General features: G+C 37.7%; 3 protein-coding genes and 1 long non-coding RNA gene across 10 annotated transcripts in view; 2 read left to right on the forward strand and 2 right to left on the reverse strand.

Annotated features, from left to right (window-relative positions):
• Positions 1 to 7,615: 7,615 nt before the first annotated feature.
• On the reverse strand, positions 7,616 to 89,720 carry rdgB (retinal degeneration B). 5 transcript variants are annotated; one of them, XM_090166151.1, is made up of 22 exons: positions 89,418 to 89,720; positions 73,026 to 73,622; positions 62,728 to 62,860; positions 61,305 to 61,508; positions 59,048 to 59,287; positions 55,353 to 55,832; positions 53,885 to 53,992; positions 53,717 to 53,818; positions 51,124 to 51,499; positions 49,650 to 49,854; positions 46,370 to 46,725; positions 44,711 to 44,880; positions 42,831 to 43,001; positions 35,941 to 36,102; positions 31,239 to 31,387; positions 27,836 to 27,952; positions 22,829 to 23,094; positions 22,045 to 22,194; positions 18,428 to 18,611; positions 13,427 to 13,555; positions 9,977 to 10,223; positions 7,616 to 8,140 (listed from the first exon to the last, which is right to left on the reverse strand). In XM_090166151.1, exons 2-21 carry the CDS (start codon positions 73,101 to 73,103, stop codon positions 9,978 to 9,980), a joined length of 4,026 nt encoding a protein of 1,341 aa, XP_090022277.1. In that variant the 5' UTR covers positions 73,104 to 73,622; positions 89,418 to 89,720; the 3' UTR covers positions 7,616 to 8,140; position 9,977. The 5 variants fall into 5 exon arrangements, with proteins under 5 accessions (XP_090022277.1, XP_090022276.1, XP_090022278.1 ...); XM_090166150.1 differs by lacking the exon at positions 7,616 to 8,140 and adding an exon at positions 9,614 to 9,820; XM_090166152.1 differs by lacking the exon at positions 7,616 to 8,140 and having other exon boundaries at positions 9,614 to 10,223; positions 53,750 to 53,818.
• A 42-nt stretch (positions 89,721 to 89,762) lies between these two features.
• On the forward strand, positions 89,763 to 91,473 carry Rpn10 (regulatory particle non-ATPase 10). The gene is made up of 2 exons (XM_090166154.1): positions 89,763 to 89,844; positions 90,035 to 91,473. The coding sequence occupies exon 2, from the start codon at positions 90,063 to 90,065 to the stop codon at positions 91,314 to 91,316; it is 1,254 nt and encodes a 417-aa protein (XP_090022280.1). The 5' UTR covers positions 89,763 to 89,844; positions 90,035 to 90,062; the 3' UTR covers positions 91,317 to 91,473.
• Positions 91,474 to 97,270: 5,797 nt separating this feature from the next.
• Positions 97,271 to 117,694, forward strand: LOC149958771 (neuroglian-like). 3 transcript variants are annotated; one of them, XM_090166158.1, is made up of 7 exons: positions 97,271 to 97,562; positions 97,662 to 97,976; positions 103,480 to 103,670; positions 108,915 to 109,044; positions 111,903 to 112,046; positions 115,807 to 115,932; positions 117,580 to 117,694. In XM_090166158.1, exons 1-7 carry the CDS (start codon positions 97,487 to 97,489, stop codon positions 117,609 to 117,611), a joined length of 1,014 nt encoding a protein of 337 aa, XP_090022284.1. In that variant the 5' UTR covers positions 97,271 to 97,486; the 3' UTR covers positions 117,612 to 117,694. The 3 variants fall into 3 exon arrangements, with proteins under 3 accessions (XP_090022284.1, XP_090022283.1, XP_090022285.1); XM_090166157.1 differs by lacking the exon at positions 117,580 to 117,694 and having other exon boundaries at positions 115,807 to 116,780; XM_090166159.1 differs by lacking the exons at positions 111,903 to 112,046; positions 117,580 to 117,694 and having other exon boundaries at positions 115,807 to 116,780.
• A 26,210-nt stretch (positions 117,695 to 143,904) lies between these two features.
• The window catches only part of LOC149958772 (uncharacterized), a 1,948-nt gene continuing 1,673 nt past the window's right edge, over positions 143,905 to 144,179 (reverse strand). The window contains exon 3 of the long non-coding RNA XR_016478338.1: positions 143,905 to 144,179. This exon is cut by the window's right edge and continues 243 nt beyond it. This is a non-coding gene — a long non-coding RNA (uncharacterized LOC149958772).

Genomic DNA, 144,179 nt, shown 5'->3' on the forward strand with positions numbered 1-144,179 from the left:
CTGGGCGAACTTGGTAAATCAGTGGTATAAAAACGGGCCCGTCCTAAAAGATGGTCTTTTAAATTTTTAATTTTACTTAGCCTTCTCTAAGGCTCTTAATAAAAAACACTGAAGAGGTCCATTGTCTCAGGCTGCAGGTGGGCCCAGAATTTTATATTACGCCACTGTGGTAAACTCTAACTTACCATTCAAATTAATTCTAATTGTTGTACAAAATGTCTTTATTTTCAACCTTCCTTCGAACAATTTTTTCGATTTGATCAAAATGAGTGAATCGTAACCTACAAAAATTATCAATTATCATACATATTTTAATTGGGTACCATGGCAAAATAATAATAATAATAATAATTAACTAGGCTAATACCCTAGGTACCACTCCAGGACCAAGTCTTCTAGCGACTTTTAACCTTTAGTAACTACTAACTACAATTAAAATCAAAGGACAGGCTACATACTTCATAGTTTGCAAACACTTAATTAAAATTTCAAGTTTTTAAATATGTAAAACGCGAGGGAGCAGATCTTTCATTACAAATTAAAAAATATTGCATTTATATTAATTTTAAATCAATAATTATTAATTTAGTTAATTCAAAAATTCTAAACAGAAAAATCATCCATAAAGTTACTTACTTCAACTTTCCTCCCGGTTTTTAGTTTCGTTTTGGACTTGGTTCAGGGCTGCCAGAAAATATTATTGTTATGACGCCCAAATTGTTAAAAAACTCGCCCAATTTCTAGCCCAACTATATAACAGCAAGTTTCAAACTAGCCCAAAATTCAGCCCAAATAATTTTGGAAAGTAGCCCAATTTACCGCCCAAAAACGTAAATATTTGTAACAAAAAGCCAAAAGTTTTAAATTTTCGTTTAAAATTTAAGGAATATTTAGGTTTAATAGAAAATATTATAAAACATTCATTGAGTAACATAGAAAAACTAGGTCGTCGCAAAAACCGAAAACGGCATTTTCAACAAAGGCTTGGCCGGAGCGAGCTGCAAATCCAGTGGTTAATTAGCCTTATATTAATTATACCCAAGTAGAGAAAGAAAAGCGAGATAAATAATTTAGTTTACCAAAGATTACTGTTTATTTGGTAAAGATAAAATACACAGCTAATGCTTATCTTATTTGAAACTTGGCCTATGTGGTAATACCGTAAAGGATCTTAAGCCTTTCAAGTTTTGTTTTTTAGTAGATAATCCACTCTTATTATTGATTTTTAAAAGGCGCGCCATATTTATACCATCCAATGATTTAACTCGCGATACGGCAACATACGTCATTCCAAGGGCAAGCTACTAGGGATGTGCGAGTAGTGGTTTTTGGTGATCGAGTCGGGTATCGAGTACTCGACAAGCTTTCGTCGAGTAGTCGAGTCGGGTAATATTTTGGTCGAGTCGGGTACTCGAGTACTCGATTAAGCTAAAATTTTTCCTTATTCGAGTATCGAGTATTTAAGAAAAATCGTTCGGGTACTCGAGTAGTTTGAAAAATCGCCCGGGGTTGTCGATTAAAGAAAAACCAGTAGCTAATTAAAAATTTTAATTAATTTTAATAACTTTAAAATCTAAATTAACTTAATTATATTATTCTTCTACTGAGCTTTAACATAGTTCCGTACGGTTTTTAATTGTTAAAAGAATCTTTAAGCCTAACACCCGAAAAACGCCGCCGTCAGAGTCGTGAAAAACCGCCTAAGTGAAGCTCGATTCGAAACCGAAACTTTAGAGAAAGTTCTAGAAGTAGAGGAAGTCCGCCTTACTTGTTACTACTACCAATTCAAAGCTAGCCGTCGTACCGTATGCCTTACTTGTTACTACTACCAATTCAAAGCTAGCCGTCGTACCGTATGCCTAAGAGTACCAGGTAACGGTTGCATTTATTTATATCATAGCTGTGTACTGCGCAGCCGCGCGTTGAAGGTAAAATAAAACGCTTCATCGGTGGAGAAAAGGGCTAGACGAAGAGAAAGAGACTCTTTTAGAGGGGGAGTGTGCCGTTTTTAGACGATTACACGACGGGCTGAATATTATCGACGGGGAAATAACTCGACGAGTTTAGCAAGCGGCTTATTCGGTAGTCGAGTACTCGGATAAGGCAAATTTTTACTACTCGATAATCGACGAGTATTTAAATTTTCTTATTCGAGTTCGAGTTTCGAGTACTCGACCTCAAAAAACGTCGGGTACTCGATGATGATCGAGTATTCGCACACCCCTACAAGCTACCCTTTCCCCCAACTCGTTTAGGTTCCGACGGACAGCAATCTTTTCTCTAGAGTCGCTTTCTAAAACTCCCCTTTTCCCCCCACTCCTTTGGCTTCCTACGGACAACAATCTTTTCTCTAGAGTCGCTTTCCGAAACTCACCTCTTCCTTTCCCCCAATGCGCGAAGGACAGCCAACGTTCCTGGCAATTTTCCACAGTGAGAGCTTCGCTCAATTACGAAGTAACTATTTTAAGGGAGTTTTTGTTTATTCAGGTTTGCCACACGTTAGAGCAATCAGAGAAAAGTCAGGGAATTTAAAAACGGGCTTAAAACCCATAGAAATCTCATAGGTAACTAGAATGCTGCCGCCTACGGCCGAGCTTGACGCCAGTTCGCCTTGAACCTTCAGCCAATGAGAGGCCGTAGAGTGGTTCCGCCAAGGAGGATAATAATCCTCCTTGGATCCGCTACTATAGCGGGAGATAGGTAACGTCATTCTCTCTGGTTACATTAAATTCTTGGCAGAACCACTCTTTGAGCTCTGATTGGCTGAGATCTGGCTATCGTCTGCCACGGCGTTTGGCCCATTTGCCAGTTACACGGCAGCATTCTAGTTACCTATGAGATTTCTATGTTAAAACCTCACGGAATTTTAAGAAATTATAAAAATTCAGGGAAAAATCAGGGAATTCAATTTTATCTTGGCATTTTTAAAGGTATTTTTACTCTAGATCTATGACAAATTTTATGATTATCATTTATTTTCTTGGAAGATTGGCTAATTTTTTAAACATTGCAATAACCTTTTTACTGAAAAATGTTGGCCTTTAAAAGTCAAGAAAAATTGCTTAAAATGGTCAGGGAATACGAATCTAAACATTTGGTGGCAACCCTGTTATTGATGGATGAAAATACCAAGATTCATCATTCGTAAATGGAACTATTAAATTTTAATAGACTTGGATAAATTGCGAAATTTTTATCCCAAGTCTTGATAATCCAAACCTCACGTATAAAATGCTTTCTAACAAGTCAAATCGCATGCAATTCCTAAACTAAAAATAAACACGAAATAAATCGAAAACCGAAGAGATGATGACTCTTAAGTACTGTTCCAATCGCAAATATCAAAATGACCTAAAAACGTATTCGAGTATTTCTTTACCCCCTCGGCTATTTACCCCCGACCTCCGACCGAGGGCTATATTACTATATTAGGAAATTTGTACGTAGAAATAAGCAATAAGGAAGGCAGTTAAGGGGAAAACTAACCATGCACCTGCACAGAAAAATTCCACTCTAAAAAATGTATTATATGTATAGACCCCATGAAGAGCCGTCTAGCTAACAGGTGTAAAAACATAATTCTAGACGATAGTTTTTCAGAAATAAATAAAAAAGAAGAATAAGTTCCATCAATTGCTAAAAATAAATTATATCCCGAAGGTCAAAGTGAGGAGTCTATCAACTAGCCCAAAAAATCGCCCAACAGCCCAACGATAAATCTCTCGTGAATGACTGTCGAAAGTAGCCCAATTGGGCTGGAAAACCGCCCAACTGGCAGCCCTGACTTGGTTTACGTTTTAGACTCAATTTTAGTTTTACTTTGCTATTCTAGAAAATTCCATAACAAAAGAGAACACGCGAGTAATCTAGCCAATAGGCGCTAGAATACACAGAATCTGCCTTTGGCTAAGAAATTTTAATACAAACGGTATGGATAACGGACGTGCAAGCTACTCTTTATATGGTCCTTGGCGCTGCGGCCTAAAGAGAGGTGCCAGAAATAAGGACTAGTTCGGAAATTTCACTACGCTCTCCTGGGATGGCCTTGAACTTCAACAAATTAGAAAAAGACCCGCGGTTATTCGATCAGTTTGCAAACTATTTGAAAATACCAAATACTTTTTCCCTATCTTTTCGAATATTCGACTATTTGATAAAAAAATTCGATTATTCGCGAACTTTTCCAAGCGCTATTCGATTCGACGAATCGAATATTCGATTTGGTATTCGATCGAATTATTTGGTCTGACCAAATATTTTGCACACCCCTACCAAAAAGCGAACGGTCGTTATAATACCCTCTGTAGATATTTCTTTCATTAAAATTTGTTTCGTATTATATTCAACTGATAAACTTGTACTGTAAACAGGGTTTAATTCAATTGTGCATTGTTATAGTACGTCTAACTCACTGTTGTAACTACTTAACTTATGATATTCTGAATAAATTAAAATTGGTCGTTTCGTCTCAATTATTTTAATTATAAATTAAAATTTTATACCGGGCGGGATAGAACTGGGATAACATTTTTAACAAATAACTCTAAATTGCGGTGATATATCTTTAAGGGTTATCTCGATAAATTAATACCACTAGGGACAATTCTTCCGAGGAGAGGTATATTTTGACTTGCCAACTTGTTTTAGCTAATTTATCTCATTTTTAGTTCCACATCGATATATCTTACGTCAGCATTACAGACCGCCATGATTTTGAATTTGACCAATACTATCGGTAATTTGATATTATATATCGAAGTGGGACTATTGTTATGGAATGTCGTTAATTAGATCCACATCGATATATGATGGGGGGGATACCTTAATTAGCACTATTACTCCCGTGGCGCACCCAATCGGGAGGGAGGGTAAGGTGTAATGTGTTAATTGAATTTTAAAAAACCTTAATTTTCCATATTTGTTCACATTTCTCTAAGTAAGCGAGTACTACAATCTCTCCAGTGGCGCACTCGGTGGCGGGGGGGGGGGGGGGAGATTGTGTTCATTGAACACAACTAGAGTTGCTAATGAAGGTAAAAGATATATGAAGTGAGACCATTTTTATAGTTTCAAAGCCGTAAAGTGGTGATTTCGTTGTCGTCGTCGTCCACAATTTGCAATATCCCTCATAAAAGTAGGTGGGGTTGGACATCAAATTCATTTCAAAGGCCTAGGTTTTCTTCTGCCTGTCACCCTTTAAATTTACTTTCCTCTAAGCAAAACCCTGGTGGTCGTTCTATCTTGAAAAGTCGTTGAGCTAAATTAAAATTAAGTTATCCCCCCTCCCCACGTACGCCACTTCGATATACAGGGTGTCCACTAAAAAATGAACCAGGGCGAATATCTCAAAATATGTTTTAGGTAGGATTTGGAAATTTTCAAGTCGTATGGGGAAACCTACTGCGAAAATGTCGATGACCTTGAACCATGTCTTCAAGTAGCAGGGGTAAAATAGTTACGGCCGCGCGGCGAGCACTATTTTAGTATGTTTTTGTTTTTCGCCGTTTTTCCAGGGCCAAAATAGTGATTTCACTCTATAAGAGCTAAATAAGCCATAAAATTCGTTGCCACGAAAAACAAGCTAAAATAGTATACGCCGCGCGGTCAGGACTAATTTCGCCTGAAAAAAATCGAAGCCCGAAAAAACAGGCGAAAATAGTGGTTACTCGGTCGCAGTTCGCACACTATTTTCCCCCGATTTGAGAAACAGGCCAAAATAGTGTTGGCCGCGCGGTGAAGACTATTTTGGACCTTTTTTCTGGTTAAAATAGCTAAGCACTGGACGGCAAGCTAATTTAGCCCGAAAAACGGGCCAAAATAGTCCCCGGCTAATTTGGCCCGAAAAACCGTCCAAAATAGACACGGCCAAGAAATTATCGTTTCTTGTATAGTCACTCGGTTACATTCGTTTATAATTTATCCCAGGAGTAGTAACAAATTAAAATTTGGCCAGCCCTAAAGGGCACCGTTGTGTCCGTCATTGAGGCATGGACCGTATATAAATAAACGGTCCGTGATTGAGGCGAGCTTTAGGCCTTCGTTCATATCCAAAGCTTATTGGATCGCAAATGAAATGTTATGAACAGGATCTAAGGACATAAAAAAGCACATTTTGTCCGGGGGATTAAGAAAAAATCCCCCCCCCCAGTAAAAGACAAAATCCCCCAAGTAAGTCCAAATTGATTTTAAAGTTTTGGCCTAATTTTTAAATTTAAATTAACCTAACCTAAAGAAAATTCTTCAAAAACGATCCGTCGTTTTGGGGGATTTTGTCCGAACAATCAATTGGAATGGGGGGATTTTGTCCTGGGGGGATTTTGTCCTGGGGGATTCTGTCCTGGGGGGGATTCTGTCCTGGGGGGATTCTGTCCTGGGGGGCTTCTGTCCTGGGGGGCTTCTGTCCTGGGGGGCTTCTGTCCTGGGGGGATTCTGTCCTGGGGGGATTCTGTCCTGGGGGGATTCTGTCCGTATTCCTTTTGGGGGATTTTGTCCGAACAATCAATTGGAATGGGGGGATTTTTTCCTGGGGGGATTCTGTCCGTATTCCTTATGAATAGTTTTCTAAATGACTAAAACGTCCAGCGTAAAGGGCTACTAAAGGCTCGTTCAATGGAATTTGTACACAACACTGCGTTAGCGTGTTTAAAGGCTAGTTGAGTTATCCTTGTGTTTGTTGCTCCTAGCTGCCACTTTCGCCCTCGGCCACTTTCCAAGTAGTCACTCATGAATATTTGAATTAAGCAAATAATATTGTTCTCGCATATACACATGCTGCCGCCATCTATGTAGAATGTAATTATTAAGCATTTTAGCCAATCGACGGAGCGTATATACGCGATCGAAACGAGTTTAGGTGGCGTAACGGCGCTAGTTTCACCGAGGTTGCGATCAGGGTTGGACATAAGGCGGAATTTGACTACTAAAATAAATGTTCTGACTACTAAGATGAATCGAAATCTGGGGGCTCATTAATTAATTTGACTAGTGAAAAATTGACCTAAATATTCATAAATAATGGAGAATATGGCATATCATAAATTCATCATTCTTCAATCCCATTTTTTTAAAAAAAATTGTGATCGGCCCAAGTCATGTAACTCAAGTGATAATAAATTCCTCTTTTAATTCTGACGGGTAAAGCAAAGTGTTGGCTGTCCTTGTTTTCATACCCCCATTTTTACCCCCACTAGTCATTGACTACTAAAATAATTTAAGGTAGGAGGCTCACTAGTGAGGCTGACTACTAAAAAAATTATCCTTATGTCCAGCCCTGGTTGAGATTATGATCTAGCGTCTGCTACAGCCAAATTAAAAAGTCATAAGAATGGTTTTTCTTAAATAAACTTATCAAATTATAAGCAAACGATGCAAAAATTATATAAAAATGCAAGTAACATTATTTAAAAAGTCAAATTTACCATTAACGACGAGGAGAAAGTAATAGCGTCTGCTTTAGTCGCTACCTACCTAGGTTTCAATGGCGAACCAAAGGGGGCGTTGCGATAGTTTTCGGTCGCGAAAAGACGCCAGATTTGAATCTAGTTTGGATCTAATAATCGAAACACGCATTTTTTTATATATATTTTATATAGACTAGTACAATTATCACATACATCTATATATTTTTCAACTATACATATTGCCTTTTAATAGCAAAAATTTTGTACTTTTTTTTTAAATGCACACAATATTGTAAGGGTGTTTTTTTCAAATTAAAGCACAAGAACAAGAAATATTATAAATTTTGATTTTAAATTAATATTGGAAATAAATTTTGCTTTGATTACAAACTATTACGATTGAATCATATTCTAATTCAGCATTTCACTCGAAATAGAACCTTCTAGGCTAGTTCAAATTAGTAGCGCCATAGTTTAGCGGATGAAGTTACCAAATAATTTAAACTACAATCGCTAAAAGCCTCTATTTCAAGTTGAATTGGTGAACTACATTATTAAGCAAAGACACCGTAGACTAGACGCTTATATATTAAATATATTTTCTAGCTAAAAGCCAATAAAAAAATAAAAACAAAATGAAATTGAACAACACAGTATATTTCCAAATTGAGCGGAAAATTAATTTTGAAATCGGTCAATAGTTAAGTTTGGTTAGAGATAGCCCCAGATTCTTTAAAGAACTGAAAGTAAACTCGACAATTTTAATTTAATTATTTTGGATTTTCGGATAACTTTTTTTGGTTATTTGCATAGAAAAACATGACAAGTAAAGCAGTTTTTATGAAACAATTTTCTAAATTATCTGGGCACTAAACATTTAACCCTAAAAAAAATACTCAGACAATATAATATTTCGTATGGCACAAATATTATTAATAAGTGCCGGAAACTATCCCAAAAACAGTTTAAAATAAAATAACGACAACAACACAAATTATAATAGTTATAATAAAATAATAATGGAGGAATTAAAAAAATGGAATGTTGGATTTACAATGAATTTAAAGTTATTAGATTTTAAGGCTCGTTAACTGGGAAATTATAGGAATGTAATTTAAAGGGTAATTTTGTTTTTGAGAAACCAAAGCTACAAGTATTATTTTCAAACATGGTACATGTATATATATTTTTTGGCCTGTAGAAGGCTATCACAACGAAAAAATTATAAAATGTTTTTGTGTATTTATAATTCAAAATTTTTTCCCCTAATTTAGTTTTTTTTCTTTGTTTTCGTAAAATCACACAAGCTTCAAACTTTCAAATGCAAAAATTCAAACAACAATTACTTTTTTAAAGACTATTTTGTGAACTTTAAATGGACCATACGTTCAAAAAAGGCTTAAGGCTTAATTCGCTTAAATGTAAAAAACGTCTCATTAAGTTAAGCCTTATTTATTAGTCACATTTCGCTTAAGCTTTTGTTTTTCTCCCTAAATTTGTAATTAAATATAAACAAATTTAAATGCTAAACCTTAGTTATAAAACGAAAAATGCTAAGCTTTGGTCCATACTCTATTATAATTCCTAATAATGTTATATAGATCTTCCATATGTCTCTATTATTTTGTTTGTAATATATATTTCTCTGGCGACTAGATTTAATCGCAAATTAATTAAGCCTTGGTCTATTTTTATGGCCTTTTTTGTTATTTTAAATATATAAACGTTTCGTAGTATTTAATCCTTATAAATAGGTTTACAACTGACTTCTTAAACTGGCATGTTTTGCATTTTCATCAAAATATGGACAATCTATCCTCTATTACACTTTACATTTTAATTTCACAATATAATCTCCGCCATTTTTTTGGTAATAATAATTTCACATTTATTTTTTTTTAAGATCTTGCGAAGCGTTTTGTATAATTTCAAAAGGTTTATGGATTTATTTTTGGCACTCAGGTGACATTTACTCCACCTGGTGGCTACTTTCGACAACACAGTCGTCTGTATATTTTAAGGAAAAAACTTTTGTATTTTTTTGGTTTAATTTTCCAGTGTTTAAATACTGTATTTCGATTTATGAAACGACATTTTTCACATCAAATTCTGTCGTATTTTTTAGTTTTGCGTGAAACGATGTTATGTACATAAAAGAGGGGAAGGATGCAATTTATTTAAGCCTCGGTTTTAAGCCTTGGCAGTTTCCCCCCCCCCCACGGCAACTCAATGGATATATCTACAGTAATACGAACCACTTTTAATAATTATGACGTTTTTGTGACCAGAATCCCTTAGGGGTTTATTTGGTGGTTTTTGTCGCTATGGGTTTTTAATTTATCGTATTCAGTTCCGTGACTAGAATCCGTTTGTTGAAAAGAGGTTTAAAAATTTTCCTGAGTACAATTCCCGTTCTGTAACTAAACCCCAAATTGCTTTAAAAATAGTAATATTGTCAATATTTTGGCGCCAATTTTTATAGCATAAATCAAACCCCAATATTTTCATTTTTTTGTTAAGTGTAATGTTTTTTTTTTGGTATTACTTGACAGAAAACGCCAAAATAAAAAGCTCACACTAAGTTTTAAGATGGGACAGAGGTTTTGGTGAAAGACCGCGTGTTTTCGAGTCGCTGGTTTGTCCCGCCAGGGGGTAGGAAGTCGTTCTTTTCGCCGACCGCCGTTGACGCAAGGCGCCGCTGCCGACTCCCGGTAAGCTGAAACAGCCCCTAGGGATGATCATGCGGGCGTTGCCTTGAGCCGGCCTCGAGCCGCCCGCCGCCTTCAAATCGCTCAAGTGGGCGGCGTAACCGTCGGACAACACCTGAAAGTGGGTTATTCGTATTAGATACCTTAGAGGGAGTAGAACCATCCTTGTTTGGTAGGGTGCGCCATAGCTTCTCTCTTTTCTCGCTCGTGGCGCTAGTCTAGAACGATAGTAGAAACCCCCAATTCTTCTATTAGAGGAAGCGTGCCCGCCCTGAAGAGGTGTTCTCACTTGAAACCTTTTTTGTTTCGTATTTAGTGTTTATTTTTAAATACACCCTTAATTAACATATAAACAACAATATCCGAGCTATAAATTAATTATTGTCATTATAGTTTGGATATGTATTCAAATATAATTTCTTAATAATGAGGTACGTGGTTTTAGATTCACGAAAGTCGTTCTAGTCAATATGAGAAATTAAAGCATTATCAAAGCGGGAGTACTTTTTGTTGGATTATTACTCAAAAACCACTATATTTCACTATACGTATATCACGTGGCTAAAAAATGAGGGGAGGGAATTATGTATTGCACCCAAATTCCTGAAAGGTTATACTCCCTTTAAAGGGACTTTCAAGGGAGAGCTGTGGGAGTCCATTTAAAATACGTCATTGGGTCGCTGTTCGACGCATTTACAAAGTACCACTGACCACTCTGATGACGTTTCGGCTAGGGGCAACAAACACAGCACTGCCGACACAAGGAGAAGGCAACCCGTCAAAAGTCGTGCATTTTCTCGCGTACAATTTTCATTGGTTAGACGCTTTAGGGGGGAATTCGGAAATTATCTTCCCCCTTTCCGCAAAACGTGCAGCTTAAAGGCTCGTCCAATGCAATTTGTACACAACACTGAGTTAGCGTGTTTAAAGGCTAGCTGCGTTCTCCTTGCGTTTGTTGCTCCTAGGTTTCAGTTACTTTCTAGAAACTTGCAGAGGTTAACGGTAATAGTGAGTGTAGGGAGCTGTTGGCATGAAGGGCTTGCCACCACCCTCCTACGCATTGTAACCCGGCCACCTGTTTAAAGGCATTAAAAGTAGCTAGATGACTTTGGCCTAAGGTGGTGCCTTGGGTATTAGCCTAGCTGAATATTACCCCTCACACCTCCCTTGAAAGTCCCTTTAAGGCAATGGGGCAGCTTTTGGTTCACTTCTGATTTCATTCGAGACACTCCCAGTGGCGTAGAGAGGATATTTGGCGCCCAGGACAAAACACCAAAATCCCCCCCCCCAGGCTGTCCCCATCGCGCAGTTATATATCTTGTTTTCAAACAAAACCTAATCATTATCAGTCATAACTTGGCGCCCGCCCCTGGCTACCAGCCGGCTGCCTTACCTGCCCCCCCCCCCCCTCGCTACGCTACTTAATCTAAGTAACGACGTTTAATTCTGATATGAATACCACCTCTAGATTTAACAACGCCTCCAAGATAAACACACACCTGTATGATTCAAACCACGCCCCAAAATTAAACCCCCGCCTCCGCACGATTAAAACCGCACCCAAAAATTAAACCCCCGCCTCCGCGCGATTCCAAACACGCCTCCGCACGATTCAAACCACGCCCCTAAATTAAACCCCCGCCTCCGCACGATTCAAACCACGCCCCCGTTGGCCCATTCCCGCACTATTCAAACCACACCCCCCGCGATTCCAATCACGCCCCCGATAGAGCCTGCACCCGCGAGATTCAAACCAGGTTACTCACGATAAAATAAACGCCTGCGCGATTCAAACCACGCCCCAAAACTGAACCCACGCCTCCGCGCGATTCAAACCACGCCCCCGTTGGCCCATTCCCGCACTATTCAAACCACACCCCCCGCGATTCCAATCACGCCCCCGATAGAGCCTGCACCCGCGAGATTCAAACCAGGTTACTCACGATAAAATAAACGCCTGCGCGATTCAAACCACGCCCCAAAACTGAACCCACGCCTCCGCGCGATTCAAACCACGCCCCCGTTGGCCCATTCCCGCACTATTCAAACCACACCCCCCGCGATTCCAATCACGCCCCCGATAGAGCCTGCACCCGCGAGATTCAAACCAGGCTACTCACGATAAAATAAACGCCTGCGCGATTCAAACCACGCCCCAAAACTGAACCCACGCCTCCGCGCGATTCAAACCACGCCCCCGTTGGCCCATTCCCGCACTATTCAAACCACACCCCCCGCGATTCCAATCACGCCCCCGATAGAGCCTGCACCCGCGAGATTCAAACCAGGTTACTCACGATAAAATAAACGCCTGCGCGATTCAAACCACGCCCCAAAACTGAACCCACGCCTCCGCGCGATTCAAACCACGCCCCCGTTGGCCCATTCCCGCACTATTCAAACCACACCCCCCGCGATTCCAATCACGCCCCCGATAGAGCCTGCACCCGCGAGATTCAAACCAGGTTACTCACGATAAAATAAACGCCTGCGCGATTCAAACCACGCCCCAAAACTGAACCCACGCCTCCGCGCGATTCAAACCACGCCCCCGTTGGCCCATTCCCGCACTATTCAAACCACACCCCCCGCGATTCCAATCACGCCCCCGATAGAGCCTGCACCCGCGAGATTCAAACCAGGTTACTCACGATAAAATAAACGCCTGCGCGATTCAAACCACGCCCCAAAACTGAACCCACGCCTCCGCGCGATTCAAACCACGCCCCCGTTGGCCCATTCCCGCACTATTCAAACCACACCCCCCGCGATTCCAATCACGCCCCCGATAGAGCCTGCACCCGCGAGATTCAAACCAGGCTACTCACGATAAAATAAACGCCTGCGCGATTCAAACCACGCCCCAAAACTGAACCCACGCCTCCGCACGATTCAAACCATGCCCCTACGATTTAAAGCAGCCACTTAAGAATAAAAATGTACACTAGATTCTGATTGCAAAAGATTTCCGTCAATTCTCAATGATTTATTATTTCTAGGATAATGTACTACTGATTAAAGTTATTATCAAAGATTTCCTTGATTTCTAAAGGTTGTTTTCGATTCTCAGTGATTTTATGGTTTAGAAGTAATCTTCTGTTTTTAAGATTTACATAAAAATTTCCAGATCTTTTTGTGGAAGCCAAGATTTCCAGGATTTTTGCTGATTACCGAATATTTAAGTAATCGAGTAATCATTTATGCCCCCCCCCCCACAATTACTCACAACACGCAATTGGCTGTGAAAGTAGTCACGACAAAATCGATTTTGCAAAGAGTGTAAGTGCCACATTGAATCGGTCAAAAGAGAGTAATTACCACCGCTAGAGAATGCTGCTTCTTGGAAACCTTCCCGACTGTAAATATCTTGTCTGCGGTTATTCCTAGAGAGGAGTACACCCAAATATCTTTGCTGGATCCGTACGCGGCGTGGAAGATCATATCAGCCTGTAAACAAAAATTTAGAATATCACCCATAATTAGATTAAACCATATTGAATGAGTTTAAAAACCTTATAACTTGGGCTACGTTCAGCACCGTACCCAGGATTTGATTTCAGGGGGGGAGGCACGCAATGGGGGAAAAAAATAAAAATTGTACATACAACCATACGGTTCAGGGTGGGCACGGCCCGACCGCCCCCCCCCCCTGCTTACGGCCCTGGCTACGTTAAAGCTAGAGTTACGATTGTTTTAAACTAAGGTAACGATAATACCATAAAGATTAAAGAACATAAACCATAAATGACAAAAACCATAAACCATAAACAACATAAACCATAAATGACAAAAACCATAAACCATAAACAACATAAACCATAAATGACAAAAACCATAAACCATAAACAACATAAACCATACAGAATATAAACCATAAAAAATATAAACCATAAAAACCATAAATCACAAACCATAACACCATAACAATAAATATGACATTAGGTTACATTGATATTTTTTTAAATGAAACTTCTAAATTGGTTACATTGTTTTGTAATAGCGCCACCCAGTAGTATCTTCATAAATAAATTTCCGTTGTATAATTTGTTACCATCGCTCGTTACCATTTAAGGGCAAGGCTTAGCGTAATTTAAAACGTTTTCAAAATGAAAAGTAACTCTTACTTTAGCAAAAAATAATTTATCTTTTAATCTGGATTTATAAGTCGCTGCTACAAACAATGTTTTCGTCTTAATGTGAATTAGATAATGGATTAACAAGAGTTTTTGTTAAAGTTATTTCAGAAATCAGAAACAGATTTTGAGATTTCAGAGCACGATCTTCGTGTTGATTTCTGGTTTTTTAGGGAACTGATTTTCGTTCAGGGGTGCGTCAAAATTCTAAGAAGATATTCTTCTAAAAGCGTACGAGAATGTCATGAACGTTGTAATCTAAGCCTTTGACAATAAATATTATTTTTACACGATTTCACGACAATATAAGAACAAGAATGTATTTATTTCTACTCAGGGAGAATGAATATGTCGAGACCATAGAAATCTCATAAGTAACTAGAATGCTGCCGAGTAACTGGCAAATGGCCCAAACGCCGTTGCAGACGACGCCAGATCTCAGCCAATCAGAGCTCAAAGAGCGGTTCTGCCAAGAATTTAATGTCACCGGAGTGAATGACGTCACCTATTTCCCGCTATAGTAACGGAACCAAGGAGGATTATTATCCTCCTTGGCGGAACCACTCTACGGCCTCTCATTGGCTGAAGGTTCAAGGCGAACTGGCGTCAAGCTCGGCCGTAGGCGGCAGCATTCTAGTTACCTATGAGATTTCTATGGTCGAGACTATCGACGGACACGTTGAGGCCCTAACCCCGTCACGCTAAGGGGGGGGGGGGGAAGGAGGCGGTCTTATTTTTTGCGTCCTCGCAGCAACGTTAATCGAGTCGAAAAAAAAGTAATTTTTAAGAACCAATGAGATTGCATTATTATTTGATTTTATTAAAGCGGAGGAGCATACCGGGGGCCCCAACGGGTGGAATTGGAAAAACGCTAAAAATAATCTCGACATATTCATTCACCCTGAGTATAAAGAAATACATTCTTGATAAGAAGGAAGAAAACATTTTATTTATAATTTAAAAGGAAATATTTCATCGGAAATTATCTTAACATTCGGGTTTCTCTGAAATTTATTTTCTTCCACAAAAATATGTTTATTTCCTTCAGCATCAAGTAAACTGATTAAAATATTAGCTGTAATTTTTATTTATAATATCCCCCCTTTTTGAGAAAGTGAGAATGCTCGGAGCCATTCTCACTCTTCTCAAGAGAACTCGTGAGAAGAGATGACGTCACCTCCTGTGAAAAGAGATGACGTCACCTCCTGTGAAAAGAGATTACGTCATCCCTGTGAGAAGAGATTACGTCATCCCTGTGAGAAGAGATTACGTCACTTCCTGTGAGAAGGACCGTCAAAATATTGAGAAGTGAGAATTCTCACGATCAAGGGGACAGACACCGAGGAAGGCACGTGACCAAGAGCGCGAGCTCTCTTAGCATTTTAGTACTAAGCGCTTGACCTTTCCGCAGGCCGTACTCTTTAGACACTTTTAGTATAATTTTTAAGCAGGAGACAATGGCTCTCGCGACGATAGCACGAGCTTTCTTACCGATAGATAGCGCCTTATAAGTATAGCCTGCAGAAATTACGCGTTTCTGCTAGCTGTCACCTCCGTATTCACTCCCTTTGAAATTTTTTATCTAGACCTTTATATACGTTTCCTATATATATGGTCCTGATTTCAAGATTTCTAAAATAATTTTTTCTCTAGAGCAGCGTTGCCAACCGTACTATAATTATAGTACATTTCGATAATATTATTTTCGATTTGCTCCGTTCTATACAGTACGCTTTTCGCGATAATTTAACTATATTTTAGAAAGTTCCTATCAATTAACTTAAGAAATAACCATGGACTAATCAAGCGTGTTGTAGGAACTTGGAAAGGGGTGACTGATACTTTTACCTACTTCCAAGTTAAACGCCCAACTATGATCAAGTGCTGCAACGTTATAGCGAGTAATCAAAGCTGGCCGTACTTGAGTACTATAATTTTCTAGAAAATTCGATAATATTTGAGCTTTGATACTATAATTTCAGTTTTAGAGCTTACGGGACGCTACCTGAGAGCAAAAGTCAAGTAAGTCGAGATACGTGACTATTGAAAGAAATTCAAAATAAGAATCCTGAGTGTTTTTTAATTAAGATAATCTGTACAAAAATTTCAATATATATTTTCACTCAATTTTTATCAATTTTCTTGTTATTATCCTAGATTTCGAACCTAAAACTGGTTTTTCTCAAATGGGGGTTTTCAGACTCGCTTGACTCTCGCTCCAAGGTAGCGTCCTTCTCGGTGCGCCCCTTTCGGACGAAGCTATTTCCTCTTGCATCACGAGTAAGATTGCGGCGCTAAAAACAATGGTCGGGAACCTCAAAGACATATCGGCTCATCACGGCTTCTTCCTCTTAAAGAACTCGTTGGCTATTCCTAAGCTCTCGTATCTTCTACGTAGCTCCCCTGTCTGGCGATTCGAGGACGGGCTTCAGTCGTTCGACGATACCCTACGTGTTGCGCTGCAATACGTCACAAATACTTTGATGGACGACGCTCCATGGATACAATCCTCGCTTCCGGTGGCAGCGGACGGTCTTGGAGTTCGACACGCGGCTACTTTATCCCTGCCAGCATTCCTGGCTTCGGCCTCCAGCGTAGTCGGCCTGGTGCGCGACATTCTACCCGCGTCAATTTCCGTCTCTTCCGATCCCGCGTTTCATGATGCCTTAACACAGTGGAAGCTCAGGACAGACGCAAATTTACCGCCCTCTGACCACTGGCCCCATCAAAAAGTGTGGGAGAGCCCATTTGTCGAAAAGTCGTCCGCTTTCCTGTGGGACTGCGCTGTCACTGATAGGGACAAGGCAAGACTGCACTCGGTAAAATCTAAGGAGTCGGGATGCTGGGTGAACGCGCTCCCCTCGCCCTCTCTTGGCACCCTCTTAAACGACGATTCATTTCGAATCGCCGTCGGCCTTCGCCTGGGCGCCCGCATCTGTGTGCCGCATTCGTGTAATTGTGGAAGTGCTGTTGACTCTTTCGGCACCCATGGTCTTAGCTGTAAGCGTAGCGCGGGTCGATTTTCCCGTCACGGTGCTGTGAACGACCTTTTAAAACGCACCCTGGTCTCCGCTGGAGTTCCGTGCATCCTGGAGCCGCCGGGTCTTTCGCGTGATGACGGAAAACGCCCAGACGGATTAACCCTGGTCCCTTGGTCGGGCGGGAAATCCCTCGTCTGGGACTTCACCCGTACCGACCCTCTAGCGTCCTCGTATTTGGCCTCTTCTTCCTCAGCCCCTCTCTGGGCGGCTACCCAGGCTGAACAAAAGAATAAAGTCAAATACGAGGGCCTCGAGAGTCGCCATCGAAACCCTCGGTTCCTTCGGTCGGGACGGTTTGGCGTTCATACATGCCATCGGGCGTCGAATTCGTGAGGTTACCGGCGAGCCGCGATCGGTGGAATTTCTCACGCAAAGAATTGCTATTGCGGTTCAAAGAGGGAACTCAGCATCCGTTCTTAACTCGTTCCCCCCGGGTGCTTGGCTTGCCGATTACCTGGCAACCTTGTGATAATTTCTTTTATTTATATGTAACTTTGTTTAAGTGCTTATAGTGAATAAAAACTTTTTTTTCCAATAAAAAAAAAGTTTCGAAGGTTAGATCTTTATAAAAAGGGCGACTCGTCGAATTTTAATTCGTGTCTTGTTCAACTTGTTAAAATGTTCCACGCGCTCTTTAATATTTCAGCATAAAAGGCTCGCTCATTTTTTTTATTTCGGGGAGCACGCGCGAAATCGCTCGAGCACGTTTACGATAAAATATCAAGACGCGCGTGGAACTTTTTAACAAGTTGAACAAGACAGAGTTTATGATAGCTAGGAGCAACAAACACAAAGGGAACGCAGCTAGCCTTTAAACACGCTAACGAAGGGTTGTGTACAAATTTCATTGGACGAGCGTCACGAGCCTTTACGCTGAACGTTTTAAACAATTTCCGAATTTTCCCCTTCCGATAGCAGCAGGCGCTAAAGCGTCTAGCCAATGAAAAACGTACACAAGAAAATCCACGACTTTTGACGGGTTGCGTTCTCCTTGTGTTTGTTACTCCTAGCTTCTACGTCACGAGTGACGCGCCCGATATAACTAAACAAGAAGGCCAATGCTACTTTATAGAAAGGCCAATTAATTAAAGACGCGTGCTATTCTAATGGTTATGCTAAAGTGTTATAAAGAGGGAGGTACTAACGTTAGTTTTTAGATTCTTCAAGAAGTCAGCTTTGTGTCTCAACGGATCGGTGGTGATTCCTTCCGCGAACGAAACCAGCCCGTGAGGGAAGTTATGTTGCGCCAACCAGGCGACCACCTTCTGCTGTTGCATGTCTGGACGTCCAGTTATGTAGATTATCAGGTAGCCCAACTCCTGCCAATGCCTACATCCAATCGAAATTATCATTTACCTTAGACAATAGTTAACAAGTCTACAATTACGTTCCATGATAAGTGTGTCAGTTTCTGACAAAACGAAGAGGCTTAACACACCCTGAGATTTGAAACTTATGTGGCCTGAGATTCTAGTGGAGACATTCCGATTTTGTTCAAACTCAGAGGTTAAAGGGGAACGGCCAAGCTTTTCCAAATATCGCCTTATTTGCGTATCAAAAGATCAACAAGACGTTCAATATACTTACACGTATCTTATTTTGTCTTGAAAAAATAGTTTTTGGCCTAAAAAGTTGAAACGCAAAATAACGCCAAGTATTTGGGTTTGAATTTTCGCCGCCATCTTAAGGTGTATCGCCAGCGCTAGCAGGACCTTAGTGAGCGATTTGCGAACTATCCTAACTTTTAAAATAGCGCAATTTAGGCTTAGGTCTCGTATAACTGGAACGCGCCGCGCGTGCAAAACAAATCTTTCGCGTCTTCAGTAGTGCGCCCTTTCATGTTGTTTTTCTGTCTCACCGATTTCTCACCAGGTGTCACGGCGGACGCGCCCTTTTCAATTTCCGCAAATTTCAATATTTTATTAAAAATTAACCACTTAATATTTTTTATGCGGTTTTCGCCATTAATTTTAGTTTTAAACGGGCTAAAGGGCTATCTAACTGGTTAAAGCTTGACCGTTCCCCTTTAAGTAGACCTTCATGTACTTTGAACAGGGTTCGTACGAAAATTTCTGATGTAAAATCCCTGACTTTTCCAGGTTATCCCTGACCAATTTTTGCCCATATTCCTGAACTTTAGGTTACATTTTTGGAATTTTTTAAAAATTATTTTAGGTCAAAAATTCTTTGTTAATGAGTGGTTTGATTGACTAACTAAAATCCCTGACTTTCTACGAAATTATTATTATTTTCCCTCCATTTTACAGATCCCTGACTTATCCAGGTTTTCCAGGATATACAGGTTCTGTACGAACCCTGTTGAAAGTTCCTAAAGGGAAAAGGTTAAATGGCAACCTAAAATGTTTTTCACCACTCAAATTTCAACTTTCTCTACGTAAAATAGTATGGGAAAATCACGATTTGTAAAAAAAAAAAAAACAAATTTAAATTTTGGGCAAATAAATTGGATAGAATCCGAAGTAAATAAACCGAAGTTATCGAAATAGCGCTCAGAATCGGAGGGCGTTTTCTTTATGAAAATGATGAGAAAATAGTATCAAATAAAAGCTCATTGCACCAAGTTTAGCTAGAAATCAGACTTCATTTGCATTGTATAAAAAATTAGTTAGAAAATGGTTGTTTGAAACTTAGGAGTATGATTTATGTACACGGAAATTATATTAACGTGTTATTCTTAGAGATATATTTAAATTTTTGTAGATATTGTTATTAGAATTGTAATGAAAAAAAACCCACGAACAAGTTTTCTTATGTGGGGAAATAATTATATACATTTATTTAAATATTAAATATTTATTTATTATTAAAACAATTGTGGGTATAGCTATTTCTATGTATAAAAAATAGTTTCATAAAAACCAAAACATTTTTTTTCGGCCTAAGAGCGCGCAAAATTTCAAATTCGAGGTCAAAATGTAACTTCATAATGAAAACGCCTCCAGCATGGGGAGTATAGCAGTCTGATAACTTCGGTTCATTTACTTCAGATATAATCGATAAAATTAGGTAAAATCGATGAATTGGGTAAAATCGAGTAAAATCGATAAAAGCGAGTAAAATCGATAAAATTGGGTAAAATCGATAAAATTGGGTAAACTCGATAAAATTGGGTAAAATCGATAAAATTGGGTAAAATAAATTAAATACCAACCGTGATTTTGCCATGCTATTTAACGTAGAGAAAGTTTAAACTGGAGTTGTGAAAAACGAATGAAACTTTTCCCTTTAGGAGTTATCAAGGTACATGAAGGTCTACTTAACCATCGGGGAGAAACACTTCGGGATGTCTCCTTGTTAGTGCATCGAACAACTAATTGGAACCAATAAAATTGCATACTCAGTCCGATGCTCTGAAGGTTACTTAAAGCAGAGCTCATACATCTATTGGCAACCTGATTACCCTGATAAATCCAGGTTTTCCCACGAATTTTTCCTTGATTTTTCCCAGGTGCAAGATAAAATAAAACTTAGATTTACAGAGTAACTCATTTCATGATTGTCATTTAAATTGGTTCAATATTATCATATAAAAGATAAATCTTTAATAAGAAAAACTTATTGATGTAAATTTGTATTCATTAGGGAAAACCATAAATTTTCCTGATTTCCCGGATTTTTACAAAAAAATTGCAAAAAAAAATTCTGTCGACAAAAGAATTCAGTGATATTGCAAGTTTTTCCAGGTCTGTATGAACCCTGAGCAAATGTCGGCTCGACGTGAACTAGCTCATTTTTTCAACAGATGTCGCTAGCGTCGAAATCAAAATGAGATACTTAAGCTACATTTTGATTCAAAATGCGGGACCTAAAAGTGCCTCTCGCGTTGATTGTTCGTTTGTAAATTGGACATTAACTTAAAGGGGAACGGTCAAGCTTTAAGCAAATAGATAGCCCTATAGCCCATTAAAAACTAAAATTTATGGCAAAAACCACATAAAAAAATATTGAGTGGTTAATTTTTAATAAAATAAAGAAATTTTGGGAAATCGAAAAGCGCGCGTCTGCCGTGACACCTGGCGAGAAGTTAGTGAGACAGAAAACAACGTAAACGCGCGCGCTGCTGAAGACGCAAAAAAATTGTTTTTCACGCGCGGCGCGTTCCAGTTATAAGAGACCTAAGCCTAAATTGCGCGCTTTTAAAAGTTAGGATAGTTCGCAAATCGCTCATACGGGGTTAGGGGCGCTGGCGGCAGCCCCTAAGATGGCGGCGAAAATTCAAACCCAAACACCTGGCGTTATTTTTCGTTTCAACTTTTTGGGCCAAAAGCTATTTTTTCAAGATAAAAAAAGGTACGTGTTAGTATATTGAACTTCTTGTTAATTTTTTTGATACGGAAATAAGGCCTTATTTGGAAAAGCTTGGCCGTTCTCCTTTAAATTAAAGTAATTGTTAACAATATATTTTGTAGGAGATATATAATTTCTGGTTAAAGTCCACTAAGTAGAGTATAGGTTGTCCAATTTTAACAATTATATAAGATCCTCTGACGACGTTATTGTTTCGCTATTTGCAATTTTAGTTTCCCTTGCCATTAATAGATGGCACCACGCTCTCCAATAAAGTCGCGTTTTTCCGAAGAATCGGATAGATTCATTGCCATCTCTAATAACAGGGGCCTTCTCATAATACAGGTGGCAATGATAGAGCCCACAGTTGCTTTAAGTCAGAAATGCATAAAAAATGGGTGACCATTACGGAAATGGCTAACTTATGTTTTGAACAGTTGTTGGTGAAACGTACCGGACGACGTCCACGGCGCCCGCTCGGACCTTGGGGTCTCGACCGGTCACCGAAACACTGGCCGTGAAGGAGCCATCGATGCTGAAGACCACCGATTCCGTTTTGGGAGGCACCACGGCCAGAAAGAAGTCGATAGAAGTATGATCGCCCCTGCAACAAATGAGAGTGATTTGTAGGCCGCACCTTCTTATGTAGTGTTTGTACAAAATTTCCGGAATTAAATTCCCTGACCAAATTTTCAAGTTTTCCATGACCATTTTTGTAGAATAAATGGTTTGGTGTAAAATCTTGAAAAATATTTATTATGTACTTCTTTCAATGGTATCATTTTTAAATTTCCTGATATTTTGGTATCATTTTAAAATTTCCTGATATTTTGCTATCAATTTAAAATTTCCTGATATTTTGGTATCATTTTAAAATTTCCTGATATTTTGGTATCATTTTAAAATTTCCTGATATTTTGGTATCATTTTTAAATTTCCTGATATTTTGGTATTATTTTCAAATTTCCTGATATTTTGGTATCATTTTAAAATTCCCCGACTTTTCGGAAACATTTTAAAAATTCCTGATATTTTGGTATGATTTTAAAATTCCCCGACTTTTCGGAAACATTTTCAAATTCCCCGACTTTTCCAGGTCTCTTATATTTCATAATTTTAACGTATTAGTTAACCATGACATCCAAAAATGTACATATTAATAATTGGTGTATAAATACGTGCTGGCGAATACGCGAACCTGTTCGACTGAAGCGCGTTAAAATCGGAAAGATTCTTACCTGACGACCATCTTAACTGGGAAAATGCCGTAGCCGAGGGCTTTGTCTTTGGGCACGGTGTAAGTGACCCGTCCGCTCTTGTCGGTCGTTTCGGTGGCGAAATGCGTCCACTCGGCCGCCCTCTGGTCTTTCATGACGTGGATGTCGACGTTCTCGCCCGTCAAGGCCACCACGTCCAAGGGCCCGTACATGAAGCGAGCCAGTAGCACCTGCGCGCACCCCTCCTTCACGATGACGTCGTTGGCCCGGTGATTCGCTGTTACATTCTGGTTTTTACAAAAGGTAAACTGTACGGTACACATAAAACAAGATATGTTTGGCTATTTTAGCAACTTATATGCCTTATTATTCGAGTCGTGTTCACACCAAATACCTACGGAAAAGGAAGTGCCATGGCAAAATTAAGCGAAATAAACGTTTATGGTGATTACTATAAATAAATAAAGCCCAGTTCACACTATACAATTAATGGACGCTTCAATAAAAGATACTCGTTTCTACTCCCCTCTCCAAATTCATCTGATAAGGAGCTATTTCCGGTCGGTCGGTTAAACGGTTAGAATGGCTAGCCAAAAAGTCATATTTAAGCCAATTTGAGACGCGTTTTTGCCCTCATGAGAAATTTGCGTCAGATAAGAAACGCCTCGGCTCACGCTTATAAGGAACATACTAATGTTTATTTTCGATAATATATTTTAAGGTAAAATATATAATGTTACTAAAACTAAGTATAAGAAGGTAATATTATTATTATTATCATCCTCTTATGGTATAAATAATTAAAATTATATGTAATATTTTTATAATACCGGGCAATTTTAAAGCTTCTCATGGAGGCAGAGTTAATTCATTTCGTATAAAATTATCTTTTGGAAAAAGATGAAAACTCATTCCTTTAGAACTAAACATATTACTTTTGCGGTACGGTATGCAACAAGTGTTTCCTTTTAACCAGGTAATATTTTTGGCATGTTAAGGCTTAGCAAAAAACCGATGTTACGTTCGAGAAAGTTTCCAGCTTTCTAATATTTCAACAAGCACTATATAAATAGTAACTTATGAGTCCTGGCTGTCGGAAATATTACTTCTTGGCAATTTCTGGGAAGTGGTTTTATTTAAGCGCCTTTTGGGCCACATGATTGAAACCAACTAATTGTAAGCAAGAAAATTGTACAGTGTGAACAGAAAAAGTTGGAACAATGGTAACAATTTTTCTGTTCACACTATTCAATTTTCTTGCTTACAATTAGTTGGTTTTAATTAAGTGGCCCAATTAATTGTATAGTGTGAACTGGGCTTTAGTTTGTAATTATGTTTCGTACAAGTGTGCCAGTTTCCCGGATTAGACTAAATAAATTTTACTATCATGACCAGGCATTTTTGATTGACTTCGGACTTAAAAGGCCGACTACATAAATCTTCGGTTTACTCTGTCTTTCACTGGAAGTAGGCTGACTGCATGACGCACATGTTTTGCAGTAAGCCAACTTCCAGTGAAAGACAGAGTAAACCGAAGATTTATGTAGTCGGCCTTTAAGTCGTTAGGCCTAATACAGTATTTTCAGACTCAAATTTACTGACCAATTTTAAGTAACTTAATATAACTTAATCAGGGTTGTCACCAAATTTTCAGATTCAAATTTACTGACCATATTTTAAGTAACTCAGGGGCGTAGCTGGGGGCGGTCCGCCCCGGGTGCCACCCGTTTGGGCGTTATTTGGGGGTGACACCCCACCGTGAAAAAAATTAAAACTTACACAAACTAGAGACTAGTAAGTAGCAAACCATGATATCCGCAAGAATTTGTCACAGAACCATACTAAAATTACCTCCATAAATTTACAAAATAAAATTAAATTCCATGACTTCTCCTGGACAAATTCTTAAAATTCCCTGACCTGTGCCAAAAGTCACATTTTTTATCGCTAGAGGCGCTTACCTTTTTGGGCATGACGTCAATTTAACGCCTCGTCACACGCAATTATTTCGATGAACTGACACACTTACGGCACGTAATTATTCACTTATGTTAAGTGTCATCGTCAAAAAAGTCATAACATATGCCTAACTATGCATAGTTTTCACAAGTAATTTTGCTACTTGAGCAACAGAGCCTTCTATAAATTCCTCGATAGTGCTTTCCCATGCACTTATGGGTATGAAGGGATCAAGGCTTGGCCCGATTTTCTTTTGAACCAGGGAGGCTCACCTATCTGGCAAAACCTGAAAGCCTGTTTAAATATACGAAACCATTCTTATTTATCGGTTATATTTTTCAAACAAACCCTTGTATACGGTTCAATGATAATATCTCATTGGTTAGTGTTAGTGTTACATTTCTAATATTGCTATAATTTGAAATATACAGGCGTAACGTAGGATACTGTAGCTATTCACGAAAACCTGGCACTATGCATGGCGCATCAGATGATCAGACAAAATGGACGGAACATAAGCCGGATGTTTTAAGAATAGTCATTGTTGCATTTCTTACCGGGTTAACTATAGGAATTTATTTAAGGGTCTATTGATTAAGGGCAATCTTAAAACGGTGTTAAGGGTGAAAACTACATGGATTGATCGTAGCGCCGCGGTGTGGCATTTATTTTTTCGTTACAATAGTCCTTTAAATAAAAGATCATTCACAGCCGATTATATAGTTTGTGCTGATGCGACTGGACATTTAACTGGTTTGTCTATAGTTTTTCTTTATACTGCCAAAGCTGAGAATTTTCTACGCATAGATCTGGCAGCATTTTTTAACAGGGGGGCTAGACAGTCAGAGAGGGGTTTATTTAAGCGCCTATAATACAGAATGTTAACTAAGAAACGATCCAGAACCAATAACTCAAAATTTGTTTTAGCTAGGAATTTGAAACTTTTAGGACACATAGAACGTGCAGGGGTGACGAGGGGTCACTTGACAACGGGAATGCCCATGACCTTGAACGCTGTCTTCAAGGTCATTTAAAATTTATTTCGAGAACCATTAGAGATACAACGTTGGTTTCAATTAGAAAAGTCTTTGGTACATTAATTTCATCACGACCTTCATGATTTTGTCTAAATAATTTCGACTTGTTATTGGTCAAATAAGGAAGGATCAAAGTTATTTACACCTAAAATGTAGAGGGGAACACTTTTCTAACCAACTTTGTATCTCTAATGGTTCTCGAGATAAATTTTAAATGACCTTGAAGACACGGTTCAACGTCGCAGAAATGTTTCGTTGTCAAGTGACCCCCTGCACGTTCTATGTGTCCTGAAAGTTTCAAATTCCTAGCTAAAATACATTTGGAGTTATTGCCCTTGTATCGTTTTTTAGTTAACACTAGTGTTGTAAGTCGGAAAATGACCAAGGCCTTTTTTCCGGAAAATGTTCTGTATTTTTCCAAAAAAAATAAAAAAAGTTTTCATTCCATGATTAGTCTAATATATTGTTTGCAAATTGAAATAAAGCGGTAATTTCGCCTCATTTTTTCGAATCTGAAAGTAAAACTAAACCTCTAGACTAGTTTAAACTGATTAACAATGTAACGCTATTAATGTTTTGTAGTATCTTTACTGATATTAGACATTTTATATCGATAAAAAGTTAAAAACCTTTAAAAGGTAATTTTTGTTTCAAATTTTTATTTTTCCGATTTGCGGACAATTTACCGGAACCTTTTCTCGAAAATTTTCCGCATTTTATTTTTCCGGAAAATTAACAACACTAGTTAACACCCTGTACGTTATTTTAAAATTTAATAATATTGTTGAGATTGCAGAGTTTTTCACACGGGTTACACTCAGGTTCAAAGTGTAGCTACTTTACAGGGACAAGGATAACTAACACACCTTTCATAACAAATTAATTAATAAGATTAAAATAGGTACAATTTTCGAAATTTGTTATGTTAAAATTAATTCATGATTCGAATACTACGCGGCGCTACGATCTCAAGTTCTATTCCATACAAAACCTTATAGCCACGATTGCAAAAAAAGGGCATCGTGATAACGATAAGCCATTCCAAAAACTTAACAAGATCGCACATATCATGCCATTTCAGCCGTGAATTTAGAAGACCAAACTCGATCAGAATCTTTTTATTGAGATGTCAGACGACTCTCGGTATCTTGTGCAACTCGTTCGCTAGTTTCAGGCCGGGGAAAATGTACCTTTGCAGTTTTTATAGTTGTTCTTATAATTTTCCGACTTTTATAGTTGTTCTTATAATTTTCCGACTTTTATAGTTGTTTTAATAATTCCCTGACTTTTATAGTTGTTTTAATAATTCCCCGACTTTTATAGTTGTTTTAATAATTCCCCGACTTTTATAGTTGTTTTAATAATTCCCCGACTTTTATAGTTGTTTTAATAATTCCCCGACTTTTATAGTTGTTTTAATAATTCCCCGACTTTTATAGTTGTTTTAATAATTCCCCGACTTTTATAGTTGTTTTAATAATTCCCCGACTTTTATAGTTGTTTTAATAATTCCCCGACTTTTATAGTTGTTTTAATAATTCCCCGACTTTTATAGTTGTTTTAATAATTGTCCGACTTTTATAGTTGTTTTAATAATTCCCCGACTTTTATAGTTGTTTTAATAATTCCCCGACTTTTATAAAATTACTTATAATTCCCCGACTTTTATAGTTCTTTAATTCCCCGACTTTTATAGTTCTTTAATTCCCCGACTTTTATAGTTCTTTAATTCCCCGACTTTTATAGTTCTTTAATTCCCCGACTTTTATAGTTCTTTAATTCCCCGACTTCTTTCAATTCCACGACTTTTAATGTTTCTCACCACTAGATGACGCGACGATTAACTAATATTTCCCACCACTAGAGGTCACTAGATGACGCGACGAGTCATTGATATTTCCCACCACCAGGAGCAGACTAGGCTCGTGACGACCAAGTTGCACATCTTTATACGGCAAAGATAGGCGCGTACGCTGACCTCTCCGTAAAAAGGTCCTGTTGCGATGGATGCTAATGTGAGATGAAAGAGTACCTTTATTTTGACGGACGTGCGTTTCTTCATCCACTTTTCGCGAGGAGCCGTCGGGATGAAGGCCGGGGTTTCTTTCTCACAATCGCTCGACACCACCAGGCTGTCCACACGGAGAAACTGAAAAACCATGCGTGGAACGAATCATTAATACGGGATCAGGGAAGCGTTGCCAGTTCGTGATACTCAAATTATCGTACCAGAGCCCAAAAATTATCGATTTTAAATTATCGATTATAGAAATAAATTATCGATTTTAGAAATAAAGTATCGATTTTAGAAATAAAGTATCGATTATAGAAATAAAGTATCGATTATAGAAATAAAGTATCGATTATAGAAATAAAGTATCGATTTTAGAAATAAAGTATCGATTTTAGAAATAAAGTATCGATTTTAGAAATAAATTATCGATTATAGAAATAGATTATCGATTATAGAAATAGATTATCGATTTTAGAAATAGATTATCGATTTTAGAAATAGATTATCGATTTTAGAAATAAATTATCGATTATAGAAATAAATTATCGATTATAGAAATAAATTATCGATTATAGAAATAGATTATCGATTTTAGAAATAAATTATCGATTATAGAAATAAACTATCGATTTTAGAAATAAATTATCGATTATAGAAATAAATTATCGATTATAGAAATAAATTGTCGATTATAGAAATAAATTGTCGATTATAGAAATAAATTGTCGATTATAGAAATAAATTGTCGATTATAGAAATAAATGGTCGATTTTAGAAATAAATTATCGATTTTAGAAATAAAACTGGTGATAAATTTTAATTTTGTGTGAAATACTGTCGTTAAACTTATGAAATAAAAATAAGGGTTTTCAGTTAATTTAAAAAATTATCGTACATTATCGTACCCGAAAGTTGTATTATCGAAAAATGCGTACCATATAGTACGCCATGGAAAATATCGCACGTCCCAAAAATTAGCTCGAAATTATCGACGTGTAGGATAATTATCGTACGTCTGGAAATGCTGGATCAGGGTTACCCCTAATTTTCAGATTCAAATCCCCGGACTATTCCCTGTTTTCCCTGACCATTTGAAGAAATTTTCCCTGACTTTTTGAAGGCCAAATTTTTATTTTATTTTTACTTTTATCAGAAGTTAATAAATTTAAATGTAATCATATTTCAGTAAAAAGGTTATTGCAATGTTTAAAAAATTAGCCAAACTTTAAAGGAAATAAATGATCATCATAGAATTGGTCATGAATTTCAAAAAGTATCAAAAGACAATGAATTTCCTGACTTTTCCCAGACGTTTTACAAATTCTTAAAATTCCCTGACCTTTCCCTGTCGCGTGGCAACCCTGGGGATGAATAGGCCGATTCACAACAATTGTCACGAGGGGAAATAAACATTTAGAGTGAAGCCATTAGAGGTATAATTTTCGGCTGGAAAGGAAATACTCGGGAAATATATATTGATTTATCACAATAAAAACCACTTTTAAAATTATTTTGAGTGACTAGTTGACGCCAATTAGCCTTTTCAATTTACACAGAATCACGCAGTGGCCAACACGAGAAGCTTATTAACTGCTGGAATTTCATCTGCTAAGCAAACGCTTTGTTATTTATCGTCTGCTTAGCAGACAAAAATCCAGTAGTTTAGTTGGGGTAGGTACATTTGTTCGAATTTCAATCGTCCGAATGGTGGAACAAATGTTCGAATTTCATTCGTCCGAACCGCCGAAATAAAAAATGTTTCAATTGTTCGAATTGGACAACTTGTTTGTTTCATTCGTCCGAATCGGCTATAGCATCACTTGTCCGAATTCTGTCGCTAAATTAGTATTTCTTATTGCTATTTTTGTGGGAATTGCGTTGAATGTTGTGGATATTTTACGTTAGGTTAGGTTAGGTTAGGTTCACGTTAATGTTACTATTTTCTTATATTAACAATATTAAAAAAAAAAACAACCAATTCCTAATGTTCGAAAAAACGGACAAACGATTATTCGAACAAATGAAATTCGCCAGTAAAGTTAATATAAATTGAACGACTAAATCACCAACAAAAGTTGTGATAAATGTTTCGGGAAAATGAAATAAGTTTTCGGACATACGATCCTGTTTTCCGGCATTCGGACGAATGAAATTCGAACAAATGTACCCAAATCGTTTAGTTCATAAGCTTCTTGAGTTGGCAAACTATAAAGGCAAATTTAAACTTTTTTGGTGGAAATGGTATAAATACCGATTTTTTACAAATATATCTGACCAAAATTCAACTCGATCGGGAAACATTCTGTATTTCTACTTCAAAAAAGCTCAGTTTTTAGTTCAATAAGTGAGTTTCAATAAACTGTGACGCATGTGCAGTTAGACGAAAAAGCAGACGAAGAGGGTACTTTGACGTCACACCTCAGCGTGACCTCGGTGACCTATGACATTAACATAGACTTCCCTTTGTCTTGAAAAATACCATCCTAATTGTAATTTTTAAAGCCGATAGATGGTGGTGCACTTATTGAATGACCTCGGTGACCTCTGACGTTAGCTTAGGCTTCCCTTTGTTTTGAATAGTACCATCCAAATAGTAATTTTTAAAGATGGCGCCAACTGGTACGCCGATAGATGGTGGTGCACTTATTGAAACTCGCTTATTAAAATTAATCCGCATTAAGCAGCGTTCAGACTATGTGAAAATGTGACGTTAGCGTCGGTCGTGTCGTTTCGGTTATGTTGGTCGCGTCGGTTCGTTCATTTCACTGTTCAGAAAGGAACCAACCTTGCACGGAGATTAACATAAAAGGTGATTGTTCATCCAATCAGAGCTCAGTAATAACGGCGGAAAAATTGAAATAATTTTTATCCACCTCTGATTGGTTATAGTATTTCGATGGTTCTAAAGGTCGCCACTACCTAGAGTCAGCGCTGATGAGGCATAAGGCTAATTGTCTGCAATGAACTTTTTGAGCTTTAAACCGAGACGCCATCTAGGCAGTCCGCAACGAAATGAAAAAATGTAAACGACACGCGCGAAATTTTAAAGTCTCTGTTGAGAAGTCTGAACGGTGTAAGAAATCGAAAGAACCGACACGATCGACGCATACGTAATATTTTCACATAGTCTGAACGCTGCTTAAAACTGATGGCGCCATCTGGTACGACCCGGGTTATTAAAAAAAAAAAGTAGAAAGGACTGCCAACTTTTATCTTTCTGTATATATATTTTTTCTTTTTCTTTTGTTTTTGAGTATCTGTATCAGGGTGTGTATGGTGCGAAGACCTAGTTGTCATGTGCACCAAAATAAAGTTTATTATTTTTGAAAAAAAAAACCTGTAATGGCGTTGCCCCTTTAAATGAACTTCTCCCTCGTCACATATGTATTGTTTAATTGTGAAAAAATGTAAAAGCAAATACCTGTCTTAACATGAAAGCCACAACGTCGGTGGATTCCCAGTAGCTGGCGTGGAACAAATGAGGTAAGCTGACAGTCGGGAAATTAGCCAACGCTTCCGGACAGTACAAAGCGTAATCTATTCTCTTCGGACCCCACCATTTCTGAGTGACTGTTCGAGAGGAAGTGCACATTTCAGTCATTGCGTTCATTAGGAACGTATTACAACTAAGGAACGGGGTTTACACAAATAAGACCTCGCAGAGTCGGACTTCGTACAGAGATTATTCAATTTAAATGCTCAATTAACCTTTTTTGCTACTACTGCGTTTTAACTCATCAATCCTGAGTACTCGATTCAAACACCTCAGCCCCAATCCTTGATTTAAATCCTAATTCCCCAAACCCGAATTCATTAATTTTTTTTCAAACCCCAAGTTCTCACGACTTGATTCAAATCCTAAATCCTTATTGCATAGGATCCAAATCCTAAATCCTTATTGCATAGGATCCAAATCCTAAATCCTTATTGCATAGGATCCAAATCCTAAATCCTTATTGCATAGGATCCAAATCCTAAATCCTTAATGCGTGATTCAAACCCTAAATCCTTAACGCACAGGATTAAAACGCTAAATCCTTAACGCACAGGATTAAAACGCTAAATCCTTAACGCACAGGATTAAAACGCTAAATCCTTAATGCACAGGATTAAAACGCTAAATCCTTAATGCACAGGATTAAAACGCTAAATCCTTAATGCACAGGATTAAAACGCTAAATCCTTAATGCACAGGATTAAAACGCTAAATCCTTAATGCACAGGATTAAAACGCTAAATCCTTAATGCATGTGATTCAAACGCTAAATCCTTAATGCATGTGATTCAAACGCTAAATCCTTAATGCATAGGATCAAAACCCTAAATCCTTAATGCATATGATTAAAACGCTAAATCCTTAATGCACAGGATTAAAACGCTAAATCCTTAATGCATATGATTCAAACGCTAAATCCTTAATGCACAGGATTAAAACGCTAAATCCTTAATGCATATGATTAAAACGCTAAATCCTTAATGCATATGATTAAAACGCTAAATCCTTAATGCACAGGATTAAAACGCTAAATCCTTAATGCCCCTCAAAGAAAAGAATGCGCACGCGCTATCAAGTTTAGCCTTACAAATAAAACTAACGGAAACACGTGGCTATTTTATTCAGTGACTCGCGCGCCTGCGCTTAGGGGGGGGGGGGGGAGAGCGGCATTTATTGAAGGGCCTATTCCAAATTTCCAGCCGTCAAGACTCGATTATAAATCTTAAATCATCAATGGTCGATTAAAATTCAAAGACTTCAAACAACTCCTTGAATACTTCAAAGGTAATATTTTGTGGAGGTTAAATTATGGGATTATATGAAATTATCAAATATTCCTTAAGGCGTACACGTAGCTCCTTTAACATATAATTGTGGAAAGGCTAAACTTTACGATTAAAATGAGTAAAATTGAATAATCTCTATATTTACCGAAAGCTCACAATCATAGGGATTAAAAATCAAAGATATTGCATTGACCAAAACACAAAGCAATATATATTAATTTTAAGGCACAGATATTTACTCTCTACTCTGGCCCAAGCATATTGATAATAATACTAAACTACATTCCCTGACCTTATTTAAAATAATTAAATACCAAAACCTGTTCGGTATTTAAAAGGAAATTTCAGGAGATTACGACATTTTTTTAAAACAAATTCTATTTTTTAAATCTTTGGCGTACACGCTAATACGTTTAACAATTTGTTTATTAATGCTCATTACAGAGTTCCCACCAAAATCTGGTATTAAATTAGGGGAAAAAGGGACTTTCGCGATAAAAACAGGGTATAATACGGACCACATTTTTCGAAATAGGGATCAATGTAAAACAAAAGGTTCTTTATTTGAACTAAATTCCAAAACTGCGCCCTAGGATTTAAATATGTTTCCTAGTTTGTGGCACCACCTTGAGCATACGAATTAACATATTTTAAGATTATGTTCGATTCCCTGGATTACATGAAAATAGGGTACTTTAGGGACCAAATCGCAATTTTAGGGTAGATTAAGGACCTTGAAGTTAAACAGGGACTTTAGGTATTTTAGAGACCTGGTGGGAGCCCTGTAATTGAATCAAGGCGCAGGATGACTTTCGACCAGCAGTATATAATATTATCTATCACCGAAGTATCCATTTAAAAGTATCTAAATGTATCTTTGTAGGTTGAAAATTTATCGAATATAACAACTTGCAAAGACGATTTAAGTATTAAGAAAGCTGAGCTTTTGTCGATGGGTATAGATGGCGCTGTAGATAATAGCGTGGACGCTCTGCGCAAGCGTTACTTTTTCAAGGAAATTATATATGTAGACACTTGGAATGTACTATTACACTCAAAGACGGGAGGTGCTTAAGGTAATTTGAATGTAAAACGTTATATTGTCCAATTCCTTATTTGTGGTTTACTTAACGGGGGTCGAAACCAGGTTTTGTGAAAAGAGTATAGCACAGAATATTTTAAAATCCTTTAAAGGAATTATAGGAAATTTGTCAGTGAAAATATAGGAAGAAAATTGGGGTGGAAAAATGAAAAAATAGGATACAATAAGAGAAAACGGTTGTCAAAATTGTTTAAAGGGGGTATAACATATCAAATAAACAGTCGAAAACTATCGGTGAACAGTGTTGGAAATAAGCATCTTTAAAAACTAGGACGTTTTGAACAGTTCTAAGGGGAAAATATCAACAATTTTAATTTCTTCAGACTGAGTTAAAATATAAGGTATTTAAGGATATTTAATGAAATGATAGAAAAAATAGGATATATATTAACTGTGGTCAACCTGGGCTCAATATCGAATTGGTGCCGAGTTTAGGGTACCTAGGCGCGGGCGGAAATCTCGGCTATAGACCACGCCCCTTTATACGCGATTGTAGACATTCCAATGGTATACATTTAAAATTTCCTGCTAATAATCATTCCTAAATTTATAAATAATATTTTTCCGATGTAAGGAACCTGCAAAGATGGGATTTTCGAAATGGATACTTTAATAATTACATTATATACTTTTGGTTCTACTATTTAAACCAGAGGCGGAACCAATATTTAAACTAGATTTAAATCTTAGCAAATCGAATCAAATATTTCCTTAGCCAAACTATACGAACTGGGAGCTAAGCTATAAAATATTCAGAAAGCCACAAAAATATCATCAAAACATTCGCAAAAAAACGTGCATAACTAAGCTTCAGGGAGAATAACGAAAAAATCAAAAAAACAGCTGGGGTTGGCTACAAAAACGAATTCAAGCAGATTTTTAGGCAAAGACCACTCAGGGACTAGACAGTTGTACACGGTTCATACAACATCTGGAATAATGATTTCCTGATATTTCCCAGATTTTCGATTGAATTTGCCCAAGACATTAACAAGTTTTGCTTAATTAGGTTTTGTTCTATTATAGTCATTTAATAAAATATTCAACTCAGAAAATTTATCTGATTTATAATAAATACTTGGAATATCTATTTCTCCAAATTGTTTGGCCAAGAATCTAATTTCCCGATATTTCCCCAAATTGTTTGGCCAAGAATCTAATTTCCCGATATTTCCCCAAATTGTTTGGCCAAGAATCTAATTCACAGATATTTCCCCGAATAGTTGGTCAACAATCTAATTCCCCGATATTTCCCAGAATTGTTTAGTCAACAATCTAATTCCCCGATATTTCCCCAATTGTTTGACCAAGAATCTAATTCCCCGATATTTTTCAGAATTGTTTAGTCAACAATCTAATTCCCCGATATTTCCCCAAATTGTTTGGCCAAGAATCTAATTCACACATATTTCCCCGAATAGTTGGTCAACAATCTAATTCCACGATATTTCCCAGAATTGTTTAGTCAACTATCTAATTCCACGATATTTCCCCAAATTGTTTGGCCAAGAATCTAATTCACAGATATTTCCCCGAATAGTTGGTCAACAATCTAATTCCCCGATATTTCCCCAAATTGTTTGGCCAAGAATCTAATTCACACATATTTCCCCGAATAGTTGGTCAACAATCTAATTCCACGATATTTCCCAGAATTGTTTAGTCAACTATCTAATTCCACGATATTTCCCCAAATTGTTTGGCCAAGAATCTAATTCACAGATATTTCCCCGAATAGTTGGTCAACAATCTAATTCCCCGATATTTCCCCAAATTGTTTGGCCAAGAATCTAATTCACACATATTTCCCCGAATAGTTGGTCAACAATCTAATTCCACGATATTTTCCAGAATTGTTTAGTCAACTATCTAATTCCCCGATATTTTTCAGAATTGTTTAGTCAACAATCTAATTCCCCGATATTTCCCCGAATAGTTGGTCAACAATCTAATTCACAGATATTTCCCCGAATAGTTGGTCAACAATCTAATTCACAGATACTTCCAAATTGTTGGTCAAAAATCTAATTTTCAGATATTTCCCTGATATTTGGTACACAACCTAATTCCCTGATTTTTTTGGCTAACAATCTTAAGTCCCTAATATTTCCAGATTTGTACGAACCATGTAGCGAAAAAAAGGGCTGTCACTAGTCCCGCATTCTAGAGTTATTTATCGGGTCTTTGCGGTGTACTTGTCTGTGAGTGTGGGACGAGAGAGTGTGGTGGTTTGGCTCACTGGCTGAGATGGTGGCTAAGGGTAGATTGTCTATCATTCCTGACATGGTGCTAGAAATGCTGGCCTCACTGGTTCGCCGGTTGCCGCTAAAGGTGGTGCTCGGGTGAGCGCAGCTCAAGCAACTCTCTACAAACACGTGCGAGTGAGTTTGGACGAACTCCACTTTGAGAGAGAAAGATCGGATTGCCCATCATCGCCAAAATGAAGCAGAAAACAGAAATGTCACACTGGGCCAAAACACTCGCGACTTGTACCATATATAATTCTCAAATCATATTTATTACCAAATTTGATCAAAACTAGAATTACCAAGAATGTAAAGAGGTTCACAAACCAAGGGGCTAACCACTTTCAGATAGACTGTCACCGATTACACGTACTTAACACTGTTACAGGTACACACTTTACGTACATCGATTAAGTGGAGTGACTAGCCCCTCAATGTAGCCGAAGCTATATAGCCTTTGTTTAATGATTAGACAGGTTAAGCCACCCCTAAAAGTTTAGATTGTACACAGAAAAGTTTCCTCACCAAGGCTCCCAAAACCAGTTTCCTCCCCAAGGCTTCCAAAACCAGTTTCCTCCCCAAGGCTTCCAAAACCAGTTTCCTCCCCAAGGCTTCCAAAACCAGTTTCCTCCCCAAGGCTTCCAAAACCAGTTTCCTCCCCAAAATCTCCCAAAACCAGTTTACTCCCCAAGGCTCCCAAAACCAGTTTACTCCCCAAGGCTCCCAAAACCAGTTTCCTCCCCAAGGCTCCCAAAACCAGTTTCCTCCCCAAGGCTCCCAAAACCAGTTTCCTCCCCAAGGCTCCCAAAACCAGTTTCCTCCCCAAAATCTCCCAAAACCAGTTTCCTCCCCAAAATCTCCCAAAACCAGTTTCCTCCCCAAAATCTCCCAAAACCAGTTTCCTCCCAAAATCTCCCAAAACCAGTTTCCTCCCCAAGGCTCCCAAAACCAGTTTCCTCCCCAAGGCTCCCAAAACCAGTTTCCTCCCCAAGGCTTCCAAAACCAGTTTCCTCCCCAAGGCTTCCAAAACCAGTTTCCTCCCCAAGGCTCCCAAAACCAGTTTCCTCCCCAAAATCTCCCAAAACCAGTTTACTCCCCAAGGCTCCCAAAACCAGTTTCCTCCCCAAAATCTCCCAAAACCAGTTTCCTCCCCAAAATCTCCCAAAACCAGTTTCCTCCCCAAAATCTCCCAAAACCAGTTTCCTCCCCAAGGCTCCCAAAACCAGTTTCCTCCCCAAGGCTTCCAAAACCAGTTTCCTCCCCAAGGCTTCCAAAACCAGTTTCCTCCCCAAGGCTCCCAAAACCAGTTTCCTCCCCGAGGCTCCCAAAACCAGTTTCCTCCCCGAGGCTCCCAAAACCAGTTTCCTCCCCGAGGCTCCCAAAACCAGTTTCCTCCCCGAGGCTCCCAAAACGAGTTTCCTCCCCGAGGCTCCCAAAACCAGTTTCCTCCCCGAGGCTCCCAAAACGAGTTTCCTCCCCGAGGCTCCCAAAACCAGTTTCCTCCCCGAGGCTCCCAAAACGAGTTTCCTCCCCGAGGCTCCCAAAACGAGTTTCCTCCCCGAGGCTCCCAAAACCAGTTTCCTCCCCGAGGCTCCCAAAATCAGTTTCCTCCCCGAGGCTCCCAAAACCAGTTTCCTCCCCGAGGCTCCCAAAACCAGTTTCCTCCCCGAGGCTCCCAAAACCAGTTTAGCCTCTACACATTTTAAGGGGTGGTTTAACCTGCCTAATCTCCGCCTACAGCCGGCCATCGTATGGACAAAAGAGGAAAGATTACTGAAGGAAAGTCGAAAGGGCGTGGTTTTTCTTACGGGAATCATGGAGCAAACAGGATGCCTCCCACATATTATCCGTTCACCTGAATACAATCTTGTTTTTACTAATAGATGGTCTCCTTAGCGATTCGACACTGAAGCCAATCAATAGGGGTCATAGATTCCTTTAGACTGGCCTGTTATCAAATATTAACCTCTAATAACTGACTACAGGGGGGAATTAAAATTTTAACCCGCGTTAAGGCATAGTTTCTTCGTTGACCTAGTTACGTTGAAATTTGATTTAAATCGGTTAACTATTACTATACTTAAGGCTGGTTCACACGGGCAGTGTTTTCCTGATTTTCTCTCTTTTCTCGTTTTACCACCTTTTCCCGTGGTTCTGGCGCGCGGGAAAACAACTGTACACACGGACAAAATTTAACGGATTTTGCCGCCGTCAGCGCTGCCGGGAAACGAGAAAACGGAGAAAAAAATGTTGAAATATCTTTACTTTATTTTCCCGGTTTGTGAAGCTCTTTGAGTTCGACTAATCAGCGAGCGTTTCGCTGTCACGTGATATAAGGAGCGATTTTGAAAGTCTTTAAAAGTAAGCTTAAGAATTTTTGCGTCTACCACGTGACGGCATAACGCTCGCTGACTGGTCAAGCTAAACGCCACTCAATTAAAGGTTATCCGTTTCCTCGTTCCCCGGCAGCGCTCGCTGCGGTAAAATCCGGCAAATTTTGTCCGTGTGTAAAACTAGAAAATATAGAAAACCAGGAAAACATTGCCCGTTTGAACCAGGCGAGGGGCAGATCACTCCGCGTAATCGGTGTACAGAGCCGTACCTTTGACTGTACTAATGGGATTACGCGTCATCTTTGAAGTCCCTGCCTTTGGCAGTGCTAATCTAAGCGTAATCCGGTGTACAGACTTTCTAAGAGTGGTTAGCCCCTCGGAACCAGGCTTTACGATTTGATTCGATAAGAGGAGTAAGAAAATATGATGAAAAATTCAACTAAGTCACACCCCTTCATCCACTGACGTAAAGTTACTATCACCAAAAGTAACATAATTTGTATAAGTATGACACTTGTCTTCCGCGTTTCATCTTACAAACCAGCGTTCGTAGCCACTGACCAATCAAATGAAGGATTAGGAAATACACAATTTGGTACTCTTTGTGGGTTTAATTTACTCTATTTAACAGTGAAATTAAAATTAGGTAATAAGTTCATGTTGAAAAAATTCAAATGAGAAAAATATTCCCTCGACGGATGTAGCGAGTATTTATAAATAATAATAATAATAAATAATAAAATTAAAATTTCGACTCAATAATTAATCTTTATTTTACCTAAGTACGCGTTAATTTTCATTTCGAAATAGTTTTAAATTTGGCTAAGCCTTGGCCTGAAATGATACACAAGTAAAAGCTAAGTAATTGGCCGCTACCGAATATCGCTATTTCCACGTCACTGTGAAGAAACAAATGTAGCAAATAATTTGCCCAAGTGTCATACTTTTGTGTTATGTTACTTATGTTAATCGGAAAATGTTAAGTCTTGAAAAAATTGTTTGAATTTAAGAATATTTGTTGGTCAACTTGTCCCTAAAATGTTAAGTTAAAAGGAACCACCTTTGGACTGCATTGCAAAGGATGATAAAATTAGCGAATAAGTAGATTAGTCCATTAGAAAAGGGATAATAAAGCTAAAAACTATACAAATTTGAAGAAATTAAAAAATAACTTACTAATAGCTCGTACCGATAGGTCTTCGAGCGTATATACTAATCTCCACCATTCTCCCCCTATTCGGCTTTCCGTTGCTACGCAACTCGTTTTGAAATTCTTAATGTTTAGGCTTAGTTTCTCTTTTCGGTGTAATAGTCGCTAGCCAGATTTCCCGCACGGTACTGACGAGTCCCAAATAGGACGAAACCGGTCTACCGTTGGAATTTCTGGCTATTTTATTTAATTTAATTTAGTTTTTGGCTCGGAGATCTATTTGGTTTGAGTTTCGCGTCTTTTGGTTTGCTCGAAGACCTACGAGCTATTAGTAATTTTTTTTTTATTTCTTCAAATTTGTTTAGGGTTTAGCTTTATTACATGTATCCCTTTACTAATGGACTAATCTTCTTATTCGCTAATTTTATCATCCTTTGTCCCTAAAATGTTAGTTTCTTCGGATGAGGAACTATTGTTTAACCTCAACAGTTAAACCAAGAACGTATTTAGGTAAGCGAGAACGTAAAAGCGTCTAACAGTTCCAAAGCGAGAAGTACCATGGATATCGCAATCCATCTCTGTGCTGTGGAGCTTGACACAATTATTGAGAATCTACCAAAAAGTTTGCTATTTATAATTAGTTAAATTAATAGTTAAAATTCAGCTTCTATTAAAGTAATTAATTAAATTAAATTAATTATAGAAATATAGAGGAAACGTTCTTACGACAAATACTAGATGGCGCTTTACAATTGAGAAAATGGCGAGTTTTCTTTTGCAGTTGAATTTAACAACTATTTGGCTAATTATAATGAATTAAATTGATTAAATCAAAGTTTTCGTAAACTAAAATAGGAGTATAATCTAATCTTTCCGTAATTTATTGTACACTTTTACATAAAATAGAAACCGTTCTTATGACTTATAGTAAAAAGCGACAATATTCAATAGCATAAATTGCAAGGTATACTGGGTATAGTGCCGCTTGTAAGAACCTTGATACTGGGTGAAATTTCTTTTGGAAAACATTTGAGCGCCATCAAACGGTAGAAACCTTTAAAAATAGTCACGTGGTTATAAAATTGCTTTATGTTTACCGTTGAACAGCGAATTCCAGCTTCATTAAATAAATCTTTATAAGTTTAACTTTTAAAGAAAGTCATACTCAAACATTTTGTGGTAAGTTATGTTTTTAAATATTTATACTTTTTTTAATAGAAAAAAAAATAAATTTGTTAAACTTAATTTAAAGACGGCTCGGACAGTATTATTGTTCATTCTCTGACTAGAAAATTGTAAAGAAATAAAAGAACACGTTTTTAACCTAGGCTTAGTGAAGCAGCCCCTATGTTTTGACTACAGCCAACCCCGATCGCGGAAGCGCGTTATAGAAGTTGGCAGTGCTATCTAGGAGCAACAAACACAAGGAGAACGCAGCTAGCGTTTAAACACGCTAACGAAGGGTTGTGTACGAATTTCATTGGACGAGCGTCACGAGCCTTTACGCTGAACGTTTTACGGGCGGGGGGGAAGACAATTTCCGAATTTTCCCCTTCCGACGGCAGCAGGCGCTAAAGCGTCTAGCCAATGAAAAATGTACACAAGAAAATCCACGACTTTTGACGGGTTGCGTTCTCCTTGTGTGGGGTGTTGTGTTTGTTGCTCCTAGGTGCTATGACGAATTTCCGGGAACATTTTAACAAGTTAGCTAAGACCAAAACAATTTATGGTATCGCCTATTGGGAAATTCAACGTTCGATTAAGGGAGGAGCTTAAGTAGGAGATCACGTTAACGAGCCTAAAAGATAAATCTCTTACGTTATCGCAAAATTCTAAATAGGTTCTCGATGGCGCCATACAATTGGGGAACTGGATGGCGTTTGTTTAAGCTAGGAGCAACAAACACAACACCCCACACAAGGAGAACGCTACCCGTCAAAAGTCGTGCATTTTCTCGCGTACGTTTTTCATTGGCTAGACGCTTTAGCGCCTGCTGCCGTCGGAAGGGGAAAATTCGGAAATTGTCTTCCCCCCGCCCGTAAAACGTTCAGCGTAAAGGCTCGTGACGCTCGTCCAATGAAATTCGTACACAACCCTTCGTTAGCGTGTTTAAAGGCTAGCTGCGTTCTCCTTGTGTTTGTTGCTACTAGGTTTAAGGGAGGAGCTTAAGTAGGAGATCATGTTAAAGAAAAGAGTAAGTTGCAAATTATTCGTTACCGCCTCAATTTTGTTATTAAACGGAGCGCTTACGTTTAAAATACCCAAATATCAAGTTTCGTTGCTTTCAGTTTCGTAGTTAATTAGAAATAATTAGTAGAACGCCAAAACAATTTTAATTTTAGCGTGGTGATTAACGTCATTGACTACACGCTCATTGGCCGCTATCCCCAACATTGAGTTAAGACTTGGATACAATTTGCTACTGATTCCGTGGCCGAAACATCTATATAATTATGGAATTCTGCTACTGAATTTTGTACGCGATTGCTTACATGGTTTTAACAACCAGCGCTAACTTGGCATCGCCATATTATCTAACAAGGATATTACAAGAATCATCTTCGTAAGATAGTGGGGACTATAACCTACAAGATGCAGTGGGGAAAATTGGCATCGCCATATTATCTAACAAGGATATTACAAGAATCATCTTGGTAAGATAGTGGGGACTATAACCTACAAGATGCAGTGGGGAAAATTGGCATCGCCATATTATCTAACAAGGATATTACAAGAATCATCTTGGTAAGATAGTGGGGACTATAACCTACAAGATGCAGTGGGGAAAATTCAGAGAAAACCGTAGTCAATGACGTTACAAACTTTGCGCGATAAAATTATGGTTAAAATAAACCCCCACTGTGGGGTGCTGAACTTAAATTTAATTTCAATATTAAATAAACTTAACGACGGTATTTCATAAAGTGAGTGACATTTTCGGAAAACCCATCATCAAATAAACAAGAAAAATATGAAGTAGTTAAGTTTCTATTCCGAAAATCTATTTGCAACTTACTCTTTAACCAACCAAAAAGATAGACTCGTACGTTCTCGTATAAAGCTAAATACGTTCTCAATGAATATACTCGTACGTTCTCGTATAAAGCTAAATACGTTCTCAATGAATATACTCGTACGTTCTCGTATAAAGCTAAATACGTTCTCGATGGATAGACTCGTACGTTCTCGTATAAAGCTAGATACGTTCTCGATGGATAGAGTCGTACGTTCTCGTATATAGCTAGATACGTTCTCAATGGACAGACTCGTACGTTTTCTTTGGCGCTTAATGTTAGATATTTCCCCATGACCCGAATTTTCTTAGTAACGCGTACAATTCCGTAACCTGTTCACGACGCCATAATGGAGGATCCGAGATCAAACGAGATCGAGTACTTACGCAAATGAATGGGCTGTCCATCTCCGAGCGGGTACTTCTGGTACTTGGGCACGGTGACCGGGGGCAGGTGGGCGAAGCGGGCGTGGAGCAGGGGCTCGGCGCGGGCGGCAGACGGATCAGTTGGATGGAATAGGTTGAACACTTGACCGCAGACGGGTCGAGGCGGAGGAGCTACAAGAGACACAATTAGATACACCCTCACATCCCGGGTTGGACAGAAGGATCTTTTTTTAGTGGTCAGCCTGACTAGTGAGCCTCCTATCTTAATTTATTTTAGTAGTTACTGACTAGTGGGGGTAAAAATGGGGATCAGGATTAAAATAGGAGTTGATTATCACTTGAGTTACGTGACTAGTTAAAAATATTTTCATTGATAATATCATCAAATGGCGCATTAATTTGAGATCGAGATTCTGAATCAGAACTTGTATGAGGTGCAATGGACTCTCTGGACTCTTGATTATCTACAAGATCTACAAGCGTATTGTGATTATTTTTAAATAAAATGGGATTGATGAGTGATGAATTTATGACACGCCATATTCACCATTATTTTTGAATATTTAGGTAAATTTTTCACTAGCCAAATTGACTAGTGAGCCCCCAGATTTCAATTAATTTTAGTAGTCAGAGAAATTACTCCGCCCCATAAACTATTAACTTGTTCCGGAGTATTAGGGCTACTCTTTTTACTCCTTCTGGAAAGGAGGTGTAAAGGAGTAAATCGGATTTGGTCGTCTGCTAGCCAGAATTTATCCGCTAAAAAGGCCACAGGCAGCCATTTTGGAAAACGTTTTTACTCCGACTTAAACTATTCGCCAGCACAGAATCGGAGTAAAATGACGTCATAGCCTTACCCTTCTTACCCTACTCCGAAATCCCGGAACCAGCGATATGAAACCACCTAATGAGAGCGAATACTAAAAGGAAAAGAGTCCACTATTTCGCCCACCCATTCGGGGAATTCATCAGGTGTAAATTCGTTCTTACTGTTGTATATACAGGGTGTTTTTCAAAAGGTTATGCAAAAATTTGAAGAAGTTGTAGGGTGTGGCCTACTAGCCCAGGAAGTAGGCTGCAACAAGCGCAAAACCAAGCAGCAGGGACTTGAAATACTGTTTAAGTTTACGTTTTTACGCTGGTTACCTCGATTTGTTTAAAAAATCCTTTTTTGACTTATCACACGAACCCAAACCTTAATGTTCGCGTTTCCCCGCTGCTTGGTTTGGCGCTGGTTACAGCCTACTTCCAGGGGCTAGTAGGCCACACTTTGAAGCTCTCTGGCGCTCTTTTCACTCATCGTAGGAAAATGGGACAAAAACAGGCATACTTTATTAATTAATCAGCTAGGCTAATACCCAAGGTACCACCCTAGGCCTAAGTCATCTTTTGAAGCCTTTAATTCAGATGGCCGGTTTACAATGCGTAGGAGGGTGGTGGAAAGCTCTTTATGCCACGCGAGCCAACAGCTCCCTACACTAACTATTACCGTTAACCAAGTTTTTATGGAAGGGGAAACCGAAGAGCTCGTGGGGAACCCCCTTAAACCATTGGAGAGATAATTTGCAAACTCAACGCAGAAGGAGTTGCTTTGAGTTTTCACCCAGTGCCACAAGATGGCATCGAACCCGGCTCCTCTTGCTACGAGGCGAAAGTGCTAACCACTGCGCCACCCCTACAACTCCTTAAAATATTTACATATCCTTTTAAAACACCCTGTATATAACATACGTTTGGAAGGGTAGTCAGTAATAAAAATCAATGTATATATAATTAAAAAAATATAAAAAAGTTAAACATGAATTCTAGTAAAAAGCTGTGACGTTTTTCTTTTTTATAAACCTGGCCGTACACAACGAAATAACATAAAGCGTACTAACTATTTTTGTCGTCGAAGAAGAGCATTTTCCGATAGGCCAAGATGGCGGCGAGCGGAGAACCGAAAGTGAAGAAGTCGGAGACCTCGAAGTCCAGCCGGTGCTGACTGCTCTGGTCGCTCGAACATGAGCTTCGGCGTCGAGAGGCCGGCGCCGAAAGCAAGCGCGAGTAGCTGAGAGGACAAGTACTCGGACGTTAGATTGAGCCTGATCACCGTAAATATGTACCGTAATATCTGGCAAATACGCCGCGATGGTAAGTACTGGTTTTCACTAGAGCCAAATCGCCACGACGGTGGGCGTCAGTGTAAACAAATCCCCGTTAGGCCTAATGCAATATTTTTGCGTCGACTCTCACCGTTGTAGCGTTTTGGCCCTAGTGAAAACCAGCCTTAATGGTACTAAAAGTGAAAAAAAAAGGATCTCGCCACTTTTTTGATTGGACGTTGGAAAGATGCCACTCACTTTAGTAATGATGAATCGAACAGTGAGAAATGATGCACTTTAGTTAATAATACATACTGTATAGTAGGAAAACGACTAACTATAGCTGATAATGGGTAGGGTCTAGTAGGAAAACGACTAACTATAGCTGATAATGGGTAGGGTCTAGTAGGAAAACGACTAACTATAGCTAATAATGGGTAGGGTCTAGTAGGAAAACGACTAACTATAGTTAATAATGGGTAGGGTCTAGTAGGAAAACGACTAACTATAGCTAATAATGGGTAGGGTCTAGTAGGAAAACGACTAACTATAGCTAATAATGGGTAGGGTCTAGTAGGAAAACGACTAACTATAGCTAATAATGGGTAGGGTCTAGTAGGAAAACGACTAACTATAGCTAATAATGGGTAGGGTCTAGTAGGAAAACGACTAACTATAGCTAATAATGGGTAGGGTCTAGTAGGAAAACGACTAACTATAGCTAATAATGGGTAGGGTCTAGTAGGAAAACCAGTGTTCCTAAAATGTAACTTTTTCGAATATAGGCCATGTCACTGGTAAATAGTGACAAATAATGGCAAATTTGACAAATAATGACATATAGTGACAAATAATGGCATTTAATGACAAATACGGGAAAAAAAATATTTTTTTACTCTTAGAACACTTTATTTGCTAGAACTTTTAGCAATGAACCAAATAAAAGGTTTAATTTTTTTTAAATGTTTCAATCATCTGCCAAACATTTTATATATTTATGCGAAAAATATACAAAATAGCCCAATTATTGGCAACCCCGCATACTATAATTACAAAAATAGCCTAAAAATGTTTTTATGGTATTTCATATGAAAAATTTATTAGTATTTTTACTTTTTCTATTATTTGCCAGTATATGTCAATTTGTCACTAAAAATCATTATTTGCCATGACACTTTTTGCCACAATTTGCCACAATAAATGTCAGGTGGTATTTACCACCCCGGAACACTGAGGAAAACCACTAATTATTTGGGATGCAACGGTTCCACTTTTTCTGTTTAGACCTATTTACCAGGGATGCGGTTTATCATCCAACGCGGCCTATATCGCATCTTTTCATTTGAGACCAGTTTTTAACGGGTGCGGCGTATCTCGCAAAACAAATCCATCTTTAGATCTATTTAAGTTGGGTGCGGCCTATTTCCCAGAAATGTGGTTAGAGAAGACACTTACGAAAGAGGGTCATGGTGGGCCGAGTCGGGGTCCTGAGGGTGCGAGTGAGACTTGCGGTAAATCCGGGCGGGGGCGCTCGAAATGCGCACTTTTTGGTTGCAGGCTTCTTCCGCTTCGTCATTTCCGCTTCCGTCGCTGATGGAGATCAGCGGGTTGGTGCGGCGGTGGTTCTGCTGGAGAGGGGTCGGGGGCGGGGCCTGCGGGGCGTGTTGCGGCGTCGGGGTGGGCGTCACGACCTCGTTGCCCCCGTCCAACTCCGCGATGCTGGTCTCGCTGCCGTAATGGTTGAAGTGACCCGTCCGGCACAAACTGTCGTAGCCCAGGATGGAGCCTACGCTGTCGCCCACCAGGATAACCTACGCAAAAAAACGATATCATACGGTTATACTCCCTTTAGAGTGTCACACTTTTCCAAGAGCCATTCATCAATTCAATTATTTTATTAAATATATCTCTTAAGGTTACATGAGTAGTAGTTATAATTGACTTGTTAGCCCTTGCGTGTTGTTCTCTTATTTTTAGAATTTTAGCAATACTAAAAAAAACATATATAAAAAAATAACAAACATAAGAAAAAAAAAATAAAAAAATATTACATAAAAAAGTAATGATTATTGAAACTTTCTTAATTTAAATATACTCAATAAAAGTAAAATTAGGGATAAGAAGTAACAAATAAGTAAAGGGATCAGGGCGATTGGAAGAATTTATATTTGAGTTGGGGTATATTTAAATGCCATTCAATGACAAGAGGGACTTTAAGCTACGTTTAAAATGGTGGGATTTTTCAGTAATGTTTAGCATTTTACTTTTTTTGAAGGGTTGGTTGAGTTTATTTAGGATATTTAAAATCTTAATAGTTAATCATGGGTTAATCATAAATATAATTATAAATTAGCACTTTCGCCTCGCAGCAAGAGGAGTCGGGTTCGATCCCAGCTTGTAGCACTGGGGGAAATTTCCGAGGGGGTAGTCACTCGTAAATAATTTGTACACCTGATTACTGATTTTCGTAATACAATCGGTGATTGCCAGTGATTGGCACTGCTTGCTCATAAGTTTTCGGTAATTTTAAGTGAATTCCCGTGATTACATAAGATTTGTACACCTGATTACTGATTTTCGTAATACAATCGGTGATTGCCAGTGATTGGCACTGCTTGCTCATAAGTTTTCGGTAATTTTAAGTGAATTCCCGTGATTACATAAGATTTGTACACCTGATTACTGATTTTCGTAATACAATCGGTGATTGCCAGTGATTGGCACTGCTTGCTCATAAGTTTTCGGTAATTTTAAGTGAATTCCCGTGATTACATAAAATTTGTACACCTGATTACTGATTTTCGTAATACAATCGGTGATTGCCAGTGATTGGCACTGCTTGCTCATAAGTTTTCGGTAATTTTAAGTGAATTCCCGTGATTACATAAGATTTGTACACCTGATTACTGATTTTCGTAATACAATCGGTGATTGCCAGTGATTGGCACTGCTTGCTCATAAGTTTTCGGTAATTTTAAGTGAATTCCCGTGATTACATAAGATTTGTACACCTGATTACTGATTTTCGTAATACAATCGGTGATTGCCAGTGATTGGCACTGCTTGCTCATAAGTTTTCGGTAATTTACGGTGATTATTTTAAGTGAATTTCCGCGATTACATAAGATTTGCATACCTGATTACTGAAGCGACTAGCCCCTAGGGTAGGGAGCTGTTGGCTCGCGTGGCTTGCCACCACCCTCCTACGCATTATAACCCGGCCACCTGAATTAAAGGCTTTAAAAGTCACTCGATGACTTAGGCCTAAGGTGGTGCCTTGGGTATTAGCCTAGCTGATTAGAGCTCGGCGTTTGTATAAGAAATAATAACGTTTTTTATTTTTATCCACCAACGAAAATTATCCGGGAAAAAACGATTATTTTACATGTTAAATTGCTATATAGCCGTGGATAATATTCATGGATAAACAGTTAATCGTAATTTTTATGGTTAATCAAAACTTTAGCGGTTAATTTCTCTGTTTCGTCGAGCTCTGCTACCCCCTGGGAAAACTCTGAACCACTTCTTCCGCGTTGAATTTGCAAATTATCTCCCCACTGGTTAAAGGGTTTTTCCCCGGGTTCTTCGGTTTCCCCATAAAAACTTGTTGAGGTGAACGGTAATAGTGAGTGTAGGGAGCTGTTGGCTGGCGTCGCGTGGCGTGGCGTGGCGTGGCGTGGCGTGGCGTGAAGGGCTTGCCACCACCCTCCTACGCATTGTAAACCACCTGGATTAATGGAATTATAAGTCGCTAGATGATTTGGGCCTAAGGTGGTGCAAAGGGTATTAGCCTAGCTGATTGTTATTTATTAAGGTAAAATGTTATTAAGAAAGGATCTGAACCTTAATGGTTTATGTACATTTTAATAAAATATTGGGAACTTTCGAACCGAGGTCTTTCATCATTGAATTTGTATGACGCGGCTGATGAAGGACCGACATTTATCGATTTTAATAGCTCTTACGTCACGGTCTCTTGCTTTGACAAGTCTACGAGCGCCCGTGCCAATCGCTCGTGCGAAGAAAAGTCTTGTGACGTAAGAGCAGCATTTTAACAAGTTGGGAAAGACCATTTTATTTTATAAAATCAACTATTCAGGTGGTCTGGTTATTATGTGTTCCACTGGCGTTATGTTTTGTTTGTATTTTTATTTTTTTTTCAATGCTAATAATGCTCCTGCTGTGTACTGTCTGGAGAATGACTATGAATGACTATGTCGAGATAATAAGCGGACATCGTGGTCTAATTTTACCCAGACACAAGAGGGGAGGCGAAAACTTCACGTGCTTCAATCACATCGGAACCAATCATATACCGGGATGAATTGATTGACGTTTAAGGGAACCAATCAGATACCGGGATGAATTAATTGACGTTTAAGGGAACCAATCAGATACCGGGATGAATTAATTGACTTTTTAGGGAACCAATCGGATACCGGGATGAATTGATTGTCGTTTAAGGGAACCAATCGGATACCGGGATGAATTGATTGACGCTTTGGGAACCAATCAGATACCGGGATGAATTTCTTAACTTTTTAGGGAACCAATCGGATACCGGGATGAATTAATTGACTTTTTAGGGAACCAATCGGATACCGGGATGAATTGATTGTCGTTTAAGGGAACCAATCAGATACCGGGATGAATTAATTGACGTTTAAGGAGTGAAGAAACGTCTCCATACAGTCATTGTTCCCAAGTATAAATAAATAGAGGATGAGTCGCGTACCTGTCCGGTGAATCCGGCTCCTTCGTCGGACCTGATGAATTCGTGGTAGGTCATGTTGGCCGTGGCGACGACCCGGGAGACGTTCTCCTGGTACTCGGGCGAGGAGATGGCGAACAAAGTCAGCGCCCCCAGCGGGACCGAGTCGTACGTGTGATGCACCCCGTCAATCGCCGACGGCGAAGACTGGAAACTGTACGGACTGAGACTGCAACAAGCGGGTCGTGGGTGGACAATATTAGTTTTCACACTATTCATTAATATCAGTAGCTTAAATTTCAAATCATTCGACGTGAAAGCAATTTTAACTAAAAGTTTTTCTTTTAAAAAATTGGGACGGTCGCAATTAGTGTTTCTGGTAAGGCGGGGTGAATAGTACTTTTAACCTATCGAGACGAATATCGAATACCCAAAAATTTTATAATCGAATACCGAGACGAATATTAGTTTTCGAATCAAATATCGAATAGTTAGGCTTAATGCAAATACTACCTTATCAAATATTCGTCGAATAATTTGTCGAATATAGGCCCAAATATTATTCGATAACAGGTCTAATAGTCGAAATATTTTAAATTTTAATATCTAAATGGGAGAAATGAATTACTTAATGACCTATGACGTAAATAAAAACTAAAACTGTACACACAAAAACGTATCTGCTGAGAGTCAACTGACCAATGACGTATGTTCTTATATGTAGAATTGCCCTAGATATTCTATTATTTGAATTTTACTGGGCGCCACCGTCCTAGCTCCGTCAACCGCCAAAAACCAGTTTTGGTTTCACCCTCCCCATAGACTGATACGCGGCGGCACAGATCGATTGGGGAAGCACGAATAAGAGTTTATATTTTCCGAATATTTACCGAATAATAGAAATGATATTCGATATTCGATCATATACCAAAAGAGGCGTAAAACGAATTATTCGGTTAATTCGGTTATTCGCCCAACCTTACTTTCTGGTTAACATAGACACCTAGCGGCCACCTCGAGAAGTTCAGTTAGTTGTCGGATTTTTAATTTGTAGGCAGACGCTAAATGTTCTATAATGGCAAATCCAGCACGTAATGAGCTTCTACCGTTGACCGCTAGGTGGCTCTACGTAAACTGAAAAGGCTCATTGAACAGGCTGTATTGGCAGGTTTTCACTAGCGCAAAAATGTTCACCAACTTCTAGTTTTCTCTAGCGCGTAATAATTTCATTATAACACTAGTGAAAACTAAGCTTTACGACTGGAGCAAAAACGTCGCGATGGTGAGCGTCGACGCTAAAAATAAATTGTAAAGGTATAGAAGTTACGCGGATTTTTTGCCCAGACGCTAAGCATCGCAGTGTTTAAGGCTTAGTGATAACCAACCTTTAAACAGTCATTGCCGCAAAAATTATGTTTTTGACACTTCGCACCCACGAAATGGTTTATAATAAACTTCCACAAAGTTTTAGATTCAAATTCCCAATTTAAGTTCGTACCTGGACAAGACAGCTAAGGCCTCGGAACAAATGGGAGGGCAGCTGACAAGGCGGACAGCGACTCTCCTCTCCATGGAGGGGTAGTGACTCTTGATGACGCTGTCGAACACCGAGCGGAAGGTGGTGATGTCCGACCTCTTGCCCGTGGCCTGGTCCACGCCCGGGTCCAAGACGCAGCCGGCGTGCATGACCAGGATGAGGACCGAGGTGGTGCAGGTCTGGTGGGCCGGGGAGGCGGTGGGCGAGTCGGGCAGCGAGTGGTCGACGCTGCAGGTGGAAGCGGTGCAGCCCGTCGTTAAGCTTGGACGGCCGTGCTTGTGGGCGTGCTCGGACTGCACTTTGCGGATGAAAGCCGACGAGAAGATGCTTTCTTCTTCTGCCAGCGTGATGGTCACGGTGGACAGAAACAAAAAAAAAAGAAGCAAAGAAAAAAGGGGCAAGTGCAGTCCAGTTAATTATTTAATTAATTTGAAATATTTAAAAGCAAGTGCCGGCTCTATCAGAAAAAATTATAAATAAGCTTCTGGAAAGTGCCTCTAGGTGGAAGCACCTTCCAGGAACTCTTAAGCCGTAAAGCGACTCATCTGACATCTATTGGTGACTTTATGTATTAAAGTACAGAATATTGAACGTAACATGGGCAACGTCTACTATTTATTGGTGACTATCTGTACTAAAATACAAACTAACAATGGCACCAAAAAACCGTTCTAGATAAAATAATAATTAGCTAATATCACAGAAAAAATTTGTCCAAAATGTTTCGTAATTAATTAATTAATGACCCAATCAGGACACCAGATTTTGGCTCGCGATTTTAGCTGAAGCAATTGGTTTCGCAGGCTAGTATCAGGGATGAAGCTGACACTTGCTTTAATTAAAACCATTAGAATTATGGAATTTTAGTTTTTCGAAACTGAGTTAGACTATTCACCTTATTATGGGGATTTTCATTACCATAAACAAAAAAATAGGAGTATAAAAATATTCCTCTAAATAAAAATTTGATTCCAGAACTAAAACTACAACTACATTCTAATATTAGAAATTGCAGTAGTCCTTTATTAAGTTTGTTAGTTCATGGATCATAGTCCAAAATATATTAATTTAAAATACTCTTTGTCAATATCAAACATATAGTTTATTAAGTTATATAAGTAGATGCAGCTAATATCCTAAAGATTTGTCAATAAAATCATTAAAATGTTGCGACAAAAATGGTCTTAGTCTAAAAGCTAACTAAACTTAATCTTCTTAAACTGTCCCGCATGGTCTAATTACTACTTCAACCAACTGGGGTTTCTATAATTAGCAAAAAAATCTCAAAATTTCGCATTCATGCAAAGCAAAAAAATATTGTGCACAATACTTTACTTAAATTAAATGTTATTTAGAAGCCAATATTACAGTCAAATTAATAATATTTGTCATAAATAGCAAAACAATCTCAAAATTTCGCATTCATGCAAAGCAAAAAAATAAAATGGTGCGCCATGCTTTCTTAAATTTCTTTAGAATTTTTTTAATGGTATTTAGAAGCCAATATTACAATAAAATTTATAATATACAAATAATTTACACGAGCGAAGCCAAATTTCTTAGCACAAGCGTGATAAATTTAGAAATGAAGCAAATGACTATTAATTTTGCAAAATAAAAACCAATATAAAATCTAAATTTTGAATATTATATTTGTTATTCAAAAGCCTGTAACCTTTATAGTGTGTTAAAGAGATTCTAATTTGTCTAAGGAAAGTGCAAAAAAAAAAGGGATGTTAGAACGACACAAAAGGGAGGATTTTATACATTCAAGCATAAGTAACATACTAAACACAAGTATGACACTTTCAACACACAACGCTAATTTGTTTAATGATAGTCTGATTCGCCAATGACAACGATAATTACGTGGCTCAGAAATGAGCTGTTACTAGTCTTTGGCAGTGTTAGGGGTCAGTTTCCAGAAATCACTGCCTATTTAAATTGTTCGACAGGGTTGCCACAATATTTTCAGATTCAAATTCCCTGTTTTCCCTGATTTTTAAAACCGAAATTAGACAATTTTCAGCTTTATATTTTACTTTTATCAGAAGTTAATAAATTGAAATCAACCTACATTTCAGTACATAAGTATTATTGCAACGTTAAAAAAATAACAAAACTTTAAAGGAATTAAATAATAAATTAATAATCATAGAATTTGTCAGATAACTAGAGTAAAATTACCATCAAAAAGTGTCAAGATAAAATGGAATTCCCTTACTTTTTACAAATTCTTAAAATTCCCTGACTTTTGCTAGTAAAAATATTTAAAATAACGTTTTTGGCAAAATAATAATAAATGATTTAATCAGGATATAAAATTTTTAAACATCCTGGGTCGTTATTTCTAAATTTGAGACCTAACTCCCATTATTGCTGAATTTGTCACAGTAATTCAGCCATCGAAGAGATAAGTATGTAGTGACTAGATTACTCCTCCAAAACTTATTATGCAATCACTCCAAAAAAGACTATCATTAACCGAAAGTGTTCAATGTCATATTTTTTTATATTGCGTTACTTATGGTTAAAGTAAATGTATTTTATCTACCGTCGGTCACTTCCATAGAATCAGGGGTCTCACCGTGGTCATCATCAGTGTTGACCACTGCTTCCAGAGAGCTCCATTTACTTAGGGGTGGGAAATCAACGTCTACAAAGAGAACAATAAAATTATTACGAATAGAGAATAGAATGAAAGCGTTTAATTTTAGAATACCTTCTGCATCGTAAAACTCCTCATCTGAGCTAGTTTCAGAGTCCCGAACTATACTGCCCATTCTCCAATTCGACAGTTGAACGTCGAAGCTCTTCGTAGAACTACCACCTAAACGAATCCATGATGAAATATTACAATTCATTATTAGGGATACACTGATATTAACAAAGTTATGTATCATAACCGTAGTGTATATGATAAAATCATTGTTAAAATGGTTTAGTACATGGTCATACCGTTTTATTCTAATTTTTCATGAAAGAAAAGTTTGTAAGAGCATATTCGAATATGTTTCTTTTCATTTTACGTGATACATATTTTCTATCACAAAGCGAATATCGTGATATTTTATTTGTTACTCTTAACCCCCTGTCTAAAAAAGGTATGATCTAGCTTCTAAAGTCTGGTGTATCATTAGTTAGTTAATAGAGAATTTAATTTTCTTATTTTTAAATATTTTTTGAAAATATTTTTCTAATACCGGTATCGGTCAATATCGGCTTCGCTTAAGCCGATTTTGGCCGATACCGGTATTAGAAAAATAGGGCGATATTACGGTGCATCCCTATTCATTATAGAACTTGATTCTTGACAAAACCGTACTCATTTATCAGTTTTTTCAACCAATCATTGCGCACAGTGAGAACAATCTGATTGATTGTATTAAATATTCTACTTATAATATTGCTATACATGTAGGCTAGCTTAGATATATACTAGAAATCGACCTTAAATCTGTGATTTAGAAAATGCCAAACCAAAAAAGGAAATGATTTTGATCTTACTGTAACCACAGACCACCTACCCTAAAAGGGACATGTACTGCTAGTAGTAATTTAAAAATTATGTCTCGAATGTGATAGGGCTTTTTTTAAGAGGGCGCCATCTCACGGCAAGTAGAGGCAGCTTTGAAGGCACAAACACGAGCACGCGCGATAGTAAAAATGTATCGTAGAAGCTGGCTCGTGCACGACTTTATTTTTATTTCGTTAAATAAATAATTTTCACGGGCTATTTTCTGTTTGTTGTAAAAAAAAAGCCGCATCACTTTTGAGACACCTTTATTCGAGGTCGATGCAAGTCCTTCTTGGGGTAAGTGGTCCGTGCTGTGGCTAACCAAGAATGTATTTATTTATACTTCAGAGAATCACTACGTTCAGACGATCCGCGGGTAGCATAATCGTCACCGGCGTGCGCTTCTATAGCGTCGAAATATATCACTTTCAGGAAACCAAGGATATACTATGCTAACTAGATATTTTAAGCGCAGGAAGAGATGCTTATTGTTAGGACGTGATGAGCAATTGAGGATCAACTCTAAAAATCGTCTCAACGTTGACATTCCCCTAAATAATAATTATGTACATTCTTGCATAACAGAGATGGCCATGGTTTGATCAAAATGGCCGCGCCCACATTTTGGGCCGAGACGAACTATAATAAGAGAGGGCACCTGGGCAATACTAACTTGGCGAATGGAGGGAAGGTTTGGAGTTACTCCTCGACCAGAGTTTCCTCCTTCCGTCGCAGAGTGGCGCCTCTTCCTTAAGCCTCGTCACTTCGGTGGCGAAATGAGGCGCCGCGAAGTTGAGGTCCTGAGGTTTATTGGAGAGACGGGGTCGGTTGGGCGAGGAACTGCGGCTCTTGGGCAGGTCAGCGCTCAATTCGTGGTTGCCCATGGCCGAGTCCTTGTCCTTGTCGATGGCTTGCAGGTCCACTTCTTGCGAAGACATTCCGGACGAGCTCGTTCGGAGGCTGCTGCCGCGTTGTTGGGGCGAGTCATCCTGGTCGTCGTCCGGATCGCGGTCTTCGTCGACGTTCATCTTGCGGGCCAAGGCTTCCTGGGTCTCCTTCTCGATTTGTCGGATGTCCTCCATGGTCAGGCCGTGCCATTCGTCCTGCCACGCCCACGCTTGACGGTGGGCGCGTAACATCGTTTTCCTTAGTGCTGTGTGTCAATTAAAACTTTAATTTCATTGCCATGGACAGTTTATTGCAATTCTCTCCGCGGACAGTTTATTGCAATTCTCTCCGCGGACAGTTTATTGCAATTCTCTCCGCGGACAGTTTATTGCAATTCTCTCCGCGGACAGTTTATTGCAATTCTCTCCGCGGACAGTTTATTGCAATTCTCTCCGCGGACAGTTTATTGCAATTCTCTCCGCGGACAGTTTATTGCAATTCTCTCCGCGGACAGTTTATTGCAATTCTCTCCGCGGACATTTATGGCAATTCTCCCCGCGGACATTTATGGCAATTCTCCCCGCGGACATTTATGGCAATTCTCCCCGTGGACATTTATGGCAATTCTCCCCGTGGACATTTATGGCAATTCTCCCCGCGGACATTTATGGCAATTCTCCCCGCGGACAGTTTATTGCAATTCTCCCCGCGGACAGTTTATTGCAATTCTCCCCGTGGACATTTATGGCAATTCTCTCCGCGGACATTTATGGCAATTCTCCCCGTGGACATTTATGGCAATTCTCTCCGCGGACAGTTTATTGCAATTATCTCCGCGGACAGTTTATTGCAATTCTCTCCGCGGACAGTTTATTGCAATTCTCTCCGCGGACAGTTTATTGCAATTCTCTCCGCGGACAGTTTATTGCAATTCTCTCCGCGGACAGTTTATTGCAATTCTCTCCGCGGACAGTTTATTGCAATTCTCTCCGCGGACAGTTTATGGCAATTCTCTCCGCGGACAGTTTATTGCAATTCTTTCCGCGGACAGTTTATTGCAATTCTCTCCGCGGACAGTTTATGGCAATTCTCCCCGTGGACATTTATGGCAATTCTCTCCGCGGACAGTTTATTGCGATTCTCCCCGCGGACAGTTTATTGCGATTCTCTCCGCGGACAGTTTATTGCGATTCTCCCCGTGGACAGTTTATTGCAATTCTCCCCGTGGACAGTTTATTGCAATTCTCCCCGTGGACAGTTTATTGCAATTCTCCCCGTGGACAGTTTATTGCAATTCTCCCCGTGGACAGTTTATTGCAATTCTCCCCGTGGACAGTTTATTGCAATTCTCCCCGCGGACAGTTTATTGCAATTCTCCCCGCGGACAGTTTATTGCAATTCTCCCCGCGGACAGTTTATGGCAATTCTCCCCGCGGACATTTATGGCAATTCTCTCCGCGGACATATATGGCAATTCTCTCCGCGGACAGTTTATTGCAATTCTCTCCGCGGACAGTTTATTGCAATTCTCTCCGCGGACAGTTTATGGCAATTCTCTCCGCGGACAGTTTATGGCAATTCTCTCCGCGGACAGTTTATGGCAATTCTCTCCGCGGACAGTTTATGGCAATTCTCTCCGCGGACAGTTTATGGCAATTCTCTCCGCGGACAGTTTATGGCAATTCTCTCCGCGGACAGTTTATGGCAATTCTCTCCGCGGACAGTTTATGGCAATTCTCTCCGCGGACAGTTTATGGCAATTCTCTCCGCGGACAGTTTATGGCAATTCTCTCCGCGGACAGTTTATGGCAATTCTCTCCGCGGACAGTTTATTGCAATTCTCTCCGCGGACAGTTTATTGCAATTCTCTCCGCGGACAGTTTATTGCAATTCTCTCCGCGGACAGTTTATTGCAATTCTCTCCGCGGACAGTTTATTGCAATTCTCTCCGCGGACAGTTTATTGCAATTCTCTCCGCGGACAGTTTATTGCAATTCTCTCCGCGGACAGTTTATTGCAATTCTCTCCGCGGACAGTTTATTGCAATTCTCTCCGCGGACAGTTTATTGCAATTCTCTCCGCGGACAGTTTATTGCAATTCTCTCCGCGGACATTTATTGCAATTCTCTCCGCGGACAGTTTATTGCAATTCTCCCCGTGGACATTTATGGCAATTCTCTCCGCGGACAGTTTATTGCAATTCTCTCCGCGGACAGTTTATTGCAATTCTCTCCGCGGACAGTTTATGGCAATTCTCCCCGCGGACAGTTTATGGCAATTCTCCCCGTGGACATTTATGGCAATTCTCTCCGCGGACAGTTTATTGCAATTCTCTCCGCGGACATTTATTGCAATTCTCTCCGCGGACAGTTTATTGCAATTCTCTCCGCGGACAGTTTATTGCAATTCTCTCCGCGGACATTTATTGCAATTCTCTCCGCGGACAGTTTATTGCAATTCTCTCCGCGGACAGTTTATTGCAATTCTCTCCGCGGACAGTTTATTGCAATTCTCTCCGCGGACAGTTTATTGCAATTCTCTCCGCGGACAGTTTATTGCAATTCTCTCCGCGGACAGTTTATTGCAATTCTCCCCGCGGACAGTTTATTGCAATTCTCCCCGCGGACAGTTTATTGCAATTCTCCCCGCGGACAGTTTATTGCAATTCTCCCCGCGGACAGTTTATTGCAATTCTCCCCGCGGACAGTTTATTGCAATTCTCCCCGCGGACAGTTTATTGCAATTCTCCCCGCGGACAGTTTATTGCAATTCTCCCCGCGGACAGTTTATTGCAATTCTCCCCGCGGACAGTTTATTGCAATTCTCCCCGCGGACAGTTTATTGCAATTCTCCCCGCGGACAGTTTATTGCAATTCTCCCCGCGGACAGTTTATTGCAATTCTCCCCGCGGACATTTATTGCAATTCTCCCCGCGGACATTTATTGCAATTCTCCCCGTGGACATATATGGCAATTCTCTCCGCGGACAGTTTATTGCAATTCTCTCCGCGGACAGTTTATTGCAATTCTCTCCGCGGACAGTTTATTGCAATTCTCTCCGCGGACAGTTTATTGCAATTCTCTCCGCGGACAGTTTATGGCAATTCTCTCCGCGGACAGTTTATGGCAATTCTCTCCGCGGACAGTTTATGGCAATTCTCTCCGCGGACAGTTTATGGCAATTCTCTCCGCGGACAGTTTATGGCAATTCTCTCCGCGGACAGTTTATGGCAATTCTCTCCGCGGACAGTTTATGGCAATTCTCTCCGCGGACAGTTTATGGCAATTCTCTCCGCGGACAGTTTATGGCAATTCTCTCCGCGGACAGTTTATTGCAATTCTCTCCGCGGACAGTTTATTGCAATTCTCTCCGCGGACAGTTTATTGCAATTCTCTCCGCGACCAGTTTATTGCAATTCTCTCCGCGGACAGTTTATTGCAATTCTCTCCGCGGACAGTTATTGCCAACCAAATACTGACCAGTATCGTGAATGAACTTTTCAATCTTGCTTTGCATGCCCCAGTACTTGAACTCGACGCGACACAACTTGTAGGCGCACATGATGACGCCTTGGTCCGTGTCCCGGTGGCTCTTGCATTCGTCGATCCAATTATCGGTCAACGGACCACGAAGCGTCTTCTCGGAGACGAACACCTTCGGGTCTTCCTCCCTCTGGTAGTCGCCGCCGTACAGCTGGTCCTTCACCACGTCGATCAAATCTAGGCGAAAAGCGCAAGTAGTTAACTTCTTTCCATAAAATCGCCGTCACAGTCAAATATAGTTTGTGGTATAGTGACTGGATTTTCATTATAATACCAAAGTTAATCATAAGCTAGGCTAATAACCTTGGCACCACTTCAGGCCCAAATCATCGAGCGACTTATTATGCCTTTAAACAGATGGCCGGGTTACATGGTATAGCGACTGGCCTTACAATCGGATTTTCATTATAATACCGAAGCTGTTGTCAAAGTTCATCATAAGCTAGGCTAATACCCTTGGCGCCACTTCAGGCCCAAGACATCGAGCGACTTATAATGCCTTTAAACAGATGGCCGGGTTACATGGTATAGCGACTGGACTTACAATCGGATTTTCATTATAATACCGAAGCTGTTGTCAAAGTTAATCTTAAGCTAGGCAATACCCTTGGCCCAAGTCACATTGCGTAGGAGGGTGGTGGCAAGCCCTTCATGCCAACAACTCCCTACACTTACTATTACTGTTAACCTTTAAGGAAGCGTACTAGACCCGGGTAACAAGACAGTTTGAGATTTTATGGTTAGGTGCATTCAAGTATCCAAAATATTTTTCACAATCAAATTCCCTGACTTTTCCAGGTTATCCCTGACTTATTTTGTGCCAAGATTTTGTATTTTTTAACCTATATTTTAGAAAAAGTTTCCTTTTTGCAACCGAATTTAAATTCCCTGACATTTCCCTGATTTTTAGATTAATTTTTAAAATTCCCTGTCTTTTCCCTGATTTTTATACCCATATTCAAATTCCCTGACTTTTCCTGGAATTCCAGGTACCGTGGCAATCCTGAGTACAGTTGATGATTTTATGGAGATGTATTGGAATGCAAATATTGAAGTTTTTTGTCCTTGGGCAGTGATTAAAGAGCAGACGAACTTACGTGACAAAATAGGGTGGTAGCAGTGGCTAACGCTATTGCCCCATGTAGGCTTAGAGCTTAGAAAAGATAGCGCCATCTACTTTAATATCCGTCCACTAAATGTGTGAAGAAATTGCAGACGACTTTTGAATATGGATGTTCTTTAACTGAAATGCTCAGCTTTTATATAGAGATAATTGTGAATGAGCAGACAGCTTTCACACATTCGATTTAAAACTCAGTCGATAGACGGCGTTACTTCTGACCCAAATTTAAACTACGCACGAAGCCTATTCTTAGGTACGTGAATGCAATTCTATATAATTTAAAATATTTCGTATTGATTATCCGGCATTCTTTGGTAATAGTCCGAAATATTATCGTCATGAGTAACGCCATTAGAGGCTAATTTTTAAATACCCGAAATCTTACTAGATGGCACCAGTAGTGTCAACGGTCGAAATTTAAAACAATCCTAAAACAAAATGTTTTTTTTAATGCCTAATATTTCTTACATAAAACATCGCTTAAAATAGTGTTAAAAGTAGTTTTTTGTAATAAATCGCTTAAATTAGCGCCATCTAGTGTCGAAAAACCCCATTAAAATCGAACTTCTGAGGGCTTCTAAAAGTTTGTTTCCTTGTAAGCAATTTGTGAATGGGTCTAAAGCTACGTTCACACTTACCCCTAAATTCGCTTCGTTTAGATAACTAGTTTTCGAAACCAGCGTGAGAAATCGCTTCGTGTTTGTTCGGGAAGCAACTCGTCCAAGTCAGTTCGCTTAGAATCGCTTTCAAAACGACAAGGCGGGGAAGTAAAATTGCTCGTATTTTCAAAAATAATGGGGATAAAATTCTAAACAAAGTCAAATAATATTACTATATGTATATTAAACATGATTAACTAATTGTTTTGGGATACATTTTAGGATTTTCAAAATTCTAGTCATAATTTGAAATGGCGTTAAGCCTTGGCTATAAGCGAACTGGGGTGAAGCGATTTCGCACGTGTGAACCAATAATTATCGTCGGTGGTCAAAACTGGCATACAAACCGACCTAAACTGGGTTTTAGGCTCTAGTGTGAACGTGGCTTAAAAGACGAGCCAAGAACACTAACCGACGGTTCTGTTTCTGATTTCACTGGAGCTGAGGTCGAAGACGTTGTCCTGGTCGCCGGCGTCGCCGAAGTACTTGGTTTCGATCTCGAGGGAGAATTTCTCGACGAAGGGACAAGTGTAGCGCGTCTTGGTGTACGGGTAGGCGTTCCACGCCTCCTCCTCGACCGTCAGAGCCGATTTCGGCAGCAAAGCTTTGAACCAACCTAAAATACCATTCGGATAAATTTTAATATTATTTGGTCATGGACGTTTCTCATCTCGAGAACAGGATCTGTTTATGGAGAGGTCAGCGCAGCCTAGTTTCTTTTGCGTAACTCGATCGTCAGTTTCATCAACGATAATATATATCTCGTACCCTAGATTCAAATTCACTGCCTTTCCCATGGTCAAAGCGTATTTGCCGGAACTACGAAAAAATAACTCCTTATTTGCCATGGTAACCATTTAGATGGCGCAATACAGCGCAACCGATGATGACCGATTTTTCGGAGATCACGTGCAGGGTCCCTTCTACGATATATTTGGTTTCGGACAGGGGACAAATATATACTTTAAGCGCCATCTATTATTAAATTAAATAAAAAAAAAATAATTATGGTCTTAGATACTTTTAATAATATCCTAATATTTAAACCAAAATTACGAAATATATTAAAATTTTAAAATTCATAAGTGTACAGGTTTTATTCAGTCTATTATATTATGGTCCTATTAGTTCAAACCTTGGGACACTGTACTTAGGTTTAGGCCACGAAAAAATATCACTACGCTGTTATGCGCCATCTATACTGGTAACCCAAACTACATTATAGAATTTATATAAAAATCATTTAATGAAACCAGAAATTATTGTATTTTTAATAATTTGCAGTAATATACTAATATTTAAACAAATTAAATATATTAAAATGTTAATACAGGGTTGCCACATTTTTTTCACAATCAAATTCCCGGACTTTCACAGGTTTTCCCTGACCCTCTCTTATTTTGTGCCCAGCTTTTGTATTTTTTAATTTCTAATTTAGTAAAAGTTTCCTATTTGCAACCGAAATTAAATTCCCTGACATTTCCCTAATTTTAAGACAATTTTTAAAATTCCCCGACTTTAACCTGATTTTTATACCCATATTCAAATTCCCTGACTTTCCCAGGAATTCCAGGTTTTCCAGGTACTGTGGCAACCCTGTAATACTCAACAGATGGCGCGTGATAGTGTACAGTCTTTATTCGGTTTCGTACAATTTTCGCGCTAAAAACCACATTAGTTCCACTAGCGATCGTTAGATGGCGTGACGACACACGGGGGACATTTCCTTTTCCCTCCACAAGGAGCGGACTACATTTGTGACGAAGGTTTTGCGAGTGAGCTGACCTGTCCATAAAAAGATCCTGCTTTCGTGTCAGCTTAAATCTAAAATGTACCGGGTAAATGGCTGCCAATGTGGTATATTTTGTGAGTGTACTGTCCACTGCCTCCGGGTCCGTCTGAGTAGGGCTCGTTGACGATGATCTCGACGCCACTGCCGGCGCCCTTGGACTCTTCACGACTTTTTTTCTGCGGAAAACACAAACCAAAATATATAATTCCAATTAACTTGACATGTACCGATGACACAACACCGCGACAAATAATTTGTAAATAAGTGTAAACGTGGGTTAATAGGCGGGTTAAGCGTTTAGGTTAAACTTGTACAGGGTTCGTACAAAACTGCCGGAATTAATTTCCCTGACTTTTCCAGGTTTTCCCTGACCATTTATTGTAGAATAAATTAATGATTTGAGGTAAAATATCTTTAAAAAAATTATTTGCCTGATTTGTATGGGTCTTTTACGAATTCCCTGACTTTTTGGAACCATTTTCAAATTCCCTGACTTTTCCAGGTTTTCCAGGTTTTGTACGAACCCTGTTGTAACTGAGTGTAGACATAGCTTTATTGTATTGTATTTATAGCTCCTACAAAGTTTGCCCTACACGTTTTCAAGAGTGTTGGCTTTAAAACAAGGCTTTAAAACAAAATAGGTACTTTTGGCAATAAAAATAGGGAAAACAGGTACTTTGGGCAATAAAAATAGGGAAAACAGGTACTTTGGGCAATAAAAATAGGGAAAATAGGTACTTTGGGCAATAAAAATAGGGAAAATAGGTACTTTGGGCAATAAAATAGGGAAAACAGGTACTTTGGGCAATAGAAATAGGCAAAATAGGTACTTTGGGCAATAGAAATAGGCAAAATAGGTACTTTGGGCAATAGAAATAGGCAAAATAGGTACTTTGGGCAATAGAAATAGGCAAAATAGGTACTTTGGGCAATAGAAATAGGCAAAATAGGTACTTTGGGCAATAGAAATAGGCAAAATAGGTACTTTGGGCAATAGAAATAGGCAAAATAGGTACTTTTGGCAATTAAAATACTTAAAATAGGTACTTTTGGCAATTAAAATGCTTAAAATAGGTACTTTTGGCAATTAAAATACTTAAAATAGGTACTTTTGGCAATTAAAATACTTAAAATAGGTACTTTTGGCAATTAAAATGCTTAAAATAGGTACTTTTGGCAATTAAAATGCTTAAAATAGGTACTTTTGGCAATTAAAATACTTAAAATAGGTACTTTTGGCAATTAAAATACTTAAAATAGGTACTTTTGGCAATTAAAATAGGGAAAATAGGTACTTTTGGCCAATGTTTCGAAATTGTAACCAAATAGGGACGAATGTAAAACTATATGAGATCTTTATTTGAACTAAATTCCAAAATTGGCTTGGTATATATCTTTATTTTTTAAATTTATAACCTAACAGGGAGGCTCTGTCCTCAGGGCCGGCGTTAGGGGGGGGGGGGTAATCGTGGCAAAAGTACCACGGGCCCGGGTGCCTAACTAAATTTTCCAAAAAACTAAATTTTAGAGTAGAACAATTAGGGCCCTGTTTAGACTGTCCTACAATTTACGATAGCACCACAAGCTTGGTAACATTATTATGTACTATGTTTGAACTATTTTATCGTTAATCCTTAGATTTGACTATTTTGTAAACAGGCCTTGAGCGAAAAATTCCCTGAATTTTCCCGGAGCTTGGTCTGAAATATGACCTTCAGAGCCCCCACTCAAATCTTCAATTTTTTATAGGAAAAATAGGATTATATTTCTAAAAATATAGGACTTTATTCAAAATTATAGGATTTTATAGGACTATATACGCTATTTAATTTACTAACTTTATGCATTTAAAAACCAAATCTATATTTAGAGAAATAAATCTTTGATTTTCACTTAAAAATACTAACTAACCATTTTATCACAAAAATATACTAGTAGCTTACCACGTTAACAATAACAAAAGTATAGACTATAATGACTTGGTATAGGAATTTATCCTATAGCTACATCTAGCAATTTAACTGAGTGGCTGGATTTGAAATGGGCAAAATATCAAAATTATAGGATTTTAAAGGAATTTTGGGGGATTTTGATAAAGATTTAGGATGTTATAGGACATTTTTGAAAATATAGGATTTTATTTACAATGATTTTATCTATCGTTGTTAATTTTCCGGAAATATTTCCAGAAAATTTTCCGAAAATCGGAAAAATAAAAAATTGATGCATACATTTCTTTTTAAGGGTTTTTAATGCTTTTAACTTTTTATCGATATAAAATGTCTAATATCAGTAAACATACTACAAAACATTAATAGTGTTACATTGTTAATCAGTTTAAACTAGTCTAGAGGTTAATTTTACTTTAAGATTCCAAAAAATGAGGCGAAAATGTCGCTTTATTTCAATTTCCAAACAATATATTAGACTAATCATGGAATGATATTTTTTATTTTTTCGGAAAAATACGGAAAATTTTCCGGAAAAAAGGCCTCGGTCCTTTTCCGCGGAAAATTTTCTGACTTACAACAATAATTTTATCATATACACTACTGTTATGATACATAACTGTATTAATATCGGCCGATATTGCCGCCGAAATATCGGTGAATTTCTACCATTAATATAATTTAATTTAAACGTTTTAAAAACCGAAAAATTAAGTTATTTTTATAATTATATTTTTTAAATAGTTAAACTAAGAATTTCTATTTTGAGAAGATTTTTAGACTCTTACACTGAATACGAGGAATGACCAACCCATTTACCAAGAATCGAAAGGGCTTAAATCGGGAGGCTTACAGCCGCTTTGAAGCGCCTCAAGAATTCTGTTCAATTATCACTTCGAGAGGCTTAGTCGGGGCTTAGGCGACAGTACGTGCGAGAAAGTTAGGTTAGGCTTAGTTCATTTTAAGTTTAAAAATTAAATGAATTCCAGTTAATTTGATAAAAAAACACCTTAGTCATACGCGGCTTACTGGTTATTTTTACTGAACACAATGGTTAATTACCATTACTTAAACTATTAAAGAACCAATTTCAAAAATAAAAGGTCCAAAAGTCGTTAAGCCTAATCATTTAACCGACAACAACGGCGCCATTTTGTCCAAATTGAACGTGAACGATCAAGGAGGATAGGAAGGGAGGCGAACTAGGAAGGATGAACGCGCCAGTATCCTTGTAAGAAGCCTAGCGCGCGCTCGGCGGGAAAATTTCGGAAAAATGGCGGCAACACGTAGCGTAGCGGCCGCAATCTTGCCGCCATTTTTCCGAAACTTTCCCGCCGAGCACGCGCTAGGCTTCTTACAAGGATGCTGGCGCGTTCATCCTTCCTAGTTCGCCTCCCTTCCTATCCTCCTTGGAACGATCAAGCTCCTCTAAGAAACTACTCTGGAAATCGACTTCAGCGCCGCCAAGTTGGTTCACATTGAACTAAAATTTAACCGTGATTTTAACAGTAAATATAGGAAAATATACGAGGGGTCGGAAATTTGCCTTTTTTTTGTACGGGATTTTGGAGTTTTTTTAAAAATCCAGGATTTTTTATTGTGGATTTGTCATACAAAGTCCATGGGAGCAAAATTTTTGGATTTCTGGATTTTTTTCCAAATTTTGTACGGGATTTGGCCAAATGTCCGACCCCTCGAAAATATACGAAGAAAAAAAGGAAATAAATTAATTATACCATAAAAGAAAACGGTTGTCAAAATTGTTTGAAGAGGGTATAACCTTCAAAATAAAATTGATAACCGATAGAAATAGTCGAAAACTATCGGCGAACAGTGTTGGAAATAAGCATCTTTTATAACAGTGTTCCTAAAAAGCCCCCCTTTTAGAGAAAAATCTTGACCTGTGGCAAATAGTGTAAAATTGGTAAAAAGTAGCTAATAAAGAAAAATTGCATTTCAAAGCTTAAAAAAGTAAAATTTTTGAATTAAATTTTAAAGAAATTTATTGTAAAAATGTCTTAGTTTACTCTGAACTTATGTTACAATTAATTATTCCAAATAAATTAAAACTATTCTAATGTTAATCAGAATCTGACCATTCCTATTTGCCTTAAGTAGCCCAAATCGGATATTTATGTGTTAGAATATTTTTTATTATTTTATAATTTTCTGTGTTAAAAATATTTATTGGCCACTTTTGGCCAGATTGGCCACTAAGTTCACTTTAGTCCAGGCAGGAATTTTACACTTGGTATTGTCCACCTCAGAACTTCTAAGGGTAAAATTTCAACTATTTTAATTTTTTCAGACTTTTGAGTTAAAATATAGGGTATTATAGGAAATTTAATGAAATTATAGGAGAAAAAAGGATCGTCGTTAAATTATAGGAAGTACAGAATTGCCACAAAATGTTCAGATTCAAATTCCCTGACTATTCCCCGACTACTTTAAGAGATTTTCCCTGATTTTTTTAAAGCAAATTGTTTTATTTAATCAGCAGTTAATAAATTTCAGTAAAAAGGTTATTGCAACGTCGAAAAAATTAGCCAAACTTTCAAGGAAATAAATGATAATCGTAGATTTTTTCATAGATGTAGAATAAAATTACCTTCAAAAAGTGTCAAAAGAAAATCCAATTCCCTGACATTTCCCTGACCTTTTAGAAATTCTTAAAATTCCCCGACTTTTTAGTCCCACTTAAATTCCCCGACTTTTTAGGCCCACTTTTAATTTCCCCGACTTTTTATGCCCACTTTTAAATTCCCCGACTTTTCAGTCCCACTTTTAAATTCCCCGACTTTTCAGTCCCACTTTTAAATTCCCCGACTTTTCAGTCCCACTTTTAAATTCCCCGACTTTTCAGTCCCACTTTTAAATTCCCCGACTTTTCAGTCCCACTTTTAAATTCCCCGACTTTTCAGTCCCACTTTTAAATTCCCCGACTTTTCAGTCCCACTTTTAAATTCCCCGACTTTTCAGTCCCACTTTTAAATTCCCCGACTTTTCAGTCCCACTTTTAAATTCCCCGACTTTTCAGTCCCACTTTTAAATTCCCCGACTTTTCAGTCCCACTTTTAAATTCCCCGACTTTTTAGTCCCACTTTTAAATTCCCCGACTTTTTATGCCCACTTTTAAATTCCCCGACTTTTTAGTCCCACTTTTAAATTCCCCGACTTTTTAGTCCCACTTTTAAATTCCCCGACTTTTTAGTCCCACTTTTAAATTCCCCGACTTTTTAGTCCCACTTTTAATTTCCCCGACATTTTAGTCCCACTTTTAAATTCCCCGACTTTTCAGTCCCACTTTTAAATTCCCCGACTTTTTAGGCCCACTTTTAATTTCCCCGACTTTTTAGGCCCACTTTTAATTTCCCCGACTTTTCAGTCCCACTTTTAAATTCCCCGACTTTTCAGTCCCACTTTTAAATTCCCCGACTTTTCAGTCCCACTTTTAAATTCCCCGACTTTTCAGTCCCACTTTTAAATTCCCCGACTTTTCAGTCCCACTTTTAAATTCCCCGACTTTTCAGTCCCACTTTTAAATTCCCCGACTTTTCAGTCCCACTTTTAAATTCCCCGACTTTTTAGGCCCACTTTTAAATTCCCCGACTTTTTAGTCCCACTTTTAAATTCCCCGACTTTTTAGGCCAACTTTTAAATTCCCCGACTTTTTAGGCCAACTTTTAAATTCCCCGACTTTTTAGGCCCACTTTTAAATTCCCCGACTTTTTAGGCCCACTTTTAAATTCCCCGACTTTTTAGGCCCACTTTTAAATTCCCCGACTTTTTAGGCCAACTTTTAATTTCCGACTGTTTAGGCCCACTTTAATTTCCCCGACTTTTCAGTCCCACTTTTAAATTCCCCGACTTTTTAGGCCAACTTTTAATTTCCGACTGTTTAGGCCCACTTTAATTTCCCCGACTTTTCAGTCCCACTTTTAAATTCCCCGACTTTTTAGGCCCACTTTTAAATTCCCCGACTTTTTAGGCCCACTTTTAAATTCCCCGACTTTTTAGGCCCACTTTTAATTTCCCCGACTTTTCAGTCCCACTTTTAAATTCCCCGACTTTTTAGGCCCACTTTTAAATTCCCCGACTTTTTAGTCCCACTTTTAAATTCCCCGACTTTTTAGGCCAACTTTTAATTTCCGACTGTTTAGGCCCACTTTAATTTCCCCGACTTTTCAGTCCCACTTTTAAATTCCCCGACTTTTTAGGCCAACTTTTAATTTCCGACTGTTTAGGCCCACTTTAATTTCCCCGACTTTTCAGTCCCACTTTTAAATTCCCCGACTTTTTAGGCCCACTTTTAAATTCCCCGACTTTTTAGGCCCACTTTTAAATTCCCCGACTTTTTAGGCCCACTTTTAATTTCCCCGACTTTTTAGGCCCACTTTTAAATTCCCCGACTTTTTAGGCCCACTTTTAAATTCCCCGACTTTTTAGGCCCACTTTTAATTTCCCCGACTTTTTAGGCCCACTTTTAATTTCGCCTACTTTTTAGGCCCACTTTTAAATTCCCCGACTTTTTAGGCCCACTTTAAATTCCCCGACTTTTCCCTGTTTTATTTGACGTGTGGCAACCCTGAAGAAATAGGAAATACATTTTGAATCAAATTCCGGGCGAATGGAAAGTAAAAGTTGAATTAATTTTAGCCGCCCAAAGCAAAGGGAGAATGTGGAGGAACGAGATCGTCATTGAAACGTTGCAGACGCACATGTCGCGCGCTCAGATGTCATTCGGCACTCTGAGATGAGCGACGAATAAATAACGTTTTAAGTGGCCATAGACCAGTCTCCAGCGTAAACACACTAAACACCAGATAATCAAATCTTAAAAGAAGGAAGCTTATTTTCTTAGCTCTGGCACTGGCGGGGAACTTTCCGTTTGCAAATAAACTTTGAAGAGCTATTATTTTTTTTAAATTAATACCTCAAGTGCTAGATAAAAATAACGTCAAATTAACTCGAGGGGCTTAGCCACTAAGGGAAATTATCTACACCGATTACAGACGAATGAAACCGAGTACAGCCTTTGGTAATGCTCAACTTTATACTGATTTTGATATTCCCCGACGTTTCCCACGATTCTGAAATTCCCCGACGTTTCCCACGATTAAGAAAATCCCCGACGTTTCCCACGATTAAGAAAATCCCCGACGTTTCCCACGTTTAAGAAAATCCCCGACGTTTCCCACGATTAAGAAAATCCCCGACGTTTCCCACGATTAAGAAAATCCCCGACGTTTCCCACGATTAAGAAAATCCCCGACGTTTCCCACGATTAAGAAAATCCCCGACGTTTCCCACGATTAAGAAAATCCCCGACGTTTCCCACGATTAAGAAATTCCCCGACGTTTCCCACGATTAAGAAATTCCCCGACATTTCCCACGATTAAGAAATTCCCCGACGTTTCCCACGATTCTGAAATTCCCCGACGTTTCCCACGATTCTGAAATTCCCCGACGTTTCCCACGATTCGGAAATAAAAAAACGTTTCCCACGATTAAGAAATTCCCCGACTTTTCCCACGATTAAGAAATTCCCCGACTTTTCCCACGATTAAGAAATTCCCCGACTTTTCCCACGATTAAGAAATTCCCCGACGTTTCCCTGAATTCGGAGATGATTTTTAAATTCCCTGAATTTTAGACCGATTCCAAAATTCACAATTCTCCAAAGTTTAGACCGATTGTAAAATAGGTGATTATGAAAAATATCGGTGGTCACGTGATTTGGTCAAGTACTACCAAGTTGAAAGTTTCAAAATTGGCCCTTTTTGTAAATTCGTCTGGCTAGTTGGGCAAGGGTTAGCGAGATTTCTATAATTTCATTGTTCAATCGAAAGGATTTTTCGTTTTTCGTTTTGAGAGAAGTTTGCAAAGTCGTTAAATTAAGGTAATTGATTTATTAAATGAAATATATTACAATTCTATCCAAATTGATTTTAATTCATTTTCAGGTTTAATTCCTTTCAACCATAGGCGTTAGTACCAGTTCTTGTTTAAAGACGTTTAAACCGTTCGTACAATATAATACTAGATTTAAATCCTAATTATAAGTGTGGTCATTTATTTTACAGCCTTTAAAATGTCAACTAAAATTGTGTTGTTTCTTTATCAATACTTGGTCTAGAACTATAAGAAATAAAAAAATATATAATAAATTTGTTAACTTTATGTATTTTTAATAATTTTAGCGAGGGGCAGATCACTCCACGTAATCGGTGTACAGAGCCGTACCTTTGACTGTACTAATGGGATTACGCGTAATCTTTGAAGTCCCTGCCTTTGGCAGTGCTAATCTAAGCGTAATCCGGTGTACAGACTTTCTAAGAGTGGTTAGCTCCTCAAATTATAGAAAAATACTAAATTTTCAAACAATCAATCCATGGTTGGTGCTTTTTAAAAACGCGGACGACCGCGGGCCTCGGTAGGTGCAGACGAATTTAAGCAGCCGACGCTTTGTCAAAAAAATAACCAATTCCCGTGAGCCTCTGCGCGCAATTCTTTTTCATAATCACCTATTATCAATTCTCTGAATTTTTCAAATTAAGTGTAGTTTAAAATAACGTTAATTAAATTTAAACCTCAATACTAAATTAAGTTTTTTCACGTTTATGTATACCGGATTACAAACGACACACCCACAACTAGTTTAATAAGATTATCCCGAACCCGATACTACAGACAGACTTAGAACTCTGCGTAAGTCTAGATATATTAACTGACCAAATTTTTATTAATCGTAAATATTTTGGTTAACTGTTTATTTATGGATATTATCCATGGATAAACAACGATTTAACATGCAAAAAATTATTTATATTTTCGGATAATTGTAGGTTATGGATAAAAATCAAATATGTCGTTAATTTTTATCCAAACGCCGAGCTCTAGACAGACACACAAACGGTGCAGTTTGCTTTTTTATGGTGTATATAGGTTAGCGCAGGGTGACCACTGAAAAACACCAAACAATTTATAGGAATATAGGAAATTCAACAGTCGTTTTATAGGATAATATAAGAATATTTTCTTTGATAATATAGGAACATATAGGAGTATTATCTTTGATAATATAGGTAAAGAATGTTTTTAAAATAATATTTATTGTGCACTTTAAAAATTCGTTGTTCTCTTTTTAAAAATAAACATATAGGAAAGTTTGCATAAATAAAATTTAAATTTGTTTTAATATAAAGGAACTTCTGATATTCTTACTTTCGTTCAGTGCAGTTCTTTAGAGACGCAGTTTACATTTTATCAAAGGATTTAGTACATTGAGCGCTATCTGTATTACGAAAAGCGAACTAGGCACGCGGGAAATTCGAAAAACAACGTGAAATACAAAATAATATCTAATTATAGGAAAATAAAATAAAGCATTGAAATATCGGAAAAATTATAAAATGAAGGAAGAATGGTCACCCTGTAAGCGGCTTATTATAGCGCCATTCGGGTCCGTCTTTACGAAATACTTGAACTGTTCTTCACAAATTGCGTAATCTAATCTACGAATATTTAGCAAATAAGATTGCTAAGGACTACATATCTATTTGTCGAGCTAAAACTATAGATTATAGTACTTAATACTTTGAACTAGAAAAAATATTTATGTTAACGATTATATTATTGTTAATATTTATCAACAGAATTTCTTAAAATCGGAAAACTTGAAAACTAAAATATATATCGGTAAAGAAGGACGAGTTTTTTTTTCTTCGTCGTTGTTTACCCTACTTTACTAAAATGAAACTAAAGTGCAGCCAATATTTGGAAATCTAAAATCTATTTGCTAAACGATTTTCAAAACCAAATTACTAAAAGATTTCAGGTATATTCACAAGAGTCAAGCTTTTACAAAATATTGTTGGCAAACACTGGTTGCAAACAGAGTTTAACGTTTTAAAGAAATACCGTTTTTGTGACCGAGGCTTAGTTACAAATATTGAAATCCTACAATTCGCGTGCATAACTATTTGATTACACAGAGATAAATGAAAATATTAATATTAAATACATTTATTAATGCAAAAAGACATACTTTGTAGTAGAAGATATTTGTTTTAAGAATTCCCGAGTAATTATCTAAGTAACATTTCGTGCTTTATGAACACGGGTAAAAAAATGTGAACAGGCTTTTAGATGTTCACGTTTTGTAAATTTGAACTGTCTATGAAGAAATACAAGACAAAAACGTTGGTATAAGATTTTCCCACTAACAAGTAAGCCTAACATTTGAAAAAAGTTAGGCTTAGTACGAAAAGATTGTCGAAGTACTTATTAAAAGTATGGTTTTATCCAAAACAAATTTCTGATATTTCCAGCACCGGTGATTTTATATCTATTAAAAAGGACAATTGTTTAACAATAAAAAGCAAAACTTACGGCAATCATGTAGAGTTGGGCTACACGGTATTCTTCCACGGTTACCGGTAACGGTATCCTGTATTCTTTAATCAACATGTTTCTAACTTCCAATAAAGTATTTTCTTAACCCGTTTTAAATTAAATTAACGAAATAAATAATCAAAAACACGGAACACATTATTTTACAACGAGAGAGAGATCAGAGAACAGTCCGCGACCGAATCGCGTTTTCAAAAACGCACGGTAGCAGACGACGATAACGTCGAAAACGCGTCATCCGTATTGTTCACCGGCACAACACACACACACGCGCGGAAAATCGCGGGAGATCGCGCGCGCACTGTCCGCCTGTTAGGCCTAAGACTGTCTCTTTCAAAGCCGTTGCACAACTGGACCCCGTTTCCAAAGCACCTTCGAGCTGGGTTTGCCGTCTTTGGATTCGGAATTACCGGAAGTGCTACGCCGATTCAACCGGAAACGCTTAGCCAAGAAAGCCGAGAATGTCGTGGCGAAGTATTTCTCTTTGGGGATCATTTCTGGCGGAGGACGACGCAAAAGTCGGAAACGCAACGGTATCCAATCAGTTGGAAGCATTTTGCCCTTATCTTTGGATTTCTGTAAAATAAACAAGGGTTAGTTTTTTAAGCCTTGTATAGCTTTTTATTTTCGCCGACAATGTTGATAAAAATAAATTTCTCACGGTTCGAAGGTAAACTGATATATTTTTGCGTCAAGATAGGAAAAATACACTATCAAATTAGTATTATACGTCTAGTTATGATTCGTTTTGACAGAAAAATGATTACGCTTTGCAAAAACCAAATTTTATCTCGCGTATTCAAAGTTCCTACAATACATCTGCCACTTCATTCATTTTCCGGTTTTCCTGCATCTCAAAATTTCATAATCACTTTTTTTTAATGCACTATCGCCATCTTGTGGCGAAAATGGCAACTAAAACTACAATAAATCATGAAACAGCCACGACGAACCTAAAAAGGCCCTTCCATAAAACTGATTCAGCAATACGCTAGGAGTATTAATACACTGAGCTTGGACGCGAAAGTTACTTTTTATATGTTCCTTGCCGCTTGGGTTTAAAGCGGTGCCAGAAATAAGAGCTGGTTTTCAAAAAACTCAAATACGCTGTTACGACGAACATTGATGCAAAAAAAGGTGTTAGGCCTAACGGAGATTTTGGCGTCTACGCCTGCAGTGCTAAGGGAGTTTTTTACTAAGGCATATATTAGGCGATTTATTTTTTATCTTCCCCAGACTTCGGTAGGACTGAATGTACGTTTTAGGGGTACGGTACAGATGCGAGTCGCTCTAGAGTCTTACTCTGGTTCCATTAACTTTTCCTTAAAATCTCTTTCAGGAGGCAGTAACGCCATCTGTGGCTAACATAGGAACTAAAAATACAATACGCCATCTGATACAAAATCGCTTTCGTTGTGGCTATAGTATCTGCCTTAGATAATAGTATCAGAATAAGATGATATAGCACTGTAATATGTTCATGGACCAAAAACTAAGAGGTCTTAAGATTCACCAATTTTGGACACGGTAGACGTAAAGTTTGCTGCTGTGAGTTAGCCGTTCCGAGTTAAGTTAAAAATTCCGTTCAACTATCGCTAGTTAGAAATTGCGTGCAGCGACACCGAATTTGTACAAAACGAACTAAAATATACTGTGATCCGGTTTCCCCTTAAAGACCACTTACATCCAACAGGACTCGTAATGTTATTATATGTTGACCTAGTGAGGTTATCCTCGTAGGGACGTAGGTATTAATCTATAAACACGAGTGAAGCGACATCTATTGTTAGGTTTTATAAGCTTTGAAGGTGCTTCGTAACTTAAAATTTACTTAAAATATTAAATATTTTACGTATTATTAGGAATAAGAGCTTAAAAGATTGTTATTAAATTAATAATAAATGTAAAATATTAAATGTTAGGAATTATTAGGAATAAGAGCTTTGGAGATTTTTTATTAAATTCATATTTAGTTACAATATTAAATATTTTACATATTATTAGGAATAATTATATTTAAAAATCACCTTAAAAGTTTACATTAACGAACAAATGATGGCGCCACCAAATTGTATTCACATTTCACAGTCGTAAGCGAATAATATTTTTAGTCCGTGCGTTACGAGTCCCGTTGGAGATAAATGGTCCGAGAACAGGTTAAGCTCGCGTAGGTGTCGTCTGAGCGCAATAAAGTCACGATTACACTTTATCCACGGGCTTAACCTGTCTATTAAAGCCTTGGTCCATGATACTCTAAATGTATCAGTTTCCATTTTAACCGTGTAAGATCTACAGGCTAGTCCACTTTACAGGAGCCTCGAGGTAATTCTCCGCTATAAAGTATATAAAGACAAAAAAAAAAAGATTTCATTTTGATTTCTACGTACAAGCGCGCGCGCGGGGGCGGGGTTACCGGCCCCGTAGAGAAGGTTGCCATGGAAACCAATAAAGAACACCTTTATCTATTTCTAGCGCGTGTAGATAGATATATCGCTGTTCAATCAACACCAGGCGATAGGGTAAATACTAAAGCCCTTGAGGCCTAAATATACCGGCAACAGCGCCGTCTATCGGTGATATTAATGTAAATACCGCCGACGCAAAAGCCATTTCGACAAAAGTTATCTTCACAAACACACAGTTTTTCGCCAAGAGCCCTCAAATTGTTTATTAAGGCTTTTTTGTTGTTTTATTTTAAACTAATGTATTTTTAGATTTATTTATTAATAGTAGCTTTTCATTTTAGTAAGTTATTCTGAACAGAAATCTATTTATTTTATGCGGTGAGACGATTTTTTACGCGTTGCTCCTGCAATCATCACTTTAACAACAAAGGCTTACGTCTTCCCACGTGATTGAAGAGCACATCGGTGACGTATTTCCTTCCCCCTCTCGGGTTTGAAGCTGGTCAGTAGCGCAAAATTTTCAGATTCAAATTCCTTGTTTTTTCTGACCATTTTAAGAGATTTTCCCTGACTTTTTAAGGCCAATATTATAATTTTATTTTTTACTTTTATCAGAAGTTAATAAATTTAAATGGACTTATATTTCGGTAAAAAGGTGATTGCAATGTTGAAAAAACAAACTTTCAAGGAAATAGATAATAATCAAAGAATGTGTCATAGATCTAGAGTAAAATTACCTTCAAAAAGTGCCAAGATATAATTAAATTCCCTGACTTTTCCCTGATTTACCTGACGTGTGGCAACCCTGCCCTTGTCTACGCCACTGAAATATATTATAGAAGGCTTTCACGAGAAAACAGGTTTGCCAGAGGATTTAATTTAGTATTCGTTTTACAAGGTAAACGAGCAGTGTTATCAGATGACCGGAAACATGACAATAGGTTTAAAGAGTCATTTAAATCAACTTGGTTTACATCAAGTTGATTAAATCACATAATGTATTTCTAACGGCGGACTAAGAAATAGCATGAAATAGTTTCAATAACCCCGTCGCCATCTATCGGTTTTAAAAATAACTATTATTATGGTACTTTTCACAACATGAGAAAGCCTAAGCTGATGTCATAGGTCCCGCGGGGGTACCATCCTCGTCTGCTATTATTGCTTATTCCAATAAAGTAAACTAAAATATTAAATAGTAATTAAATTCTATTAAGATTTAATTACATTTTAGATAATATCAGATATGCTAATACCCAAGGCATCACCTGGGAAATTGTCAGTAATTGTTTAAAAATTAAATTCAATAAAATCCAAATATCAGCTATAAATTAAAATAAAATAAATAAAATGAATAAAATGAATAAAATGTATAAAATGAATAAAATAAATAAAGTAAATAAATAAATAAAATGAATAAAATGAAATAAATGAATAAAATAAATAAAGTAAATAAATAAATAAAGTAAATAAATAAATAAAATGAATAAAATGAAATAAATGAATAAAATAAATAAAGTAAATAAAATGAATAAATAAATAAATGAATAAATAAATGAATAAATAAATGAATAAATAAATGAATAAATAAATGAATAAATAAATGAATAAATAAATGAATAAATAAATAAATACATAAATATTTAAAGTACCAATGTTTCATGTATAAAAATATTAACGAATGAACTATAAATATTATATTTCTACCCACAAATTAAATACATATTTATACCAAGAGTTCTTGTTCATAGCATTTTTTTAAATTCAATTATTTATTAATTTATTAAATTTGTTTTAAACCTAAATACTAGTTCAAAATTTTAAAAAATCATATCAATCTCAAAATCAGAAGCTAATTTAATTTAAAAAAATCATATCAATCTCAAAATCAGAAGCTAATTTAATTTTAAAAAATCATATCAATCTCAAAATCAGAAGCTAATTTTATTTTTAAAAATCATATCAATCTCAAAATCAGAAGCTAATTTAATTTAAAAAAATCATATCAATGTCAAAATCAGCCTAACTTCTATTATTATTTATTATTAACAAAAAAATTTTATTAATTAATTTAAACACATTATTTTATATTTAACATTTCTTAAATAATGGTAGAAAAATTACGACCCTCGAAATCTGACCCCCATAACGATACGCCACTGATAACAAACGCATTAAAGATATACACAAGTTCATCTTAATACCAATCTTTAAGTATTATTTTTTAAAACCACTAACACGCAAAATTTACCAAGGCCTATCTAACACGCGTAATTAAAAATACCGAAAATATCATTTAAAATCAACCACATAAACACTCTTTAAAATCGAACATCGCGAAACTGAACGAGACAATAAAAACACGACGTTACAGATATCAACAAATCACCATCGGCTAACACTTACGATACACCAGACGAAAACTCCTTCCCAGAACCGTTAAGGACACAATGATTTCTCAAATCCCACGCCGTTCAGGTTATCAAAATAGATATCAATTTAAAGTTAGGTAATTAACGTAATTATTTTTTCGAAGCTGCGTTATGAAAAAGGAGTTTTTAGGTTAGAAGTCTTAACATGTCGGGGATGAAGTAGAAGACGAGCTCTTAGGAGAAGCCATCTTCCAGGGCGAGTATGTGGAGGGGGGGGGGCGCAGGAGGGAGAGGAGTCAAAATATATCGATAGGGGCGACACCGCGTGGGAGGAAACGAAAACACGATTTTCTTTTCAGCTTCGTAATTTAATAAAGGCACATAAAAGGGAGTAATTTCAAAATTTAGCAATTAGGGTTAATATTAAGAGGGACCCCTTGGCAACCGTTGCTAAGGAAGTGACGTCAAATGTCGTATCCTTCCTCTCTTGAGAGGGGAATTTTATTTTTAGTTATTCGTTTGGCACGGTTTTATCCAGGAGACTTTTTAATTTAAGTTATAGACTTAGTAACGGTTGCTATGGGGATGGGGTGATTTAAAATATTCATAATTTATACGCAGTTTAAGTTATAAACTTTATGAATTTAAAAATACAAATCTACATATTTATATAGAATACATAAAATTAAATTTAGAGATGTAGCAACGGTTGCTAGGAATTTTTTCATACACGTTAAATCCTAGAATTTTTAATTCGAAAATTCTAATGTACCTATTTATATAGATTAAATAAAATTAAATTTAAAGCCGTAGCAACGTTTGCTAAGGAATATTTCCATACGCGTTAAATGCAAAAAAATTCTATTTGAAAAGACAAATATATGAATTTATAAAAATTAAATTAAATTGAGACCCATAGCAACGGTTGCTAAGTGATTTCCCATATAGGATACTAAAATACCAGATTTGGCAATTTGACTATATTTATACAGTTAAAAAAAATAAAACGGTTGCTAAGGAAATTTCCTTTAAACAATAAAAGCTTTCAAACATGAAATTCGAATTTCAATAAACGATTTTGGAAGAAAAGCCGGCCCTGGCAACAGTTGCTAGGGCGAATAGCCACGTGATTCGAGGGAAAAGACTTCTGTTGAAAGTTTCTATAAGCTTTGAACGGGCTTCGTAAAATAATATTAGTTAAAATAAGAAATAATCTACGAATTATGCATAAATAGTTTTAAAGGGTCTTATTAAATTAAGGATGAGTTATTAGTAAGTTTTTTAATTTCTTCAAATTTGTTTAGGATTTAGCTATATTATCCCTTTTATTTATGGACTAATCTACTTTTTCGCGTATTTTATCATCCTTCTCACAGTCCATAGGTGGTTTCTCCTAACTTAACTTATTAAATTAAGATTTAGTTTAATTATGAAATATTTTACGAATTAGCAAAGGGTCGCCGCGGTTTTTTAGATTCAAAAAACCATTTTTACTAACTCTTAAAATTCCCTTACTTTTCCCCGACCATTTTTTTACTAAATCCTAAAATTACCTTACTTTTCCCTGACCGTTTTTACTAAATCCTAAAATTCCCTTACTTTTCCCTGACCATTTTTACTAAATCCTAAAATTCCCTTACTTTTCCCTGACCATTTTTTACTAAATCCTAAAATTCCCTTACTTTTCCTTGACCATTTTTTTACTAAATCCTAAAATATTCTTACTTTTCCCTCTCCATTTTTACTCATTCTTAAAATTCCCTTACTGTTCCCTCGCCATATTTACTAATTCTTTAAATTCCCTTACTGTTCCCTCGCCATTTTTACTAATTCTTAAAATTCCCTTACTGTTCCCTCGCCATTTTTACTAATTCTTTAAATCCCCTTACTGTTCCCTCACCATTTTTACTAATTCTTTAAATTCCCTTACTGTTCCCTCACCATTTTTTACTAATTCTTTAAATTCCCTTACTGTTCCCTCACCATTTTTACTAATTCTTTAAATTCCCTTACTGTTCCCTCACCATTTTTTACTAATTCTTTAAATTCCCTTACTGTTCCCTCACCATTTTTTACTAATTCTTTAAATTCCCTTACTGTTCCCTCACCATTTTTTACTAATTCTTTAAATTCCCTTACTGTTCCATCACAATTTTTACTAATTTTTTAAATTCCCTTACTGTTCCCTCGCCATTTTTACTAATTATTTAAATCCCCTTACTGTTCCCTCGCCATTTTTACTAATTCTTTAAATCCCCTTACTGTTCCCTCGCCATTTTTACTAATTCTTTAAATCCCCTTACTGTTCCCTCGCCATTTTTACTAATTCTTTAAATCCCTTTACTGTTCCCTCGCCATTTTTACTAATTCTTTAATCCCTTTACTGTTCCCTCGCCATATTTACTAATTCTTTAAATCCCCTACCTGTTCCCTCGCCATTTTTACTAATTCTTTAAATCCACTTACTGTTCCCTCTCCATTTTTACTAATTCTTTAAATCCCCTTACTGTTCCCTCGCCATTTTTACTAATTCTTTAAATCCCTTTACTGTTCCCTCGCCATTTTTACTAATTCTTTAAATCCCTTTACTGTTCCCTCGCCATATTTACTAATTATTTAAATCACCTTACTGTTCCCTCACCATTTTTACTAATTCTTTAAATCACCTTACTGTTCCCTCGCCATTTTTACTAATTCTTTAAATCCCCTTACAGTTCCCTCACCATTTTTACTAATTCTTTAAATTCCCTTACTGTTCCCTCACCATTTTTACTAATTCTTTAAATTCCCTTACTGTTCCCTCACCATTTTTACTAATTCTTTAAATTCCCTTACTGTTCCCTCACCATTTTTTACTAATTCTTTAAATTCCCTTACTGTTCCCTCACAATTTTTACTAATTCTTTAAATTCCCTTACTGTTCCCTCACCATTTTTTACTAATTCTTTAAATTCCCTTACTGTTCCCTCACCATTTTTTACTAATTATTTAAATTCCCTTACTGTTCCCTCACCATTTTTACTAATTCTTTAAATTCCCTTACTGTTCCCTCACCATTTTTTTACTAATTCTTTAAATTCCCTTACTGTTCCCTCACCATTTTTTACTAATTCTTTAAATTCCCTTACTGTTCCCTCACCATTTTTACTAATTCTTTAAATTCCCTTACTGTTCCCTCACCATTTTTACTAATTCTTTAAATTCCCTTACTGTTCCCTCACCATTTTTACTAATTCTTTAAATTCCCTTACTGTTCCCTCACCATTTTTTACTAATTCTTTAAATTCCCTTACTGTTCCCTCACCATTTTTTACTAATTCTTTAAATTCCCTTACTGTTCCCTCACCATTTTTTTACTAATTCTTTAAATTCCCTTACTGTTCCCTCACCATGTTTTACTAATTCTTTAAATTCCCTTACTGTTCCCTCACCATTTTTTACTAATTATTTAAATTCCCTTACTGTTCCCTCACCATTTTTACTAATTCTTTAAATTCCCTTACTGTTCCCTCACCATTTTTTACTAATTCTTTAAATTCCCTTACTGTTCCCTCACCATTTTTTACTAATTCTTTAAATTCCCTTACTGTTCCCTCGCCATTTTTACTAATTCTTTAAATCCCTTTACTGTTCCCTCGCCATTTTTACTAATTCTTTAAATCCCTTTACTGTTCCCTCGCCATATTTACTAATTATTTAAATCACCTTACTGTTCCCTCACCATTTTTACTAATTCTTTAAATCACCTTACTGTTCCCTCGCCATTTTTACTAATTCTTTAAATCCCCTTACAGTTCCCTCACCATTTTTACTAATTCTTTAAATTCCCTTACTGTTCCCTCACCATTTTTACTAATTCTTTAAATTCCCTTACTGTTCCCTCACCATTTTTACTAATTCTTTAAATTCCCTTACTGTTCCCTCACCATTTTTTACTAATTCTTTAAATTCCCTTACTGTTTCCTCACCATTTTTACTAATTCTTTAAATTCCCTTACTGTTCCCTCACCATTTTTTACTAATTCTTTAAATTCCCTTACTGTTCCCTCACCATTTTTTACTAATTATTTAAATTCCCTTACTGTTCCCTCACCATTTTTACTAATTCTTTAAATTCCCTTACTGTTCCCTCACCATTTTTTTACTAATTCTTTAAATTCCCTTACTGTTCCCTCACCATTTTTTACTAATTCTTTAAATTCCCTTACTGTTCCCTCACCATTTTTACTAATTCTTTAAATTCCCTTACTGTTCCCTCACCATTTTTACTAATTCTTTAAATTCCCTTACTGTTCCCTCACCATTTTTTACTAATTCTTTAAATTCCCTTACTGTTCCCTCACCATTTTTTACTAATTATTTAAATTCCCTTACTGTTCCCTCACCATTTTTACTAATTATTTAAATTCCCTTACTGTTCCCTCGCCATTTTTTACTAATTCTTTAAATTCCCTTACTGTTCCCTCACCATTTTTTACTAATTCTTTAAATTCCCTTACTGTTCCCTCACCATGTTTTACTAATTCTTTAAATTCCCTTACTGTTCCCTCACCATTTTTTACTAATTATTTAAATTCCCTTACTGTTCCCTCACCATTTTTACTAATTCTTTAAATTCCCTTACTGTTCCCTCACCATTTTTTACTAATTCTTTAAATTCCCTTACTGTTCCCTCACCATTTTTTACTAATTCTTTAAATTCCCTTACTGTTCCCTCACCATTTTTACTAATTCTTTAAATTCCCTTACTGTTCCCTCACCATTTTTTACTAATTCTTTAAATTCCCTTACTGTTCCCTCACCATTTTTTACTAATTCTTTAAATTCCCTTACTGTTCCATCACCATTTTTACTAATTCTTTAAATTCCCTTACTGTTCTCTCACCAGTTTTACTAATTCTTTAAATTCCCTTACTATTCACAAGACAGACTGCATTACGGGCTTCGTCAACGTTTTGGGGATATTTTTCTTTTGTGATGACGTCACTTCGTTACTAGCTCCCAGTAAAATATTCCCCAAAGTTACCAACTTATGGAACAATATTATAGACTTATGGTATCAGCTGGGCGTCAAATGACAAATCTGTTAAGCACGCCGTTACGAGTCCCGCTGAGTGTAAGTGGTCTATGTTTTAGACCGAGGTCTAAAAATCGTCTCAATAGAGAGCCCTTATCTAATCAATTTGGCTTTACTAATAAAGATTGACAGGCTTCTGAAGGGGCATTTTCCGGCAATTTGCGCGAACACCCAACCCGGATACAAGGGCTGCCTTTATCACAAAGAGGAGATGGTCTTCACAGTTTCACTCGATGGATTACTACGTTCCGAGGCTTAAAAAACATTAAACGGATATTCGTAATCCTGTTAGCGGAAAAGGTCACTATCATAAATTGCTCTTTTTTTGTTTAAACCTTAGAAGATTATTTTTCGATGTAGATTACAAGGTTATACATTTTCGGGGGAAAATCACTTTAAATTGACGTCATCTTGTCGGTTGTGAAAGGTAAATGCAGGGTTTGTACAAAATTTACGGAATTAAATTTCCTGACATTTTCAGGTTTTCCCTGACCATTTTTTTAGAATAAATGAATGGTTTAAGGTAAAATCTTGAAAAATATTTATTATGTATTTTTAATACATCTTTCAAAAATTTATTTTACTGATTATTTTTGGGGTCATTTTAAAATTACCTTACTTTTTGGACCATTTAAAATTCCCTTACGTTTTTGGACCATTTAAGATTCCCTTACTTTTTTGGACCATTTAAAATTCCATTACTTTTTTGGACCATTTAAAATTCCATTACCTTTTTGGACCATTTAAAATTCCATTACTTTTTTGGACCATTTAAGATTCCCTTACTTTTTTGGACCATTTAAAATCCCCTTACCTTTTTGGACCATTTAAAATTCCATTACTTTTTTGGACCATTTAAGATTCCCTTACTTTTTTGGACCATTTAAAATTCCCTTACTTTTTTGGACCATTTAAAATTCCCTTACTTTTTTGGACCATTTAAAACCCCCTTACCTTTTTGGACCATTTAAAATTCCATTATTTTTTTGGACCATTTAAGATTCCCTTACTTTTTTGGACCATTTAAAATTCCCTTACTTTTTTGGACCATTTAAAATCCCCTTACCTTTTTGGACCATTTAAAATTCCATTACTTTTTTGGACCATTTAAGATGCCCTTACTTTTTTGGACCATTTAAAATTTCCTTGACTTTTCCCTGAAATTAATTTTGGAATCATTTTCAAATTCCCTGACCTTAATTTTGGAATCATTTTCAAATTCCCTGACCTTAATTTTGGAATCATGTTCAAATTCCCTGACCTTAATTTTGGAATCATTTTCAAATTCCCTGACCATAATTTTGGAATCACTTTCAAATTCCCTGACCATAATTTTGGAATCACTTTCAAATTCCCTGACCTTAATTTTCGAATCATTTTCAAATTCCCTGACCTTAATTTTGGAATCATTTTCAAATTCCTTGACCTTAATTTTGGAATCATGTTCAAATTACCTCACCTTAATTTTGGAATCATGTTCAAATTACCTCACCTTAATTTTGGAATAATGTTCAAATTACCTCACCTTAATTTTGGAATCATGTTCAAATTACCTCACCTTAATTTTGGAATCATGTTCAAATTACCTGACCTTAAATGCCCCCTTCATAGCCTGAATTAGAACGATGGCGGCCATATTGTCTAAGTCTCTCGTGAAGACTTCTTTCCGGCCGCCATCTTGGATAAATTTATGGGTAAGAATTATCCCCCCCTCCCCCTTCACATTCTGATGGCGGCCATCTCGTCCAATTTTCTCGATTTTTAATATTCACGATAAATTAAGACAAGATGGCGGCCAAGGCTCAAAGTCAGTGAGTGATGGGGTATAGTGGAATGACGCTGGCCCTCTGGAATAGTAATGATGACGTCACGTGAATACTTTCATTTGATCAATAACGGTCTCATCTCAATGAATTATAAATAATACTAAACACATTAAATAAATTAATTATTAAATTTATACATATATTGTAAAAGAGGGATTAATCGATCTTAATTTAAATCTTGTTAATTAGTAAAAATCCTGTAATATTCGCAACTAAACGCAGCAACGGTTCCCATTCTCTGCGGATTACGCAATCTTGTTTCTTTCTTGTGACGTAACGCGGAATCGATGGCTAGGCCTAAAGGTTCGCAGTGTTTTGGTTATTTAGGTCAATATAAGATTAAGTTACTATATGAATAATAAGGTTTTTTTTCTTGAAAAATTTTCATTTTTGATGAATAAAATTAGCGATCTGTTGCTACGTTTAGTCACACATGTCTATTTTCTGACGCACTATTTTTGACCGTTTTTCAGCCTATTCAAATGTCATGGTTGCCGCAATGTATTCATATAATTGCCCTACTTTTAGAGTTTTGTTTTCTTATTTTTTTAAGGCCAAAATATTTACCCTACTTTTTATTAAAGTCAAAATTAGACAATTTTTATATTTTATATTTAATTAACTAATATTTTAGTATAAGATGACTCTTAAAAAGATTGTTAAAAAATAAAAATTAAGTGGTTTAAAAATGATCAGAAGATTTAAGGAACTAAAATAATAATCACAAAACTATAGAGAAATTACCTTCGCAAAATTTTCAAGATAAGTTTAAATTCGCTGACTTTCTAAAATTTAGTGACATTATTGAAATTTCCAATCTTTTCCCTGACAGGGGCGTAGGAACCGGGGAGGGTGGCAATGCCCCTCCCTAGAATTTTGCTGGGAGGGGCAACTAATGTTATTGCCCCCTCCAACCTTTAATCAGTTGAAATCTTCAAAAGGCTCAAATTATCATTTTAAAAGCATATACAGTTTATAGAACCTCAACTGGGTTTAAATTTCAGTCTTTTCCCGCCAATTTAGGTAGTAGTAACAAGTACACATGCATTCGGAGAAGCTACACTCCATTAAAAATTAAAAACCATTCTCCAGACCCCTTTTCGTTTATCTTTGCCCCCTCCAACTTCTAGAACGTTCCTACGCCCCTGTTCCCTGACCTGTGGCGATCTGATCGTGAACGTTTGCCAGTCCAAATAATTCGTAGCTCGCTCGCCGTTGTGGCCTATTTTCGTTGCCGTGGCAACAAGTTTGTGATATATAAGACGCCTACGGTGGTCACGTGGTTGTTTTTCCAACAGGGGCTGCGTTCAACAACTATCAACGGAGAAAAACCGTTGAGTTCTTTTAATCAACGCTACGTCACAAAAATCTAAAAGTTGTTGTACGATTTATAGTTCGCTGACTTAACGAACAAAATATCGTCTGCTACCCCTCCTTTAACTTTGTCGAATGACGTCACGACACCGATGAGCAACGGAAAAACCATCTCGCTCAGCCGATGTTTCCGCTGAGTCCCCGATGATCAACGTGACGTCAAAACCGGAAGTTAAAAAACCCGTTCAGCAAAAAACCGCTGACCGTTGAACTCAGCGCTGAGCTTTTTTAGAGTTGTTGAACGCAGCCAGGATTGCGGATCGTTTTCGTCGTCATTGGTGACGTAGAAAAGTGTCATGGCGGTTGTTTTAAAGCTGGGCTTCGCAATATTGGTGAAATCTCCACTAACCTTGGGGCTTAGCTACGATGTATATGAATTTGTTCAGCTCATATAGCCACGCCCAGCTCCTTGTGTTCAGTTAATTAAGCCACGAACAGCTCATTGTGTTCAGTTAATTAAGCCACGCTCAGCTCCTTGTTTTCAGTTAATTAAGCCACGCCCAGCTCCTTGTGTTCAGTTAATTAAGCCACGAACAGCTCATTGTGTTCAGTTAATTAAGCCACGAACAGCTCATTGTGTTCAGTTAATTAAGCCACGCCCAGCTCCTTGTTTTCAGTTAATTAAGCCACGCTCAGCTCCTTGTTTTCAGTTAATTAAGCCACGCTCAGCTCCTTGTGTTCAGTTAATTTAGCCACACCCAGCGTATTGTGTTCAGTTAATTTAGCCACACCCAGCTCATAGTGTTCAGTTAATTAGGCCACACTCAGCTCATTTGTTCCCCTCGTTTAGCCACGCCCAGCTCATTTGGCCACTCCTACCGCTTACAGTACCCTGGGAGCTGAGCTGCTAGTATGGTTATTATCAGGAGTCCCTCAATTCTGGTAGTATTCAACGCTCTAAATAGTTAATTTTTATATTTTTCTTAATTTATCTTAATTTATCTCACGAAGAAATATACTTCCCAACGAAGAGGATCTATTATTCGCTTCTGGTATTATAAAAGAACGTCTGAAAACGAAAAACCACTTGATAGGCGGCGGTCCAATAAATGCCCGCTTCTTCTAAGTCGTTGGGTTTCGTCGCGTGCTCCGGTGCTCCGAGGACGAAAGCACGAGATGAAACTTCAACCAAAATACAAAACGACAGAAAAATGTCCGGAGAAAAGAAGAGCAGTAGCGGTATTTAAACGACAACGAACGGAGAGCACGAAGACGTACTTCCGCACACATTTTGAATGTTCGGCATTTTTTGTCAAGTGGCCACGAAACCTTAAGACTTGGCCCCTTTAACAAAAGTTAAAAAGGACCAAGATGAAAAATAAATCTAACGATCCTATTATAAATTGGATGGTGATGATGCTCATCCCGAGAAGCGCGAGATCAAACAAGTTGTCGCGAAGGAGAAACCAACGTCTTTCAATCAGTGTTACGAAGTGGTCACTGAACGATGTCAAATAATGCGGTAAATACCGAGATGACCAAAAATATCTATATATTAGCTAGTATGTCAAATAATTGGATTTTTTAAATTCCTAAATTGTTTTTTAAAATTCCCAAAATAATTGGATTTTTTTAAATGCCTAAATTGTTTTTTAAAATTCCCAAAATAATGTGTTTTTTAAAATTCCCAAAATAATTGTTTTTTAAAATTCCCAAAATAATTGTTTTTTAAAATTTTCAAAATATCTGTTTTTAAAATTCCCAAAAAAAGGGTCTTTAAAAATTGCCATTAAGAAAATAAAAAAAAATCGTTGAAAATTCCCAAGAAGTTGCCATAAAATATTCCCCAAAAAATGTCATTAAAAATTCCCAAAAAATTGCCATTAATCATATTAGCTTTGGGCAACTTTAGTCAAATGCCGGGAGTAGTGGCTCACTCCTGTAATCCCAGGCGTCCGGGAGGCAGAGTTTGTGGAAGGCCGTGTGAGGACGACTACCAATCCCCCAACGGGTGGTCGGGATACTTCCGCCACGGGTGTCCCCACCCCTGTCCCCACGTATCCCCCCGTTGGCGTGGCCGTCACACATATCTCACCCTGATTAATCAGTTATTGTGTGTGTGCTGGTGTCTAAGGCCTCGGGTCGACACCGATGTTTGTGTTTCTCAAAAAAAAAAAAAAAAAAAAACTTTAGTCAAATATATTGACCGAGTCGAAAGCTTTTGGGCTCTAAAATACATTTTAGCCTAATTTAGGTATGGGTCGTCTGTTAGGTTGTTTTTTCACTAACCTCGCAAAATCTGTGGTAAATTTACTAAATATTGTGGACAGGTTAAGCCAAAACGTGTAGGGGGAACTTGTAGGATTGTAGACGTAGCTTTGTGTGTACAGCCTGCACCTTCTACAAGTTTTCCCTACACGTTTTCAAGCCATTTTCGGGCGCTGGCTTAACCTCTCTAATATCTCAAATCTCCCAATTTTATCATGTAAGTTACTTTCTTTTAGTTTTACTACTTTAATTAGTATATTTACTTTATTTACATTTGAATACAATAATTTTGGCCACTTTGGCCACACCTAAAAAGGTGGAATTTAGGTCACAGTGGCCATAATATTTTCAAATTCTTTTTAATGCCGAAATTACAGATTTTAATTTTATATTTTACTTTAATCAGAAGTTAAGGAATTTAATTTTAATTAATCTTAGTATTATGTTTTAAATAAAGGTTTCAATATGACAATAATATTTGAGTAACTAAAATAATAATCACATACTTTATTATCGAAATATCGTAAAATTACCGTCATAAAAATATCGAGATACATTTCCCGACTTTTTACAAATGCATAAAATTCCCCGATTTTTTACAAATTACCTGGCCTATGGCAACCCTGGTATGACCACGCCCCACATTTTATAGAGAACGGTTGTGTTACAAAGTTTTAAATCCCGTTAGAACGGTTCAATTACGGACAGACCAAGTTAGGGTCACGTATAAGACGCCCTACAAGTCTACCTCACGACGGATCTTCTAAATACCAAAGGTTATTGCGCCCCTCCCATTTCGTAGGGGGGTTTACATTGGGAAACACCGGAAAAAGGGGATATATGGTGGTACCCCAAAGGGCGGTAGGTCGAACCCATTCTGAGATGTACCTATTGAAAAGGGGGGAAAGCAGTTTGCGTCTTGTCTATAGTAGGATGAGACCCGTTTAACCAAAACAGAAGTAAACAAAGGTACAGGTATCGCGAAAACAATGGGGAACGTTTTGTAATAATTATTTTATTTCCTAACTCGAATCGCGTTATTGTCAGATTATTAGTGGGACTATATCCCTATCATTATATTATATTCGTAATACACCTGGATAACTTACCTGGCTTCATTGCTTAAAGCTGGAACTTGTTGAGTGGAATTTTGGTTGTAACACATGGCCGAGGCCCACTTTACACACCGCAAACAAACAGAGTAACTGGAATCCAGTTCGTTAACGCGTCCGATAAAACGTATCCTTATCTTTTCTGCCGCCTTCTTTGGTACTTTAACTGGGAAATAAGCTATAATTTGTTAATTAAATCTCCCTAATTAGCATGTTATCGTTAAAAGCCGCGAAATCCATGGCGAACGTGAAAACACATCTCTCGCCATTTTGCACTTCCTCGCCGACAGGGAGCGACACTTTGCAGGGACATATAAGTTAAAAAAAATCCTTATACTCAGTCGCCATCTAGATTTCTATGTGATTAAGTTTTTTCCAAATTAACGTATTGTATGAGGACTGATTAAATATCTGCAATATTAAGGTAATCATTTTATTGAATTTGCTTTTGACTCAATGAAAACAAAACGTAATATTCTTGATTAGGCGAGCCTGATACCTGTTTTTAAAGATTTACTTTTTAAATTTAGTTATAAAAGGTTTTATATTATTAAGCCTTGCCAATATTTTGAAGGAATGCAAGTCATCTGATAGCGTTGGTTTTAATATTCTAGCTGACGTACGTCGACTTAAGAATTCAAGATGGTTCTGGAAAGCACTATGGTCTGTGTAGACAACAGTGAATATATGAGAAATGGAGATTTCATCCCAACACGGCTACAAGCCCAACAGGAAGCTGTTAGTCTAGTTTGCCACTCCAAAACAAGATCGAATCCGGAAAACAACGTCGGCCTTTTGACCATGTCCAGCGACCGTTCGTTATCCCACAGCTGTCCTGAAGTTCTTGCCACCCTTACCAGCGATGTTGGCCGCATATTATCAAAGCTTCATCAAATTCAACCAAAGGGAAATACTAATTTACTTGTTGGATTGAGGATTGCGCATTTGACCCTAAAACATCGCCAAGGAAAGAATCATAAGATGAGAATTATTGCTTTCGTTGGTAGCCCCATCGATGCTGATGAGAAAGATCTTATCAAATTGGCCAAGAGATTGAAGAAAGAGAAAGTCAACGTCGATATTGTCAATTTTGGTGAAGCTGAACAAAATGTGGAGAAATTGGCAGCTTTTGTAAATACGATTAATGGCAAGGAAGGAACTGGAAGTCATCTCGTAACCGTTCAACACGGACCTCATCTTTCGGATACTCTAATTTCATCTGCAGTTATTCAGGGAGAGGATGGTACTGGTGCTGTAGGACTTGGAGGAGCTGGGTTTGAATTCGGTGTTGATCCCAATGAAGATCCAGAATTGGCTTTGGCTTTGAGAGTATCCATGGAGGAACAGCGTCAACGTCAAGAAGAAGAGGCTCGCAAAGTTACGACTGAATCGGCTAACGAAGCTAACGCTCAAGTTCCAGGAGTTTTGCGCGTTAATACTTCAGGGGCTAGTGCCGAAGAAGCGATGTTGGAACAGGCCTTGGCTATGAGTTTGGAAATGGATACGGAAACAGATGGAGCTAAACCAGATGCTCCAGGAGCTCCAAAGAAAGCACCTGCTGAGGATAAAGATAAAAAGAGCAAAGTTCTTGATTTTGCAGCTATGACGGAAGAAGAGCAAATAGCGTACGCTATGCAAATGTCCCTCAGTCAATCACAAGATGCGAAAGAAACCAGCAAAGAGAGTCCAATCCCAATGGAGACGGATGATGCTAAGGGGGAAGATTATTCCGATGTTATGAATGATCCCGAATTTCTCCAAAGCGTTCTGGAGAACCTACCGGGTGTAAACCCCCAAAGCGCAATGGGCCTTATATCACAAAGTCCAGCGTCTTCCCAACCTGCCAAGGAAGAGAAGGAGAAGAAAAAGGACACCAAGAAACCCGAGAAGAAATAAACATTTAAATTGAACTTTATATTTAATCATTTTTCCCATTGCTTTGATAATTTTTTGTTAACATTTATGGTACACGCATATATATTTGCAGTTTTTCTTTTGGAAATACAGCATTGGAATTGAATTTAGAAATAAATGAAAATTAAAATTGAACAAAGTTGTGTGCTGAAAGGACCTAAATTTTATAAAAATATCTTATTTTATTAATTCTCATTTAGAAAATGGTTATTGAAGTGGTTGAACAATTATTTATTAAGGTTTCTCTATAGGGTTCTTAGCTGTTATCAGGTGGCGCTGCCGTCTATCATCATGAAATTATTTGAAAAAAGCGCGGGAAAAATCCAGTTAATTGTTTTGTAAAGCGTGTGTTAAATCCTCATTATAAATATCATTCGAAAAATCTTGAAGCTAAATTTTTATAGTCTAGAAAATTTAATTATATTAAATTTAAAAGATTGTTCCCAAATGACACTCGTTCATTTGGGAACAATCATTTAAATTTATAATTAGCGAACATTAAATTTCAGTTTATTTGAACTGAAATACAAATTTTGTACTAGAATTAATAAAGGAATAACACTGACCGTTATTTTGCCTTTTGGCTCTTAATTAGCTTAGGTTTGCTTAGATTGTTCGCAATTTTCAAAAATTAAATTGTTAATGAATTTATAACAAAGCGAAAATTAACTAATTTAGAGATAATAAAGATCCGAGATCGATCGACACGAAAACTTGGTAGTGTTCCCTTTCCGTAGTTACTCCAGTGTAATGAGGTAAAGCCCACAAAATATCGGTAGGGGCTACTTAGCGTCACTAGCGCCATCCGTGGTAGAAAAATATTTAGCTAAATAAAAAATCTAAGTGATCGAACCATCTCTCTACAACCCTGCTCGGGCCCTCGAGACACGTTTCAGACGTGAAACGTACCATAAGAGATCTAAGAAACGTTAGATTCGGCAGTATAAATTCAGAGTGAAGTTGAGGTGATACACAGTATAGGGCAGTTGTAAAGGGCTGCCAGACCGACCCCGACAAAGACTCTAGTCATAGGTAGCATAGCGTTTTGTCAAAGAGAATATTCGTCTACTTAGAGCAAGGATGTTATATTATTTATTAGTCTTTGGATTTGAAGGTCTGTGTAACGGCGGCTGTGGCATGTTTGTACACTCCAATTCGAATTAACTAGGACTGTGAGAGTAGTCGTTTTAGGCCATCAAGTCGGGTATGGAGTACGAAATTTTTTTCATCGAGTATTCAAGTCGAGTCGAGTACTTAAGTCGAGTCGAGTACTTGATTAAGGGAAAATTTTCTTATTCGAGTCAAGTAATTAAAAAAAACCTCGAGTAATATTTTTAACGAGTCGGGTTATCAAGTATACTTGATTAGGAGCTGGTCTTATTCGAGTAATTATGAAAGTAAATTTTAAATTAGTAAAAATATTCCTTTAATTAAATGAACCACAATTTTCAGAACTTCAGTAACCTTATAGTGACTAGTGGGATAGAAAAAGACTAGTATATTAGGATAATAGCCTAATCATAGTAATTAATAGTAAAGTAACCATAGAATATACTTTTTTTTAATTATTAATGTACCGTCTGTCCGTATATTGCTTAGGAAGTTAAGACTTCTAAGTTCTAACGCCGGCCGATATCCGAATTAGTGAAGTGACACTCCAAAACAAAACAAAAACTTAATAATAGAGTAGTATCAGTGCTACATCACGCAACGTCACCCATGCTTTTTCCTATAGAGAAAAAAACGCGCCTAAAATGGCGGCCATGGCCAAAGCTACGAGGTGATACTACTCTATATTGTTTGAAGAAAAAACGCGCAGGCGCACTACGTATTAAAAACCGTGATCCATACCCAAGGTTATTCAAGCATTTGTTGTTTGTACGTCTTGTTGGTACCCTTTAATATTTCCACCCCAAAAAATTTGCAAAACCCCGTCTTTGAACTTACAGCAGCTTATTCGAGTAATCGGATACCCGACTATTCAACTTTTTGGTCTCGATAATCGACGAGTGTTTTCCAATTACTTATTCGAGGTCCAGTTCAAGTACTCGATTTAAAAAAATGCCGAGTAATCGATTATGTTCGAGTATTCGCACCATAGAAATAGATAAATGAGACTGGAAGCAGGGACTACTACTCCCTGCTGGAAGCAAGATTAAACTGTGGTGAGATGTACGAGTAAGAAGGCTACCGTGAGACTGCCAGTATTCTTTGTGGGAGCACGCCATCTATTTTAAAAAATTTAAAGTTTAATTTTTTTTCAATAGATGGCGCACTAGCTCCTGCGTGGATTAGTAGCGATTCCAATGTCATGGAAACCTTTTAGCTTGCCCGTTTCCCTTGAGATTACCGGATAGTGCAGTGGTTCTAGTCTCATTTCTATTTCTATGACTCGCACAGCCCTAGAATTCACCCTATAAAAACCGTTAAAAGTTAAAACACGCTATTATAATGTAGCAGACGACGTGCACTGGTCATGGTTCAGTTTATTTATTCTAGGCCAGGGGGGTCACTGTTCACCTGTCCACTTTCAAAATAAATCCTTATTTCCCACCCTGATGTCCCGTTCCCCCTCGTAACGACTCTTTTTCAGTTTACATAGAGCCACGTAGCGGCCAACGCGAGAAGCTCTCAAAATGCTGGATTTTCGATTTTCTGGTGGCTATGAAATGGGCATCGTGGCGTCAAAAGCCGGAAACGCAAAACGTCGTACAGTTAGAAATTTATTACATCGATCACTTACCCATGCCAAGGAGGATAGGAAAGGAAGCGAAGTAGGAGGTATGAACGCGCCAGCATCCTTGTAAGAAGCTTACAGCGCGCTCGGCGGGAAAATTTCGGAAAAATGGCGGCAAGATTGCGGCCGCTACGCTACGTGTTGTCGCCAGTTTCCCGAAATTTTCGCGCCGAGTTCTTCTTACAAGGATGCTAGCGCGTTCATGCCTCCTATTTCGCCTCCTTTCCTATCCTCCTTGCCCATGCAGTGGCGCGTCCAGAACGGGGTGCAAAAATTATATTAAAATGTAAGAAACATTTTTTACAAAGGCTGCGTTCAGTAACTCTAAACGAAGTAGCTGAAAAATTATTTCGTTGAGACCGTTGCTGACGTGTTTAACGCTTTTTACTCTTGTTGTAAATTTTGTAAAATATCGTCTGTTGCGACGTCTGCAGCTAGCCTTACTCCGTTGAACAACGGAAAAACCTTCTCGAAACTCACCGCCACCCCACCAATTCGTTCAAGGTACTATCTAGGAATGTAAATTTTCTATTCCTTCGCTTACAAATCGCTACCTGAGAGCTAAGGGCAAGCAAGTCGAGATACATGACTTTTGTACGAAAGTCGAAACAAGAATCCAAGACAGTTTTTACATAAGACTGACTTTTTTTCGTTGCTTTAAACTCCCTTTTATAACTTATAGATTATTATTGCAATTATTATAGATCAAAACTAAAACTTTGATTTTCTGTGGGTTTCCTTAGACTTGCTTGACTTTGGCTCGTAGATGGCATGGCCGGTAATTTAACACATTCCATAAACATTTTGATTGTAGACCATTGGACCGAAATCCCATTCGTCCGAATGTATCATCATAGACAGTATATATCCCTAAGGGGACGAGAAATCGCTCTGATTTTTAGACCCCCATCACAGTCGCTTTGCGGCCAGCTGCAAGAGTTCGTGTCGATGCTAGGGCCCCAACTGAATAAAGACGGCCGTACTTTAAAAACGGGAACTTTCAAGGTCATTTGAAGTGCTTAGAAGCTTACTTGTTTCCCCCCCCTCTTTCAATAACAGAGCGTCAGTGAGAGAAACAGCGACGTTAATGCAGTGGAAGGTAGGCGATTTCTCGTCCCCTTAGGGATATACATATACTGTCTATGGTATCATTCAACCGAATTCCAATCGACCGAAAACCGTGTTTTGCGCGGTTTTCATTCAATATACCGTTAGTGATACATATTTATATATCGTAGGTTACGTGACGATAGTATATCTAATTTGGACTAAACTATGTCTTAAATATTTATTATTTCGTACCGACGTGTATTTTTAGACCTTTTTCCGAGGGGTCGGACATTTACCAAAATCCCGTACACTTTGTCTAAAATCTCAAAATCTTTTAACTCTCGCTATGGTAAATTAACATTGAAATCCCAAAATCACTTCAAAAAGTAGTGATAAAATACCAAAATCTCTACGAAATCCCGAAATCCCGTACAAAATAATGGCAAATGTCCGACCCTCGCCTTTTTCCCTGGAAATTTGATATTTTCCGGGTTTAACTTTGGAAAATAACCTTGATAAGACCCGACGTTAAATAGTTGCCTGCCATATCTAACCTAACCTAACCTAACCCAACCTGAACTAACCTAACCTAACCTAACCCAACCCAACCCAACCTAACCTAACCTAACCTAACCCAACCTGAACTAACCTAACCTAACCTAACCCAACCTGAACTAACCTACCCGAAGTTAAAACGAACCAGATTTAAATTTCCCATTCAACTGAATCCCGCCATATTGGGCTATAAACGAAAATACTTTTCGGTTCAATGGGATTCGGTCAAACGGGATTCGGTCCAATAGTATACAACCAAACATTTTCTATCGATATTTTCAATAGCGGTAGGAAGCAGCTAAGAACCAACACACATAGCATGTTAGAAGGATAGGTAGCCCTCCGGCCAGCCCATGTTTTCAAAACGCCGGCAGCGCCGTCGATATTAAGAGAGCCTCTAAACGTGGGATGTATTGTTTCTATTCCCTCAAGGGCAAATTTTGGCGGTGCTTCCCCCATGTTTTGTCCTTGACGGAATCTAAAGACGGATTCTCTATCGCGCATGACCCACCTGCCATTTTTCGTCCCTCGCCTCATATCCTTCTAACATATAGGATCCTTGCTATTAAGCAGGCCCCGCCTAGTTAACATTTAGTGGCGCCCTCTGTTGACTAAAGGGAACTACACGTCATTTTACGTTATAAGTATAAAATATTATAATATATAAAGTAATTTCAACGTAAAATGTTTAATTTAAATAATAATTATTAGCAGTTATATGCTCAATATTTAAATTCGTATATTATTTACATAGCCAATATTAAAAATAATTAATTATACTACTATTACAACTTTTTATTACAAATAATTTAATAATATTAAATATTATTAAAAAATTATTTATAAATGATACGGCTATTCGATTATATTAGTATAAATCTCTAAGCTCCGCCCACAAAAGTCGGGAAAAAAAGAGTACATCAGTTGCTTCGATTCGTTCTTCATATTTTATAAGCTCAATGTGCCATTAATAACACCTGTTCTCTCCTGTAGTAAATATAAGGAATAGCAACTCTATATATGACAAAGTTTTGAAATGTATCTCGATGTTCTAATGGTAGGAGCTTAATTGGGGTACTTCTGGTTAATCTGTATTTCAATAGACAAGGCGTCATAAAATTACCGGAAAGTAATTGGCTAAAAGGCCTAACTTACCCCGAGAGCATAAGTGATAACTCAGCCGAATTTTTATTCCACTTTTATATTTTCTATATCTCCTGAAAGAAGAATAACAACTTTGACAAGGTATGGAAATTTACCTCGAGTTTCTACTGCTAGGTACTTCCGGTTAATGTCTATTTCAATAGACGAGTCTTAAATGGAAACATTACCGAACGTTAATAGGCCTAACGTAAGATAAGCTAACCAAGTTGCTATTCCTCATTGACATTTTCAATTATTACAATAGCCGTAACTAGATGGCGATAGTTATCCGTGGCGGAACTTTTTTACTACAGGAATATCGACAACTAACGCTTGACGGATTTTATTAAAATATCTGTAGAAATTCTAGTCACGAATTTCGCTGGAAAGGCGACATTCGATCGAAAACCGGCGAAACATTAAATAAAATCTTTCCGGCGTACGCTACGCCATCTAAGAACTACAATCCGCGATTACGGAATCATTATAAACCCATTTTGTAGATACATTGGTGATACATTTTTCGCATGATTTCGCTAGGTCCCTGAACACCGGTTAATTTTAATATTTGTTCTCCTTATCGTAGCAAAGAAGGACGAAATTTCTAAATGTATAGTTTTACCAATTTAATTAATTTCGATCATCCCGGAAGTCGGTTAAAATTAAAATGAAAATTCGCCTAAGCCTTGGCCATTGGAAATTAACTTACTTCGTAATATTCGTAACCTTATCTACTTGCGGAGGTAAATGTTTATTTTTTACTTTATTTTATGGCATATTGTTTATTTGTTATGATTATAAATATTTTTTTTATTATTTAATAAATAATTATTTACAATTAGGAACTGTGGTTTATCTTCAGTCGTTTTATCAACAAGCAGAATGCGATATCGGATCGGAGATGACGCTATTTTGCAACGTTTCCGATTTGGCGAAATCACACATTGTTTGGCTGAAAGACGGACATACGTTAACGGACGAGTTGAGTTGGAACGTCACTGACCAGCGGACGGCGTTGGTTTCCACAGGGGTCAACGCTCACGACACAGGCGACTATTCCTGCATTATAGATCCGGATAACGACATTTTGTCTGGACGCGAAATCACCACGCGGGATCTCAAAACGAGGGAATTGAACACTCAACTTGTGGTTAAAAGTAAATACCAGAAGTACATAAATAACGATCCATTAGTATGTCAGTTAGTCGAAATACCTAATTAATAGCAAAAGTAAATAGGATAAAAAAATCTTGGATTTTACCGCTGTGGTTGACATGTTTTTAAATGACGGCCAAATCACGTGACTCATATTATAATGTAGTGTATTCCGCCGCGCTAAAAAGTAGTTTGTCTTTTTTTAAAGGGCCACAACGGCGTTTGAAAAATTCAACCCGAATTAAGCCCGTGGTAGCAAATACGACTAATCCTATTCTGGAAACTAGCGCCTGAAACCATAAGTCTATAATATTGTTACATAAGTATGTCTCTTTCGGAAATATTATACTATTACGCTATTCGCGGAGTGACGTCATCACAAGAAGAAAATCGCCCCCTAGCGAGGCATTGTCAACGAGCGGACACAAAACGGCGACGAAGCCCGTAATGCAGTCTTTCTTGTCAATAGCTATCAGTAAAACGTTCGAATGCGAAGTGTCTTACTTATCGTTTAGTCTTATATACTTATGGTGAAACAAGTCAAATGAAGTGTTTTAAATAATTGCATTCTACAATTAGCCTTTTCGGTTCACGCGAGGAGCTCATCAATTGCCAGATTTTTGTGTGCTAAGCCGACGTTTTTATTAATAACAAATCGTCTGCTTAGCTCAGAATATAAGCTTCTCACGTTGGCCGCTACGTGGCTCTATGTAAACTGAAAAGACTAGTTACTGCAAACTTTTTCAACATACAAAATGACGCACATCTACACGTTTGTTTAAACGTAGCAACGGTTCACAATTTTCATTGGTAAAAAAAATCTAGCACATGACGTTAGTGTTCACATAGTAACTTATTTTAACCTAACCCTACCCTTAACTTAAATCTAATCTAACTTTAATCTAATGTTAACCTAAGCCTAATCTAACTTTAATCTAATGTTAACCTAAGCCTAACCTAAGCCTAATCTAACTTTAATCTAATGTTAACCTAAGCCTAACCTAAGCCTAATCTAACTTTAATCTAATGTTAACCTAAGCCTAACCTAAGCCTAATCTAACTTTAATCTAATGTTAACCTAAGCCTAATCTAACTTTAATCTAATGTTAACCTAAGCCTAATCTAACTTTAATCTAATGTTAACCTAATCCTAATCTAACTTTAATCTAATGTTAACCTAAGCCTAATCTAATGTTAACCTAAGCCTAATCTAATGTTAACCTAAGCCTAATTTTAACCTAATGTTAACCTAAGCCTAATCTTAACCTAATGTTAACCTAAGCCTAATGTTAACATAAGCCTAATCTTAACCTAATGTTAACCTAAGCCTAATCTTAACCTAATGTTAACCTAAGCCTAATCTTAACCTAATGTTAACCTACACCTAATCTTAACCTAATGTTAAACTACACCTAATCTTAACCTAATGTTAACCTAAGCCTAATCTTAACCTAAATATAACCAAAAATTAACCCAAGCTAACCAAAACCTAGCCCATCCTTAACCTATTGTTAACCAAAGCCTAATCTTAACCTAAATCTAACCAAAAATTAACCCAAGCTAACCAAAACCTAGCTCATCCTTAACCTAAATCTAACCAAAAATTAACCCAAGCTAACCAAAACCTAGCTCATCCTTAACCTAAACCCAATATAATTTAAAATTCACCTTAACCTAAACCCAATCTAATTTAAACTTCACCTTAACCTAAACCCAATCTAATTTAAACTTCACCTTAACCTAAACCCAATCTAATTTAAACTTCACCTTAACCTAAACCCAATCTAATTTAAACTTCACCTTAACCTAAGCCCAATCTAATTTAAACTTCACCTTAACCTAAACCCAATCTAATTTAAACTTCACCTTAACCTAAACCCAATCTAATTTAAACTTCACCTTAACCTAAACCCAATCTAATTTAAACTTCACCTTAACCTAAACCCAATCTAATTTAAACTTCACCTTAACCTAAACCCAATCTAATTTAAACTTCACCTTAACCTAAGCCCAATCTAATTTAAACTTCACCTTAACCTAAACCCAATCTAATTTAAACTTCACCTTAACCTAAACCCAATCTAATTTAAACTTCACCTTAACCTAAACCCAATCTAATTTAAACTTCACCTTAACCTAAACCCAATCTAATTTAAACTTCACCTTAACCTAAACCCAATCTAATTTAAACTTCACCTTAACCTAAACCCAATCTATTTTAAACTTCACCTTAGCCTAAACCCAATCTAACCTAATCCTCACCTCAACCAAATCTAACCTAATCCAAATATAACCTAAACCTCTACCTAACGTAAACCCAATATAGCCTAAACCTAACCTAGATTAACTTAAACCTAACCCATCCTTAACCTAAGCCTCACCTTAACTTAACCTATTATAGAAGTATCTTATTATCTCTACCAGAGTATTTTGTGAAAAATCTATCACCTCGGTGAGGAATCGAACCTACAACCTAAGCCTAGCTGATTATTATTTATTTAATTATTGGTTACAGTCCCAACGCCACTACACCCAATTTCATGAATGACTCGGTTACAATTATTATGCTAACCCTTCCTTAACCTAAGACGAATCTAACCTAAACCTCACCTTAATCTAACTTAACCTAGCATTAAACTAAATTCAACCTAACCCTCACCTTAATCTAACTTAACCTAGCATTAAATTAAATCCAACCTAAATTTAAACATAATCTAACCATCAACTCACGTTTTTCACAGATCCCAGAAAAGAAAAAATATCCCCAGCCAATTAAATTTTGAACCGTTGTTACGTTTAGTCTTCCGCTGGCTCTCGGCTAAGAATTTAAGGCCTATTTTATAACGACAAATAAGTACTTTTTGTACTTTGATTAGTGTGTAATTAGAATCCGATGGATTTTTCGAATAGAGATAAATAATACCCATTTCATTTACTGACTAACAAGGAGACGACCCGAGGTGATTTTCACCGATTTTGTTTAAATTTGGGGGATAAGTAGACCTTTATGTAACTTGGAATTTCCCAAAAGGAATAGTTTCGACGGGCTTTTACCATGGCAACCAACAATGTTTTGGATAACTTGGAAATTATTAATTAACATGGAGAAATCTCAGAATTTAAGGGTCTCGCCTCTTTTAAAGATTTCAAAATATTCAAAAAATAAATTATATTAAATTATAATAATAATAATAATAATAATAATAATAATAATAATAATAATAATAATAATAAAGCTTTAATTGGATATTCCCATTCAGAAATTCTGTTTTACAAGGGAGTCCACACCACATCCACAATTAAATTAAAAACAAATAAAAAAAGAAAATTTACATTAAAATCCTACAACTATACACACCATACCTTACGGCTAGTCAGTGATTTTTGATGCAATTTCTCTACATTTAGATTTAAAAGTAGAGTAAGACATAATTGTTTTAAGCTCATTAGACAAATTGTTCCATACTTCCACGCCTATTAATTTTAGATTTTGATTACTAAATTTGTTACGCTTAATAGACACTGCAAAGTTATTAATCTTCTATTAATTTTGGTTATCGTATAATCAATATGTGGCTTCCAAGAGAGATTTTCATCAAAATATATCCCTAAATATTTATAGGACTTTACTCTCCTAATCCCAGTTTGTCCAAGCGTACTAATATTTGTAGTTAGTTGTTTTAGACTATTTGGAGCAAAAATCATGAAATAAGTTTTGTCTAAATTTAACGACATATTCTTTTGATCTAAAACAACTTTTAAACGATTAACATCACTTTCTAAAAGTTCAGTCATTCTAGTTACATCAGTATTAGCGTCCAATAATGAATTATCATCAGCATAATCGAACGATCGAGATGTTTTCAGATATTTATAATTATCGCTAATATAAATATTAAACAAAATGGGCCCAAGAATACTCCCTTGGGGAACCCCCGAAGTAATTTTGCCTGACGTCGAATTAGCACATTGTATTAACACAGTTTTAGTGCGGTCCTTTAAGTAAGAGTCAAACCAATTTGCGGCCTCATTACTAATACCACAGTTCCTCAGAATTCTAATTAATAAATTATGGTCGACCCTATCAAATGCTTTAGATAGGTCTAGAAAAACAACTCCAACAATCTTATTATTTTCAAGCTTCCCGACTATCGATTGATGTAAGTTCGTTGCACAGTCTATAGCTGATAGTTCCTCCGTCCCTCACTACGAGGCGTTATTTGTTGGTTTTAACTTCCTTCCCTCCCCAACGCATATTTTCATTCAGAAATAGGTCCGATTGAAACACTTTTGGTAATTATGTCACTTTTGGTTTTAAGTTATCAAAACCATTTTTGGTTGCCATGGCAAAACTAAAGCCCGTCGACACTTTTCCTTTTGCAAAATTTCAATTAACATAAAGGTTTGAATTTAAACAAACCCGGTGAAAACCACCTCGGGTCGTCTCCTTGTCAGTTTCATAAATGAATTTCGTAATTTAATATTTTGGATCCATAAATCCTTTAACACTGAACCATATTTTAAGTAGTATCAAGAATTTATTTATTTTGTCGAGCAGATTTTTATCGTTGTTGCCAATCCCCGTCACGCTCTAACAGTAAGCTCCTCCCTTGAAAAGTCAATCAAATCATCCCGGTATCTCATTGGTTGTGCAAAACTGACGTCTTTCGACGCGATTGAAGCGTACCCCTCTCTCGAAGGCAGCCTTATAGGAAAATAAGATTATTTTTTCAAATTATAGGATTACTTTTTCAAATTATAGGATTATTTTTTTCAAATTATAGGATTATTTTTTTCAAATTATAGGATTATTTTTTCAAACTATAGGATTATTTTTTCAAATTATAGGATTATTTTTTCAAATTATAGAATTATTTTTTTCAAATTATAGGATTACTTTTTCAAATTATAGGATTTTTTCTTAAAATTATAGGATTATTTTTTTCAAATTAGAGGATTATTTTTTCAAATTATAGGATTATTTTGTAAATTACAGGATTATTTTTCAAATTATAGGAATATTTTTTCAAATTATAGGATTATTATTTTTTAAATTATAGGATTATTTTTTCAAATTATAGGATTATACAGGATTCAAAATGTGACTTTATACGGTAATATAGGACTAAAATTTCTTAGTTAAGGATATCTATATGGTAAATTTCAGGTTAAAATACGGAATTTGGTTATCTTTTTTTTGGTGTTACGGCCACGCCAACGGGGGGATATTTGAGGATAGGGACGGGACACCCGTGGCGGAAGTATGACAACCACCCAGTTGTGGGATTGGTTGGCGTCCTCACACGGTCATCCACAAACTCTGCCTCCCAGACGCTTGGGATTACAGAAGTACGCCACTACAAATTCACAATATTTCAGGGTGGGGTGGAAACATAGTGTGTGGTCCCCTAGTAGAAAATTTAGCAGGAGACATTTTCCCCTTGGTTGCTAGGCTGACTGCTCTCGTCATTGAGATGATTATAAGTCCGTGTATTTTGGTGACAGCGCCACCTGGCAAATTGGAGAACGTGACGGTGCACGCGTCGACCATCATCGCCACCGTCCACTGGCACGTCAGCGACGATGGCGGCTACCCCATCTCACACTTCACCCTGCTCTACAGGCACGACCTGGGAAATCTCACCAACGACACCAATTGGCAAGTGCCCATCCCGCTTCACATAAGCCCGGACGCTGTAAGTTGAACCTGAAACTTCTTCTCACAAGGAGAGTACCCGAGGTGTTTATGGCCGATTTTGTTCAAAGTCGGCCGTAATGTAGACCTATATAAAGCCGCGTTCGCAAAGACGTTGAAAATGGTAAATAGCTTAAGTTGAAAGCGAAAGGTAGAAGACGAAGTTAGAAATCGGCGGTTCACAAACCCGCCGAGAGAAAACTTCTCAAGACGAGAGGGAAATCGGCGGTCAACCCGTATCTACTCCAGTTTGATATTTCGACCTTCGGCTGATAATCACGTGCCAGTTTTGGCCAATAGAGAAGCGGTTATGACGTCGTGTTGGTCATGTGATACACAAACACCGGTTTTCTTGAGAGAGAGAGTGGAGTCCGAGGCCCGATTGAATGAGAACGCGGCTTAAGATATGAAATTTCCCAAAAGTAGACGTTGCACTACTCATTCGATTTGCCATGGCGACCGTAAATGTTTTTGACCACCTTAAACTAGGGTACGTTCAGTAAAGCAAATCTGGGAAAAATCGGTTTTTACTTGATGTTTGCTTGATGAGCGCTTATCGGTGTTATTTCTAGTCAGCGCTGTTTGACGTCAAGACATCAAAAAACCATCTCGCGTGACGTCAAATCAGAAACGGGGAAAATCGTACAGTAACAACATGTTGGCATCGATTACTCAGCGATGTGTTTTGATGAGCGTTACTGAACGTTCCCCTAGTGTTGTAAGTCGGAAAATTTTCCGGAAAATGACCGAGGCCTTTTTTCCCGGAACATTTTCCGTATTTTTCCGAAAAAAATAATTAAAAGTTATAATTCCATGATTAGTCTAATATTGTTTGCAAATTTAAATAAAGCGGCATTTTCGCCTCATTTTTTCGAATCTGAAAGTAAAACTAAACTTATAGACTAGTTTAAACTGATTAACACTTTTAATATTTTGTAGTATGTTTACTGATATTAGACATTTTATATCAATAAAAAGTTAAAAACATTTAAAACCCTTAAAAAGTAATTTATGTTCCAATTTTTTATTTTTCCGGAAAATTAACAACACTACTTTAAACAAAAAAATTCCATTTAAAAAAGCATGGGATTTTCTCGAAATTTGAAAATCACGAAATGGGTAATTTGAACCACATTTAGGTAAATTTCATCAAGTTTGGGTAAATTGGAACATTTTTGGGGTGAAATTGTAACAATTCTTAGGTAAAATAAGGAAAAAATCTGATTTTTTTTAAGTGGTCAAAAACATTTTCGGTTGCCATGGCAAATCGAATGAGTAGTGCAACGTCTCCTTTTGGGAAAGTTCATATCTCATACAGGTCTACATCACGCCCGACTTTGAACAAAATCGGCAATAAACACCTCGGGTACTTACCGACTTCCGGTACTTGACCTCCGAAAACTCGAAAGTGGCTAAACGCTAGGTGGTTTCTTTTCGCCTGTTCTCGGACCAAAAGTGTACTCTTTTAACCCTAAAACGTGTTATTCGCCTGTTCTGGGGATGAGAATTACTCCGCCCCATAAACTATTCGCTTGTTCCGGAGTATTAGGGCTACTCTTTTTACTCCTTCTGAAAAGGTGGTGTAAAGGAGAAAAGTTGATTTTGTCGTCTGCTAGCCAGAATTTATCCGCTGAAAAGGCTACAGGCAGCCATTTTTTTACTCCGATTCGAACTATTCGCCAGGACAGAATCGGAGTAAAATGACGTCATAGCCTTACTCTTCTTACCCTACTCCGAAATCCCGGAACAAGCGAAAAGAAACTACTTGCTGTTGACTACGTGCTAGGCAGTGATTTCGAATCAAAACCGTCAATCGTAAGGCATTCTGAATTCAAATCAAATCAAATTTATTAGTGGTTTAAACATTTTTTTACAATTGAGTTGTTGGGCTACGTCAACAACGTGACTCTTGAGCCCTCGAATCTAGGGTACAGAATTCTTTATTAACTTAATTTTTATCTGCTGAGTATGCGGTAAAACTAAAAACGTCTACCAAGACTGTATTTATTTATACCTAGGGAGAATGTCTATGTCGAGATGGTTTTTAGCCTTTCTCTCAATCCACCCGTTGGTCCCCCCAGTACGCTCCTCCGCTTAAAATAAAACGAATAGTCCCGGTATTTCATTAGCTGCTTAAAATTTACGTGACCTAACGCGATGGTAATCAAACGCCGGTGACGTTTTGTCTTTCTCCCCGCGCTAGACGGGGGAAAGGCGTTCAACGTGCCCGGCGATTGTCGCAACATAATCATTCTTCCTAAATATAAATAAATACATTCTTGCGTCTACTAAGCACGCGACTAAGCAGACGAAATTACAACAGTTTTTATCAAGGTTGGACATAAGGCTCTAGTCACGGCATTTGACTTCTAAAATAAATGATCTAATTACTAAAATTAATCGAAATCTGGGGGCTCACTAGTCAATTTGACTAGTGAAAAATGTACCGAAATATTCATAAATAATGGCGAATATGGCGTATCATTAATTCATCATTCATCAATCCCATTTTATTTAAAAAAAATTGTGATTGGCCAAATTATGTAACTCAATTAATAATAAACTCCTATTTTAATTGTGACGGGTAAAGCAAAATGTTGGCTGTCCTTCTTGTATTCATACCCCCATTTTTACCCCCACTAGTCAGTAACTACTAAAATAAATTAAGATAGGAGGCTCACTAGTCAGGCTGACTACTAAAAAAATATCCTTATGTCCAACCCTGATTTACATGCTTCTCGAGTTGACTGTTACGTATCACTAGCGCCATCTTCATGTGGTGGATATAACTAAGGCCAAAAGTAGAATATAGTTATCTCCACGCCAAGGGTAGACATTATTTCTCCAAAATTTCACGACAACATTTTACCATTGAATTGGGAATAATACTGCTAGAATTACAATTCCGATTTCGGTTGCCATGGTTACGCGGGACCTGTTCTGATAAGACTGTACGAAATTCATCTTTATAATTAGGCGGTAGCGCCATCTATATTTTGTAAAGTTATATGGCTTAAAATAAATAATTATTAGCTAACTCATCGTAACTTGAGTTAAAAAGGATCGTGTTGACAGAATAAAACTATTTTTAAACAACTTCAAAGGTTTGTTTGTGACGAGTAATCATACATTTCAATTTCGCATCAGATTCGCGAAAAAATTCAATTGCAATATAGTTGCCACCACTAGAGACAGATGCCGCCACGGTAGAACGATAAAGTTGATAAAGTTTCCTTTATTGAACGAAATTGGTCCCGCGCCAGCCAGATTTAGTTGTACCTTTCATGTTTTCTATACGTTAGGCTTAATTAGATTTTAGCGGTTTGAAATAAAACGTCCGTTTAGTTTTAATATTTAATAATGACATAATTTCTCAACCGGCGCTCGTGGTATCTCGCGTTATTTTTTGAGAGCGCGCGTAATTCAAACGTATATTATATAAAATATAAGGGACATTACAGTACCTCTATTTATTCCCAATTCAATGCATTGAAGATTGGCTTTCAATGGGGGTACGTCATTGTTACGTTATTTAATTTTCATCTTCTTTCCTGTGAAGGAAAAACAGATTTTTTGAAATCTTAAAATCAAAGTGGAAAATCTTGAAATACGGTGTAAAATCTGAAACTAAAATCTCGGTAATAAAAAAGTCTTGAAAATTGTAATTGAATTTTTAAAATTCCACTAATAACATCAGAAGTACGAGGGAAGGATCCATCTACATAAAGAATTTTATATCATTTAGCAAGAATGTATTGAAGTTATTAAGAATATTGGACTACAGGATTCTGATTCCCATCCTCGCAGCCTTTGTAGCTTACATTCGTCTGCTTTCCCATTCAAGTTTGCTATATGGTATGACCTTGAATGCCCCTTAAATGCGGAAGAACTTTCTCCACAAAAGCTGTGAGGATGGTACCAGAGGTTAATGCTATGCTGAAATATTCTTAGTAACTTCAATACATTCTTGCATTTAGTAATAAACGCCTTAACAAATGGGCCGTAATTCCTGGTGCTCGGAATTGTTTATTCATTATCCACAAAATTTCCGATTTATTTAACCAAAGTTGGTAAAAAGAATATCATTTTAGCTTATTTAATTATGTTTTTTTACGCAACCAAGCATTTATTTGAATGGTGTTGGTCCATTTGATCGAAAAATATGTGATCGACAGTCGATCATTATACGTTGCAATTGATCGAAATTCCATTTGATCGAATCCAATTTGTCATTTGTTTCATAAGATCGAACCTTCAAATGATCGAATACTATTTGATCGAATTCAAAAGTATTTATAGTACCAGTTGGTATGTTTTAATTTTACCGAATGTCAATATGAAGTGCAGAAGGAATAATGATGGAATAATTCATTGCTAAAGTTCAGAAGGAATAATGATGGAATAATTAATTGCTTTAACTGTATTAAGCCACAAAGATGAAGAGATTTTTACTTGATACACTATATGATGGAATTTTTTATGACATCGACGATAACGGCCCGTTGTTTTTTATATATATAAATAGGGTCAGGTTAGGTTAGGTTAGGTTGATGTACGCGCGCCGTAGGCGCGTATGCACCGTTGTATACGAGGGGTCTGACCACGTTCAATTTACTCCCAAAAACTAGTAGTTTTACGCTACAGTAGCTTTCGATCAAATTTCGTTCGATCAAATGCCATTCGATCAAATGAAATTCGATCAAATGGAAATTCGATCAAATGGGACCCGTTCGATCATTTGGGAATCGATCAAATAGACTCAAACCATTTGAATTATAATGGTATTTATTTAAATAATTGTTTGTTTTGTTTAAATAATAGGCTTATCCACTTTCGATTATTTAAACATTTTACAATTATTATTCAAATATTGGTTATTTAAATAAATATTATTTAAATATCGCCGAACTTATTTTATTCATGGATAAAAGTTAATCGAACGCCGACCTCTAATAATTCCTTGAGCCTTAGAAGGTTCATATTACATTTTTGTAATTGTAAAGAGGTTTGTAATAAACGTCTGATAACATAGTCTGAACTGCAGTCTCAGTGTCTTTTACCTGTCGTCTTCACTCTTGTTTGTAGAATACGCTTATTGGATTAGCGCTAATCTCATTAGCTTCCTGCTTCTTTTAAGAAAAACTTCACTCTATTTTCGTCGTAGTCTTTCGAAAGTCAAATGTGTCGTAGAATTTACTGTAGTATCAATTAAATTAATTTGAAATTCCGGAATAACTTATTCCAGAGGCAAGTGTTCGTCTACCACCTGCGACCGGGTACAGGATACATGTTCCGTTTGTGGGCGACCAATAAACTGGGAGCTGGAGACTCCACCCTCATTTATGCAACGACTACAGCGCCACCCGAAGACCCCGGTAAATATCTCGTTCTTAAAGGGTTAGTGATATGAATAAATAAACTTTTTAAAAAAAAATGGTTCGTAAATGACGATAGCTTAAGCAACGATAAGTACGGCACAACACTATAATTCCGTTAATGACAGTATTTGTAATGGTGCGTAATTGGAAGTTTCGTAAACGGAAATGCGTCACTCGCTACTATTTTTGTTGAAAATATTCAAACAAGTCGAGATACGTGGCTTTGGAAAGAAATTCGAAATTATAATTATCAGACTGACACTTATTTTTTACTGTTGCTTTAATCGTGTTTTTAGTATATTTCAATTACTATTATTAGTTGGCAATTATTAAAGATATAAACCTAAAAACTTGTTTCTCTCAGAATATTTTTTTTTTACTTGCTTGATCTTGGCTCTCATGTTGCGAAATAATTGAATCTGTTCCATTTCGACCGAAAAAGCTGCACTTTGGCGGATTTAGGATTCGGTCTAATGGGATTGTGCCATTCGACCAAAAAACCCGCACTTCTCCAGGTTTAGGATTCGGTTTTATCCGTTTCAGCATCTGTCAGAACAGCATGCAGTGTTACCTAACCTAACAGACTCTAAAATATACAGGGTGTTAACTAAAAAATGGACCAGGGCGAATATCTCAAAATGTGTTTTAGCTACGATTTTGAAATTTTAGGTTGTTATAGAGCGCTCAGGGGGTCACCCAACTATGAAAATTTCAATGACCTTGAACCATGTCTTCAAGGTCATTCGAAAATTAACTTGAGAACCGTAAGAGCTACGACGATGTTCAACTGATAACTTTAAAAGTACTCTTGTTAGAGTACTGAAATTTGTTAGACAACCTCATCGTGGTTGAGGGTCTTCAGTTTGAAAATTTCAGCTCCCAAAACTCGTCTTTAACACGTTATCAACTTAACGGCCTTCTTGATTTTGGCCTAACATTGCTCAACTTCCTATTTCGCAAATCAGATCGAGTCAAAGATAGTTAACCATAAAATGTGACGGGGAACAACTTTCTAATTGCAACCAACTTCGTAGATCTTACGGTTCTCAAGTTAATTTTCGAATGACCTTGAAGACATGGTTCAAGGTCATTGAAATTTTCATAGTTGGGTGACCCCCTGAGCGCTCTATAACAACCTAAAATTTCAAAATCCTAGCTAAAACACATTTTGAGATATTCGCCCTGGTCCATTTTTTTGTTAACACCCTGTATTAAAACGCTTCCATAAAAAATCAAAAGGAGTAGAAAGAAAAACAATTTTTTTTGCGGTCGCTCAATTGTGAATATTGCGTCGGTCGATTAGAAAAATACAAAACCCGCCTTTGGGCTAATTTCATCAAAAACATTGGCGGAATTCGGTCGAATGGGATTCGGCGCAATGGGAAGATACCAAATAATTTAATATATTATATATATTGTAATATTAATGTATATATATATATATATATATATATATATATATATATATATATATATATATATATATATATATATATATATATATATATATTATATATATTAATAAATAATTTGATGGTGATATAATTCGTCATTATTTGCCAATGTAAGCCATATTTTTTTGTCCATAAGCTTTGGCTGCTCCGATTTTTAGCAGTTATCAGATCTGTTACTTTTGATAATGAATCAGATACAATTTGAGATCAGATTGCTGGTTGGGGGATTATTAACGATATCTTCGGGTATCTGAAAATTACAACCTGAAGAACGTGAACAGTTCACTGTTGGAAGCACTACTTGCGATTTATATTTACAAACTTACGATAAAAATAAGCGTAGAGAGGAAAGGTCACCCTTATATTGTCGCCGTTAAAACAAAACGACGTAACTTGAGATACGTGGTTTTGTCAAAATTGACAATATATTTAGATTCTACACCCCAATTTACCTATACAGGGTGTCCACTAAAAAACGATCCAGGGCGAATATCCCAGAAACCGTTTTCTCTAGGAATTTGAAATTTTTATGTTACGTAGCACGTGCACTGGGCGAAAGAAGAATGATAACCTCGATGACCTTGAACCATGTCTTCAAGGTCATCCAAAAACTATCTCGAGAACCGTAAGAGCTACGAAGCTGGTTCCAATTAGAAAGTTGTTCCCCGTCACGTTTTATGCCTACTTAGCGTGAGCATGATCGGATTCGACCAATAGTAAGTCGATAAAATTGTTACCAAAATCACAAAGGTCGTAAAAGGGAAAATTGCAAGACAGCGCTAATAACTCCAAAACAAGTCGTGCTACATTATCGAAATTTGCTAGGCAATCGCATCATGGTAGGATATTTTAATATTTGGAAAATTGTACGACCTTGAACCATGTCTTCAAGGTCATACTAAAATTATCTCGAGAACCATTAGGTTTAGATCAAAAATTCCAATTAGAAATTATAATTTAAAGTTATTAATACATAAAATGTGACGAAGAACAACTTTTTAAACGTAATGGTTCTCGAGATAATTTTTTTTATTATTTTAAATCGAGAAAACATTTAAACGTATATCTTTGATATTCACAACTTATTTCGCGCAAAAGCACGTATCTTGCTTATTTTCAGCTCCTATCTCACTTCATGACGCGAAACCACGTATCTCTAAAAATTCCCCTTTAGCAAAATATTTTTAAATTAAAATCGTCATAATTTCAATATTGAAACGAAATTATTTAACTATAAAATTAACTCACATGTAAAAACCTAACAAGCGATTTCACAAGTCCCTGCAAAATTAAAAAATCCATTTTTCTCAAAAAGGCCACCGAAAAGATACGTGGTTTTGTTTTAACGGCGACGATATCTATCACGATACTTTCGACGATAGTAACGTGTTTTCTGCGCAGATGTTCTGCAACAAATGTTGCGTGGAGGCGACATGGACGATTTTAGCTCAATGGCTTGGATGATAGCCGTCTCAATGGTCCTGGGCACTGTGCTCATCTTGTCTTGTCTCAGCTGCATCCTCATCTACAAGGAAGGACGCAATGGTACGAAACACACCTACACCCATTACTTTATATACTCGAAATATATTTGAAACACCATGCACCATGAACTAACCATGACCGCAACATTGCCAACATGGTTGTTTGTTAATTGCACAGATAAAGTTTGGAGCAAGACAAAGTAGGGGTAGTAGCGGAAACCAAGAAGAAAATATTGGGGCAAGACAAAGTGGGGGGTAGGAACTGTAACCAGAGAGAGAATCATCAGATAAAATATAAAATACGTCCACCCGTAAAACTTTCAGGATAGCCGGTACAGTTGTTGGGGCAAGACAACAATAAGGGGGCAGCAGTGGGAGCCACAGATAAAATATTGAGGCAAGACAAAGGGGGGTAGTAGCGGAAACCAGTGAGAGAAAGATGATATATTTTATAGAATTCCTCCACCCGTAAACCTTTCAGGATAGCCGGTACAGTTTTTGGGGCAAGACAACAAGGGGGCAGCAGTGGGAGCCACAGAGAAAATATTGGGGCAAGACAAAGGGGGGTAGTAGCGGAGACCAGTGAGAGAAAGATGAGATATTTTATAGAATTCCTCCACCCGTAAACCTTTCAGGATAGCCGGTACAGTTTTTGGGGCAAGACAACAAGGGGGAGCAGAGGGAGCCACAGAGAAAATATTGGGGCAAGACAAAGTGGGGGTAGTAGCGGAGACCAGTGAGAGAAAGATGAGATATTTTATAGAATTCCTCCACCCGTAAACCTTTCAGGATAGCCGGTACAGGTTTTGGGGCAAGACAACAAGGGGGCAGCAGTGGGAGCCACAGAGAAAATATTGGGGCAAGACAAAGGGGGGTAGTAGCGGAAACCAGTGAGAGAAAGATGAGATATTTTATAGAATTCCTCCACCCGTAAACCTTTCAGGATAGCCGGTACAGTTGTTGGGGCAAGACAACAATAAGGGGGCAGCAGTGGGAGCCACAGATAAAATATTGAGGCAAGACAAAGGGGGGTAGTAGCGGAAACCAGTGAGAGAAAGATGAGATATTTTATAGAATTCCTCCACCCGTAAACCTTTCAGGATAGCCGGTACAGTTTTTGGGGCAAGACAACAAGGGGGAGCAGAGGGAGCCACAGAGAAAATATTGGGGCAAGACAAAGTGGGGGTAGTAGCGGAGACCAGTGAGAGAAAGATGAGATATTTTATAGAATTCCTCCACCCGTAAACCTTTCAGGATAGCCGGTACAGTTTTTGGGGCAAGACAACAAGGGGGCAGCAGTGGGAGCCACAGAGAAAATATTGGGGCAAGACAAAGGGGGGTAGTAGCGGAAACCAGTGAGAGAAAGATGAGATATTTTATAGAATTCCTCCACCCGTAAACCTTTCAGGATAGCCGGTACAGTTGTTGGGGCAAGACAACAAGGGGGAGCAGAGGGAGCCACAGAGAAAATATTGGGGCAAGACAAAGTGGGTTTAGTAGCGGAGACCAGTGAGAGAAAGATGAGATATTTTATAGAATTCCTCCACCCGTAAACCTTTCAGGATAGCCGGTACAGTTTTTGGGGCAAGACAACAAGGGGGAGCAGAGGGAGCCACAGAGAAAATATTGGGGCAAGACAAAGTGGGGGTAGTAGCGGAGACCAGTGAGAGAAAGATGAGATATTTTATAGAATTCCTCCACCCGTAAACCTTTCAGGATAGCCGGTACAGTTTTTGGGGCAAGACAACAAGGGGGAGCAGAGGGAGCCACAGAGAAAATATTGGGGCAAGACAAAGTGGGGGTAGTAGCGGAGACCAGTGAGAGAAAGATGAGATATTTTATAGAATTCCTCCACCCGTAAACCTTTCAGGATAGCCGGTACAGTTTTTGGGGCAAGACAACAAGGGGGAGCAGAGGGAGCCACAGAGAAAATATTGGGGCAAGACAAAGTGGGGGTAGTAGCGGAGACCAGTGAGAGAAAGATGAGATATTTTATAGAATTCCTCCACCCGTAAACCTTTCAGGATAGCCGGTACAGTTTTTGGGGCAAGACAACAAGGGGGCAGCAGTGGGAGCCACAGAGAAAATATTGGGGCAAGACAAAGTGGGGGTAGTAGCGGAGACCAGTGAGAGAAAGATGAGATATTTTATAGAATTCCTCCACCCGTAAACCTTTCAGGATAGCCGGTACAGTTTTTGGGGCAAGACAACAAGGGGGAGCAGAGGGAGCCACAGAGAAAATATTGGGTCAAGACAAAGTGGGGGTAGTAGCGGAGACCAGTGAGAGAAAGATGAGATATTTTATAGAATTCCTCCACCCGTAAACCTTTCAGGATAGCCGGTACAGTTTTTGGGGCAAGACAACAAGGGGGCAGCAGTGGGAGCCACAGAGAAAATATTGGGGCAAGACAAAGGGGGGTAGTAGCGGAGACCAGTGAGAGAAAGATGATATATTTTATAGAATTCCTCCACCCGTAAACCTTTCAGGATAGCCGGTACAGTTTTTGGGGCAAGACAACAAGGGGGCAGCAGTGGGAGCCACAGAGAAAATATTGGGGCAAGACAAAGGGGGGTAGTAGCGGAGACCAGTGAGAGAAAGATGAGATATTTTATAGAATTCCTCCACCCGTAAACCTTTCAGGATAGCCGGTACAGTTTTTGGGGCAAGACAACAAGGGGGCAGCAGTGGGAGCCACAGAGAAAATATTGGGGCAAGACAAAGGGGGGTAGTAGCGGAGACCAGTGAGAGAAAGATGAGATATTTTATAGAATTCCTCCACCCGTAAACCTTTCAGGATAGCCGGTACAGTTTTTGGGGCAAGACAACAAGGGGGCAGCAGTGGGAGCCACAGAGAAAATATTGGGGCAAGACAAAGGGGGGTAGTAGCGGAGACCAGTGAGAGCAAGATGAGATATTTTATAGAATTCCTCCACCCGTAAACCTTTCAGGATAGCCGGTACAGTTTTTGGGGCAAGACAACAAGGGGGAGCAGAGGGAGCCACAGAGAAAATATTGGGGCAAGACAAAGTGGGGGTAGTAGCGGAGACCAGTGAGAGAAAGATGAGATATTTTATAGAATTCCTCCACCCGTAAACCTTTCAGGATAGCCGGTACAGTTTTTGGGGCAAGACAACAAGGGGGAGCAGAGGGAGCCACAGAGAAAATATTGGGGCAAGACAAAGGGGGGTAGTAGCGGAGACCAGTGAGAGAAAGATGAGATATTTTATAGAATTCCTCCACCCGTAAACCTTTCAGGATAGCCGGTACAGTTTTTGGGGCAAGACAACAAGGGGGAGCAGAGGGAGCCACAGAGAAAATATTGGGGCAAGACAAAGTGGGGGTAGTAGTGGAGACCAGTGAGAGAAAGATGAGATATTTTATAGAATTCCTCCACCCGTAAACCTTTCAGGATAGCCGGTACAGTTTTTGGGGCAAGACAACAAGGGGGAGCAGAGGGAGCCACAGAGAAAATATTGGGGCAAGACAAAGGGGGGTGGTAGCGGAGACCAGTGAGAGAAAGATGAGATATTTTATAGACTTCCTCCACCCGTAAACCTTTCAGGATAGTCGGTATTGTATTTGGGGCAAGACAACAAGGGGGCAGCAGTGGGAGCCACAGAGAAAATATTGGGGAAAGACAAAGTGGGGGGGGGGGCGTAGGAACTGAAACCAGTGAGTGAAAGCTCAGTTAATTTATGAAATACGTCCACCCGTAAACCTTTCGGGATAGCCGGAACCTCTATACTATTCCAACCGCTGAGACTGATTTAATGAACTTTAATTTATTCATAATTATTTCTCCCTGATTGACTGTACTTAGGTTTCCCTCAAGAGGATGAGGGTTCAATGCCTCACATTATTACCAACCCGGGTTTCGAGATTGATTTGGAAGACAGCATTCTGCTGGAACACGCCGACGTGAACTCCAACCGTGAAACGACGGCTCGTAACAATAACAATTCGATCGTGCTGCCATCTCGCGTATAATCGGATATTTAATTTAAACCGATACGTCGAAAAAAAATACAAATGATATTTAAAAAACGCTTACATAAAATAGGCTAGATTTACAAAAAAAAATTATAAGTGTAAGTGCCCTTACACAAAACAAAATCACAATTTTAAACGTCCATGATAATTTAATTTCGATCGCAAAATATTTTAAAAATTGAAAAAAATAACATAAATTTAATTTGAAGTATTTTAAAATGTGATTTTCCGTAAGGTTATGGGCTCAAATTTCGTTTTAGGCGTTTGCGTATAAATGGCGTTTTGGGGTCAAACCCTGGAAATATACTTATCCGTGAACACCGGTGTCGCGCATGTCGAACACATTTACAGGCGCCAGTAGGTCTTATTTTCATTTACAGTTACCTGATAGTATAGTGCAACGTGTAGTTTATTATATTTTTCCATTAAGTACTATCAGGTTATTAGTATATGTTTTTTTATTATGCGACGAAATAATTTAATAATGGTAATTTCAATAATATTTAATATTCTTAATTAAAATTATTTTAAAATGTTATTTATTTTGGAAGCCTTTTTTATGAAGTAAACCGAAAAATAATTTACGAATTTGAGCCCAGCCTTACCTGGTAGTTCGGTGGAAGGTGGGATGAGGGCTAAAACTAGAATAGCTATGAGTCGGACTACGTTGTCAGATTAGCTCAAACCCGATTTTTAATTATTATTTATTATTGGGGCTTCAAATAGTGATTAAAGAAATGAATAGGTTTAAGGTGACTAAATTAGTTAGTGCCAATTACGTAAAAAGTAGCCGAAAAATTCAAATGAACAAAAATTTCTTCATTTTGTGAAAATGCGCGAAATTGGCACTTAATAGTGATTACGAATAAATGTCTTTAGACTAAAAAGATGTATTAGTTAGGATTAACAAAAAATGAAAACGTTTTTTAATGATATAAAGTAGCACAAAAACTCAAAAAATAATAAAATGCAATTGATATTTATAGTGGAAAGAACTTATTTAGGTAACTGAGAATGTATGAGTCGACCTGTTTATCGAACCCTACGCCATCTGTTGGGGGAACTTGACAAAAACAATTCTTGACACAATAATTAAGAATATATCAAAATGTTTTTGATGAATTACTTGGTACTCTACAACGGTTTTCTGACGCCTTAATTATTTTGAATATTCTGTATTTTAATATGTTTCTTCACCGATAGATGGCAGACGTAATCAGGGCGACTCGTTTTTCGCTTAGAACTGCTTCCACCTAGAAACAACCCCCCAAAGTGTTTTGTCGATTTTGTTTTGAAATTTTAAGTAACAAATAAAACACTTTTCCTCAAAAAGATAAAATACAACGTCCTTACGACCTAGATACTAGATGGCGCTATATGATTAGGGGAAATGGAAGACTCGTACGCTCTCAGTAAACTAAATACGTTTATGATTAGTGCTGTCGTTTTAGAAAAATATATAAGAAATTGAATGTCTGTTTTTTCATACCAGAAAAGCGTAGTATTTTGCACTGCAGATTTAGCATTGTGCTTTGCCTTACTGAAAACAATTAGCACTAAGCAATCGTTGATATGTTAATTTGTTTATACACTGAATAGGTAGTGATGGAAAAATTATCAAATTCTTGTTCGTGATTAGAAAATGGTAAATTTTGTAATTTCTTGTGATACATTTTTATTTAAACGTTATTTGATAGATCAATTTTGACAATTTTAAATTGTTTGAGCATATATATTTTATTTTATTTAGTTAAAAAATATTAAAAAAAATTTATTTTTCTAAAATATATTTTCAAAATTTCTTTTAAGAAAATTTTTTTAAATTTTATTTAAAAATATTTTTAAATTTTATTTAAAAAATATTTTTTAATTTTATTTTTCTAAACAATATGGTAAAAATTTTAATTTATAAAAATTTATTTCCAAAATTTTATTTAATTTTTTTTAATTTTATTTTTCTAAACAATTTGGTAAAAATTTTATTTAAAAAAATCTTTATCCAAACCGCTATTTGAAAAAAGAGATGCTAAACGTCCAAGAAAATATATTTTTCCATCTCTACCCCGTTGAAATATAAATGTTTATAAAAATTATTTATCAATATTTATTGAATGGGAAAAAAATATTTCTATGTGCCTATAATATTTTATACGACAAAAAAAATGTAAAAGCTGTGGCTGTATTCTGATAAAAGTACGACCGTAAGTCAATAATTATAAGTACCTTACATATGTTTATGGACTTATGATATTATTGAGAAAGAACTTGTTTTTAAAAACTGTGATAACTAAAAAAATGGAATGTCTTTACCTCGGATTGGTTCCTATTTAATTTATGGTATAAACACGACAGTTTTTGTTAATTAATTAATTAAATAATTAATTAATTAATAATTAATATAATTTAACGATGTTTTAACTCCTATATGTACATATATATATATAATTGCGTACCTGATAATGATAATTTCTTCCATTTTATTTTAATATGTTACAATTTAACGTTGTTATATCAAGATTGTATTTATTTATACCATAAGTAACAAAATAATAAGTATGACAGTTTTTAATATATGTCAGCAACTGATTTTATAGCTCAATCAAGGTTTAGTTATCAGCACAGAGCCCCCCAGTGTTTAAATATGGCCAATGCGATATATGTTTCTACCAAGGACGATAATACAGTTCAGTTGCTAGTTCAATCAGAACATTAGCGTTAAAACAATAGGAAGTGTCATACTTCGTATTATTATGTTACTATTGTTTATACTTAGGGGGAATACCAAGTTTTTCCTCCACGCAGGGTTGCCACGGTGTCAGATAAATCAGGGAATTTAGAAATAGGCGTAAAACATCCGGGAAATAATTTTTAAAAAGTCGAGGAATACAATTTGATATTGAAACGTTTTGGAAAGTAATTTCGCTTTAGTTCTGTGATAAAATCTGTGATTATTATTAAGTTCCTTGAAAATTCTGCTCATTTTTTAAACGTTGCATAAAATGTTTTTGTTAAACTTTGCATAAAATATTTTTTTAAACGTTGCATAAAATGTTTTTTTAAACATTGCAAAAAATGTTTTTTTTTAAACTTTGCATAAAATATTTTTTTAAACGTTGCATAAAATGTTTTTTTAAACGTTGCATAAAATGTTTTTTTAAACGTTGCATAAAATGTTTTTTAAACGTTGCATAAAATGTTTTTTTAAACGTTGCATAAAATATTTTTTAAACGTTGCATAAAATGTTTTTTAAACGTTGCATAAAATATTTTTTAAACGTTGCATAATTTTTTTAAACGTTGCATAATTTTTTTAAACGTTGCATAAAATGTTTTTTTAAACGTTGCATAAAATGTTTTTTTTTAAACGTTGCATAAAATGTCTTTTTAGGCGGTTGCATAAAATATTTTTTAAACGTTACATAAAATATTTTTAAACGTTGCATAAAATGTCTTTTTAAATGTTGCATAAAATGTTTTTATAAAATAAATAATTATATAAATTTATGATCTTCTGATAAAAGTAAATATAAAATTAGAAATTGACAATTTTTGGCCTTAAATGTCAGGGAAAAATCGGGGAATTTCAATCTGAATATATTGTGGCAACCCTGCCCCGTTAAGATAGGGTGAAGTAAAAAACGTCAGTTTTAGGGAAACAATGAAATTCCGGACTAACAAGGGGAGCGATTTTATTTAAATTCGGAGGATAAGTAGACCTTTATGTAACTTGAAATTCCCCAAAACAAAAAGTTTTGACGGGCGTTAGTTTTGCCATGGCAACCAAAAATGTTTTTGATTAATCAAAATCTACTTTTTCCTATGGAAATTAACATGGAGAAATCACAGATTTTAATGGTCCCCTTTGAAATATTTTAAAATATTAAAAAAATATATGTAAAAAAATTGTACATTGGAAAAATTCAGGTTAATTTGGGTAAATGCGTGTAAATGTTTTTAAAAATAATAAAATTGGGTAAATACAAGTAAATTTAAAATGGGTGAATGCGTGTACATTTCGGTAAATATTATATTTTAATATAATATAATTAATATTTTTTTAATATAATTAATTTTTTAAATATTTTAAAATTTTTCAAAGGGGGGACCATAAAAATCTGCGATTTCTCCATGTTAATTTCCATAGGAAAAAGTAGATTTTGATTAATCAAAACCATTTTTGGTTGCCATGGCAAAACTAAAGCCCGTCGAAACTTTTCCTTTTGGGACATTTCAAGTTACATAAAGGTCTACTTATCCCCCGAATTTGAACCAAATCGGTGAAAATCACCTCCTTGTAAGTTGATTGGCTCTTGGATTAATAATAGTAGTTCCTACCTGAATATTTCACTTGGAAAAAAACCTGACCAGCAAATGGCTTTTGCGACAGCAGCGCCGCTTCGTCGAAGTTAACGGAGAATTTCCGAAACTCCCGTAACATGTAGCCTTCTACAAGGCAGAACCCGTAACAAACACTTAGCAAATGCACGCGGAACGATAGAGTGATATATCCAGGTAGGAACTACTATTATTTATCCAAGATTGGCTCTTAAGGGGGTGGAGCTTACTGTTAGAGCCATTATCTCTTCTAAGTATAAAATAAATCCATTCTTGGTAGATATATTGGGTATAATATTTTTTTTATTCCAAAAACTAGTGCCTGTAACCGACACGGTATCAATGTTAAAAAGCTCCATGCAAAGTTATAAAATGTAAATTTGATTTGTTAAAGTTCATTTTCCCTGAACATGCGTTTCGTAAAATGTGTATTTTGGTATTTTTACTGATAACATCACCGCTGTTTGCGTAAAAAAATAAAAACATTACGCTTCTTAATAGTTTAATAAATTACCTCTTTAATTACCTAATTGGGGTTTAAATAAAACATCTTCAAAGAAATCGACAAGAGCTAATATTTCCGAGAGCCAGGTCATGAAAGTTAATGTTTATATAGTGCGAGGGGCAGGTCACTTCCTTGATTAACGACGCACCCCTCGAAAGATTAAATCCAATTTAACCGTGATTAAATTCGATTTAATCGCGATTATGTTGATTACATCACTTTAAATCATGTTTAGAATGTTTAAATCTGATTTAATCATGTTTAAATGATTAAATCGGATTAAAATGATTTAATCCTGATTAAAAAGATTAGATCATGATTAAAAAGATTAGATCGTGATTAAAAAGATTAGATCATGATTAAAAAGATTAGATCGTGATTAAAAAGATTAGATCGTGATTAAAAAGATTAGATCATGATTAAAAAGATTAGATCGTGATTAAAAAGATTAGATCATGATTAAAAAGATTAGATCATGATTAAAAAGATTAGATCGTGATTAAAAAGATTAGATCATGATTAAAAAGATTAGATCATGATTAAAAAGATTAGATCGTGATTAAAAAGATTAGATCATGATTAAAAAGATTAGATCGTGATTAAAAAGATTAGATCATGATTAAAAAGATTAGATCGTGATTAAAAAGATTAGATCATGATTAAAAAGATTAGATCATGATTAGAATGCTTAAATCACGTTTAATGATGGTTAGAATGTTTACATCTGATTTAATAATGATTGAATGTTTAAATCTGATTAAAATGATTAAATCCTGATTAAAAAGATTAGATCATGATTAGAATAATTAAATCACGTTTAGATTGTGATTAGATTGATTAAATCGTAATTAGATTTTATAATATCGATTAAATTTTTTAATCTTGATTACCCTGATTTAATCATTTTACTATGATTAAGACGCACCAAAAATGGAAGTGACCTGCCCCTCGATATAGTGCTTGTAGAAATAATAGAAACTTTTCACTTGTACGGTATGCAACAAGCGTTTCCTTTTGACCAGGGAGATTTTTTGACGTATTAAGCCTTAGCAAAAACACGCTAAATGACTTAAGTTTCTTTTTAAATTAATTTTTCTCGAAAACTGTAAAATTGTTTATACTTCGCGCTTGACAAATTAGGTTTTCGAAAAGTGAACAGGTTAATTTTTTCCTTTTAAATTAATTTTACTCGAAAACTGTAAATTAAAGTTGTCTATACTTCGCGATTTATTTTTAAATTTTCTAACGGCAGTATCTCAACAATCATTCGCCCTAGAGCGATAAAAATTGCATTTCCCAAATATGAATCGACCTTGTGGAATCCAAAAATGCTAATTTAACTGCCGTAACACCGTTATTTTGGTAAGTTATAGTTTTGAACTTGAATTTTTCAAGCCTTAGGTTCGGTTTTTACCGAACCCAAGGCATGTCGAATGATAGACATTTTTATACTGAAAACAATGCAGTTGGTCGAACAGCGTGTACCAATCATACACCTTACGCTGTTCACACCTTTCCACCAAAAATGCGTGTATACACAATTTTTTGTGATATCGTCCTTGTGGAGAATAGCTCACAGTTCTGGGAGAGCGTTAATAGCGAGTTTAACTATTTAAACTAATACGACTAAAATAATGAAAATTAACACGTCCTCCTTCTCTCCTTTTCTTACAAGGAACTGTTTTTTTCGGGCCAAGCCCTTACAAACTGGTTTTTATCGAGGGGCAGGTCACTTCCGTGATTAACGACGCACCCCTACAAAGATTAAATTCAATTTAACCGTGATTATTTTGCTTAAATTCGATTTAAAAAGATTATATCATGATTAAAAAGATTAGATCATGATTAAAAAGATTAGATCATGATTAAAAAGATTAGATCATGATTAAAAAGATTAGATCATGATTAAAAAGATTAGATCATGATTAAAAAGATTAGATCATGATTAAAAAGATTAGATCATGATTAAAAAGATTAGATCATGATTAAAAAGATTAGATCATGATTAAAAAGATTAGATCATGATTAAAAAGATTAGATCATGATTAAAAAGATTAGATCATGATTAAAAAGATTAGATCATGATTAAAAAGATTAGATCATGATTAAAAAGATTAGATCATGATTAAAAAGATTAGATCATGATTAAAAAGATTAGATCATGATTAAAAAGATTAGATCATGATTAAAAAGATTAGATCATGATTAAAAAGATTAGATCATGATTAAAAAGATTAGATCATGATTAAAAAGATTAGATCATGATTAAAAAGATTAGATCATGATTAAAAAGATTAGATCATGATTAAAAAGATTAGATCATGATTAGAATGCTTAAATCACGTTTAATCATGATTGAAATGATAAAATCTGATTAAAATGATTAAATCCTGAATAAAAAGATTAGATCATGATTATAATAATTAAATCAAGTTTAAATTGTGATTAGATTGATTAAATCGTGATTAGATTTTATAATATCGATTAAATGTTTTAATCTTGATCACCCTGATTTAATAACGATTATCCTGATTAAATCATTTTACTATGATGAAGACCCACCCAAAATGTAAGTGCCCTGCCCCTCGGTTTTTATTCCCCTTTAACCCCCTTGGACAGAGTGCGAATTCTTCGCCAATTTTTACTGGTGCAGTATCGCCATCTAGTTACACAAATATTCAAAACAATAAATAACTCTATTCATAACAGTCCCTTTTGACCGAATTCCCCTTCGACCGAATAATTTTATTTTTCTAGCCCAGTGTTCTGGAAAATGAATCATTGTAGACGTGAAAAACGGTAGAAATTACCTGTCACTAAATGATCCCCCGTTTTCCCACCCCCAACGTGATAGAAGTCAATTTGAAACCAGAAGAAATAACTTATTTGATTAAAGGTTTTGTTTCAGTCTTAATAATTTTGAATTTCGGGACTGGCAGCCATACCCCGTTTTCCCACCCCGAACTTCAAAATACCTAGCCGTTGGAAACTTTGAATTTATTTTACCGTCTGTTTAAAAAAGTTGTACATGTCAAACAAATTGTACACCCAAAATCGGTCGCCTACCCGAAAAAAAGTTGAGTGTTGGTACTCCGAAAAGTAAACCAATGTTTGCCGTTCACACTGCAAATTAGTTGTTGAAATTTGGTGGACAAATTAATTAACCTTCAAAAGTTGTGTCGTCTGAACGCTCATAGAGAAGCCATTAGAGGTTCAATTTTAATGATTTTCTGTCCACTAGATGGCAGCAATTTCCAATAAAAAACCATTTTAACACTGTATGTTTTATAACTCAGAGACAATTTACTATTTAAAGATGCGTAAAAAATATATTTTCTTAAAATTTTCCTTTTTGACCTAAATGTTCCCTGGTTTTTTAAAAAAAACTTAAGAACTATAACACTTGGTTAAAACTTTTCTTAATTGGCCCAATTCATCTTAATAGTTAGATGTTTCAGTTAATTTCATTGCTTAATTATAAGTTATAATAAATGGTTTAACCAGTAATAATTGATAACAGGTTAAACCGACATCGTAATCAGACGTTAGACCTAACTTACCACAATGACAAAAATTGCTGTCGCAGCACTTGGAATAATTGAAGCAATTAAGTGTCGGCTCGACGTCAAGTAGTTCTTTCTTCGACAGATGTCGCTATCGTCGACATCAAAAGAAGATAGTTAAGCTACATTTTGACCAAAAAGGCGATACTTATAGCAAGCTTATAGGTACCCCTCGCGTTGATTGAAACGTTTGTAAATTGGCCAATAACATAAATTACAGTAATTTTAAACTTTGTTTTTTATATGGGATATATAATTTAGGTTAAAGTCCACTAAATAGAGTATAAGATGTCTAACTATAATACTCTATAATGGCTCTCTGAGGGGGGGGGGCAGAATAACAATAGTAGCGGGGATTGGTGTATATAGCAACGAGGCCTTCACACCAGGCGCACAGGGAGAAAAGTCCGCGAGCAAACGTTATTGAGAAAGAACACATCAGAAAAATAAATACAAAAAGAACAATAATCACAATCATCGCGGAAAAGCTTTACGAAGAAGTTTACAAGTGTCCAAAATCACATCTTGCCAACCCGCGTGAACGGCGGTGAGAACACCCACCGCGGAGTCCGGGAGACCCCGCGCCTGGAGCGAAAGGTAGAGATTCCGGCGAGGGGTCGCGAAGGAGGCACGCGCGAACTGGACGTGTTCGGCGTCCTCTCGTACCGCACACCGAGGGCAGGAGTCCGAGTTCCGAAGCCCGAAACGATGAAGAACCGCCTTCGTGGGAAGTCTGCCCCAACAAGCCGCGCGAGAAGAGTGTCCTCCAGTCTAGGAAGTTGAACGGCCAGAACGGCTCGAGAGTCAGGGTTAGGCTTCGCAGCCAGGAGAGGCCACTGGGCTGCGAGAGACCGCCAGGTGCGAGTCCACGAAGAGGTGATCGCTTTCCCACAGACACTCTTTAGCTCCGAGAGTATCGAGGGAAGGAAGAAGTTGTAATATCCTCAAATATGTATATATTGCTTATAATTGGGAAGGCTTTGACATTTGGGGCTTTTCGAATTGGCGCGCGGAAAGAGGCGAGAATTCGAAAAGCACGCGTTTTGAAATTGTTAAAAGGTAGTCTTTGGCTACGTTCAGCGGGACTCAGCGGACTCAGCGCTGAGGTCAGCGCTGAGCGTTGAGCTTACTGTACGCTTTTTTGAACTTCCGGTTTCTACGTCATGTTGCTCAACGAAGTCAGCGGTCGGAGGAGCAGGTTTTTCCGTTGCTCATCGGTGTCGTGACGTCATTCGACAAAGTTAAAGGAGGGGTAGCAGACGATATTTTGTTCGTTAAGTCAGCGAACTATAAATCGTACAACAACTTTTAGATTTTTGTGACGTAGCGTTGATTAAAAGAACTCAACGATAACTCAGCGGTTTTTCTCCGTTGATAGTTGTTGAACGCAGCCATTATTAAAATATAGAACCGAACGGATTAGTTTTATTTCACTCCAAAACCTTACTAAGCCTAATATCAGGAAAACACGACATTGGCGACGGAGATGGGATCTTCTAGCAGCGAATAATCGTGAACCACTTTACATTTAACGATGGCGTTTCCACCACCTAATATACCACCATTTGCCGTTCAAGAATCTCGGGAAGATGTTGGGTTTCGTTGGAAGAAATGGCTCAACCGGTTTGACGTATTTTTGGACGCGTTCGCCATCACTGATCCTCATAGAAAAAAATCTATGCTATTGTACTACGCTGGACAAGAAGTTCACGATATTTACGACACACTCCAGTTAGCCGGCCACCCAGTGGCACAAGTTCAACAAGCCGCCGCGGCCGTTGCTCCTCAACTCGATGAATACGCTACAGCAGCAATCGTACTCAATAACTACTTTTTACCGCGAAGAAATTCTGTAGTGGAGGAATTCAAATTCCGCCAAGCGACTCAATTACAAAATGAGTCCATTGATGAGTATACTGTGCGACTCCGAACTCTCGCAGCTTCCTGTGAATTTCACGACTCGAATAAGGAGATTCTGGGACACCTTGTCAAAACATGCACGTCCGCGTCACTTCGACGAAAGGCATTACGCGAGCCAGCGCTCACATTGGACGAATTCCTTACCATAGCACAATCATACGAACTGGCCGAGGAACAAGCGCATCTCATTGAAACTAAAGAATACTTTACTACAAACGCTCTCAGTGCTCAAGCTACAACTTCATACTTACTTCCACAGCGTGTTACACCACAACTACACCAATCAGATCCACTGCTAACGTACCAAGTAAACAACCAACTCCATTCCAACCAACCGCAACTACATCAAGCAACTCGACAACCAACTACATACCAGGAAACTCGCCCACTACAACAACTACAATCAAATGAACTCCATTATCCCTCATCAACAAATCCTTCCATGCCATATCAACAAGCCACATTTTTCCAACCTAACAATCGTCCATTCCAACCTATGCAACAACAAAACCGCCGAACAGTGACTTCTCGACAGCCACCGATTGGTCTCAACAATAGGCTTCCATTCACGGGTATTTGCTACAACTGTGGCGGTACATTTCCACACCCACAGGGGAAAAACACTTGCCCAGCACGAAATGACACTTGTTCATGGTGTGGTAGATTCGGCCATGTTGAACAAATGTGTCGATCTAAGGCACATGAAGGTGATTCACAATTTCCAGCAGCAGCCATTACTGTCGATGAGTCGCGGGACGATACGGGAGAATATGACGACGTACAAAACGACTATGACGTGTCATATATTTGCACACTGATTACGTCTGGGGAAACTGCAGTCGACGCCTCTCGCGACAGCCATAAATTGGAGACTACAAACCGAAATAGTATGATGACAATTTTCGATATCGGCGGATTGCAGATTACTGCCCTTCAAGACTCAGGTGCGTGCGTCAATATCTTAGACTACAAAACATACTCGCGACTTCAACCCAGAACGGAGCTTGACCCTTCATCCGTCAAAGTGCTCCCATACGCTTCTCAAAAACCTTTGCCATTAATTGGGAAGTTCACGACTGACATTAATTTCAACGAATACTCCATTTCCGAATCCTTCCATGTACTACACCCTAGTAAAACTGCGTACAACATAATCGGCGCACCAACTCTAAAGAAATTAAATTTACTACCACGGGTGAATTCCCTACGTCCACCCAACGAGGAGAGCTCTGGTGAAATCGTACATACGTACCCAAGTCTTTTCAACGGCATAGGCAAACTTAAATATTTTCCAGCGCATTTACATGTCAATCCATCGATGCCTCCAATTGCCATTCACCACCAAAGAATACCTTTCCATCGACGACCACAAGTAAAAAAAGAAATAAACTTTCGCGCAACCACCCACTCAACAACAGGGAAATCACCTGCATTTTTGTTCTTTAACCGCGACATTAACACGCGCCTCCCAGAAGTACTATGTGAGTCACCACACGATGTGGAAGTAAGAGAACAAGACAATTTAAAGAAACTCTTAATGAAAGAAAACGCTGATAGACGACATAATTCTCACGCCCACGAGATTAAAATAGGTGATAAAGTATTACCGAAATTGATTCAAAGGACTAACTTTGATCCCTTATTTGACCCCAACCCTTGGGAAGTTATTGGCGTCAAGGGTGCGGATATATTAATTCGAAGCAAACAGGGAAAGACACTGCACTTAAGACGGGCGAAAAATTCATTTCACAGCGGGACATATACGAAAACGATTACGATGATGCCAAACCGAGACGACATCAAGTACAAGGGGAAACCAACATATTGAACCGAACAGGTTCCCAGGGACGACACAACGCTAGTCCCATAAATTCGACTCCGATTGGACCACCTGATACTCAAGCTAGACTTACGCCCTTAGTCCCTCGAAGCAAGTACCGGAACTTACGAGAAAACGCAAAACCACCTAAAAGGTACACCAATAATTGAAAAAAAAAACCCCCCTATATATGTTATATTCATTCTATATACTTGTATTTATTGTATACGGACGTTTTTGCTTAAAAAAAATTGTTTGGTTAAGGGAGGAATGTAATATCCTCAAATATGTATATATTGCTTATAATTGGGAAGGCTTTGACATTTGGGGCTTTTCGAATTGGCGCGCGGAAAGAGGCGAGAATTCGAAAAGCACGCGTTTTGACGGCCAATAATCTCCCTAAGAGCTTCCTCCTGATTCTTAGTCTGATTTGGCCTCGAAATAAACTTGATAGGCCTTATCCCCCTAATCATTAATAAAATAAATATTAGTAGCTCAGAAGCTGCTATAAAATATTTCTTTGTGCAAGGGGTGGCTTCCTCAATACTTATTATCAGATCCGTACAAATGGATATAAATTTTTCATCCTCTTCTCTTACACTCTTAGCATTAATAACAAAAATAGGGGCTGCCCCTATACATTTCTGGGTTCCCACGCTATTAGAGAGCGTCAGCTGACTAAGCACATTTATCATCCTAACATGACAAAAATTGACCCCTTTACTTCTAGTAACCTTAACAATAACTAAAATAAATCTCTTATTTTATATTGTATTATCATTATTTTTTGGGGCCTTGGGGGGATTCAACCAAACTACCCCAAAAAAAATTGTGGGATTTTCGTCTATCTCCCATCTAGCGTGGCTTCTAGTGGCACTAGAGCTTAACTTAAAAATTTTTATAATTTATTTTCTTGTCTACTCAAGCACCTTAGCTATTTTATCGAATATTTTAAATAAACATAATATTAATTCACTCAACAAAACCATATTTATATCCAAGGGGTCAAAACTACCCCTTTACTTACTGATATTAAGTTTGGGGGGGATACCCCCAATAATTGGATTTTTCCCCAAGATCCTAGTCCTAATACTGCTACTGGCAAATGCTAGATACCCCCTAATTCTCTTAATGTTATTAAGTTCTATAATCAACTTATATTTTTATCTGCGAATTACTTATACAGCCTTAGCTGTATTTAATCAAAGACCACCAAATATGCAAAAGAAACAAAACTGGTTATCAACCTTATTCCTTTTATTAGGCCCTCTAATCATCCTAAGCTTTTAAAGCTTTAAGTTAAAAAAACTATAAACCTTCAAAGTTTACATTAATCAAAATTAAGCTTTAATAAACTATATCTTAAAATTTGCAATTTTAAATTTTTTTTAAACTATAAAACCATAGTAAAAGGAGTAACCCATCAATAAATTTACAATTTACCTCCTATTTTCAGACATTTTACCGCGATGATTATGCTCAACTAACCATAAGGATATTGGAACACTATATATAATTTTTGGGGTTTGAGCCGCTATAGTAGGCTCTGCCCTAAGTATCCTAATTCGAATTGAGTTAGGGCAACCAGGCTCAATAATAGAAAATGAACAAATTTACAACGTAATTGTAACCTCCCACGCTTTTGTTATAATTTTCTTTATAGTTATACCTATTATGATAGGAAGTTTCGGAAACTGGTTAGTCCCCCTAATGCTAGGAGCCCCAGATATAGCATTCCCCCGTTTAAACAATATAAGATTTTGATTACTCCCGCCCTCTTTTCTCTTACTCTTGAGATCTACCATGGTAGAAAGTGGAGCCGGAACAGGATGGACAGTCTACCCCCCCTTATCAAGAAACTTAGCCCATAGAGGGCCTTCTGTTGATCTCACTATTTTTTCTTTGCATTTAGCAGGTGTCTCCTCAATTTTAGGTGCTGTAAATTTTATTACGACTGTTATTAACATACGAACCCCAGGAATAATTTTTGAACGAGTACCTTTATTCGTCTGATCAATTAAAATTACAGCAATTCTTCTCCTACTTTCGCTACCAGTTCTCGCACATTATTAGACACCAAACAGGAAAAAAAGAACCGTTTGGGACACTAGGGATAATATACGCAATGTTAGCTATTGGGATCTTAGGCTTTGTCGTGTGAGCCCACCACATATTCACTGTCGGAATAGATGTGGACACACGGGCATACTTCACCGCTGCCACAATAATCATTGCGGTACCTACAGGAATTAAAATTTTCAGCTGGTTAGCAACAATACATGGATCAAAGCTAAACTTAGACCCCTCTCTGTATTGAAGTCTAGGCTTTGTCTTTTTATTTACTATAGGGGGGCTCACAGGTGTAATCTTAGCAAATTCTTCACTAGATATCATTCTCCACGACACCTACTATGTGGTCGCACATTTTCATTATGTTCTATCAATAGGGGCAGTTTTTGCCATTATAGGGGGTATTGTTCACTGAATGCCTCTGTTCACAGGACTAGTTATAAATCCTAAATGATTAAGGACACATTTCATCCTAATATTTTTGGGGGTTAATTTAACCTTCTTTCCCCAACACTTCTTGGGTTTGGGGGGGATACCCCGACGCTATTCTGACTACCCAGATGCCTACACCTCATGAAATATTATATCTTCACTTGGTTCCACCCTGTCCATGATTGCTATAATTTATTTAATTTTTATCATTTGAGAAAGTATAGTGGCCCAACGAATTATAGTATTCTCTTCCCATATACCAACTTCTGTAGAATGGGCCCATCAACACCCACCTATAAGTCACACTAGCACCCAATTAAATTTAGTATTCAATTATGGCAACTTGAAATAAAATTCTCTTCCCAGACGCAGCTTCACCTTTTATGGAACAAATAATCTTCTTCCATGACCATACTTTAATTATTTTAATCTTAATCACTATCTTAGTTTCATATATAATAATTAATTCATTAATTAATAAATTCTCAAATCGACTCTTACTAGAGGGTCAAGAAATTGAAACTTTCTGAACAATCATCCCCGCCTTCATACTTATTTTTATTGCTTTCCCATCGCTACAACTACTTTATATAATGGATGAAACAAACCACCCAAACATAACTATTAAGACTATGGGGCACCAATGATATTGGTCATACGAATATACAGATTTTAAAGACATTATTTTTGACTCTTATATAATCCAAACAAATGACCTTTTAAGAGGTAATTTCCGACTACTAGAAGTAGATAATCGAATAGTGATCCCAACTAATATTAATGTCCGCCTTTTAATCTCAGCCACAGACGTAATCCATTCATGAGCAATGCCCTCAATAGGAATTAAAGCAGATGCTATCCCAGGGCGAATCAACCAACTCCCTCTTTTATCCCTACGAAATGGAGTATTCTACGGCCAATGCTCAGAAATTTGTGGAGCAGAACACAGTTTCATGCCCATCATTCTAGAAAGTATCCCAAAACAAAATTATATCAACTGAATTAATATAGGGGGATGGCCAGATATATAAATAATATCATTAAGTGGCTGAAAGTATAAGCATTGGTCTCTTAAACCATCCTATGGGTCCCCCCCCTTAATGCAAAGGGTAGTTAACAAATAACAGTATTTTGTCAAAATACAATCGCAATCGCCCCTTTTATTGCCACAAATAGCCCCCATAATATGAACTAGTCTTTTCTTTTATCCTCTTATTTTAATAAGATTAACTTTAATTATGCTAAGTTTTTACAAAAAATTCAATCCAAGAGCTATAAACAACCACCCAATCCAACAGAACAAAAACTTAAACTGACAGTGATAACTAATTTATTCTCCACTTTTGACCCATCTACTTCACAAAATTTCTCAATAAACTGAATTAGAGCCTTTAGCCCTATTTTCATTATACCCTTATGATTTTGGCTACTACCAACGCGAGGTAATATTTTAATAAGTAAAGGAGTAAACTCCTTAACTAAGGAGCTTACAGCCCTATTAGGGAAAACTGCAACACAAGGGATACCCCTAATTATTATCGCACTAATATGGATAATTCTAATTAATAATTTAATAGGACTATTTCCATTTATTTTCACCGCCACTAGTCACATAGTAATTACACTAAGCTTAGCCCTCCCAATCTGAGTCACATTTATACTATTCGGATGACTAAATAACACAAATAGGATATTTGCACACTTACTCCCCAACAATACCCCAATTGCTTTAATAACTTTCATAATTCTAATTGAAACAATTAGAAATACAATTCGACCTATTACTCTTGCTATCCGACTATCTGCTAATATAATTGCAGGGCACCTCCTTCTAACACTCCTTGGTAACCAGGGAGCAATTAGTTCTTTAACTAAAAGAAGAGTTATTATTTCGACACAATTCTTACTCTTAACCCTAGAATGGGCAGTGGCTATAATCCAAGCTTACGTTTTTATCGTTTTAATCTCTTTATACTCAACAGAAATCCATTATGAAGAACTTTCACCCCTACCATATTGTGGATCAAAGCCCATGACCCTTAATAACGTCACTTAGTATCCTATTTATAACTTCAGGTATTATTAGATGAATATACCTAAAAGTTAACTTTTTGCTATTAATTAGACTAATAATGTTATCTCTATCAGCCTACCAATGATGACGGGATATTACTCGAGAAGCAACATTCCAAGGCATACACTCCAATAAAGTTATAAGAGGACTCCAATGGGGTATAATCCTCTTTATTATTTCAGAAGTATTTTTCTTTATCTCCTTCTTTTGAGCTTTTTTACATAGAAGATTAGCCCCTAATATCGAAGTGGGGATAATTTGGCCACCCCAAAGAATTCAACCTTTTAACCCACTCCAAATCCCACTACTTAACACAACAATTCTACTGTCTTCGGGCATCTCAATTACATGAGCGCACCATAGACTCCTACATAATAATTTTTCACAAGCTAAATCAGCCTTAGCAATTACTCTAGCCTTAGGAGTGTACTTCACACTTTTACAAGCGTGAGAGTACCTCGAAGCCCCTTTTACTATCGCAGATTCAATTTATGGCACCACATTTTTTGTCTCAACAGGATTTCATGGCTTACATGTAATTGTAGGGTCCACCCTTTTAATAGTCTCCTTTCTACGCCATAACAACTTTCATTTTTCAAGTCTTCATCATTTTGGGTTTGAAGCCTCAGCTTGATATTGACATTTCGTAGACGTTGTCTGGCTGCTTCTATACTCAATAATCTACTGATGAGGTAGCTATCTACTTAGTATAATTAAAGTACAATTAGCTTCCAACTAAAAAGTTTAAATAAATTAGATAATCATTATTGCACTAGTTTTAATCACCCTAATAATTAGAATCTCATTTATATTACTCACCTCTAATTTAGCTTTTACCCCCCACACCGTCTTAGAGAAAATCTCTCCATTTGAATGCGGATTCAACCCCTTATATAAAAACCGAATCCCGTTTTCCCTCCAGTTCTTTTTGATTGCACTAATTTTCATCGTATTCGACATCGAAATTGTAATTATAATCCCCATCCCTATTAGAGACTTTATGTCAATAACAATAGTAACATCCGTTATTATTCTAATACTTATTTTGGTACTAGGGCTATTACACGAATGGCACCAAGGAGCACTTAATTGAGCTTAAGGTTAGTATTTAAAAAATAAAGTTTAATTTGCAATTAAAAATTGTGACCCTACCTAGCCTTAACTCCTTAATAGTAGTATAATATTACATTCAGTTTCGGCTTGAAAGAAGGAAAACCCTATTAATCTTAATAGAAACCAAATAGAGGTATCTTATTGTTAATAAGAAAATTGAGAATACTCCTATTAAAGAGACTAAATAAATAAAGCCGCTAACTTTAAAGATGTTAATTGATAACATAGTCTTTATTTTTATGGTGTAAAAAACACATGGGATTTTCAGACCCAAACTACCTTTGGTTAAAAATACTTATAAAATTCTTACCCTAGTTGCTTCAAAACTATATTCTAATTAAACTATACAAGTAGTAAAAAAGACAACAAACTGTAATTAGTAAAATAAGACCTAACTGTGAACCTAAAAAGTTATACTGATAACTTTGCATTTTTACTCTTATCTCACCTAAAACTTTATAAACACCTACACCTCCTATTAATTCATTTCAACCTAAGTCCCCTAGGACTATCATCCTGCCAATTTTATCCCCTAAAAGCATCCCAGGGTAAGAACTAACCCAACTTAGAAATCATATTCCCAATAAAAAATTTATTATCACATTAACAAATTTTGCTAAAAAACTTCTATAAAAGACATTTAAGGCTACTAAAAATAACACCAAAAGAACACAAGTAAAAGTAAAAACTTTCCCCCAAAAAGATAAATAAACACCAGAGACATAATCCAAAGTAAGCCATTGAACTACCCCACCAAAAATTACACCTAAAAGTCTTATACCCCCAATAGAAAAATTTATAGTATTATCCTCCTTGTAAGCTAGTAAATATCTCCCCTGGTAAGCTCTTACACATAAATAGTAAACTAAACGAAATCTATAAATTACCGTCATAAAAATACCAAAAAAAAAGCCAAAAACAATAAAGAAATTTTTAGACCCTATAAGATATAACTCAATAATTAAATCTTTGGAGTAAAACCCACAGGAAAAAGGAACCCCACACAATCTTAAAAAACTTACTAGGAGCCCCAAGCCTACAAGAGGGGAACTCTGTATTAGTCCCCCCAAACCCCGAATATCCTGATAACCAAATATACTATGAATAACAAAACCAGCGCATAAAAATAATAAAGCCTTAAAAATAGCGTGAATCAAAAGATGGAAATAGGCTATTTCTCAGAGACCTAAAGAAAATGTAAACACTATCAACCCTAACTGACTCAAAGTAGATAAAGCAATAACTTTCCTAAAATCTATTTCCACACAAGCACCTATACCCCCCATAATGAGAGTTAATAAAGAAATTACTATTAAAACCCCCCTTAACTCTAAACCTAAAAGACCCTCAGAACGAAGAAGTAAAAATACACCCGCAGTCACTAGAGTAGAAGAATGCACTAAAGCAGAAACAGGAGTAGGGGCAGCTATAGCAGCAGGCAACCAACAAGAGAAAGGTAACTGCGCTCTCCTAGTTATAGCCCCTAAAATAATTAAAGCCCCAACTATATTTAAATTTCTACCCAAATCCTCTAGAGAAAACCAAATAAAATTTCATCTCCCTCGAGATGCCAAAAAAGAAATACCTAATAAAATACCCACATCCCCAATACGATTCATTAAAACAGTGATTATACCAGAATTATAAGCCTTAATATTAGGATAAAAAATTACTAAACAATAATAAATTAAACCAAGACCATCCCACCCTAGTAACAAAGATACTAAATTAGGACTTAAAACAAATAGACCCATACTCAAAACGAATAAGACGACCAAATAAGAGAATCGCCTAAAATTTAAGTCAGTCCCTATATAGCTTCTTCTATAAAAAAGTACAAATCTTCTAATAATCAACACTACAGAAAAAAAAATAAACCTAGTCAATCAAACAAAAGTATAAAACTCATTCTAACACCCCCTTCATAAAGAGAATACTCTAAAACAAAACTTTGACCTTTTATTAATAAATTTAGCCCAAAAAACAACACCCCTACAAAATATACTCTTAATAGCATCTCTGGCGTAAGGTTCGAGGGTCGCGAAAAAGAGCTGCCGAAGTGCGTCAGATGGCAGGTCTCCCTTGGTAGAAGAGAGCCAGCGAGGAGTGATCGTGGCCGCTGGTGGTTCCCACTCCGGTGTTCGCAGATGAGGGAGATGGGCCCTGGAGTAGTTGAAATGCCAAGTGAGATTGTACTCCTGTGCAAGGCGCCACGCTCGAAGAGGGAAAGGAAGTCGGCCCGGTGGGAAACGGTCCTCGATGAGTTTCAGAGAAGGTAGGGTAGATCGCAATAGGGAAGGATAGAAATCGGTTGTGTCAGACGCTCCGCATGGAGCGATGTTAAAGAGATCCAGGAGGTCTCTCCGAAAACGCAAAGGAGGAATGGCTGCTTCGGATTCCATGAGCCGGATGGGAGTGGACTGTGGAACTCCTATGACTCTGAGAGCGGCATTTTGAACCTTGTCGAGTTTGCCGAGCGTGGTAGCTGTGGCCGAGGCGTAGAGAGAACTAGAGTAGTCCAGCCGAGAGCGAAGGAGATGCGTGTAGAGAAGGCGAAGGACCTTCCTTCCCGCCCCCCAACGAGTCGCGGAGACGGCTCTCAGAAGGTTAAGCCGCTTCAGCGAAGAAGCGACGAGGACCTCGATGTGTGGGGACCAGGACAGCTTGTCGTCAATCAGGGCTCCGAGATACCGATAGGACGAGACCCGAGAGAGGGCAGTGCGCCCGAGCGTGAGGTGAAGGCCGGCGTTGTAGCTTATAGAGTAGCGCCTGATGGTGGACACTTCCAAAGGCGTCTTTTAAGTCGAGGAAAACTGCCAAACAGTGGTGATTAGTCGCCAGGGCCCCTTGAGCAGCGGTAACAAGCCGGAGGGCGTTATCGGTTGCCCGGCGCCCTTTGCGGAAGCTGGATTGCTCCGGCGGAAGCACGCGATTCACCTGCAGAAACCAAGTAAGACGGCCAAGAACAAGCCGCTCGTAAATTTTGCCAAGGTTCGGAAGGAGGGAGATGTCCCTGTAGGAAGTGGGGTCTCTGCATGGTTTGCCCGGCTTGAGTATGGGATGAAGAATCGCATGCTTCCACCGCGAGGGCATGATGCCATCGGCCCAGAAGGGCTGCGCGAAACGCTGGGGTGGTGTTTTTAATGATTAGGTTCGAGATGTTATCGGCGCCAGGGGCCGTGTTGTGAAGGCCGGAGATGACGCCGTTGAGTTCCGGTGTTGAGAAGGGCGCGTTGTACCTGGCCGGTGGACGAGCAAGAGAAGTCTCTGGGACGTACGCTTGAGCCGGCGAGAGTTCTGGGGGAGGATGAATATTCTCCGCAGCTTTGGACGCTAGGCACTCTGCAACTTCCCTTTGGTCTGTGAAAAGAACCGCCCCCTTCTGCAGCGTGAGAAGCTGGTGCGAGTACGCCAGTCTTGAACCATCTGACCTGGGACCAGATTTCCGGCAGTGGCGTATGAGCATGGAGCCGATCGCAGAAGGCCCGCCAGCTGGTCTTCTTAGTCTCCCTGACCAGTTTCTTAAAGATCGCCCTTTCCCGCTTATAAAGAACCATGTCCGCAGAGAGGCCCTAGCATTGGGCTCTGCGCCGCGCCGCAGTGACGACAGTAGCCTTCGCCGAGCAGTGGGTATCCCACCAAGGCGGCTGGCGAGGCGTATACCTCCTGTGGCCGCTGGTGAGAGGAATCGACGCCTTCGCCGAGTTGAAGAGAAGGGATTCCGCGGAGGAGACTGTAAGGTGAGGGGTACTTTCTTCCTTGTGGGCATCGTGAGAAGCTTCCCCTATGAGAATAGGTAGGTGGTCGCTTGTTCCTCTCTGCAAGACACGCCATGGGAGACCTGCGGCCAGGTCGACGCTAGCGAAGGCCAGGTCAAGCGCGCTCTCAGATCCGTGGGTAGGGTGACGGGTTGCTTCCCCCGTATTGAGGAGTACCATGTTGTCGTGGTCCTCCAGCCAAGTCTGAATGAGGCGTCCTTGTGCGTCGGTGTGGCGGCCACCCCAGAGGAAATTGTGTGCGTTGAAGTCACCAAGGATGATGAACGGCGGGTCAAGTCCGGTAAGGAGTTGGTCGAAAAATTCTTTGGGGGCGGTGCCCCGAGGGTCGTAGATGTTGAAAAGCGTGAGCCAGCCCAGCGGGAGATGAATCTTCACCACCAACGTCTTGACTCCCGCACAAACTGGGGAAGGGAGACGGATCGCTGGGATAGTTTTGGCTATCAGAGTGGCCAGACCTCCTCGCGCCCCGGAGTTCGAGTTGAGGGGGGCAATTGCAATCGGCGCGAAATATTTCATAAAGACCAAAGTGAAAGTTACATACGTCCGTTGGAGAGAGAAACGTTTCCTGAAGAGCTAAAATAGATGGGCTGAAGTCGCCTAGAATGTCGATAATATCTGCGAGCCGAGTACGAATACCGTGAACGTTCCATTGAATGATGCTAGCGAGGGGTCCGGTCATCACTGGGGGGATAGATTCTGGGAGCCGAAGTTGTACAATCGACTGTCTTCTGGAGGATGGCTTGGGCCGCTACAAGATTTTCCACGAAAGAATCCGTGAGTCTCTTTAGGGCGTCCTGTTTGGCAGGCTTACCGTGAAAGGCTTCACATATCTCCACCACTTTCGGAATCAGGGCGGCAATCAAGGCCGAGAGATCACCGGCAGTGAGGTAAACTGGCGCCCCGGCTCCGGTTGGAGAGGGGGAAACCGGCGCACCAGGGGCGAGCTCAGAAGGCGGCGGGGGGCGCCTTGGGGGTGGACTCCGTTTTCTAGTCACCGCTTGAGCGTAGGAATTATGGCGTACGATTGCCCGAGCTTCCCGAAAGGAAACGTCTTCCTGGCGACGAACCCGGAGGACTGTCTTCTCCCTGCGCATGGCCGGACAGTCGGTCGACTTCGAGCTGTGGGAGCCCTTGCAGTTGACGCAGAAAGCATTTCTGGGTCGGATCAAAGGTGTGGTCCTTCCCACAGTTGGCGCAAATTTCGTTCGCTACGGTCGAGCGACAGGTGGATGCGATATGCCCGTAGTGTCTACGCTTGTAGCACTGGAGGGGACGCTCGGTGTATTCCAAAACCGCGAAGCTCATGCTGTACAAGAAAACCTTCTTCGGAATTTTATCCTTGACGAAACCGATGAGCTAGGTGTTCGTACGGCCTCCTAGGCGCCTTACAGACCTATAAGGCACTTCCCGCTCCTTTAGTGCGTCTTCGATCTTGTTTACTCAGGTCCGTCGGAACATGAATAATGCGCCGAAGGGCTACATCCTGTGCTGCCGAAGTGTCTTCGACCGTGAATTGAAAATCTCCAAAAGCGGTGGCAGCTTTTATGCGGCCGACTTGTTCCTCCGAATCAGGGTGAATCAAAAGGCCGCCTTGGGGAAGCGTTTTAAAATTGGCGCCAACGCCAAATACACTAGTGACGTACTCGTGTATTTGTTTTGTTCCCAGATCCGGTTTTAGGCGAAGGGGCTTGAGCCGCGGGACGGTACCACCCCCAACAGCTTCTACTCGGCGGTCACCCGGGGGGGGGCGATCGTAGGAATGTTCCCGTTCATGGGTCGACTTCTGCCTCTTACTCTTTCACCCCCTTCCTTCCACTATTGTGAAAGAGGAGTCTTCTTCTTCGCTTTGAGCGTCCATCGGGGGAAACATTTCGCCGTACGAATCGCCGGCCGTTCCCGAAGAAGCGGCCATTGAAAGTGAAGGGAAGCCGTCCACGATGGCGAGAAAATCGAAAGGACGAAACGGGGCAGAAATAAAACAGGATGGGGACTAGGGAAAGACAAAGCAGCAGCGACTGACTTAAGGTCAGTTAAAAAATAAAAAGGGCCCAAAGATAGGCAGCACGGAAAGAAAAAGACAAAGACAAAGCCACGAACACGTCCTTACCGTACCGAAACCATCGAGAATCAATGGCTCTCTGACGACGTTATCTTTTGGCTATTGAATTTTACTTTCCTTTATCATTAATAGATGGCACCACGCTCTCCAGCAAAGTCGGTTTTTTCTCCCGAAGATTCTGAGCCTTTTTATAATACAGGTGTCCATGATAGAGTTGAGCCCCCAGATTTCGATTAATTTTGGTAGTCAGAGCATTTAATTTAGTAGTCAAATGCCGTGACTAGTGCCTTATGTCCAACCCTGCTCCGGAGTCTCTTGTAGCAGACGAGTCTTCGAAAAGAAGACTAACAAGAGATACAAGTCAGCCCAGGCCGTAATATTAGTTCCACATCGGTGTATTCGGGTGGGCAAACCCATACACCCTTAGTCAAAGACTATATATACGCTTCGCGTACTAGACAGGCCTATTCTATGGCTCAACTTGCATACCGATTGTGGCTCCATCTCGACGCTGGTCAAAATATTCCCCTAGCTTGAGCTGTGTTACTAGTGGCGCCTTTAGTGTTCAATTTCTTGACCCGTTGTTTTAAATCAGTTAGATCTTTGGCATAGTTATCTAATAAAGGTCTAACAAATTTAGTTAGAAGGATTTCAGATAATTTTATGTAATTATCACAGTTGCACTTTAAGGATTTTGTAAAATAAGGCTGAATTATGTATAAGATCTTTAATGATCCATGTTGGTAAACGTATGGCATGGCTTCTCTTACAAAGTCCGAAATCACACTTAAAATGTTTATCAGGTACTGACTAGGGTATCTTAAACCTCCTCGATCAAGAAAGTTTACCAAACTCAAAATAGGAGTTCCATCTAGGTCTCTTTCTTGATATATTTCCATTAATGAACTGCTGGCTTTTCATGCTTGAAGCTTGCCTTTGAACTAAAGGTGACCTCTTCTGAGGACTTGGAGTTTGGGTACGAGAAGTTTTTTCAACAGGCAGAATTGATTCATTACTTTTTTGGTTTTCACTGACTGAATAAAAACTAGGAACTGGAGTTGAATGGGTATCCAGACTTGTAGGAACTTGAGTGGACGAGGTATCCAGATATATAGGAAGTGGAGTTGACTGGGTAGCGAGAGGTATAGGAACTATAGGTGTATTTTTTATATCCAGCTTTAATTTCCTAACTATTGGTTCTCCACCAAATACTGAAGGAATAGCATTTGGTAGTAATCTCCTCTTTCTACTTGAGGAAATATTAAAGTCTGCGTCTTTAAAGTGCTTGCTGCAAATTCTTGCATTTTCAGTAACTTTGCAATTCAAAACTTGTTGCCATTTTTCCCGCAGTGACTTATTCTTGGGAATAGAATGAAGACTCGCTGTTTAGCATGTATTTGAACTTTCATCATTTAATTTAGATTTGTTAGTTGAACAATCTTTTATTACGCAGGAATTCACCATTATTAATCTTTAATTTCTTTATGACTAGAAAATCCTTTGGGGGGGGGGGGAAACGTTTGTTATGACCAAGGCCTATGTATAAAACTTTCTTTAAATGATTATTGGTAATTATTGAATCGGAGAAAAATTATATTTATGTATCATAAGCTTGAAATGGGTTTCCATATGTATTAAGTTTAAAATAATAAAAGGATAAATACCTGAGTTTTTTAGGCATTTAATGTTTTGAAGCCACCAGTGATAGGAGACTGCTGATTGGCCGCAGCCGTTTAACCTTTTTTACCCCAAACCAAAAAACCCCAAAAGAGCGACATCTAGCGCGAAAATCATGTCAGTTTGAAAATGTCACTTAAAAAATCGACGTAGCTACCATTTCTAGGCCTAGTATTATAGAAGGCAGTAGTACAACCATAAAACATTTCAAAGAGAATGGCTAATATTAGAAGGGACAAGTTTTCTATTTTAATATTCATGGGTTTATCCATTTTGAAGAAAATAGACATTCTTATTATCTACCAATTCAGATAAAACGAAAACGATATCGAAACGTGTAATTTTATACGTTTAACCTTTGGCCCCTCTTATCTATAAAACGTTCAAATAATATAAATAAAGTGTGGAGTATGTTCACAGTTCCGTCACTCCTGTGATCCCAGGCGTCCGGGAGGCAGAGTTTGTGGAAGGCCGTGTGAGGACGACTACCAATCCCCCAACGGGTGGTCGGGATACTTCGGCCACGGGTGTCCCCACCCCTGTCCCCACGTATCCCCCCGTTGGCGTGGCCGTTACACATCTCTCACCCTGATTAATCAGTTATTGTGTGTGTTCTGGTGTCTAAGGCCTCGGGTCGACACCGATGTTTGTGTATCTCAAAAAAAAAAATGTTCACAGTTCCGTTATCCATGGATAAATCTAAATGGACATCGACTAAGCTTATCTGATTAGGAGGTCTATCTTAAAAAAAATATTACTCGTTGGATAAATTATCCAATAAATAAAGTAGACATATCCTTTCAGTTTCAAACAAAAAAAACTTTATCTAATTCGTTTCGTAATGTGTACTTTGTTTTTTCAAATGAATATTGAATCGGTTAATCTATTGGTTTTATCCGATTATTTGTTACGGGGGAGGTCACGTAGTTTGGAAGAATTCACTCGTAAACTCAACTCCGAAACGGACGGTTTGGTTTCTTTTCGCAAACCGAACCATGGCAGGCACTTCTAGACTGCGAAGAGACGTGTGGAAACATAAAGTGTCGCTTAGATCGTCCGAAGAAGGTAGTTCAAAATACAAAGTGGCTCAATGCCTCTACTGCGCGGATTAAGTAAAAGTAAAATTATACAATTCATATGAGAATGGTATACATCGCTCTGTACTGAGACCATGGACTTATTAAAGTGCTTCGTACAGGGACAACCAGCTACAATGATATCGCAATGGCCGATATCCATGTTGAACTCTCAAAGATGGTTATTAAATACAACAGTGGCGTAGCAAAAGGGTGGCCTGGGCGGAAAATTTCGCGGTCTATTGGGTCGTATCTACGTATATGGGCCCAAAAGAAATATTTGCCACGGGCAAATCTAATCAGTGCTACGCCACTGAAATAGAACCTCTTTTTGAGCCCTTCCTTCAAAAATTTTATTTGTTTAAAACGCCACAAAAGGAAACGTGCCTAATTTCACTTTCGCTATTTTTTATCTTCACCGCCAGAACTTGCATTTTAACAATCAGCCGACGAAAGTGTTTGGAAACGGTGTCACTGTTCCTGTGCGAAATAATATATTTTTAAACGCTGACGTTTTGTACTCACAACATATACGCTCGGGTCCCCCCTCGCTAGTTATTCATGATTTTCCGAAATGAGTTTCGGAATATTAGTTAGTGCGGGTTGATAGTACGTGCGCAGGTATCGGCTTAGGTCTTCAATTTTTACCAAAACAGTGGGTGCGGACAGGTTCCTTACAAACATAAATGGACATGTTCCGGTGTACGGTACGCCCACGGGCTGTTTTCAATGCGGGCCGGAACCCTACAAACTCAGACTGGCATGCCAAGGGAATGGATGGGATCCCGACTACGGCTTGGGCTCTATTTCGGGCCGCTTATATCGGGCGCAAAGCCGTAAAATGACCTTAGACATTACGGTGGGGAAATATTGTATTAACCTTGCTTAAAATATTTTTTAGTTATTAAATAGAAGCTGATGCCCCAATCCAGTGGCGTAGCGAATGTTTCTGGCGTCCGGGACAAATAGCTTGAATGGCGCCATTTTTGCGTTAAAAATTCCTAAAATGCAACTTTGTTCGTTGAGAAAAAGGTCAAACAGTTTTTGGTGCCATAACTTGGGCACTGGCTGTCTCGCGTACCTTTTGAGAGAAAAGGGATGTCCCGCTGGTGATTGAGAATTTCATTCTCAATCACCAGAAGGACACAAAGCTGTAGCTTGGCTCCCGCCGTTCGCCCACTGCTCCCCCCCGTTCCCGCCGTTCACCCGCGCCTCCCTTAATCACCAGAATTTCTAATCACCAGATTCTCTCTCTTTCGTTCACCCGCTCCTTTCCCCCGTTCCTCCCTTAATCACCAGAATTTCTAATCACCAGATTATCTCTCCCGTTCACCAGCTGCTTTCCCCCCATCCCCATTCTCCAGAATTTGTTTTCCTCGTGCAGATATCTGGCGATTAGATTTTTACCCGTTTGCTTATCGCTTCTGAACCCCTTAATTTCTAATCTCTAGGCAATAAAAACAAGAAATATACATTTCCAAATTTATTTTACTTTTAATTACATGATTGCGTAAAACAGGTTCTAATATTAGACCGACAATATAAATAACGCGTTTAAATCGCATTTTATCAATATAAAAAAAATTAACTCGATCTTCGTAAGGAATATGTTCAATTTCATTTAAAGGGCTGAAACGAACTACCTTCTGCAAGTGCAGTTTGTATAAATAATTTTATTAAAAGTTCTACCTCACCACGTCTGACCGGAATAGATATGAAATCGTCATCCTCCAGTGCCGCTGACCTTGGTGGTGCCGGGATCTCCCATTCTTGCGAAAGGT

The sequence above is a fragment of the Leiobunum rupestre genome, chromosome 2, assembly GCF_980474605.1.
Source record: "Leiobunum rupestre chromosome 2, qqLeiRupe1.1.hap1, whole genome shotgun sequence".
NCBI classification, from domain to species: Eukaryota; Metazoa; Arthropoda; class Arachnida; order Opiliones; family Sclerosomatidae; genus Leiobunum; species Leiobunum rupestre.

Coding starts and splice junctions, on each gene's coding strand:
- rdgB (XM_090166151.1), bottom strand. CDS start 73,103: ATGTTGATTAAAGAATACAGGATACCGTTACCGGTAACCGTGGAAGAA. Junction 49,855..51,123: donor GCCTTAGCTGTCTTGTCCAG/GTACGAACTTAA, acceptor CGCTTGTTGCAG/TCTCAGTCCGTACAGTTTCC. Junction 10,224..13,426: donor AGCAGCATTCTCTAGCGGTG/GTAATTACTCTC, acceptor ACCCACTTTCAG/GTGTTGTCCGACGGTTACGC.
- Rpn10 (XM_090166154.1), top strand. CDS start 90,063: ATGGTTCTGGAAAGCACTATGGTCTGTGTAGACAACAGTGAATATATG.
- LOC149958771 (XM_090166157.1), top strand. CDS start 97,487: ATGAAAATTCGCCTAAGCCTTGGCCATTGGAAATTAACTTACTTCGTA. Junction 97,977..103,479: donor CACTCAACTTGTGGTTAAAA/GTAAATACCAGA, acceptor TTTTGGTGACAG/CGCCACCTGGCAAATTGGAG. Junction 109,045..111,902: donor AGCGCCACCCGAAGACCCCG/GTAAATATCTCG, acceptor TTTTCTGCGCAG/ATGTTCTGCAACAAATGTTG.